General features: G+C 41.1%; 2 protein-coding genes across 5 annotated transcripts; one reads left to right on the top strand and one right to left on the bottom strand.

Moving 5' to 3' along the window:
- Positions 1 to 18037: 18037 nt before the first annotated feature.
- LOC134219719 (dmX-like protein 2) lies at positions 18038 to 106579 on the bottom strand. 3 transcript variants are annotated; one of them, XM_062698554.1, is made up of 19 exons: positions 106308 to 106578; positions 80514 to 80731; positions 79941 to 80086; positions 79674 to 79874; positions 61272 to 65440; positions 60428 to 60514; positions 39951 to 40076; positions 36594 to 39891; positions 33868 to 34137; positions 33690 to 33806; positions 32901 to 33459; positions 32742 to 32841; positions 25847 to 25930; positions 24728 to 24997; positions 24583 to 24652; positions 24446 to 24520; positions 24253 to 24386; positions 20724 to 20807; positions 18038 to 20596 (listed from the first exon to the last, which is right to left on the bottom strand). In XM_062698554.1, exons 1-19 carry the CDS (start codon positions 106392 to 106394, stop codon positions 20396 to 20398), a joined length of 10296 nt encoding a protein of 3431 aa, XP_062554538.1. In that variant the 5' UTR covers positions 106395 to 106578; the 3' UTR covers positions 18038 to 20395. The 3 variants fall into 3 exon arrangements, with proteins under 3 accessions (XP_062554538.1, XP_062554540.1, XP_062554539.1); XM_062698556.1 differs by lacking the exon at positions 60428 to 60514 and having other exon boundaries at positions 106308 to 106579; XM_062698555.1 differs by lacking the exon at positions 25847 to 25930.
- On the top strand, positions 99220 to 104542 carry LOC134225400 (uncharacterized). 2 transcript variants are annotated; one of them, XM_062705444.1, is made up of 3 exons: positions 99220 to 99579; positions 99808 to 101071; positions 104027 to 104542. In XM_062705444.1, exons 2-3 carry the CDS (start codon positions 100060 to 100062, stop codon positions 104080 to 104082), a joined length of 1068 nt encoding a protein of 355 aa, XP_062561428.1. In that variant the 5' UTR covers positions 99220 to 99579; positions 99808 to 100059; the 3' UTR covers positions 104083 to 104542. The 2 variants fall into 2 exon arrangements, 1 of the variants encoding a protein (XP_062561428.1); XR_009983232.1 differs by having other exon boundaries at positions 99230 to 99579; positions 99808 to 99962.
- Positions 106580 to 114421: the final 7842 nt, after the last annotated feature.

Below are 114421 nucleotides of genomic sequence, written 5' to 3'. Positions count from 1 at the left end.
TCACTTTCACGGTAAATCGCCGTGGGAAGCTGAGTAGTTTTATCTCGTTTTAAATACTGGAGTCTGGAAAAATTTCCTTATGACTAAGGAAGGGTCAAAATCTCACTGTAGGTGGATTAATCTGGGTTTTTTTGTTCAAAACTGTTTATCACAGCCATCTCAAAGTCAATAGCGAATAAGTATAAGGCTACTAAACGGTGGGTTGACATCAAGGAAGGACATAGCTCTGGTTCCCACAAGCTCACGCTTCCACGGCACGGGTCGACCGATGGAAAAAGACCGCCAGCTACTTAGCGTACTTAGGTGGTAGTGTAGCCTAGACATGGTTGTCCTTCTGACATCAGCTAGATTGAGAAGATACGCCTCGAGCGACTTTTCACCAGAAGGTGCGGCTCAAACATGGTCTACCTGGTACCCAGCGGTTGATTAACGAAACTCTGTAGCGCGTCAGCTATACATAAGGTGGCAACTTCACTAGCACGATGTAGGTAACGCGACTCCGGTAAGGTAGCTTACTGAAGCCTCTCAAATACTACGAAAAATGGAGATAGAAGAAAAAGAGAACGTTATTTTTGACAACCGACCCGGCAACGAAATAAGGACTATGATTGGAAACTCGATACCTGGAATGTCAGGACCCTAAATGAACCTGGACGAGTGAGCCTTCTGGCTTGGGAACTGCAGAAAGTTGAAGTGAACGTGGACGCTATTCAAGAAATCAGATGGCCTAGTGAAGTGAGTGATGAGCTGGAAACCCATTAGCAAACGAATCTGTGTGTTGAAGATACGGGGCAAATTCTTTAATTACAGCCTAATCCAAGTTTACGTACCGACAAACGATAAATCCGACGACGTGAAGGACACGTTTTATGAATGTCTTGATAAAGCCTATGGAGAGTGCCCAAAGCATTACGTGAAAGTTGTTATCGGAGACGCTAACGCTCAGGTCGGTAGAGAGGACTTTTTCCGTTCCAGATTCGGTAGGAAGAGCCTTCACTCCGCTACCAATGATAACGGCCTACGGCTAGTAAATTTCGCTGCTGTCAGAGGGATGGCCATCAGTAGCACCTACTTTGCACGCAAGATCATCCGAAAGAACACCTGGAGCCACCCAAATGGTGAAACTTGCAACCAGATAGACCATGTTCTAGTGGATGGGCGTCATTTCTCGGATGTTATCGATGTGCGGACATTCAGAGGTCCAAACATTGACTCTGATCACTACTTCGTTGTCAGTAAAATTTGATCACGGTTGTCAACTGTGTACTGTGTCGAACGAAAGATCACAGCGAACGATGCGTTACAATATCCAGCGATTGTCGGCGGAAGGAGTATCGGCTGAGTACCACCAGAAGCTCGACGAAAGGATAAGTGCAATCAGCGTTAGCGACAACATCAACGATCTTATGGGAGTCAATCCATGGAGCGGTGTACACAACAGCATGAGACGTGGTAGGCACTGCACAGAGGCGACCCAGGACGGGTTGGTTCGATGTGGAGTGTCAGACGAGAAGAACGTTGCTAGAAGCCGGATGTTAGTGTCGGGTACCCCAGACCGCATCGTGCTTTCGTGCTGTGCGGTTCTTTCTCTCTTTGCGGAAGGAAGTTTTTAATACTACCCGAAGCTATTTTAATTTCAACGGTGCTTCTTAGCGCTATTTGTACCCACTGATCCCGTTACGATCTTTGCAAGGACCCGTGCCTTCGTTTTACGTTTTACGTTTACGTTTACCCGTGCCTTCGTTTTTGATGTTGATATTCCTCTCGATACCAAAAGTGATATTGATAATGCTCTCGTATCTTTGACAAATTTAATTGTCGAAGCCAGAGGCATTGCAATTCCGAAATGTGAAGTTAAATTCAACTCCATTATTATTGACGACGATCTCCAGCTACTGATCCGTCTTAAAAATGTGAGAAGAAGGCAATACACCCGATTCTTTTTTTACACGGGGGATGCGTGCCGTGTGAAAAAAATCCGTGTAAAAATAATCCGTGTTATTTCGAGAAACCGTGTAAAAATAATCCGTGTTATTTGAAGAATCCGTGCAAAAAAAATCCGTGTTATTTCGAGAAACCGTGTAAAAAAAGCCGTGCAAAAAATATCCGTGTAAAAAAGTCATTGGCTCTTTGTTAATATGGGGGATGCGTTCCGTGTAAAAATAAATCCGTGTAAAAATAATCCGTGTTATTTCGAGAAACCGTGTAAAAAAATCCGTGCTATTTCGAGAAACCTTGCAAAAAATCCGTGTTATTCCGAGAATCCGTGTAAAAAAGCCGTGTAAAAAATCCGTGTGAAAATAATCCGTGTAAAAAAGAATCAGGTGTACTAAAGAACTCGCGATCCCGCGTTGAAAGTTATTTGGCGAGATTTGCAAAATGAAATTAAAAACGTTTCGCTATTCTGAGAAATACCAACTTTGAGAATAATGTCTCGAAGTTGGATCCCAGTTCGAAACCCTTTTGGAAATTAACAAAATTCTTAAAAGCCTCAAAAGCCAATTCCAGCGCTTAAAGAGGGAAATAAAATTTTATTAACAAATGGCGAAAAGGCTCAAAAACTTGCTCAGCAGTTCGAGAGTGCCCATAATTTTAGTCTAGGTCTCACTAGTCCAATTGAGGATCAGGTTACACGGAGCTTCGAAGACATTCTCAATCAAGAGAATGTTTTTGACCCTTCGTTGGGAACCAATTTGGATGAAGTGAGATCTATTACTAGAAAATTTAAAAATATGAAAGCCCCGGGTGATGATGGTATTTTCTACATACTTACCAAAAACTTCCTGAGAGCTCTTTATCCTTTTTGGTTAATTTATTTAACAAATGTTTTCAATTGGCATACTTTCCAGATAAATGGAAAAACGCCAAAGTTGTTCCAATTTTGAAGCCGGACAAAAATCCAGCTGAGGCTTCTAGTTATCGCTTAATCAGTTTGCTTTCTTCAATAAGCAAACTGTTTGAAAAGATTATTTTAAATAGAATGATGGTTCATATTAATGACAATTCTATTTTTGCTGATGAGCAATTTGGTTTTCGCCATGGGCATTCTACCACTCATCAGTTATTAAGAGTTACGAACTTAATTCGGCTCAACAAATCTGAAGGATATTCGACTGGAGTTGCTCTTCTTGATATAGAGAAAGCATTTGACAGTGTTTGGCATGAAGGTTTGATTGTAAAATTGATGAATTTTAATTTTCCTCTGTACATCATTAAACTGATCCAAAATTATTTATCAGATCGCTCACTGCAGGTAAACTATCAGAATACTAAATCTGATAGATTACCTGTAAGGGATGGTGTCCCTCAAGGCAGCATACTGGGGCCCATATTGTATAACATTTTTACTTCTGACTTACCTGATTTACCACCAGGGTGTCAAAAATCTTTGTTTGCAGTTGACACGGGCCTTTCAGCCAAAGGGCGAAGCCTTCGTGTCATTTGTAGTAGATTGCAAAAAAGTTTGGACATTTTCTCCACTTACTTGCAAAAATGGAAAATTTCCCCGAATGCTTCCAAAACTCAGCTTATAATTTTCCCACATAAGCCGAGAGCTTCTTATTTGAAACCTTCTAGCAGACATATTGTCACTATGAATGGGGTTCCAATTAATTGGTCTAGCGAAGCTAAATATTTAGGACTTCTGCTAGATCAAAAATTAACATTTAAAAATCACATTGAAGGCCTTCAAGCCAAATGTAACAAATATATTAAGTGCCTATATCCACTTATAAACAAAAAATCAAAACTTTGTCTTAAGAACAAACTTATGATTTACAAACAAATTTTTAGACCTGCCATGTTGTATGCTGTGCCAATATGGACTAGTTGCTGCAATACCAGAAAGAAGGCACTCCAGAGGATTCAAAATAAAATTTTGAAAATGATTCTGAAGTTGCCTCCGTGGTATAGTACCAATGAACTTCATAGAATTTCTAATATTGAGACATTGCAACAAATGTCCAACAAAATAATTTCCAATTTTAGACAAAAATAGTTGCAAAAAAAAAAAAAAAAAAGCAGGTTTTCATGAGGGCCGATCAACGACGGATCAAATGTTTACCCTAAGACAAATGCTAGAACATGGTTTTCCGGCGAAACTGATACGACCGATTCGTGTAACGTTGGATGGATAGAAATCAAGTGTAAGGATTGCGGATGAAATATAGACATAATTTGTTACCTTAGATTGATTGAAGGAGGGTGATGCGACTCTCGAAGGGAGCGATTAGAAGAGCTGGTGTGCAAAAAAGCGGTACTCACTATCACTCACACTACTCATTATCATCACTCACAGTACTCTCACAAGATCGCATATGCTCCTATAGGCTTTGCGGACGATATCGATATTATCAGGATGGATCGCCGTGCCGTGGAAGAAGCTTTGGTACCTTTCAAGAGGGATACAGCGAGGATTGGACGATCAATACCAGCAAAAGGAAGTACATGGTCGCTGGCAATCAACGTAGGTTCATTAGTGATGGTGGTAGTGAAATGGTGCTGGACGGTGAAAAATTTGAAGTGGTAGAAGAACTTGTGTACAACATTAGTGATGTGCGATAAATAATGATGTTACCCGCGAGATGAAAAGGCGCATATAGGCGCAGCTGCAAATAGGACTTATTACGGACTTCGTAACCAGCTTAAGTTCCGTAGTCTGCAAACGAAGGCAAAATTCGCGCTGTATACTACTCTGATTCTTTCGGTGACTTTATACGGCCATGAAACATGGACGTTAAAGGAGGCTGATCGGAGAGCTTTTGGAGTGTTTGAGCGTAAGGTGCTGCGGACAATACTCGGCAGTAAACAGGAGAATGGTATCTGGCGGCGTCGCATGAATGACGAGTTTTACCAGGTGTATAAAGGGCTGGATATTGTTAATCTCATCCAACACGGCAGACTACGGTGGGCTGGATACGTTGTTCGTATGCCGGAAGAACGTCAGGCGAGAATAATATGTAGTAGAGAACCTGGAAGAGGCCGCAGGCTTCGTGGAAGGCCGCGTACACGATGGCTTTTTGCTGTTGAAGATGACCTGATGGCGCACAACGTTCACGGCGACTGGAAGCGATTGGCTCAGGATCGAGTCCAGTGGAGAAGGATACTCCATTCGGCGTAGGTTCATCGAAGAGCTGTAGCCCATCAAATACCAATTGTAAGTATACAAGGTGGAGGCGATATAGGCGCATGCCTCCATTTGACTTTGACTACATGCAAAGTGTACGTACATGGCCTCCACTTTGTACACTTATTCGCTATGATATACAATCTTGGTTTTGCTGGGTGGTGCTGAGGTAGTGCTAGATGGGGATGTGTCTGAAGTTGTTGAAGAATTTCTTTAGCTTCGGATGCTTGTAACATGTGACAATGACGTTTCCCGTGAAAGGAAAAGACGTATTGCTGCTGCGAAAAGTGCCTTCTACGGATTACGTTACCAGTTTAGAGCCCGCAACATGCAGACGGAAACGAAATTTGCTCTGTATAAAACTTTGATTTTACCAGTAGCTTTTTTTACGGTCATGAAACGTCCACGTAAAAAGAAGCGGACCGGAAACTTTTCGGAATTTTTGAGCGAAAATATCACATATCTTATAACAGGAGTCAGTTATCATTGATAAGAGGCGCGCCTTGAATGAGATAACTCTCAGCGAAGCGTCTAAATAGCGGGGACCTTGTCATAATACTTTATTCCTTCTGAAGCTTATGAGCAAAACAAAACAAAATGTGAATCAAATCCGATACTACATTACTTCTCAATATCACTGGATTGATTCGACATGCACTTATACACTAAGGACGTAATCGACGAGATTCTGGTAGATGCGATTGACCGTGAACCAAACCGCGGTCTGGTATGACAGCCAGTGGCGTAGCCACGCGGGGGGGGGGGAGTGGGGGTTTGGACTTATGTTTTATAACCCCCACCAGAGACAAAATTTTTAGAAGGAATTTTGTTTTATCGAAGAAAAAATGTTCGGAAAAAACGCCCCCCCCAGACCAATTTTCTGGCTACGCCACTGATGACAGCCTATAACATGGAACACCTAAACGATTTTGAATTGGCTGGCTTCGCCGCCATGACCTCTGGGTCTACCTCTGCTGCGATGTGCAGCTGTGTTCCAGTCTAATGCTTGTTCACAGATTGCGTTTTCCACCTATACGTAAGGTCCGACCCAGCCCGATTCCGTTCCCGTACATTAATTGCTATCGGCCTCTGGTGACAACGACGATGTACCTCATTGTTCATGATCCAGTTGTGCGGCAACCAGGCACGAATTATGAACCGCAGGCATCTATTGATGAACATTTGCAGCCGTTGAGTGTTCTTCACTGATACACGCTATGTTTCGCTAGTTTCGTATAGCAGGACAGATTAGAATGTCAGAATTTAAAATTCGGATGAGGTGCGTTCACTATTCTGCCTTTTTTTCAGATATTTTTTCAAGTCATAAGCCACAGCCCTTGCTTTCTTGACCCAGACGCCTATGTCGATCTTGGTAGCGCTATCTAACGCAATTTGGTTAGTCTTCAACATTCTTCACTGGTTTGTTTACGTTGATAACCAAATCTGCCGAAGAGGAGCGCTCGGCAAGGCCATTGAGCTTACACTTAATTTTTTTTACCGGGATCTCAGCAAAATGTTGAACTTTTACCGAGATTCGCACAGCCGTGCCGTGTCATTTTTGCCGGAATATCAGTTTTTTATTTTGCTGGCGCACGGCTGTGCGGATTTCTGCCGAGCTGCAGAAATAAAAACTAAGTTTGTGCTATGTGTGCAAAGCTTGTTTCTCAACCGTTTCCGTCTCCCGCCGAAAACCGCTGGAATCTCTACGATATGTACTAGGGTTATCGGCACCCCGTCATAACTTTTGACAGAAAACAGATGTGGTCATTTTGACATTTGCTATACGTGTGCTATGAAAGCACGATCTTGTTGTGCCCGTTGTGCCCATTTTCGAAGCATATAGAAGCTTTTGTATCGTTTCACAGAGAAAACACTTTTTGTCAAGTGAAAACCCACTCCAAAGTTTTTTTTGGTCATTTGGTTAGTTTTATAAACCGTAGAGAAACGATCGAAATAATGAGCGCATGACGTATTTACAAAGCAATTTTACTCTATTTTGTGATTCAATATTGAATGCCACCGTAACAGTCACAATTTAACTATTTTCATGTTTCAAAAGGGTTACTTATTTCGGTTGTCGGCACCCAGGTGATTATCAAGGGGAATCATCAGTTTATTGCCTAATTTCAGGCCATAAGCCAAGTTGTTAGCAAAACTAACAATTTTTTAAATCTTTAGAAAATGTGTATAATGTACTTAAATGTAATATATTTCATTGCTATTGACATAATAAATCTTGATCTTTCCTGCCATAAAGCCCCCACTTCAGAGTTTTTCATTTTGAGTGGGTTTTTTAGGATGCCGACAACCGGCCACCTTTTTCGAAACGGCATAGAATCAACGCTTAACAAAATTGGTAATAACATTTTTCCAATATGCCTATATACTTCCATTGGTATGCAAATATCATGACATTGTGCACTTGGACGAAAGTTATGATGATGATACTACCATCTATTGTAGCAAGGCACCTGCCGATAGCACTGGCCATATCTGACAAACGATTTGATCATGATTATACAACTGTTTGTATTTCATCAGACTCCTGTATGAAGGGCCAAAAATGGGTGGGGTGGTTCCACAAGCAGAGTGCACTTGGACGAAAGTTATGGACCAAAAACAAAAGGGTGCCGACAACCGACCACCTTCCCCTACTTACCTGCACTGCTCGAACACCGTTGATGCCTAGGCTTGATGGATAGACGATCGTGCCTCTTGAAATTGGGCTTCCAAGCCTCTTGAAAAGAGGCTTCCGAACCACTTGAAAGGAGGTTGTCTAAAAGAAGAATTCCGAGCCCCCGAGAGGTTGCCGAGCCTGATGAAAGCGATCTTTCGAGCCTCTTGAAAGGAGGTGCTGACCATCTTAAAATTAGTTTGCTGAGCCTTAAAAGTAGGCTTCCAAGCTTCTTGAAAGAAGAATTCTGAGCCTTGAAAAGGGGGCTTAAGTCACAATTGTGACTGTCTTAAAAAAGAGGCATCTGAGCATCTTGAATGAGGGTTTCCTATCTTTTTAAAAGGAAGCTTCCGAATCTCTTGATAGGGGGCTATCAACCCTCTTGAAAAGAGGGCTTCCGACTTTTTTGAAAAGAGGCTTCCGGTCTACTTCGAAGGGGGCTAACTAAAAGAAGCAATCCAAGCCCCTCGAAAGAAGGTTGAAAGGATTATTTCGAGCCTCTTGAAAGGAGGCATTGATCATCTTGAAAAGACGCTACTGAGCCGTTTAAAAGTAGGATTCCAAGGGGTCGTACACTAATTACGTAAGCACTCATGGGGGAGCGGGGGGTCTGTCATTTTTTTACGGTCCATAAAAATAAAAATAAATATGTGGAAAAAATCATACGTGAGGGTAGGGGGGTTGTAAATCTCAGAAAAATTGCTTACGTAATTAGTGTATGGCCCTCAAGCTTTGTGAAAAAATTCCAAGTCACCCGAAAAAAAGTTTCTTAGCCATTTGAAAGAGGACTTTCGAGCTTCTAGAAAGTGGACTTCCGAGTCTCTTGAAAGGGGGTTTTCAATCCTCTTGTAAAGGGAGCTTACAAGCTTCTCGAAGGAAGAATTCTGAATCCCTCGAAAGGAAGTTTCCGAACCACTTGAAAGGGGGGTCCCGAGTCTTTTGAAAAGGTGTTTCCAAATCTCCAAGTCTCCAAGCCTCTAAAGGAGGCTGGCTGAAAGAAGGAGCTTCTCGAAAGGAGGTTTCCAAGCTTTTTAAAAGGGGCTTCTGACTTTTCCAATAGATTTTTTATTAGAATTTTAATACGTCAGCCATTACACATTTCCGTCCGAGGTATCCCCTGTGGTCAGCGAAGGTACCCCCGGGGGTACATGTACCACAGGTTGAGAACCGCTGCGCTAATTCAAAGTCGTTCAGGTAACTCATGGTTATAAACTACCAGAATCTCGTCGATTAGGATGAGGAACATTAGCGGTGATAGAATATATCCGTGCCTCACAACCAGTTGTGGAACACTACACGAGAAGGCCTCGTACTATACCTCGATAAAGCTGATGATTTTCTCAGAATGAAACTATCTTATATCTACAAGGGTCAGATGGACCCTGGGCTACTCCCCTGGACACTGGTCTAGCCACGGTGTCCACTTGGGGTGGGCTCTACAACAGCCTCTTTTGTGCGATAGTTATAAGTTATAGGGTCGTTTATATGATTTCGGGTTCCTGGTAGAGATTGGTGGACAAGCTTCCCACGTGGTTATTGGGCAATCGATTAACAATGATAACAGCATAGAAAACAAGCGAAATAACGAAGAAAATGGATGTAATATTATAGATACTTAAAACTAATCAATTTAGCTCGGATAATTAACATTTTATCATTTATTCAAAACTTTTTTTGGTAACATAATCTTGGGACATTTGAATGAACAACGTTTAGCGTGTCATAGGATATTCTTGATTATACTTGCGATTAATTCAATACATAGGTACATCTTCGTTGCGGCCGATTGATGATCTCGTTGGTCGACATACAGCATACCGGCATAGGGTTGAGCACTGAACACAATTCCAGCGAGGGGCACTTTACTACAGGCGGGCAAAGGGGCTTGACTTGGCTTCTCTATGCCAGGGAGGTGGCATCACTCGATTTCTTCATTCCCACTCTTGACGAGGGAAAAATTTGGTGACACTATGGCCTTTGAGTAACGATTGGCCTACGGTACTAAGGTCCAGGAAGTGGTACAAAATTTCGCGCGCGCACTGTTAACGGTGGTCCAATCCGAGCGAGTCACCAGAGCCGATGGGCACAGACTTTGTTTCACATCACTGACTGGCCAGCACGTGCGTCATGCCAAGCACTAAATTAACCATCGGCTCGGACCACTATTCACCATCCGGACTCGTTTATTGTTCGCACCACGCTCACTCGGACCATTTCTTTGTACGTTTGTGACCAAGCAGACCCTAACTCAATCGAATTTTGCTTTTCGAAACTGTTCACAATTTTGGTGTTCACTATTTCGATTGTCCGTGGTGCGGTCTTGCATTGGTCCGTACACAACAATTAGACTTAAGTGATTTTAACTCGTCGTGATGTACTAGCTGTTAATGTTTTAAATCACTGTAACTTTAGAAGTTAACGTACCGTTCTTCACGAAACTTGCTAAGAGACGAGGCAAATTCGCGGGTGTCACACACTTTCTTCACTTCTCTGGTAGTAGTAAAATTCTTCTTTATTGTTTCATTTTCTGTTCTACAATTATTTTTTTTTTTTTACATGTACAGTGCTCGGCCGGTTTGGCCCTCCAACTTCAATTTTAAATTTTTATGTTTACATTGTTATTTAAGTTTTAAGATATGATATATCATGACGGCCTTTAGGAGGCGCTGGTGTGTTTTTTTTTAAATTTGATAACCTAACTACTATGTACACTAATATCACTTCTCTGGACCGATGGCAAAACTAAGAAAGAGCTCTATTGCCAAATTGCCCTTTTATATTCTTTTTGCCGCCCCAAGTATAACGCCCATAACCGGCCATTTCGTTATTCCGGTGTGCGTTTCGGCGAATCGCTGCGTTTCTCGTTGATGGTTATTAGTATTATATCTAGGGGTTTTGGTTGATGTTTGCGTTTTTAAATTTTAGATTTGAATTCAAATAATTTTAACTAGATTGCATGCAAAACCTGTACATATTCAGCCCTAAGTGCTTGTTTTCTTTTTTTTTTATCTCCTTTTTTTTTAATTATACACGGCAATATTTAAATGTAAATAGTGTAAATAATTTTAATAAATAGGGTAAATTTCATTTATTTAGTTAACATCTAAACAGATAACACTGAATCAACAATTGGACGCCACAATGCACGGTTCGAGGCCGCATCTCTCCATCCTCGGATACGCCCCACGCTCGCCAAGTCGTTCTGTACCTGGTCAGCCCATAAAGATCGCTGCGCGTCACGCCTTCTTGACCCTTTCGGGTCGGAAGCGAACAGCATATTTGCAGGGTTGTTGTCCGGCATTCTTGCAACATGCCCTGTCCATCGTACCCTTCCGGCTTTAGCTACCTTCTGGATACTGGGTTCGCCGTAGAGTTGGGCGAGCTCATGGTTCATTCTTCGCCGCCACACACCGTCTTCTTGCACACCGCCAAAGATGGTCCTAAGCACCCGTCTCTCGAATACTCCGAGTGCTTGCAAGTCCTCCTCGAGCATTGTCCATGTTTCATGTCCGTAGAGGACAACCGGTCTTATGAGCGTCTTGTACATGACACATTTGGTGCGGTGGCGAATCTTTTTCGACCGCAGTTTCTTCTGGAGCCCGTAGTAGGCCCGACTTCCACAGATGATGCGCCTTCGTATTTTACGACTAACGTTGTTGTCAGCCGTTAGCAAGGATCCGAGGTAGACGAATTCCTCGACCACCTCGAAGGTATCCCCGTCTATCGTAACACTGCTTCCCAGGCGGGCCCTGTCGCGCTCGGTTCCGCCCACAAGCATGTACTTTGTCTTTGACGCATTCACCACCAGTCCAACTTTTGTTGCTTCACGTTTCAGGCGGCTGTACAGTTCTGCCACCTTTGCAAATGTTCGGCCGACAATGTCCATGTCATCCGCGAAGCAAATAAATTGACTGGATCTGTTGAAAATCGTACCCCGGCTGTTACACCCGGCTCTCCGCATGACACCTTCTAGCGCAATGTTGAACAACAGGCACGAAAGTCCATCACCTTGTCTTAGTCCCCGGCGCGATTCGAACGAACTGGAGTGTTCGCCCGAAATCTTCACACAGTTTTGCACACCATCCACCGTTGCTTTGATCAGTCTGGTAAGCTTCCCGGGGAAGCTGTTCTCGTCCATAATTTTCCATAGCTCTACGCGGTCTATACTGTCGTATGCCGCCTTGAAATCAACGAACAGATGGTGCGTTGGGACCTGGTATTCACGGCATTTTTGAAGGATTTGCCGTACAGTAAAGATCTGGTCCGTTGTCGAGCGGCCGTCAACGAAGCCGGCTTGATAACTTCCCACGAACTCGTTCACTAATGGTGACAGACGACGGAAGATGATCTGGGATATCACTTTGTAGGCGGCATTAAGGATGGTGATCGCTCGAAAGTTCTCACACTCCAGTTTGTCGCCTTTCTTATAGATGGGGCATATAACCCCTTCCTTCCACTCCTCCGGTAGCTGTTCGGTTTCCCAGATTCTGACTATCAGTTTGTGCAGGCAAGTGGCCAGCTTTTCCGGGCCCATCTTGATGAGCTCAGCTCCGATACCATCCTTACCAGCTGCTTTATTGGTCTTTAGCTGTTGAATGGCATCCTTAACTTCCCTCAAGGTGGGGGCTGGTTGGCTTCCATCGTCCGCTGAACTGTAGTCATCTCCTCCGCTGCCTTGACTTTCACTGCCTGTACTCTCAGCGCCATTCAGATGTTCCTCGTAGTGCTGCTTCCACCTTTCGATCACCACGTTCGTCCGTCCAGATGCTCCCATCCTTATCCCGGCACATTTCGGCTCGCGGCACGAAGCCTTTGCGGGATGCGTTGAGCTTCTGATAGAACTTGCGTGTATCTTGAGAACGGCACAGCTGTTCCATCTCCTCGCACTCCGCTTCTTCCAGGCGGCGTTTCTTCTCCTGAAAAAGGCGGGTCTGCTGTCTCCGCTTCCGTCTATAACGTTCCACCTTCTGCCGGGTACCTTGCTGCAGCGCGACCGCCCGCGCTGCGTCCTTCTCCTCCAGAATCTGTCTGCACTCTTCTTCAAACCAATCGTTCCGTCGACTTCGACCCATATACCCGACGTTGTTCTCCGCTGCGTCGTTAATGGCTGCTTTAACTGTACTCCAGCAGTCCTCAAGAGGGGCCCCATCGAGCTCACCCTCTTCCGGCAACGCTGCCTCGAGATGCTGCGCGTATGCAGTGGCGACATCAGGTTGCTTCAGTCGCTCTAGGTCGTACCGCGGCGGTCGTCGGTACTGAACATTGTTGATGACGGATAGTTTTGGGCGCAGTTTAACCATCACCAGATAGTGGTCAGAGTCGATGTTAGCGCCACGATATGTCCTGACGTCGATAATGTCGGAGAAGTGCCGTCCATCAATCAGAACGTGGTCGATTTGTGATTCTGTCTGCAGTGGTGATCTCCAGGTGTATCGATACGGGAGGCTGTGTTGGAAGTAGGTGCTACGAATGGCCATATTCTTGGAGGCGGCGAAATCAATTAGTCGTAGGCCGTTTTCGTTCGTCAGCCGGTGAGCGCTGAACTTTCCAATAGTCGGTCTAAACTCCTCCTCTTGGCCAACCTGAGCGTTCAAATCTCCTATGATGATTTTGACGTCGTGGCTTGGGCAGCTGTCGTACTCACGTTCCAGCTGCGCGTAGAATGCGTCCTTATCATCATCAGTGCTTCCGGAGTGTGGGCTATGGACGTTGATTATGCTGAAGTTGAAGAACCGGCCTTTGATCCTCAACCTGCACATTCTTTCATTGATCGGCCACCACCCGATCACGCGCCTTTGCATATCGCCCATCACTATGAAAGCTGTTCCCAGCTCGTGTGTGTTGCCGCAGCTCTGGTAGATGGTATGATTACCTCTAAACGTTCGCACCATTGATCCCTTCCAACAAACCTCCTGCAGCGCTACGATGCCGAATCCACGGTCCTTGAGCACATCGGCGAGTATGCGTGTGCTCCCGATGAAGTTGAGAGATTTGCAGTTCCACGAACCGAGTTTCCAATCGCTAGTCCCTTTTCGTCGCAGTGGTCTTCGCCGATGGTTCCGGTCCGTACTCTCTTGTTGATTGTTCGTTGCTTATGATTTTTAAAGGCTGGCTTGCAGGGCCTGACACCAAACCCCTAAATTTCCGGAGGACCATTCCTCCTTATTTCCGGTGGACCATTGTGCACAGTTTCACTTAGAGTCCCTCGCTGGCACTCGGACGATGATCAGCCGCCCCTAACATGGAGAACAGACGCTGTTGTGAGCCGATCCTGACATGGAGAACAGACGCTCAATAAGATTTGCACCTCCGGAGAGGAGCAAACCCCCCCTTCCCTGTCAGCATACGACCATAGTTCCCACCGGGGTTGGTTACCCGATCTTCCCTAAGGTTGCTCGTATCCCGGCCAGCACCGCGGGGAGGTAGGGATAAGAGTTGCTGGGTAAGAGGCTAAGGACCGCGAGATGGGGTCTATTTTATTCCTTCAGGTACGCGAAGTACCAATGGTACGCTTTACCCAGCATTTGCCGTGCCAGGGTAAATAAATATTGTAAATAAGGAATCCAATAATAATGTAAATAATGTAAATAAATATTGTAAATAATGTAAATAAATATATTTTTTTAACACCAACCAGGAGGTAAACAAACAACTAAATATAATGTACAAATTTGGACTCAAACGTCATCTTTTATTTAATAGAATTGTTTGTTTACACCCTAAAGCTACTATATACAAAATAAATATCAGTCAAACATACAAATATGGACCATAGACATTTATTTTATATACAGACATTTAATAATAAATTAGTAAACAAACACAGAAACATATATTTACAATTTGTTTTGGGGGCTGAGCTAAATTGGCCCAAGAACCAAGGAGTTCGAATTGTAACCCTAAAATGGCGGGTTACAAGAAACCCCCTCATGGCGCCCCATATATTCTCTTGATTAGGTGAAAGGATTTTCGTAGTCTATTATTGAACGCACGTGCATTTCTTATGGGAGTTCAACAATAGACGACAAAATTAGCCGTTCAACATTTGGCGGTTTCCCCTAATTGAGAACCAAATCCTACGCTGTGGCATCCTTTGCTCGCAGGAGACCCCGAAAAAAGCGCAGTATATCTGAAGTGGGGTACCGTGGAGGCACCATATTTGACGCAGTTAAGAAAATTTTAAAAAGAATCATTTTTTCAAAAATAATTGCAAAATGGATTCGCTCAATATTCTGCATAACGAGCTTTCTACTATTATAGAATGTGCACAAATAATGAAACTTGGAAATATGAGTGTATTTCTTAGTTTTTTAATCTGTTTTTATGTGGTACTTGAGGTGCCGAACTTGACGCAATAATTTTACCATGTTCCTTATTTGACGCAAAGTTGTTCCTAATTTGACGCACTTTGAAACTATGTTGAGACTCAATCAATTAAACGGCTTAGATGTTTATTATATAATGACAGTATAATAAAACTTTGTACGGTATAAAATAACAAGTTAAATCATTTTACAAAGCGCCATTTTATTTATTTTTTATTTATTTTTGTATTTTTGGCTTGTTAGAATTTTGTACAAAGAAAGTAAATTAAATTGTATGATACTAACTTATTACATAATATTATTTTCTCGCAAGAATTTCAAAACCAGCATAGAAAAACTGCATAATTACCAAATACTGTGTAAGAAACGCGTTAATAAATGCATCAAAATCGAAGACAGCATAAGGCATACTATCATGGGCTGGACACTTAGTGGAATAATCCAATGTTGACTAATATTCTAAGTAGTAGAAAGTTAGTTAAAACGAAATGAATTCATATTGATTTTCCTAAGAGTATACTAGAGTCTATTCGTCTGATAAGATTAATTAGGAACATCACAATGCATTGTGAGCCTAATTTGACGCAAAACATTTTGGGTTGAAAAATGCGTTCGAATGTTGCAATGTTTAGCTTGAAAGGGAAAACTTACTCGTAATGCTCAGTTGTTTGTAGGTAGGGGTCGAAGATTCTCAAAAAAGTAATTTTACGCGAAAAAATGATCATTCGATTCTTAGCATTGTGGCTAAGAAAGCAAAAATTTGACGCATTATGAGTATGACCTGCGTATATTCTTTTTGGGTACGTTGATTCTTCATCAAAAATATGCTTTTTATGCCATATATGCCATGAAGAAGAGCAAATAAAGCCATCTAGCTTGATTCGTTGATATATTTTTGGTAAAAATAAGTTTTATGAATCATTTGATATGAAAGTGCGCCAAGTTTGGATCTTTTTATATTTTTGTTGTTGCCTGTTTTCCCGCTTGCCGGGCAGTGGCAACTATATTGCCACCAATGTTGTCCCGCTTCGCGGGCGGTGGCAACTATATTGCCACCAATGTTTTACCGCTTGGCGGGCAGTAGCATCTATATTGCCACCAATTTTTCAATGTTTCTGAACTGTTTAATATATAACAAACATACATTTGAGTTTAATACCATGTCAACATTGTGTCACACAGGGCCGGATTTAGCAGGAACGGGGCCCCGGGGCCGACAGCTTGTGGGGGCCCCAAAATGTACAAAAAAGGTTGGTTTTGGTACATAAGATTTGTGGGGGCCCGGGGCCACGGCCCCCCCGGCCCCCCCATAAATCCGGCCCTGTGTGTCCTATTGTTGTTTTTGTTAATTTATTGTTTAGATTCGTCTGCCTTATAAAGGGTTAACTAACTCTCAACTACTTAAAATATTAGTCAACATTGGATCATTCCACTAAGTGTCCAGCCAATGATAGTATGCCTTATGCTGCCTTCGATTTTGATGCGTTTATTTGACGCGTTTCTCACCGGTATTTGGTAATTATGCAGTTTTTATATGCTAGTTTTAGAATTCTTGCGAGAAAACAATATTTTATACTTGTTATAAGACGAGTTTGTACAGTCCCATTTAATTCCACCACTTTGGAGTGGTGGAATTAAATGGGACTGTACAAACCTCGTCTTATGACAAGTGAAGACATTCCACTAAAAAGCTCAAAATAATTTTCTTAACAATATTTTATAATAAATTAGTATCATATAATTCAATTTACTTTCTTTGTACGAAATTCTAACAAGCCAAAAAAATAAACACATTTTCAATTTGTTACTCTGTCGCTTCCCTGTCGCTACTAGTTGTGCAACCTTGAATATGAAATCAAACAAAAATATGGCTGCCTTTCTCGTATAAGCTTCAGTTTATGTTAATAGTTTATTGAAAAAATGTATATAGACGGGCAGCTCATATTTTTTTAGATATATCTGCCGGTCACGTAACACTTGCAGATTGGTAGCTTCAATGTGGTTCTAAAAGCGTTCATATACAAGTTGCGTTTTCTGTATCCTTCTCAGTTTAGACAGAAGCTATACGAACTTCTCAGTTTATATATTCAAAATTGCAGATTACCAAAGAAAGTTATGTTTTTATTACAAATACAACAGACCATGGTAGGCTGGTTATGTAATGAAATGTAAAAGTTGATTCTCCCGTAAATATATATTTTGACATGATTCTTACACCTAAATGAGAAGCATTTTGAATGATGTGCAGGGTTCATGAAACTAACAAAACACTTACATACCACAGAGCATATAACTTGCAGAACAACTGAACAAAAAAAATAAAATGCCTCTTTGTATAATTAATTAACTTGTTACTTTATATTGTACCAAGTTCTATTACACTGTCTTTATTTAATTAAAAAAATTAGGCATTGAATTGATTAAGTTTTAACATAGTTTTAAAGTGCGTCAAATTAGGAACAACTTTGCGTCAAATAAGGAACATAGTAAAATTAGTGCGTCAAGTTGGGCACCTCAAGTACTACATAAAAACAGATTAAAAAACTAAGAAATACACTTATATTTCGAAGTTTCATTATTTCTACACATTCTATAATAGTAGTAAGCTCGTTATGCAGAATATTAAGCGAATCCATATTGGAATTTTTTTTTTAAATAATGATTCTTTTTAAAATTTTCTTAACTGCGTCAAATATGGTGCCTCCACGGTACTAGTCTTCTTTAAAAAATCGATTTTGATTTGCAGCATTTCGGTACAACTTTGTTGTACGATAAAAGCAAAAAGAAAGCCAATGAAGGCTGAAAAAAACTTTTACATAAGATATGATCCATTCTACTCTAATGGCTGTGCACCGGCTTCAAAAGGAGCTCAACTACTATAAAGGAATTCTTTCGATGATATAAAACAAACGCTTCAACGATAAACATTTATTAATAAATAAATAAAAATTCCCTAAGTTTTACCTCTCGCATTATTCGTTCGCTGCTTTTTATTTTAACTAATTTGCACATATGCTTTGCATGACTTTCTCATTTTTCTTTTATGTGGTTACTATCGTTCCCTAAATAATGCATTCGTTAGTATAATTTGTTTGTTATCGCTAGCAATTATGCATACTTTTTATTGTAAATAGGTGGATTTTGTATATAACTGTGTTTATTTCTTTCAATACAAGTGTGTGAATGATGTGAGTAGGTGTTAATATACGATGCTAAATTGTGTTTAAGGTGCAGCGTGTGATTGTGTCGTATCAGGTTTCAATACTTTCGGGGTTGTTTAGCTCACCTTCCACGTCAACAACGGCTTAACAATGAAATGATTGTGATTAGGTATAGTATTCAAGTCAAGCCAAATAGATTATTATTTAAATTTTTCATGTAAATTGAAACACACAAGCCTTGAAGATGAAAAAACGGTTAACAGACACGTCAATCAACAAAGTAAGAACTCAGAATATGTATCATTAAATGATCCATAATACGAAATGCGAATGTTAACCCTGTAAAGGATATCTGGTATGTAAATGTAACTCACATAAAGCTTCAAAAATAGAGTCCGAAAGTCGAGTGTGCTCAGTGGTAGAAAGGTTGGTGAATACTAGCCACCCTATAACCAGAGACCGGCGGAGTGAAAAACTGTCGAAATGGCAACGTATGAAAATGCATGAAATCGTGAAAATAATATCGGCATCACTTGAACTTTTTGCTTGCTTCTTATGGATGCAAAAAGTAATCAAGTCGAATTGGAACCGCTTTTGACGGTTCGATTGGAAACAAGATGGCATCTTTTATTGTAGTATTTCTAGTGAATACTACTGCCGGAGCAGATTTTGTTTTGTTAAGTTAATTATTTTCGGTCTGGTTTGGAAACCACGTGCTTTTTCCATTATTTTTCCAAGAGGTGAAACAATGATAGATCATTTTGATTACTTATGCTGAAAAATCGACTTGGGAGTGGAAAACCATGTGATGAATTTGACTCAATTGTATAATCACCTTAAATGAAACATCAACACGAATGTGCCCAGAATAAGGCAATAAGATAGATGACTTGCAAAGCACGCGTATGTCTAGTGTTTTTATAATGCTTTACCAAATGACCCTAAAACCATTGTGATTATTTTTGCCAAATGGACCCTGGCTATTCAACTCTTTATACCAAAAGGCATTATGCTAAACGGCTGTATGCCAAACGGTATTATGCCATTTATGGTTGCCCCATTACGATCAGTTAGTCAGTAAACACTTAAAGACTACTTTCAATGAAAATAAACTTCTTTAGGAAGTAATGAAATATGTCTTTAGAAAAACTTGAATGGTTCTTAAAAAAAAATCACTAGATTCGAAAAATCTACGCTAAAATACTCTGGTACTCGGTTTGCATCCCACACTCTCTATATCCTGTTATAACTAGTTTGCATATCATGTATACAAACCACTTTCAAGCTGACAGTTTTCAAATCACGCCTTACATTATAAGACCGATATAAATCATGATAGAAAATCCAATTAGCCATATGAAGGATGCATCTAGATATCAGGTATCCTAAATGCAACTACAGGGTTAAAAAGAAGCAAAAAAAACATTGCCGATGTTATTCAAACCAAGCATTACTTATAATAGCTATTAGCTTTTAGTTTATAGAGTATCATTGATTAGATAGCTACTTCTGTTCACCTCCTATTAGGTAACCGCTTGCAGTCCGCTATTTTATTGTTTCAATATATGATTCTAGTATTCCTTTTTTCTACTCACTTTTTTGGTATTTTCCTTTATTCAATAATATTTAATACATCTTATTCTGGGTATTGTCAGCGGTAAGAATGATTTTTTTCCTCTGATGTTAATGTTAGGTATTTGATGCTTCATCGGTAGTTTCAACAGCGATAGTTTCAAAGAGCACGAACAGTAATAAAGTTTAACTTGAAAGTTTTGTGGTAGATTCGTTCGATAACAATTCAGATGAAAACAACTGCTGGTAGGTGTGTAGTCCCTTAATGTGTTAAAATATGTTTAAATGTTTCAAGGATAAAATTTATCAATACTCGATGCTTTTCTATATTGTATAAATATGCATATATGATGTTGATTCTCATTATTCGTTACAAATACAACAACACTTACAAGAGGAGTTCTCGCTTCTTAAACTTTAAACACAGTATAGTTATTTTGTTTGTTCTATAAACCTTATCGCAACGTCCTGTATAGTATTGGTTTCCACCATCTTGGTTATCAGCGATTCCGTTCCTAATATTCTCTAAACTAGTCAACTAATACAGCGAATGGACAATCGATTCCCGATCCGGTAGGAGCCGAACCTTCATAGAACCGTCAGCACCACAGGAGAAGAGGCGGCCAGCCTGGTCTATCTGTAGCTGCGTCACGCCTTGGCCAATGTGCTTGAAGAAACTTGAGCGAGCATGCTCGCCCATGAAGCTGTACAACAGCGTGTGGACTGTTAGGCCCCAGACCTTAAGTTTTAAAAGTATCAAAATAAATGTCAGTTCTTATCAAGCTAACTAATGTTACTAATGGTCGACATAAGGTTGACGATATGACACAAACAATGAACAAGCTGTACCCTTCTAATGATCATACCTTTATATCACCGTCGGCTGACCCTGTGACAAAATGTTCCTCATGCGGATCAATAGCCAGACATTTGATTGGATTTTCGTGGGCCTGAAAGTATAAACATATTAACAACAATCAGCGCCATAGAGATAGAAACATGAGCTCTGGGAGCAGGGGTAAAATGTTAATTTACGTCATTGGACTAATTTGTCGAGATTTAGTCGTGATTAACCGAATGCCGTTTCTGTCACGTCTGGACATCTGTGAAAGGCGAGAGAGGCCGCTGATCCGAACCTATGCAGATACCACATGAGGCACTCGTGAGCAGTTAAGAACTAGGCCAAAGTTAAGCTATCCATAAGGTCACACCCTCTGCCATTTGGCTAACATTTGTAACAGGCTTGTTATTCTTTCGGGCATTATCTTCCATGAGGGTCTCGTTTTCCTTAACCACCAGTTGGATGAGCATGAGCATCTTGCCCGCGAGTACCCATGAATCGCTAAATACGGTGCGATATGTGCTGATGATTGTTAGACACATCAACCTATGAGTACGCTTCAGCTTTCGCACGTTGCAGTTTGCTCTCAACTCCGAAATCCAGACCGGGCTTCCGTACCGTGGTATTAAAAACGCACTGCTTGCTAGCAGCTTGCTCTTGCTGGAGCACACCCTGAAACTGTTTGACATGCTCCTCGATAGTGCCACTATCGTTATTGACGCGCACTTCCAAACGGGGATAAACGATAGACGATAGACGGGGATACCTTCGAGGTGGTCGAGGAATTCGTCTACCTCGGATTCTTGCTGATAACAATGTTAGTCGTGCGCCTTCGTATGCATCATCTGTGGAAGTCGGGCCTACTACGGGCTCCAGAAGAAACTGCGGTCAAAAATGCGGTGGACAATGCTCGAGAAGGACTTGCAAGCACTCGGAGTATTCGAGAGACGGGTGCTTAGGACCATCTTTGGCGGTATGCATGAAGACGGTGTATGGCGGCGAAGAATGAACAACGAGCTCGCCCAACTCTACGGAGAACCCAGTATCCAGAAGGTAGCTAAAGCCGGAAGGGTACGATGGGCAGGACATGTTGCAAGAATGCCGGACAGCAACCCTGCAAAGATGGTGTTCGCTTCCGGCAGATACGAGACGGCGTGGCGAGCAAGATGGGCAGACCAGGTGCAAAACTACGTGGCGAGCGTGGAGCGTATTCGAGGATGGAGAGATGCGGCCTCGAACCGTGTATTGTGGCGTCAAATTGTTGATTCAGTGTTATCTGTTTAGATGTAGACTAAATAAATGAAATGAAATGATTTTCCCGGGTATACCGAATGGCATTCCAGTTCTACGAATGAATTTGTTACCGAAACCTCGATGGTAACATATTCAAATCAGCCCAAAACGTGCCGTCAATGTGGTCAGTCGGCTCATCGCGGTAAGAAGTGCCTGGAAGCACCAACATCTATCGACAATCAAAGTCAAACTGCGACTACGATACCATCGACTCCATGTGATGAATTATTTACCCAAGCCGATTTTCCTCCGATTGACAACGAGCTAAAACAATCAAACCTACCGCTGAAGAAAACAAACGAAGCGATGGCGAATGGACCGACCTTGATGATGATTTATCGAACTCGTCTACGGATTACATTGTAGCGACAAACAAACGGCAGCGGTCAAAGCGGCTTGTGGAACAAAAAATGTTTGCAGTGAAAAACAAACACGAACCACGCGAGAATTACTGACGAACATCCGTCGCAAGAAAATGTTTCAATGGGCAAATATAAAAACCGGAAGGGTTTCAATTTAAGAAATTGTAAAATATTATAGTGGCTCTGTAAAGCTGGATACGGCGAGCGGGTCTTCAAATAAACGATCTGAATAATAAAAAAATATACCTCTTCGATGACGGTCATCGTTACATCATCGGTAAATCCCACTACCTACATCACAGAAATGATCCCTGCAGGACACCTGCCGTAACGGGGACGTTAGCTAAGCTAAGTTAGCTGTCTCGTAAATCAGTACTCGATTCTGAAAGTAGCTTTCCAGAATCTTGTATAGCTCTATCATTGCTCCCAATAGAATCAACGAGTTCACGAATCTCGCTGTGTCTTTCATATATCCGGGATTGTCCTCTCGTCCAGCCACCTCTGGACGGCTGACCTGAATATGTCCGGATTTGTCAAGATGGCTGCCTTTGGCGCAATATTCGGGATCTCGTCCGGACCAGGTGCTTTACTCGGGTCGAGTGACTGACTTGCTTGTAGTGCATTGGGAAGAAAAACTTCCTTTCCTCGGAATCTCGAACGCATTCAGTAGCCGCTAGTTTGCGAAGGAGGAGGTTCTTCGTAGCTTAGTTGGTTAAAGCACCAGTCTAGCGTACTGAGGGTCGTGGGTTCGAGTCCCATCGAAGGGAAAGTGATTACCTCCAATACATTTTTCAAATCAATATCTTCCACATAATGTTCATATTCACATATGAGTTTTCAGAACATTGTAAATTAATGTCCAAGTCGGGTGGCAATTAACTTTAATTAAACCTTCCTTTCTTTGTTTTGTTATCTTGCTTCCCCCTCGGACCACAAGTTAAACTGCCTACTTCATGGGTTCAATCATTTGAACTTTCCATCTAATTCTTCTTCTTGTCTTTACCTGAACTTTTTCGGTCCTACTAATCTGTTTTACCTCGGAGAAGTCGGCATGTTGTGCTGTTAAGCAGCAGTACTTAGTCTTAGTGGGTACCCAACATTCACTCTCTGAAGTAGCTGGTATCTCGACGACGATGACGACTACTGGGTCTAGTCCCCGACGGTGGTCGGGCTATGCCGACAGAGAATTCCCGCAGGTCAGTCTAGCGATTCCGTTGAAGCAGGGCGTCCGGCTCACTCATTCCTTTAAGCAGGAAACCCATAGGCAGTATCGATAACGAGATGCTAGCTAGTAGACGCCTCGTGTTACTTCTTAGACCGCCAATGTTTGGCATGATCCTCGCTATTGCGTTCATTGTCTTCGCCGACTTTTCACAGGCGTAGTCAACGTGGCTTTTGAAGTTGAACCGATTATCAATCGTCAATCTTAGGTGCTTTAGTGACCACTTCGATGCAATCACATACCCTCCGACATCTATATCAATCTGCGGGATGATCTTGCAGTTGCTGATTAGTAGCACCTCGGTTTTGTGGTTAAGTTATCTGCAGCTCAACTTCATTCATCCAGCTCTCAATCGAGTCTCCGTTACCGATGCGTCCACTTCTTCGAGTGCCTCGCCAATCACACGTCGTCGGCAAATCCCATGATTTTGCTGGACAGCCGCAATGTCAGGACTCTGTCATAAATCCCGTTTTAGGGGGTTGGGTTGAGTATGGAACCCTGAGGAACACCCGCTGTAAAACGAATAAAATTTTGCCCTTCGTTCGTGTCTTCCCTGCCCGCATATATCATATCTACATCCTAAACATCCTAGATCATCCGGATTGAGATTTGAGCCCAGCTATAAGCATCTTCGAGCATAATTATTAGAAGAAATTTTTCCCTCTACACCCACTTACCTGGAAACGATGTCTAAGTACGCGTTGTCGCACATCGAATATGCATATATCGCCCTTTTTGCCAGCAGAAATCAACAATTGGTGTTGTGGAGCGTACGCAAGACTAGAAGCACCCTGGTCGTGACAAGTAAAAGCTAAAAAATAAGAAAAATTTAATCCTAGTATCCCAGAGCTGATAGTAGAACAAACTCACCCGACACAAGAGCTTTTTTCTGGGGTAGGAGTGTATCCCATATGGCAACATTTTTACTTTCCGAACTGTGGCCGGCTGAAAAGCGAACGTTTTCAAATTTAATTCTATGATCTACTGCTAAGTTGATTTTAAATTACCTGTCGCCACTAAACTACACGAACCGAGAAACACAAAATCAGTGATTCCCTTATTATGGCATAAATATGTCTGAAAAATGTACAATAAATTAGAAAATAGACATGACCAAACAATTCTGAAACGAAACCGCAAAAAGAAACTTACAAAGAACGGTCTATTGCTCTGACTAGCTAATCCCACTTGCCACAAACTCAGTTTGCCGTCTCCGTCGGCTATGCCGAACTTGTTTCCATGCTGGGAGAACCGACACCGAGTGACCTTGGCAAACGTGCCGGGTGGCCGCGGCGTGCAAACCACTTGCTGATGACCCCATTCCCACATCTGAACGGACCCGTCTTGGCCACCGGTAAGATAGAGCGGCATGAGCGGGTGGGCGCTCATGCGCTTTATGTTGTCCACTTTATGTTTGAGCACCTTAATTTGGGAGGAGAACGAAATGGTTTGAGCAATATTCGTCTATTGTGACTCGCTCTAATAGCACGCAGTGTCCATTACATTGGATACGTTGAGTAGAATGCTTTTGCATTAAATAGTGCAGTTGTGAATTACAGACCCTTGTATAAAATGCGTACTATTAGAGCCTGTCACTGCTAATGGCGCAACGGTAACGGCCATAGCGATATGTGAAACATAATAATTCAATCAAAAACCCATATATCAAGTGGCATTATTTCCGCTTTTTGAACTAAAACGCATTAAATTGAATCTGAAGCCGGCGTAGTCTCCATAAAGAAATCAATCAATGAAAATGGAAGAGAATATACCCCTTTCAAACAGGATTGCGCATTTTTATTCTACACTCTGAAGACTTAGTATTTGCAAGTTGTAGACAAGTTGGAGAACATAAAAAGTATCTTTAGGCTCTCTGAACAAAAAATTAAGTTTGCTAAATATAAAGAGTCGATTCGAGTGATTTGTTAGAATAAACAGGATACACATCTTAAGAATCATGTTATGTAATGAAAACTGTTAGATATCTACCAAAGTTCTAAAATAGGCTCTTGGCCTTTGAATCCTCTATTTGAAAGAATGTATACGTGCCACTTATGATATATGGGTCTATTCTACAAAGCAACGAAATTGATATCGATGATTAAGAAAGTTATGAATGAGACCAGAACAAATATTTACACAGTATGTCTAAGATATGGTTATCAACATGTATTCACAGGAATGATGATGTATGTAATGAGAAAAAAAAGTCCAAGTAAAACAGTAAAAAACAACTTTCAGTTGAATGGAGAGAACACGATCAAAATGTACCGGTTTTAGTAAGTGCTTAGAACGCTCAATGACCAGTTTGCAGAAGCGTGGACACTGACTTCCGGGGAATGTTGCTCCTTTTATCTGATGTAGGCGTGACGGTGAGTTGCGCAAAGTTGAGAGATGAATAACGTTTAGACGGGTAACAAGAAGGTACAACAGTGATTGTGAATTTTGGTGTTTTAATCTATTTGGGATGCATTTTTGATGCGAACATGAGTCTGTGTGTCGATGCATTTATTAGTCAAATTCTACTATTTATATCTGATGAACTATAAGTAGGTTATATTACACTGCCGTGAATCGCATAATTGTCCCATATGAATAGGAAACTCAGCAAAGATGGGACAGATATGCGATTCACGGCAGTATATACACCTTAATAAGACGATCACTGAAAATATAACAACATCTCAAACTAAATAATTTAATTTCAATTGATTAACATTCCTGTCTTATTTTTATAAATAGTTTCAAAATGTTCATAATTTATGGAATTGGATAAATAAAAAAGAATGTTAACTTTCATTTTTGAGCAATTGTGCGAAATGTTTTTTTTTTTCATTAATTTCTTAAGAAAATTATTTTGAGCTTTTTAGTGGAATGTCTTCACTTGTCATAAGACGAGTTTGTACAATCCCATTTAATTCCACCACTTAATTGTATCTTGACAGATACGTATTTCGACCTCAACAGTAAGGCCGTCTTCAGTGTCTCGTACTTGACTCGACCCCATTTTGCATGATTTGTCGAGAAATCATAAAATTTTCTACACAGATTTTCAAATTTTGAACTGAAAACTTTTTTTTTACACGGAACGCTTTTATTATTATTTATTCAGACTAAGGCCGAAGTGGCATGTGCGTATAAGAGTATTCTCCATTCGGCTCGGTCCATGGCCACACGTCGCCAACCACGCAGTCTACGGAGGGTCCGCAAGTCATCTTCCACCTGATCGATCCACCTTGCCTTCTTGTGCCCGTCGGATCGTTGTCGAGAACCATTTTCACCGGGTTACTGTCCGACATTCTGGCTACGTGCCCGGCCCACCGCAGTCGTTCGATTTTCGCGGTGTGAATGATGGATGGTTCTCCCAGCAGCTCATGCAACTCGTGGTTCATTCGCCTCCTCCACGTACCGTCCGCCATCTGCACCCCACCATAGATGGTACGCAACACTCTTACGAAAACTCCAAGTGCCCGTTGGTCCTCCGATTTACACGGAACGTATCTCCCGTGTAAAAAAGAATCGGGTATTGTATATAAAACAAGAATTTTAAAATTCGCTCATAATTGATAAATAATTTCATAAAAAATACGAAAACTCAAATTCGGAAAATGCCGGCACCAGTACTCGGAAATGTTGGGTATACTTTATCAGAGTCGCTAAACACGTTTCCATCGATGCAATGTATGACATGGTTTTGAATGCTTTAAGACCAACAGACCAACTGGAAGTCGTTAAAATAGTTCCGCGATGGAGTAATCTGGACGATCTGCGTTACATTTCACTCAAAGTTGGTGTAAATTGGAAAGATAAGGAAAAAGTTTTGACGATGAACACTAAGCTGTGAGGCGGCTCTGTCCCAGTGTGGGGATTTAATGCCAATAAGAAGAAGAAGGGTTGTTATTCAGAGAATTTGTGAATCGTGAACATAATTATTGGGAGCCGTGAAACAACATATTATTTGCAACTTTTGTTAAATGTAGTTTGTAAATGTATTTTTGTAAATGTGTAAGATGTTTATTGTTCTGCCTTCATGGAAACAAATGCGAAAATGTCTTGTTTGCTGTTAGTTTTTATTAGAATTAGTAAACAATTATTGGGGCTGTCATAGCCTGTTGATTAAGATTAAATCAAAATAAACAAATATGTCCCATGTACAAGAAAGGCGACAAGCTAGAGTGCGAGAACTTTCGAGCGATCACCATCCTTAATGCCGACTACAAAGTGATATCGCAGATCATCTTCCGACGTCTGTCACCATTAGTGAATGAGTTAGTGGGAAGTTATCAAGCCGGCTTCGTTGACGACCGCTCGACAACGAACCAGATCTTTACTGTAGGGATAATCCTTCAAAAATGCCGTGAATACCAGGTCCCAGCGCATCATCTGTTCAATAATTTCAAGGCGGCATACGACAGTATATACCGCGTAAAGCTACGGAAAATTATGGACGATAACAGCTTACTAGACTGATCAAAGCAACGGTGGATGGTGTGCAAAACTGTGTGAAGATTTCGGCCGAACACTCCAGTTCGTTTGAATCGCGCGGGGGAATAAGGTAAGGTGATGGACTTTCGTGCCTGTTGTTCAACATTGCGCTAGAAGGTGTCATGCGGAAAGCCGGGTGTAACAATAGCCCGGTTGTTAACAGTTATCAACAGATCCAGTCAATTTATTTGTTTCGCGGATGACATGGACATTGTCGGGCGAACATTTGCAAGGGTGGCAGAGCTGTACACCCGCCTGAAACGAGAAGCAACAAAAGTTGGACTGGTGGTGAATGCGTCAAAGACAAAGTACATGCTTGTGGGCGGAACCGAGCGCGACAGGGCCCGCCTGGGAAGCAGTGTTACGATAGACGGGGATACCTTCGAGGTGGTCGAGAAATTCGTCTACCTTTACGGGCTCCAGAAGAAACTGCGGCCAAAAAAGATTTGCCACCGCACCAAATGTGTCATGTACAAGGACCATCGTTGGCGGTGTGCAAGAAAACGGTGTGTGGCGGCGAAGAATGAACCACGAACTCGTCCAGCTCTACGGCGAACCCAGTATCCAGAAGGTAGCTATAGCCGGAAGGGTACGATGGGCAGGACATGTTGCAAGAATGCCGGACAGCAACCTTGCAAAGATGGTGTTCGCCTTCGATCCAGCAGGTACGAGAGGGCGTGGAGCGCAGCGAGCGAGGTGGGCAGACGAGGTGCAAAACGACTTGGCGAGCGTGGGGCGTATTCGAGGATGGAGAGATGCTGCCTCGAACCGTGTATTGTGACATCAAATTGTTGATTCAGTGTTATCTGTTTAGATGTAGACTAAATAAATTAATGAATAGCCGTCCGAATCAGTTCATTATCGTGGCCACTTGCGGAAAATGTCTTTCACGGTATGCTACACATCGGCTCCATACCTACATAGATTGCTATCGACCTGGGACCAGGTTTATTCTGTAGAGATGTGCGTTTAGTAAAAAGGGATTGGACATAAGTCTTGACATCACACGAATAAAACCCCGACATAAGCCCTGACCTCTGAACCACGGTCGTTTAGAAATTTTAGGAACCATGGAATATAGCCATCGTCCAAGTTTATTGTGTGACAAATTCATTTGCCAGCTTTGAAGAGTACTCTTTGTCTATCATAAACTTCACCTCCCTTTGCGCATGCAGCCATACGCAAACATCGATTATTACTCACGCTCACTCTTCGACTATGCGTCCGATTTTGGAATCTCGGGCTTATTCAGTAGCCGCTAAGTTGCGAAGGCCGACGGAGGTGCTTTGTGGTTTAGTTGGCTAAAAGCACCGGTATAGCGTATCCGGAGTTAAAGGAGTTATCGGTGTTTGAATAGCGTATTCAATGAAGGCACTGTCGTTGGTTAAGTGACGTCAAGGTGGATTATAACGTGGGAGACAAAGATCTTATGATATTAGTTGGCAAAACTCAGAAATTATGACCGACAAACCAGTTCAAGCATATTATCGAAGTTTTCTAAGACAAATATGTAGCTTGTTCCACATTTTATCAATATTCTAAATGAAAGCTCCCAGTAATGATGCTTTCAAGGAGTGACTCCAGCAGGCACCTCCAGGCTCATGTTATGCAGTTAAGAGCAATACGCAAATAACGACATTGAGTTCGTTCCAATTTGATTATGTGGCACTCATCTGCTGAGAGCAGAAAGAACCGTACTCTAAGACAGATAGTATTCTCTCTCGTTCTATAGAGTTTGATGAGATCTTCCGAGTGAGCACCCCACCATGCTCTGGAGGTAAAACATAGACAATTGATCCTTTTTCCGTCATTTCTCTTTATTTCATAGCACCTGTCTAGCGTACTGGTTTCGTGGGATCAACCCCTACCGAAGGGAGCGGTTACCCTCCAATACCTTTTCCACATGTTGTGCATATTCATAATCGAGTTTCAGACATAGTAATTAATTTATACTCTGGGTGGCTTAATACCCGGAACATAGGCAATTAACTTTGAATGTACTGAACTCGAGTGGCGATCTCTCTTCGCTTATGTGGTCGGGTTGGGATCTGACGACCAACTGGCACAACCTCACACAACCCTACTTCATCGAGCGCAGTTGCTGATGAAGCAAGTGTGTAGGAGCCAGACAATACTAAAATACTCATCCTGATCCTACTTGGTTGGCATTGTACTAAAATACATATGAGAGAGTTAGTTCTGAAAATGTATTGCGAGAATTATTTCGGCTACGTGCCCGGTGCTGGGACTTTAGTTTCATCAGTACTCACTAAGCTGCGGAGGACGACGGAGGTCCTTCGTAGCTTAGTAGGGAAAGTACCGGAGGTCCTTCTTTTCTTTCTTTTTCCTTCTTTCTTCTTTAACCCTTCCTTGTTCCTTTTTCTATCTTTCTTTTTCTTTCATTTTTCTTTGTCTTTCTTCTTCCTTTTGGGCTTCGTGGATTAGCGACGTCAATCGTCTGTCTAAACGCATGTGCTATGGAGTGTGGGTTCGATTCACTCCCCGGTAATAAGAAAACTATTCGCGATCGAAAAATTCCCCACTGGTCCACACTGGGTGTTATGTGTCAAGTCCGTTGTCTTATGCTACGGATTAATTGTTCAGTCTGTACGACCTTTGGTCGAAGACGGTGTTCCTGTCTTTTATTTCATTCTACCGTTCTCTGTTTTCTTTCTTCTGCCTTCTTTCTTATTAGTTCCTCGTCTTCTTCTTGCTTCTTTCTTCCATCATTCGTCCTTCTTCTTTCTTGTTTCTTCTTCATTGTCCCATGTTCTTTGATTCTTTTCTCTTCTTCCTTCTTCTTTCGTCCTGTTTATTTCTTCCTTCATTTTTCGTTCTTCTTTGTTCCTTCATAATTCATTTTTATCCTTCATACTTCTTCATTCTTCCATTTGTTTCCTTCTTCTTTCTTTCGTTTTTTTCCTCCTCCTTTTTCTATTTTCCTTCTTTCTTCTTTTTCCCTCCTTCCCTTTTTCTTCTTTCTTCCAATCTATGTATTCTGTTTTCTTTATTCTTCATGCTTTTTCTTTATCTCTTCTTATTTATTCTTCTTTCCTTTTTATTCTTTATTTTTTACTTTTGATTCATTATTTACTGTTAAACCTTTTTACTTGGTTGGTTACAACAACTCATATGGTTGGGATACTTTACAACCTTCTGATACTTTCAACCTTTTTATACTTTCAGCCTTTCAAGATTTAAGCCTTTTGAGTTCAGCCTTATGAGTATTCAGCCTAATGTGTTTCAGTATGTAAATTTGATTATACCTGTAGTTCACTGCTAATATTTCAGCTCAATCGGTATTCTGGGAACAAAGTTAGAGCATGTCAAATTTGACCATTTTGTTTGAAAATCGGCCTCTGCTGCTACTATTCCGAACACCATTATAATAGGTTCAGTCCAAATACGGACCTTTTTATATGAGACTCGGTACGCACGCTGTTATATGCCAGTCGTCACTGCTCGATGAACTTACAAATATCTGTCTGTCCTTGAAAATATGCAGGAAAGCAAGGAAAACATTAGCCAACATTTTATATATTAATATGAAATACAGTACACTGGATTCTGTTTTTACACGATTTACATTTTCTCAATTTTCCACTTATCCTAAATGTTTAACGCACATTAATTATCATGTGATTTTTTTTTCATTTATTCTAGATTTTTTGAAACATGTTTCGAAGAGTTTGGTGGTAAATTGAAGTCTTCTTCTTCTTCTTATTGGCATTACATCCTCACACTGGGACAGAGCCGCCTCGCAGCTTAGTGTTCATTAAGCACTTCCACAGTTATTAACTGCGAGGTTTCTAAGCCAGGTTACCATTTTGCATTCGTATATCATGGGGCTAGCACGATGATACTTTTATGCCCAGGGAAGTCGAAACAATTTCCAATCTGAAAATTGCCTAGACCGGCACCGGGAATCGAACCCAGCCACCCTCAGCATGGTCTTGCTTTGTAGTCACGCGTCTTACCGCACGGCTAAGGAGGGCCCGTAAATTGAAGTCACACGATCCAAAATACGAGCGAAAAAAAATCGTTTGAAAACAAAATCCTGTGTATTACAAGCAGACAAACTTTTTGGGTTTTTTTTAAGAGATACTTCACAATCAATAGGTATCCCTGTTGGCAGGGTTTCCCCGTGCAGTATGATGCTTTAAAAAATTAATTCATGCATAAAGTAAACTGCCTGTAACCGCATAGTTGTCCCATCTTTGCTGAGTTTTCTATTCGTATGGGACACTTATGCGATTACATGCAGTCAATTTCGTTGAAAATGAAAGATTGTTTTCAGTAAGCGCTCACAAGCATACGTATTTAGTATCGACATGAATACACTGGCCAAACGATGAACAAATCATATATTTTTCTCCACGACGTCATTTTGTCAGTCGTGTTCCTAATCTCTGTTTATTGGGATTCTCTGAATCACACACCAGGTACCTGACGGATAACACATAACCCACAATCATTGTGAAAGCAGAAATCAGATAATGATTATTTTATACAGATGAATCAGCAATACAGTTACATCCATTCAATCACGCAGCACTCAAATAGATTTGTTATGTTTTTTGTGTGTCCAGTGTTATTTCACAAAGAGAGGTATGCAATTAGTTTACACAAAAGATCGTTTACTTATGAGAAGCATGACACTTATTTCCAGGGGTTGACTTACCACGGACGCGCCTCGTCCAGATTGTCCTGCAATGCCAGGTTGGGGACTAGATGGAACACCGAAATTTTGTGCAGCGTTGATACTGGCGTTGACTAAATGTCTGTAAAATATATTTGACCACTGTGACAAAACATCTTTGAATATATAAAAATCACTTACTTATCTGTGGAGGTTTGTATCACCAAAAAGTTGCTCGACGCGATCGTTTCGATATCCTTCGTAAGGTTCATGATGTCCATTTCGCACTCATCTTCCATCCAGTTAGGCGACTCGAGTAGCAAAGAAATGTCCATTTCTTGGACCTCTCGTGGAGTGGCCAACGCCAGCAAACCTGGGTTCACCAGATTCAGACAAAATGCGGATATCTGCTCTTGATCCTTATGTATTATTCGAACGGGTTCTGGAATGTTGTGTAGTTGCGTGTGTCCACCGGTTTGCGGCATTGCGGACTCGTTTCCGATCGGCGTACCTGAATCGTTGGCCGAGTTGGTTATCGAGCCGATCGTGGTGTCGGTTACGTTGGGCGACGGTTTCTTCTTGCCAAATACTGATCGAATAAAGATGTCCTGCACGAGCTCGATACGTACCAGATAGTTCCACAGCCTACGAGCAGGTGCAGCGGATGAAAGACATGGGCTAAACGGGGTGTTAGACTTTTCCAACAATGACCGATACTTGTGTATTGCTGGCCCTTTTGCTTCAGATTCAACAAAACAGCCTGTGGAATGCGATAGATAATTAAATAACTAAACGTATTTTGGAAATCAGAAGCTAAGGACAATATACTGATCGAAAATTTATAACAGTCCTACGTTTGCTTGATTTTCTTTCTACATGGGACTGTTATGAATTTATGAGCAGAATACTTGAAGAAGAAATTTATGAAGGTACTTTGGCCTGAATAGTGAGCACTATTTTAAAATTGACAGATCTAAAGCATAGCGTTACCTGGAATGTAATCAACCGATGCGGGACCACGATTTTCTAAATCTTCTTTTAGCAAATCTTGCCACGATGATAATGATCGAAGGATTCCATGTATCAATGGACTGCAAACCGGCAGTTCTGTGAAAACATGTTTAATGATAAGTAGATATATGATCTGTTATGAATAAGTAAACACAACCTTGCATCTCGATCCCAGCCACGTTGATAAACGTCTGTAGATGATTTTGTGCAACCCTTATCAATGCCAAACGCATCACACACCAGGAATAGGAATTTGGATTGGAGTGCTCCGTGTTTTCACGTCGATGCTTCCTGACAGCAGCAGAAACCTGGTGCGCTTTGGGATCGTTGTTCAGCGGGTCGTTGAACACATCCTCGTCGTCTTCATCATCGTCCAAATCGGACACGGCAGAATCGGCTGAATCGTAGTCGTCTTCGTCGGGATCACCTTAATAAATATTTCGAAGGGACACACGTCTCATATATAACTTGGTAACTAATCAAAATTTTGAGATTATTTTTTTAGAACACAAGGTCAGGGGAGCGTTTTAGATAGTTGTGTGATTTGATTTGATTGTAACCAGAAAAAAGTGAGCTATTAGTACCTAACAACTGCTGAATAAGTTTCTTTGGCTTCGTAGGAATATTTCTATAGGTAGTTCATGAAATATTTCCAGAAATTCAAAAAATGTTAAAAAAAACTACGATAAAGAATTCCAATATTGATTTTCACAAGAAATTTCACCTTTCTGAAAAGGGGTTTAGGATCATTACACCGCATGCCGTTTGGTCGAAAGGGTTATTAAGGCGAACGCCACTTGGCCGTATGTCGTTTGGCCGAAAAGGTGAAATTTGTTTCCTAAATGAGTGTCTTGATCTGAAGTAAGAAGTGAGCTATTCAAAAATAAAATGAATAGTGAAAAGTGAGAAATGATATGTTTGAAGTTAATAGTAAGTAATGAGAAATAAAGACTGAGTGCTGAGTAGTGAAATGTAAGAAGTGATTAATAGCAAGTACGTGGTGAGATGTTAGAAGTAAGTAGAGTAGAGTGGGGCAAGAGTACGCACTTAGTTTTCAATCGATCATGTGGCCCTTATGAAGCAAGCTTCTGCATATCAAATCAGTGTCGATGATTCATATACTCTTCCTTTATGTTGCCCAGTGGAAAACATATTGAAATTATTGAGATTCGTTTTAGTAGAACCCTTATTACAAGACAAGTGAAAAACGCACTCTTACCCCACCGGTGGGGTAAAAGTGCGCATCGGGTGGGGTAAGAGTACGCATTTATCCAATCATGTGCTTTAAGTATATATTAACACAAATAAGAGTTAATAACATTTAATTGATGTTTAATGAGCATATATTAGCGAATGTTTAAAGATTACGTAACTCTTAAAGGGGGAGGGGATCCTAAAAATGTGCACTTTCATACGAAAAACCATTGTTTCTTTATATATAGAAAAAACTACAGAGGTAAAAATATATATCAGGTTTCGTGTGGCGTATACAAAGGCATTTTCCTTAAAGAAAGTCCACCAATCACGTAACGTAAAATTTGGCTATTTCATAACCCCTCCCCCTATCTTACACTGTTTGTATGAATCCTCTAAAAATTATATGGACCTCCACACATCTCGCAACCCCTCCCAGCCAAACGTTGCGTAGTTTATGAATGTTTCTTTTGATTAAATGAAATTATCATTTAGATGAAATTGTGTTTTTGTACTATGTTCAGGTGTACACCAAGTCCTAATACAATTTCATTATTTCGCTTCAGTGCTTTGTTCGCTAAGTCCTCTCTAACACCGAATTACTTCAACTTATCCTAAAAACTTGTGATAATTTCGAATTCTGTCCCTTTTTTCTTAGTTGTGGATCTTTACGCTTTGGAAGAAGTCTTATTTCGGCCGGGGATACGGGTTTGACATCATAACTTGAAGATTCATATGCGTACTCTTGCCCCACCCGTTCCTGCGTACTTTTACCCCACAGTCCCAAAAATTATTCAAGTAATGGTTTTGACTTCTTGGAAAATCAACCGGATTGGTGTTCTGTACCATAAAGTACTCTATACAATAGGTTTTCGATATGGTATAATGTTCACCTGATTGAACGTATATATGGTAATGAAATACTAGTTGCGAAAACCCAATTATTTTTAGCAAAATGACCAAAAAGTTATCTAACTCTTTATCTCCCTTGTTGTTTATTCAAATCGTTTACAATTACACATGATACTAGTTGGTCAGAATACCTGTCAAACTGATGCAGTGCTGCTAGTTTATCTTTTTTAATTACTTCAAAAAATCGAAAACGTACTCTTACCCCACGCGCACTCTTGCCCCACTCTACTCTAATGAAAAGTGAGAAAAGTAAGTGGTGAGAAGTAAGAAATGAGTAGTTAGTAAAACCTAGGAAGAGATGACTTGTTGAGAGATGATATGTGGTGAGTGGTGAGATATGACACAGAATGAAAAAGGCAGAAGATAGAAGGAAGAAGACATAATATGGAAGGAAAAAGAAAAAGGAAGTAGTGAGAAGAAAGAAAGAAAGAAGAAGGCATAAGTAAGATGGAAGAAAGAAAAAATGGAAGGAGGAAGAGAGAATAAAGCAAGTTGAAAGCAGAAGGACGAAGGATGAAGGAAATATGAATAAGAAGTTGGAAGGAAGAAGAAAGAAAGAAAGAGAAGCAAAGAAGAAAAAAAAAAAGAAAAGATAAGAACGATAGGGGAGAAGAAAGAAAGAAGACAGAAAAAGGAGAATAAAAAAAAAAACAAAGTAAACGAAGAGGAAAGAAAGAAGAGGGATAACGACTTTCGACCAGATGGCCCGGAATTTCACATTATTGGCGAACCTTGATGACCACGACCCCTCGCTTGCTAGATACTCTAAATACTAACCTTTCGGAATCGGCTTCGTGAGGAAGTACGCCACCATCGACATCTCCGGAGGAACGAACTGCTCGCGATAAGTAGGCTTATCCTCCTTCATATTAGCCGGACCTTGCGGTCCAGCGAAATGCCCAAGCAATTTCATGTTCAGTTTCACTCGCTGTTTCGTTAGTGAAGTAACCGCCCCCCAGACGCTTCCATCGGCCACCGGGCTTTCCAGACTTTCTTGTTGGACCTGCGCGTGTACGACCTGTTGTGCAGCCTGCACATGTGACGTAGCCTTACGGAGAAGTTTCTTAACGCCTCCGCCGTACAGCGTTGACCATGTGTAGTCTGTGAAATTTTGTCCAGCCAATCGATACAATATGTGACAGTCGCAGGTGGTCAGAGCGTACACGAAAAGAGCCATGTAGGTGGCAACGAATGATTCACACAGCAGAACATTCAACCGAGGTGTGTCTTCGTCCTTTTCGCGCGCAAGAAGCGCCCGGAGATTGGTTACACCTGGCCATTTGGAAGGAGGCGTACTTACAGCGAGTGGTTCGTCAGTCGAATACTTGCGTCGTCTTTGGTGTGCGGCAGCATTTGCCATTAGATGCGTGCTTTGGCAGCTGGCGTTTAATTTGGCAATGGTTTCCATTCCTGGACTGTGGCATCCTTCGCTGACCGTTAGTTGCTTTACGCTGAAGGTGTCAGAGTCGCAGAGAGATTGGTAGATACAAGCAGAAAGGGCAACCCCTAGATCTCGTAATACAAATATACCATTCGGGAATATGGTGCGTTGAGCATGTGGCGGACTTCTCATGTCTACCATGGTTTGTAACATATCGTGGGTGTGAGATTGCAGATATCGCAAGGGGTCAGCAATAACTGTCTTGTTGCCAGCCACGCAAGCACTTAATAGAGGCAGGGTAGTGGGGAAAGGCAGAGGACTTAGCAATTGTTGCTGAGTCTTTTCCTGTTGAAGTTCCTGCAGCAGTAGCACCAGTTCCATTCGAACCGACGCTAAACCACCACCACTGGCACCATGTAGGGAACAGTAACTTAACAAGGTTCTCAGTAGTGTTTCGTTGGCTTTCAACCAACGTTTCCTTCTAGCTGCACGCTGTACTTTAGCTTCAAAGTCTTGTTTCTCCTGAATTAGAATTTCATGCAAAGTAGGTTTATCATGCGGGAATTTGTTTGCCAACACCGGAGTGTCTCGATCTATTGCATCAGTTGTATTATTGTCCTCAATTGCTGTGTTGTCCGAATCGCCACTACTGTAATTGCAAAGTTGCTTCAGTGCTTCGACTTCTCGTTCCAACCAGACATACAGTTGATAACGCAGCTGACCTCCGTCAACTTCAAATCCAGTAGCAAGTGTTGATAGTTCTTCCATGAGAATTTTCAAGCATGCAATAAACTTGAGCTGTTGGGCCATGATGTCCAAGCTGCCTTTTGAGTCCGGTTCCTCTTCTTCTATAATGTCACTCTTTTCTTCAACGTCGGTCTTTTTCAGCTGAATGCCTTCGTCACTATCTTCATCGTCTTCATTCTTCTCATCGTCATCCCACTCAATTTTAAAGTCATCTGCACTGTTGGATGCTTGAGATGTTACTGGAGCACCCCAATCGAATCCACCAGCAGGCGCACTCCAATCAACGGCCGTAGAGGAAGCTGGTGCACCCCAATCTATTGAATTTGAAGTCTCCTTTCCAGAATCGACTTGACTAGTTTTGCTCCAGTCAAGTATACCTGTTGCGATTGAATTATACTGTGTTTTGGTATCATTGGGACTTTGTAGCTGGCTGGTAGAGTCCTGGTCAATGACCTTAGACGGAAGCTTACTAAGCACTTCCAAAGCAAGAGCCGGACACCCAGCCTTGAAATGTGCATGAGCCGTTGTGAAATAGAGTTGCCTTTCCAAGGGAGTAATGGAATCTTCCAATTGGATTTGCTTATCGGTAGCTACACTGGGCTTCGTCGAAGATGCTGCTTCACTGCCGTAACTGAATCCGGCGAGAACCACTTGAGCACGTTTCTTGTCTTGTGCTGAAGAAGCAATGTGCTGACGGATGAGTAAGGGGTGTGTGCGTAGATAGACGTAGAAATTAAACACATTTGGATTAGTGGCATGAGATCCATCCGCAGTAGTCGCAGCGTTATCGTCATCAAATAGCGGATGCATACTGCCAGTATTGCTATTCAACAGAGTGCTCAAACTTCCAGTATAGTCTTTTAGGATCCAAAGAGCCATGGATCTCAGGAACGGATCTGGATGTGCACGACAAAGATCTTGATTCTCACCATTCTTATCGCAGCCAAGAACTTCTTCATACAGAAGCCTTTTAAAGCTTGGCGGCGTAGCGTCATGTTCACCTTCGTACAAACGAGTAATAACTAGCGCCAGCTGTAGATCCTGCAACTTGGTCAAACATACCTCGAGAGCATCATTTAGGGAATTCGCAAGCAGGAAGAATGCCACTGCGTGCTCGAATCGTTGCTTACCCAACAGAGCAAATGCATTTTTCAAAGCAGCTTTTCGCCAACGGTCCTCATTAAAGTTGTTTGCAAAGAAAGACGTCATCTTCTCGTCCCTCTGCGATCTGAAAAGTCCCCAAACGACTGATTTTTTCTTCATAGCCATGTAATACAGTGCAGCATCCAATGGGTCCTGGTTGGCTTGGAAAGATGCTTTCGCCAAGCGTTCAATGCACTGTCTCAGTATAGTATTGCTTCTCAACCACCAGCCAACACCCAACTCCTTCAACACGTGCCACTTTGGTTGGCCTTTTGTATACGAGGGAATAAAGTTGAGCAGTTCCTCCTCGCTTTCGGAGTGGAATGCCCAAACGATGTTTGCAGTCCCCACCCCTTGTCTTTGGAAAGATTGTCTTTGGGCGATCGGTAAACACCGGAGCAGATAATTGTAGTGCTTCATGGCAAGCAGGAAACGCAAACCGCGATCATCCAACGAGTCGGTAGAAACGTTTTCGGTATTTGGTACCCCTGTGAGATTTTCCTTAGCAATGGCAATTTTAGCAGCGTCAATCGCGAACCGCTCGGCAAAGTCCGTATTGCACGTGGACACCGTATCAGCAAGTGCCAGCAGATGCATTTGGTCAAGAGATGAAAGTCCCGGAAGATGGGTATGTGTCAGTAAGCGAGACAAAAGTTGACCTTGTCGTGGTCCGAAATGCGACAAATAATGTCGTTCCGGTAGGGAAGAACGACGATCCGCGTGACGATTAACATCGGGTTCATCTTCAAGCAAATCGTCCAGTGACTCGTCAACAACATTACTTTCAAAGAGATCATTGTAATCCTGAAAACAAAATTGGTTAGTCTACATTCGTTGTAGATTGGATTATTAGAATAATGTACCTTTACATCTTCGCTTTGCTGCGCTGTTGTGCCAATCGTTTCTTTGTCAGCCGCCAGAAGAGTCCACAGCGGTAATGGCGGAATCGATGTTATTTCCGCGTAATCCAGTGTCAATTCTTCGGGAATCTGTTAATTTTAATCAAATGTTTGAAACGGAACACTTATCACTATCAATTACTGATTACCCACGATCATATACTACAGTGCAACATTTTCGAAATATATACAAACTCTAAACTACCCTACGGGCTATTCAAACCGCAAGGTTTATCACATGATATAGAGTTACATGATGTTAAACTTCACACATCTGATTCCCACTATATGAGTAGTCTATCGACGGTTCGTATGAAAATACTCTTTGTCAAGTGATAAAGCTTGTACTCTGAATCTGTCTGAATACTCTTACTTAGTATACAATTTCCGTAATGTAAAATAATGAGGTACTGAAGCCACATTTAATACTTAAAAATAGTTTACACTAAAAAAACTGAGCACGATTCCCCTCGCGGGATGAGTGGACATCTAAATATTTGGAAAGAAGTATGTCGAATAGCATTGCTTGTTACACTGACGGCACCCTCCTCGAAGGTAGAGCAGGTGCAGGCGTCTATTCACGTGAGCTGAGAATGGAACAGTTCCACTCACCGGGTAGACATTGCACTTTTCCGCCATGTGTGTGATGAAAAAGGCTGTTAAGGCGCACACATATCCCAAATTGAGGTGAACGTGCTCCTGTAGCCGACGTTCTGATACCTGATTGGTTTGTATAAATTTTCCATAATATAAAATAATGAGGTACTGAAGCCATACTTAATATTTAACAGTACCGCTATCGGGGGTGACAATGGGTCTGGGGGTGAGAATGGGTCATCGCTCTCACCGGCAGCCTGGAGGTCGGATAGCAAAATCGTTCAAAAAGGTCGTTTATATTTTAACCTTCTTGCCCTCAGATACATTCAATCTATTCTACAAGCATTCTAAGTACTTGAAACAGTGACCCATTCTCACCCCCATTTGACCCATATTGTCACCCCCGACGACGGTAGTTTCCGTCTAGATTCCGGAAATATTTTAGATTCCGTTGGGATACCTACGATTTGCCGTTTGAGGTATTTCGATGAAAACTTTTTTTCACATTGTTTTTTCTCAAACATTACCTGATAACAGAGCCACATCTACTGGTTCTATTAGTGATTTTCGGAATTTTTGAAGTGCTTCTGAGCGTCTCTAGGATGTCCCCAGATGTCCTCGGGGAAGTCTTAGGAGAGGATATTTTAGTTTCTAGCCCAAAACGTGTCATGTGACAGTTTTTGCCTTTCTCGTACAACTAAGTTGTACCGAAAGGCTATCATTTCACTCCGAAAACGAACTTTTTATATAAGCCTCTGAGACCCATTGTATTATATATCAATCGACTCAGCTCGACGAGCTGAGTACATGTCTGTCTGTCCGTGTGTATGTGTGTGTGTATGTGTGTGCGTATGTGTGTGCACAAAAGCTATAAAAAACATTAGACAACTTTTCGTATAGAAATACTTAACCGATTTTCTCGCAACAAGTTTCATTCGACAGGGAACAAAGCCTTGTTGATCACTATTGAATTTTATAACGATCGGTCATTGCGTTTAAAAGTTATGAAGAAAATGGTACATCGGACCATATAAACCCCATATAAGGTTGGTGTCTCCACTAAATGCGAGAAAGGCACCACCAACGCTAGGTGGATTAATCTGGGTTTTTCTTCATAATGTCTCACAAATAAACTTCTATTGAGACTGTAAAATGCGGAAGACCTCATTGACTACTCCCGAAACCTCATAAGAGAACCTTTAGGGCCGATGCCCACGTAGCGTTTTTTTTTCGAACTGCGTAAACGCCGTATCCACGCAAGGTACCCAGCTTCAAATGTAGTCGTGCACACGTAGGGGAAGGTGGGTAGACTTGATCCCCGGGGAGACTTGATCACCCCCTGTTTTATCGAGAACTAAAGTAGTTTTGTTCTAGCGTATTTTTTAGTATAGATCCTCTAAACAAATGACCTTTATGTGGTGAGTTATTTTTTGGATTGACAACCTTATTTATTCTGCAGGGCGGTTTGTATGTTTTGACCTTCCCAAAGATTTTTTTATTGGCCACGCAAAACTTTTCATAACAATGGCCAAATGCTTTCGTTTTTTCACAGCACAAAGCCATAAATGCTTAATGATCTGTACTTTGGATTCTTGGATTTGAAATTATTGCCTTAATATGGGGACACTTAATCCCCCATTAGTCTCCCATACAAAAATTTGGCGAAAAAATTCAAAAAAATATAAATCTGTTTTCAGACTTCTAATCTTTTGTAGATTTGACAGATTTGATGAAGTTTTGGCAGGAAAAAATATTGATTGCGTAGATATCATAAAAAGGGGATCAAGTCTCTCCAAATTTTAAAATTGCATGTGCTGTCGAATTCAATAACAAAAATCGTTCATGTATACGCACAGAAATTCGAAAATTCCGCGTATTTTGAGAAAAAAATATTTTAAAAATCTGAGGGCATCTTTTTCTAATTTTATCAAAGCAAGTTCTTGGAGAGGGATCAATTTCCCCCGAAAATTTAGAAAGTCAATTTTTGACAGCACTCCAAAAAATCGATTGTGTATCAATAACAACAATAATTTAAGGACTGTCATACATCAGTAAAGTTAAATGCTATATTTCTTAGAGAGTCTGTTCCGAGCATCAGCATGGGTTTGTCAAATGCCGGTCCACGACAACTAATCTGATGTCTTTCGTGAGTAGTTTGAAAAATACGATGGACAAAAACCAACAGGTTGACGCGATTTACTTTGATTTTGCAAAGGCGTTTGATAAAGTACCTCACAATCATGCACCATCCGTTATACCACAAGGGAGTCACCTAGGTCCACTGATCTACCTGATCTATTGCAACGATGTACACCTCGTTATGCCCTCGGTTGTCTTACGCAAATGACCTTAAAATATTTCTTGTCAGCTCTTGCAACTTCGACTAGATCGCTTCGGGTAAACCCGGCCAAATGTTCTATCATTACTAGTATTCAAGCAACACATCTCATTCATCATCGACAAAGCATCCAGAACTATTGGATTCATCTTCAGAGTTGCAAAGAATTTCACTAACATATACTGTTTAAAAGCAGAAGAGTAGAGTACTGTTCTGTTGTCTGGAGTCCGTCTTACAACAACGGTGCAGAGAGAATTGAATCTGTTTAACGCCGTTTCCATTGTTTCACGCTTCGTAGGCTACCTTGACTGGATCCGTTTCGCCTACCGAGTAACGAAAGCCGATGTCAGCTGATCAACTTGGAGCTACTTCGCTCAAGGAGAGATGTCGACAAAGCCATTATGATCGCCGATATCCTTCAAGAACGAATCGACTGTGGAGCTACGTTGGAACAAATAGACCTGAACGTCCAGCCACGCACGCTCCATAACAGCCATATGTTGAGGCTGCCCTTTCGTCGTACAAATTATGGCATGCATGGAGCTATTTGTGGCCTACAATGTGTCTTCAACAGAGTCGCATCCCAGCATCGCAGCGTCTTAACAGATTATGTAGAAACAACAACGCTGGTGGTGTCTTGAACAAAACCAGCAGCTGCAGTACAGACAACGGTGATGCAGTGAACACCATGCTCACCCCGACAAGAAAAACGTCGCGGGTGGGCTGCGGGTTTTTGATACAGACCACAGTTAAGTTAACTTCCTCAGGTGTCTGTTGGCAGATTTCCGTTTACCCTTGCTCAAGAAAAAAAAGATGATGTATTAGATGTATGTATTAGGGGAGACTGGGGAGACTTGATCCCCTTTTCTGAATTCCGATGTATCACAGACAAGGAATGTAATTGTCGCTGAAAAATGCAAAAAACAAGCGACAAAAGAGAATAGCGATAACTCTTTGTCCCCATCTGCAAAGGATAAAGACATTGTTGCGTTCCATTTTATTTGCAACAAACATGGAGAGGTAATTGTTGTGAACTTTTCAAACTGCGATAACTTGTTTATTTTAGATGTAAAACGCAAATCATGTCAACAGATGGTTAAGTTTATGTCTAATCTATGATAACTGATAATAATTTAACCAAAAACAGCATCGGAAACCGACTACTTCTCAAAATGCGTGGCAGGCGATAATTCTCGGGTACTTTTTCAAAACGGCGTATGTCGCAAATTGTAAACAAACCCGTTTTCAACAGCATATGGCATCAAATTCATCTAAAAATGTGTATATCTTCAAAGCTACTTGAAAATGTGTTATTAAAAATGTAAATCAATTTTTTACAAAACGGTGTAACATCATTGTTGAAAATATTGCACATACACCGCTTAGCAGAAAATGTACTTTAAAACGTTTTTTCGAATAACTAAATAGTTTAAAACGTGCGTCTGCTTGTACTTTTTCATCACTGATTTCAAAACTAAGCATGATGCTTGAATTTTCTGATTTTCGTTAAGAAAAACATTTTACGTTGTTTTTCTGCAGCAAATGTTGTTACGTCGTGTTGTAAGTGTTGCAATTTTTTGTCGCATGTGCGGTGAAACGTTTCAACTTGACGCAACATTTCGACGTATCAACAATGCAGCGTACGGAGCAGCGTAACATTTCGACGAAAGTAGCATACCCTCAGTCATGCTAACTTATCAAAACTACGTATGTGATTCATCTGTTGCAGAACGTTGTAACATATATTTTTATCAAAATAACTGAAATGTTCACACGCAGTGCAGATTTCAGAGTCAGTGACGATGAACCTTTCCATAATGTATCATTGAGGTGAATTCAATTGTGATAAATGTGTTTAATTTCTAAATAGGAATAAAAATAAAATCTGAAAACTTCCAAGTCCATTTTCTCAGTTTGATCAAAATGTTACATACGCCGATTTGAAAAAGTTCCCGAGAATTGTCCTATTCTGTTGCAGTTTGGGACAAACCCTTATTGCGAGTTGAGTTTGTCCCAACATTTACAAGAGAGGATAATGTCGTTGTCATTGGCAATGTTGTTATTTTACATTCCTTGATCACAGACAAAAATAAATAAACATACGCGATAGTCCTTAAATTATTGTTGTTATTGATACACATTCCGTTTTTTGGAGTGCTGTCAAAAATCGACTTTTAAAATATTCGGGGAAACTGATCCCTCTCCAAGAACTTGCTTTGATAAAATTGGAAAGGTGCCCTCAATTTTTTAAAAATATTTTTCCTTCAAAACACGCGGAATTTTCGAATTGCTGTGCGTATACATGAACGATTTTTGTTATTGAATTTGACAGCACATGCAAATTTTAAAATTTGGGGAGACTTGATCCCTTTTTAATGATATCTACACAATAAATAATTTTCCCTGCCAACCCTTCATCAAATCTGTCAAAGCTACAAAAAAAAATAGAAGCCTGAAAACAGATTTATATTTTTTTGATTTTTTCGCCATATTTTTGTATGGGTGACTAATGGGGGATGTCCATATTGAGGCATTAACTTCAAATCCAAATATCCTAAAACTTTGATGGAATGTTGACATTTACATCAGTACAGATCATTGAGCATATTTATGGCTTTGTGCTGTGAAAAAACGAAAGCATTTGGTCATTGTTATGAAAAGTTCTTCAAATTATGCGTGGCCAATAAAAAAATCTTTGGGAAGGTCAAAACATACAAACCACCTTGTAGAATAAATAAGGTTGTCAATCCAAAAAAATCATCACATAAAGGTCATTTGTCTAGAGGATCTTTACAAAAAAATTCGCTAGAACAAAACTACTTTAATTCTCGATAAAACAGGGAGTGATCAAGTCTCCCCGGGGATCAAGTCTCCCCACCTTCCCCTATTGTCCTCAATGTCAATCCAGTCCTCTTCGTTTTGATGATGCCGTTCTTTAGTTGTAGGATCGCTGTTTAGGTACGGTCTTCGTTCGGTGGCTATTGGCGAATAAAGATTGCATGAAAAAGAAGTCGAAGGATAATATTTGAAAAAAAAAAATTGAACAGGGAACCATACGAGAAGTTTTTCAAAACTCTTCTTAAACATTCTAGGACCAATTTAATTAAAAACGTTTAGCAGTACGGGGTTCGACTTTCTACTTCAACTGCATAATAAACGCAATTTTTCGATTTCAAATTTTATTTTGTGATATCACACTTGATATCCAAAAAAAGTCCAACCCCTTACTGCTTTACGGGGGAAAATCGGTTCGGTTAAACTCGTCGGTTGATTGCAGTACTGTCGTTGTCATCGTTGAGATCAGAGTGTAAAATAATCGAAAATTTTTGGTGAAGTTCATTTTTCTTCATTTCGGCACCAACATTTCAAAAGGGCGTAACTGCTTTTGTAAACAAAAACTTCTCACGTCGCTGGTGGGTTAATTTGCGCCTACCCATGCAATCCGACACCACTGATGGAAGCATCGAATCCTCTTCTTTCATTTAATGGTGCTGGATTGCGTGGGTGAGCACAAATAAGCCCACCAGAAACGTGAGAAGCTTTTGTTTACAAAAGCAGTTTCGCCCTTTTGAAATGTTGGTGCCGATTTGTCAGTTCACTTCCGACACATTCATAGTCGGCTCTGGATTGTCAATATTCAGTTGAATATTAGTCATTGAATATTTATGCACATTTTACAAATTGATAAATTATCTGAAATCTGAACACGTTTTAAATGAGTAAAGTGATTTATCACACAGGACTGAATCCGATTTTCATCCGCGAGGCACTTTCAACGGTAAACATCAACATAAACAATGCTAATTATGTTTTTTTCTGCACATAGTAAACACACTCAGTGACAGTCGAATGAATGAGTTCGTGGAGTAGTCGTCTGACTATGTCATTCTATGTTTTGAATATTCATGCGATGTTTGTCAATATTCGGTCCGAAGTTGCTTAATGAAGATGAATATTTTAAGCTCTGGTTGAGATTTGATTGTGGTTTCGTACATTTTCTGCTCGGATGAGCTAATTCCTTGAATTCACGACAAAATTTAGGTCGGTTTAAGTACGAGACCATGGACTTCTCGTTTTCTATGGTGATGAAAGTCGGTATGGGGCGGAGCAAATTCATCCATAGCACGCGCACACCTTTCGAGATGCCTGGAAAATAATGTTTCCAAGTCTCACTTCTAATTGAAATTATTTCACCAAACTTTAACATGTAATCATTCATTGACGGAGGCAGGCCACGTATCCGCAGAGTCACTGCTTCGCAATCGACATATACTGGAATGCGAAACTCTTTATCCGCGCAAAGCATTGTTCTCTTCCAGTTGTGATCCAACTGGAAGCGCGATGCAATATCTTTACTGACCATTTTGATAAGCACACAGTTACGGAAGTTATGCAACTGTATGCTTTTGGCATCGGGATGTTGCAATTCAATTTGATTGTCCAAAACCGGTGTACACTCCTAACTTCCGGACGAGAAGGAAGGACACCAAAATCAATTATTAAAGTGTTCTTTCGTGCACCGTGCCTTTTTTTCCACAGACTGAACGATAGCGAGTAAGTTGATATGAACACGTCCGACGTATGCAAGTGAAGGCAAACAACTGACCACCAATATTTAAAAAAGTTTTGAGACTATTTTTTTAAATTTTGACGTTGGACAACGTCTTACCCGAAGGTACTGGATGTCAAATCAGCATCTAAAATTGGGGACCGTCTTGAAATCATGTAAGATTTTGACCGTAATGGAACATTTATTTTTAAATGGCTTTTCGAGATTCATATATCAATTTCATTAAAACTTTTGATTATTTACGATAAACTATTGAAAATTTCATTTCTTGACCTGCCCAGTAAAAATATCAGAACCAATTAATCACATTCATGCATTCCCAACACGGACATCAGAATGATGTAAGTTACGGGCTTTATGACATACCGTTTAATTTTCTCCGGGTATAAAAAGGCCCATGATTCGCGCTCGCGTGTCATTTCTGTACGATGATCCACGGTGAGTGGTCACGGCCAGGAAACGGAGAGCGCATAGAACGATGGCGTTGGTCCTAGCATCGAAGGGGGTGGTTTCTGTATCTGTAGCGGTTAAGGTGATTATAGAATGAAGCCCGTGGTGAATTTAAAATTCACCACACGTTTATCTACATACATTTCCAAAAGCCCAAATCTGGCGTAATGGTTTTCGTACAGTGCCGAAACTCAAATTATGATTGTTCAGCATAACTAAGCAAACGATCTTTCATTATTTCAGCCCCATACGCGTTATGGTTCTTTCATCTCGTGCTCTTGAAAAAAATATTGGAAAAGCACGTGGTTTACAAAATGGTCGATTTCTGGCTTCATTCTATAATCACCTTAAGCGGCAAACTATTGAGTGGCTATCGTCGGTGTCAGCGGCACTGCAGTAAAATTTCTTGCATGGCTCTGGATCTGGTTTTGTTGCAGGACCAATAAATTGTTTTTTTTTCAGGACCACCATTTTATACAAGGACAGCTTGGTCAAAGTGCAAATTAACCGCGTTTAGCCGAAGGTTTAGCCGAGACGAAGTTTGTGTAAAGTGCAAATTATTATCGCTTGGCGACAGCAGATTGTAAAATCAGTAAAATCAGAAAGGGGAAGCGTGTCAGAAGGAGAAGCTGCAAAAACGTATTCGCATGGATGGAAATAAAACCTGAAACAAGTAGCAGACTACCTACACTAAAAATAGAATTTTGGAGATTTCGCTTGACTACTACTGCTGCTATCCATGCGAATAATTTTCTGCTGCGTCTTTCCCTCACGCGCGCCGGTGATTCTGCTAGCGACGGAAACTATCAGCTATTACCAAGCGATTAATATGTACACTCGATTCTTTTTTTTTTTTTTACAAAATTCGTGTATAAAAAGTATCATGATTTCTCGACGAATCATGCAAAATGGAGCAACAAAAATGTTGAATAAGATTTTTATTACACGGGCCCTCCTTAGCCGTGCGGTAAGACGCGCGGCTACAAAACAAGACCATGCTGAGGGTGGCTAGGTTCGATTCCCGGTGCCGGTCTAGGCAATTTTCGGATTGGAAATAATCTCGATTTCCCTGGGCATAAAGTATCATCGTGTTAGTCATCATATACGAATGCAAAAATGGTAACTTGGCTTAGAAACCTCGCAGTTAATAACTGTGGATAGACCTGTGCGCCGGTCATGTAATCGGCGGCGGCGGCGTGGTGGTCATGTTTGCCCCGGCGGCGGCGGCGTCACGGCGGCGCGCCGTTGGGTTTTATCGGCGGCGGCGGCGGCGGCGTGAACCGGCGTGGATGAAAAAATCAATGGCTGAAAAAATAACTTAACGCGGATTTTTGGATTCACGCAGTACGAATAACCCGTATAAAAATCGTCTTCAGTTAAAACGACACTGTTGTTTCATAAGGGCGAATGTCGCAAACGTAAACAATGCCTTTTCCTGCAAATTCCTCAACAACTAGAACCGCTTCCAGCTTACAACCACTTGGAACTGGTGGCGCTCCGCGCCTTCTATCGAACGGAAGTTGAAAATACCGCCAGAAGTCTCTAATCTTCCTGACATCAGCAAAAGAAGTCAATGTTTACGTTTGCGACTTTTGCCCTTATGAAACAAAAATGTCGAAAATTGAAATATTATACGGTTGCCAATAATCAAACAGCACATTCAATAGTCAATTGCTGACGTACCTGATTACAAAATGTTGTTGAAATTAACATAACTGAAAATGCGCACTGGCTGAGTAATACTACTGGTACACGATGGCCAACCAAAATGAAAATTATCCCTTAAATTTAGTTAAATGTGCCAAAACTAAGAGATGTTTTGGGAGATCACGATGTGGTTTATATGCAGGCCATCTATGCCTTTCTTTGCTTGTCTGACATCAAAGTGTAATATTTTAATTTGTTTTCTTTCCCAGTTTTTTTTTTCTTGTCTCTGTCTTATTGTTCCGTGCACCATGCACCGCTGGCCATCCGGAAGATGCTCCCCGACGAACAATAACTCGAGCACGACGCTACGCCAAATCATACATGACGTCAAAAACCCGGATAAGCAGCTGAAATACCTCAAACCTAAATCCCAACCCCGTCCATCACCAAATTACGCAATATAACCGTCGCCACGAGTATCTTGGTCTTTGTCCCTTTCCCTTACTAACTGTTGATAATAAGATGATATCGATTGTAAATATCATTAAGAGTCTCGGCTCCGTTAAGTGTTATACACGCCTGAGCCTGTCAAATAAATACAATAGATAAAAAAAAAAAAATGTGCCAAAAAAGTTCTTAGTGGAGTTCCTGAAAGAATTTCTGGAGGAAACCTGGATTTTTTTTAAATTCATATTTACTTAGAAAATGTTATTCCTTGAGAATCTAGCATTAGCATTCAGCAATTCATAGGTGGTACAAACATCTCTTAGATGGAAGCAAGGCACTCTACAACAGGTGACATCTGCCCTGGCCACGTCCTTGGGAATGCTGAGGAAGAGGAAAGATTTTTAGTTGGACACCTATTTATAAAAGATTTAGAAAACTCTACTCATAGGTGTCACGGGGCCGAGCTCGTCTTGGTAAAACCCTATTAGAAATTCTGCGAAAAATCATGTAGGTGTTCTAGGTAAAATCCATTCAAGTTCTCTTTGAGAATCATATAATATTCCTGCTGGATTTCATTCGGTAATTTATTAAGGAATGAAATAGTTTTTGAAATTTTCGAAGTATTTTCCTGAAGAACTGAAGACGGAAGCGGTAAGCATTCCCGAAGAAAAATCAGAAGGAACCTTTCAAAGAAATTTTGGGAAAATCCCTACAGACATTTAAAAAAAATCCTAAAAGAATTTCTGAATGCATCCCAAAGGCAATTTTTGAAGGTATTTTCGAAGAAATTTTCAAAAAAAAATTTAAAGGGGTTTTGAATGAATTCCCGAGGTCCCCGAAAAAAATCACAAGAAATGGAGAATGTTGTAAAGAAATCCTGAGTGAAATGGCCAAAAAATTCTTCCTGGAGTTATCAAACATACTGGAATTTTCTAAGGAAGTTCTACGGTAGTTCTGAAGGAATTCCTATGGAGATTGCAGGAAAAATTGTCAAGTAGCTTGCTAAGTAATTTCTGAAAAAATCCGAAGGAACTCCTAAGAGAATCTTCCGAAGCAATTCCCAAATTAATTTCCGAAAAGAAAATTAGCAAATTTTCAATGCCTAAAGAAATTTCTAAAGGAATCCGTTAATGAATTTCAGAAGGATTTTTTAGAGAATTTTTGGAGGAATTCTAAAATAATTTTCGAAGGAACTTCAAAAATAATTTCTGTAGATATTTCAAAAGAAATTTGTGAAGGATCTTTGGAAGGTATATCCGAAGGGAATTACTGAAAAAATTGTAGAGGATTCTACAAAGCAATTCCTGAAGGAATTCCAAAGAAATTTAATAAAAAAAATCCTGGAGGAAGTTTTTACTTAAAGGATTCCTGAGGGAAGTTCTGGAATATTTCTTAGAAACCCTTCGAATTTTTGGAGAAATATCTTGAAAATTTCAACATTTATTTAATTTCTAGATTTATACCCTTAAAAAATTCGGCAGATTTTCCAAAGAAATCCCTGGAGGAATTTCTGAACGACGTCTTGACGGAATGTCCAACGGAATTCTCGAGAAAATCTAAGATTGTCGGAGTTGCTTAAAGTTGCTTAAAGTTGCTTGGAATTCTTAAGGAATTTTTTGAAGAATACCTAAACGAATTTTCCAAGGTTTTCCTTTCCTTCCTGAAGGAATATGTGGAGGAAATTCCGAAAGAATTTCCGGAAGACTTTCTGGAATTCGATTACGGAGGAGTTTTGTAGAACTCCTTGAGGCAATTTCCCAGGAAATTACCGGATGAAAATCCAAAGGAATTTCTGGAGGAAATTGCGAATAGATTAATGAAAAAACCCGAAGGAATTCCTGAAGAACTCTAGGAATTACTTCAGAAATACCAGTAGGCATTTCCTCTGATAAAGTATTAGGATTTTTTTCGTAAATGCCTTTGAGATTTTTTCTTGCTCAATGACTTGTGAGGTAAGTCAGATTTTTCGTTTATCAGAAAAGATGTTCAATTTTTATACACACAGTTAAGTTTGCCATTTAAGGTATTTTTTTATGATAAATTGCGAAAAAAGATTCGGCTGTCGGAAGGACTTGAACCCATGAACCCATGGATGTATTACCAATTATACAACAGCGGCCCTTGCAAGAAGCTGTTCCATAAACAGCTAATAACAATGGGATATCAGTCAATTCCCCGTATCCATCGAATCGACTTTAGTAACAGAACATTTCGCACCTTTTCTCTCTACCCATCAACAAGCCTTTGAGATTTTCTGTAAAAATTCCTTCAGATTTTTTTATGGATTCCTCTGGAATTTCCTCTAGGTCTTTTAGAAATACCTACAAAAACTCATTTAGCAGTTCTTTCTGGAATTATTTTCGAAAATTCTTTCAGATTCTTTTTAGAAAATGTATTCAAAAATTCATTTGGAAATTCCTGCACCGTTCAAAAAACTTCATGAATTTCTTCAAAAACTCCTCAAAAAATTTGCTTGAGTATTCCTCCAGATTTTTTTTTCCTTAAATAATTTAAAAATTACGTCCACTACTAATCAAATTTTTGAAAGATTCAATAATATAAACACTAAACAAAAAAAAACTCCTACGACACGAGCCAGCCTTGGGCTGAAACAAAGACATAAAAAAACTTAACAAAGAAAAATCAGATTGTATTACTGGGGCCCTCCTTAGCCGTGCGGTAAGACGCGCGGCTACAAAGCAAGACCACGCTGAGGGTGGCTGGGTTCGATTCTCAGTGCTGGTCTAGACAATTTTCGGATTGGAAATTATCTCGACTTCCCTGGGCATAAAAGTATCATCGTGTTAGCCTCATGATATACGAATGCAAAAATGGTAACTTGGTTTAGAAACCTCGCAGTTAATAACTGTGGAAGTGCTTAATGAACACTAAGCTGCGATGCGGCTCTGTCCCAGTGTGGGGATGTAATGCCAATAAGAAGAAGATTACTGAAAGATTTTCAGAAAGAATTCATGAAGGCATTTTTTGCAAAGTTCTCTTTGAAATTTCCAAAAGTATTGCTTTAAAAAATGAAGGATTTCCTAAGCAATTTTTGGAGAAACTCCTAACTCATTAAGGAGTCTCCGAAGGAATTCCCAGCGGAATTTTCGTAGGAATTCCTGCAACCATTTTCGTATATATTCCTTAAAAAAATCCTAAGGAAATTCGTAAAGGATTTTCTGAAGAAATCGTTAATGGAAATTCTGAAGAAATCGTTAGGAATTTCGTACGGAATTTTCGATGAAATACATAAAGAAATTTCCGAAGAATGTCTGAAGTAATTCTCTAAAGAATTTAGAGGAAACTTTTCGGAGGAATATCTGAAGGAATTTCCAACGAAATTTCTTTATTTATTTCCGAAGTAATTTCTGGAATATTTTCCGAAGGAATCCCTGGAGGAAATTCCGAAGGAAGAATATTTTAGAATATTTTTGAAGTTTTTGAAGAAACATTTCCTGAAGCTTTTACTATGAAGCATTAAACAATTTCAAAAAAATAAAATCAAATTAAAATTTCGTAATGTTTAAAACTGCCTGACGATTCAACTAAATAATTTTATCAAATACTTTGCGGCGAGGCGACAACTTCCCAGTTCTGGTTTACAGTGGCAGTTAATAAAAAAGAAGAGCTTTCAACTGATGCTCGCAATATACAACGCGGTTTTCATATTCAAAAATTAATTTAAAATTTAAAATTTGTTATTCGGGACACAAAGAAAATATTATCAAGATAATGAATGTTCTACTAAACTTTACATTGCTGAGCTGCAATGATTTGCCTACAACAATGCCAGATCGTATATTAATTGGGGTGGAGCTTTGGCCATGTATTCAGGCCCTCACGAAGGCATATGTGCCACAACAAACATATTTTGCGAGTCACGTCACATACAAGTTTAGGTGCCCGACAGAAATGAGGCTTTGACTTAGACGAATTCCAAAAATCAGTTAAAAAATTTATATATTATTTTACTAGATAAAGCCTCAATCTAATCAACCAACTCCACCCAGGTTTTTTTTTACACGGTTTGGTTTTAGTCGATTAAGACCTTCAGCGTCAATGAAACAATGAGTTAACCCCACGAAAAAATTCACAAAAATCAAAGAAAATTCAGATGGTATTTATAAAGCCGTAAAAATTTGGGTTAACCGAGAAATTAATGAACTCCAACCGCGTAAAAAAATCCTGGGTCTAATTGATTAACCAAGATATTATATGTCACTACATCGACTTAAGGACACCATCACTTTTGGTAGATTTGAAATTGAATTCTGACGAGTTCCACCTTAACATCTTATTTGAATTGTAATAAGACGAGTTTAGTACTATGTGTTGCTTTATTGCTATTATTGCTTTAGAGATACGTATTTTGACCTCAACTGTTAGGCCAGTGTTCAGTGTCTCGTTATCGACTCGACCGAAGTTAATTGATTTTTTTATTGCTATTGGTCATCGGCGTGGCAAAATTATGACCGGCGGCGCGCCGACTCAAAATCGCCGGCGGCGGCGGCGTGAGTAAAACCCCCGGGGCGGCGGCGTGTCGCGGCGGCGCACAGGTCTATGTGGAAGTGCCTAATGGACACTAAGCTGCGAGGCGGCTCTGTCCCAGTGTGGGGATGGAATGCCAATAAGAAGAAGTAAAAAAAAACGTGTAAAAACAGAATCGGGTGTACTTTGATCAAAATTCGCCTCGCCTCAAGTTGTGGCTTAAGAGCTGCTTTCACTGATGGTAGCTAATCTTCAGTATTCTAGCTAATCTTCAGTACTTCAGTACTTCAAACAAGAAAATTTAATCTGATCGCTGCTGACGATGACCGCACGACCCACACCATCTGTAGCCACACCCACACCCCTTTGGTGAGTGTTAAGGTTACACAATATTTGCACTCATACCAATCAACAAAGAGGCGCGTGGCATTTCATTTGAAATGTCACGGAGTGGTCAGTGGCACCCATGTGAAAGTTTCTCTCAAGATACCACAATTTACAACATATTAGATCAAAATGTGTCTAAGATACTCAACCATACTCATATTTTAACCAACAAAACAATGATACTCTAGTTAACTCTAAAATCCTAACCAAAATAAACTACAATACGTATTGTGTTGCAATAATATCTTTACGTTGTCCAACGCAGTGGCGGGCCCTCATGCAAATCCGGGACAAAACCTGTGATAGTGTTCAAAACTTCACCACAGAGTAATTTAGAAACGTTGAATTCATTTTTAGGTTAAAATGGTTATCCGACATACTTTATGTTATCCAAGGGCTTCCGCAAGCTCAGGCCCTAGGATCAAGAACAAAGACAGCGTCCTCATTCTAACATTGCACAAGTTTTCCGCTTTGGCGCAATTCACCACACTAACCACCGGAAAGTAAACAAAAAATATATTGAGAAAATTATTTTGAGCTTTTTAGTGGAATGTTTTCACTTGTCATAAGACGAGTTTGTACAATCCCATTGAATTCCACCACTTAATTGTATCTTGACAGATACGTATTTCGACCTCAACAGTAAGGCCGTCTTCAGTGTCTCGTACTTCAAGTACTTCAGTCGAGTCAAGTACGAGACACTGAAGACGGCCTTACTGTTGAGGTCGAAATACGTATCTGTCAAGATACAATTAAGTGGTGGAATTCAATGGGATTGTACAAAAGATATTTTAGTTACTAGATAAAGATTGTCGCTTCTGTTCCCTTTGTTCTGCTGTCCGAAACATGTGTGGTACATACCTGTCAAATCGTATGGATTTTCCTTCTTTGACATTTAGCTCCCCTATCCTCGCCAGCAAAAGATGTTCCGGACAGCGACGACAGCGACAATCTTTATCTAGTAACTAAAATATATTTTGATTGTACAAACTCGTCTTATGACAAGCAAGCAATATATTTTAATACATAATACCAGATCTTTTCGAATCTTTCCCAAATAAGTTTAGGGGCCATCCAGAAACCACGTGGTCATATATTGGGGGAGGGGGGGGGGGTTGCAAAATGACCACGATAAGCCACATGGGGGGGGGGGGGGGGTTGCTCTCGAACCACGTGGTCTTTTTTTATACGAAAAGTTTTTGGTGATTAACAATAGCGGTGTAAAAAATACAAATCATTAAACGCAAAGCGCATCTTAGAACCGATGCCCACGTAGCGTCTTTTCAACTCAGCGTGTGCATCGAAAGGTGTGCATCGAAAATAACCGGTAACGCAGCGTCGGTCGCAACGTCGATGCGTATCTGCGTTATTTGACCATCTTAGCCTTAGCCCATTTCCATAAAAAAAATAAACGAAAAAACAGGTTGCGATTCAGTCACAAAAATGGAAAGGAAAAATGGAAAAACATAAAGAAAAATCCGCCGCGCCACCGCCGCAGATGGTTTTGGCATCACGCCACTGACACTTTTGCATTAGCGGACTGCAGCTACAATTTTGAAAAATGTTCATGTTTTTACAATAATCCAAGAAAAACACTTCAAAAGAATTTATTGAAGATATTCAGGAAAAATCCAGTAAAGAAATTGCCTGTAAAAACTTTGACTTTACTTCATACAATCCTGATGAAGTGCTGGCATTCCGAATGATTTTTGAACAATTCTCTGTGAAAAGTTTTGCTTGGAAATTTTGCTACAAATTGTTAATGAAAAAAAAATCAAAGCAACTCCAGCGTAAATTCCGAAAAAAATTTCAACGATAATAAATTAGCACTTTTGAGATCAAAAACTGCAATTGTAAAATAAGAATTTTCCATAAAGAAATCAAAATGCCCCATGAAAAAAAAATTTTTTTCATGAATAAATCAATATTAGCAATAAACAATTACAAAAATTTTCACAAAATAAATATTTTTTTCTACACATAATCTCTATATAATAAAAATGAGTTGAGATTTCCTTCTTGACGATTTAACTCGCGAACCGGTTGACCGATTTGCAAGATTTTCCCCTAATCGATTCGTTTTGGGATCCGCAATGTTTGTGTATATACAAAGTTAGTGAATTTAACGGGGAAATGTAAAAAGTCATTAAAATACAATTTTTGGTCAGCTGTTGAGGAAAAGAAAACAAACGCACGGAAATTGATCTAGAGTGCGGTGCTGCAAATAGTTCATTGTGACATTTGCAACACCTGGGCAATGCTGGGTTTCTTTCACATCAATAAAGAGCAATAAAAAATACGAAAATTAGAAAGAAAAGTAACCAAATTGATAAAAAAAATTCCATGAACTTCAAACGCTTTTAAAGAAGGGTTAATCTATGGAAAAATGCTTAATTTTATTGCTTTTTTATATTGACTTTTTCATGGAAAGGTTTTAATTTTTGGTTAAATAAATATTTATTTTGTTGAAAATTTTGTAATATTTTTTTTCTAATATTGATTTATTTATGGAATGTTTGTATTTTTTCCATGGAACATTTTGATTTCTTTGTGGAAAATTCTTCTTTTATGTTTGTATTTTTTGGTGTTAAAAGGGTTAATTTATGTTTGTTTTGTGGTGAATTCTTAGTTGTTTATGGAAATTTTGCATTATTAGTAGAAAATTTTATATTTTTTATTGCTAATTCCATGATTTCTTTATTGGAAATTTCCTAATTGTTATGGAAATTTTTTTAAATTTTTTAGGCTGAGTTTTCATTTCAGTCGATATCGTATCTTAGAACATCGACTCATGGAAGGTCTTGAAAGTAATAAATGAAATCGTATTGGCTCAATGGACCTGCTTGGATGCTTAGCGATGCACGGATATATCATGCAATTTGTCGGCAAGCAAACACGTTGTTGAATTTACTTTTTCTTATTTTGCGTTCTCAAGACAACTTCGATTTTGACATTTCACACTTTTCCGAATCTCGGCAAATATATTATTTCGCCGATTCTGATCGCAAAATAGATTACCGACTTTCGGTGATCAATGTTCTTAGCCGAATTTCGGCAACGAGAGTTTAGAAAAATAATATAAAATGTCAAACTTTGACGATATATCAGTAATATAGTAATTTACCGATCAAGTTCGTCATTTTCTATTACCGAAATCAAATTTAGCGTTTAAGTGTGTACATCGTTCAGGACTTGGTTGATCGGGTCGTTTCAAAACTCCGTAATATCATGTCTTAGAACATTTTGTTTCTTGACATGATTTTGATACTTTCGAGGATATGTACTTCAGAGCAGTTTGGCCTATGACACCCGAAAAAAGTACGACTTTTTAGTTCTTTCTATACTAGTTTTGGCAAGATCGAGTGGAAACCCCTAATATGTACGTTAAATCCATGTAAAAAAATCGTCATGAGAGGGTTAAATACCAAAATATGACAATAAATTCTAGAATACCAAAAGGAACCCAAAGATATTAAAGACTGTATATTTAAAATGAAAACTTCCATTTAAGGCCAGAACTGTATAATTCAGGCAAAGGAATATTAAGGACATTGTGTTACGGTTCTGATTAGAATCATAGAATCTTGGCATAATGAAGAGAGTTTTGATATTCTGAATAAAACTTGTATGCCCTTAGAAAAACCTTCAGTTCAGTTCAGATGCTTCGCTGAGGTTAATATATCTTAAGAATTTCCAGTACCTCCAGAGCTACGGAATATCCTAAATACTCTTCGGAATCTATAGGGATATTCAGTGGTGAACTTCATAATTATTTTAAAAAAATCACCAATAAAGAAATAAAAAAAAATAAAAAATATAGGGATATTTTGGAATATTTCTAAACCATTACAAATTTTTATAACATATTCGCGAGTCCACATTTTTTTGTTTTCTAGATATACTAATACCTGATACACATTACAACTTGATAACATAATCAAAATGTTCGAATTCATGAAAATTTATAATTTCCATGCTGGGTTTAGTTTGATTTTGAATCAGTTAAAATTGTCCATCTTCAAAATTGATCGGATTAACCATATGTTTTAGTTATATAAGGTTTTAAAAAAAAATTACTTGAAAAAAACCACGTGGTCAAAGGGGGGGGGAGGGGGGGGTCTGCCAAATGACCACGATAAGCCACATGGGGGGAGGGGGGGTTAAAAATCTTCAAAAATATGACCACGTGGTTTCTGGATGGCCCCAGCCAAATTTCATTTTCCATACATATTTGTTCGGGAGACACTTTACGGGATGAACTTCAACAAGAACCAAAACATTTAATTTACAAGCTACAATAAAAAAATTGGAACTAGCTTATTCAATATATATGTTAAATAAAAAAGGGCTTCACGAAAATCACGAAAAAAATGAGGTTTTGTCCGGCTTTCCGCCACAGTGCAACGGCCACCTTCGAGTCATGTCTTGTACACAACCTTTCTGATTTTTTTCTGACAAAAAATGTAATAATGTTGATATTGCCGATTATTTATCCACATAAGATTAGTGGAAGACTGGTACCGAAAATACTAAAACGATTGGTAATTTTATTGGTCTAACTTTATTTTTTATTTTAAGGGATTTTTTGTGGCCTTTCTCAAAGGTTAGGTTAGAGTCAAAATGGCGAACCAATGATTCAAATAGTTATTTTTGATCATAAAAATAGATGTTTGCAAAATTTCAGGCAAATAAAAAAAATAACAAATCAATAATGAAAAAAAAAACTCTTTTGTTGTATCCCCTTATTTTAAATATGTGTATAACTAATCAATGTTGCACTGTAATAAATTCACGCGTAATGTCAAGCACATCTGCTTGATTAAAATATAGTAGTTTACTTATAATAATAAATGTAGTTCATGCTCAACTCATTTTCAATAGAACAAGCTTTAAATGTAACGCCTAAAGCAAATTATTTCCTAGCGCTATTCACTGTCATAATTTAGATACAATTTCCATTAAAAATGTTTATTGATTACTATCACAACCATAAACTGTTCACAGCACAAGGATACGCCATACTCATTCTAGAGGTTTATGCATTCATAATGTTTAATGATAGGGAAATAGCTGTAACAGTAACGAACAGATATAGTTTTTACAACTTTTGAATAAAGCAAAAGTGGGTCACACTTTGTTGGAATTGTCATCATAATTTGTTTTGTTTTTTTTTTTGTAATGAGTAAAATATTGAAATATGACGTAATCTAAGAAGTGTTAAATTATAGTTAGAATGTTCACCTTTGATTTCATGTATCATGACTAGGTTCACGCATGCTCTAATTATGTCAAGAAATGTTCAATAAATGTTTCGTATATTAATGTGAATGATACACTACTCCAAAATATTTGATTAGAAATTAATAAGCTGTGAAGCCGATAGTATCGAGACGATTCGAAACATGAAGTTAGTGAACAATGGTTGTTTAGTAATGTAAGAAGGGTTCGAGAAAATAAGTAGAGCTGAGTAATAGTAGAGTAGGATAAAAAAAAGGCAGAACTAAAACTAATTCGCACCTGTGTCGTCGACCCTCTCGGTTCAAGAGGACTAACAGTGCCTGCTGGACAGCTAACAGAAAGTGTGCGAGATCTAGACCAACCACGCTGTAAACACGTAACGGAAAAATAGAAGAAAACATGAATGGTGAAGTGAGTGACAACAATTTTGTATCTCGGAAATTTTGAGCGCTGCTTTGCTAATTTTGTCCATGATATACGTGTGCTTGCTGTAGTCTGAAAGAGATAGTAATGTTGTCTGATATTCTCGTCAAAACCCAACTATTCTGAAACGTTTACTGTCAACGATTGAAGGAATATTATTGTAACTGTAGATTTAATTAAACACTGACAGAGATGCACGACAATCAATATTATATGCATATATTACAATACAAGGAACATTAGCGACTATGTTTACAAATTGCTATTGATTTATATCGATACTCACAGCATTCGCTATACAGTAAAAGTTTCGAAGCGGAAAATCAGATCAACGATGATAAAAGCTATTGGGAGCGAAAGTTGTACCCATGCATTGTTTTCAAATTAATCTTCTTTTCATTTCACTACAATGATGATGTGTACTACTGTAGCTCTCAATGTTTCATTTTAGCATCATATGGAAAGCAATAGGTAATAGGTCTAGGTATATGCGGGATGAATATTTTTGGGAAAGTGGAAAACTAGGAGCGATATGAGATGCATGATATTGAAATTTGGTTAATCTCAACAAGTGCACAACAGGAACTAAAGTATTTGTGGTAGGAGGGTGGTATATGATTCATATCATAATAATCACACGTTCTGGCTATCATTATCTTCGAGACAAAATCAATATTGATAGCAAGCAAACCTTACTCACCTGTCTGTTGAGGCTCTCTTCATCACCCCCGCTGCCACGAATAGTGTAGGAACCACTGATGCACCGGACCAGATGTGCCAGAATAGCTTTAACCCACCGAATCTTACCGGAGTTGAGTAGCTCCATGAGCTGTTTCGGGTGGTATTGCGGTAATACTGGACACGCAATTCTAGACGCCTCGAATAAGCCATAATCGGTCATGTAGTCGTGCACTGGCTGTTGATGTTCATTACTACTGTTAATTTGACCGGTGCTGGCTGTTCCCGGTTTCTTCTTTTTACCATCATTGGAGAGCATTTGAAGGTTAATGGAACTGACACGAGACAGGACAGGCATCGACGATACATTCGCCAGCCGTCTCTGAGTATTCTCCTGTGCGAGCGAGCGAAGATCTTCATCCTTCAAGTAACGATTGTCGTACAAATCTTCAATACCCATATGATTTATTGCGTTGTTCTCCGGTTTCCACTGAGAGTAGACATGCATTTCGGAGTCCATTCCGGCCACAAAAATACCATCGCGAACCCACGATATCTGCATTGGCAGTGGTGGCAGACTGTCTGCCGTGTGCAATTCTATTTGACGCAGCTTCATCCATCGTATTTCGTCATTGAAATGGGGCTGGGCAAGTGAACTTGCTTTCCGAAGGAGCGGCCGGTTCGAAGACTGAGACTCCTTCATAGCCTTCATGTTCGATTGCGCTAGATCGCTAGAAACTGGAGTAAATAACATAATCTTGCTACCAACTGCCACGGTCAAAATGTGAGATCCATCTTCTTTGGACACCCAATCGAGCTGAACGAGATGCTTCTGTGTTAGCGGACAGGTGTTTCCATGTTCGGTGATGCTTTTCCGTAGCGATTGCAACGTACTGAAACTTGGCACAGCTAGCAAACCTGAGCCTGGCTTGGTAAGTAATTCCGGTGTGACATCCCCATTGCGGTTAGTTCGTGTGTCTTCGTGGGACAGCGTCTGTAACATTTGGTTCAGCCTTTGTTTTTTCTGTAATGTTCGATTGTCGTATAGATAACTCAAATCTAGATGAGGATCAATTTGGATTCTGGGCAGGTGGATGTTCTTCAAATGAATGGTGTCCTCTAGGACCCACTCACTACCTCCCGTACTCTCACATTCGTAGATGGCCACGCATAAGTTTACGTAGCGCGATTCCGGATCACTGCTCTTAGTTGGTCTGGTGAACGATTTGCCATATTTGTATGCACAAGCGATTCTTCCAGAATAGGCGGCACTTATGTGCAACAGTTGTCCGTTGACGTCGATGGTCGATTCCTGGTCCTTTCGGATCATTTCCCATTCAAACCATTCGTATTTGAAGTTCAATTTACTTTCAATACTGGCGTCACTCTTGGGAGCCTTGCACTTCCAAAAACGAACTGTCGAATCGGAACATGCCGTAACAATTATATATGGTGCAAAACACGCTGGATAAATCGAGGACGAACTCAGATGACCTGCAGCGGGAGCAGCGTGAATGACATCCACTCCATCTGGCAAAGGGAGCTCTTGAGTGCAAACTTTTGTCGTCGAAATGTTTACGTGTGGGCTCTGATCAACGGGAATCTTAGGTTCCTCTGGTATTTGAATGCCCGCCATAGAAGCTCGATGAATGAACTCTGGGTCATCCAAGTCCTGCACTAAGTTGCTATCAGGAACGTACATCATGCTGCTGCTCATTTCATCCGGTGCAGCCGGCTGTGACGCAATCACAATCCGCCACATGTGCACGGTCGTTCCTATTTTAGTGCGCTCTAGAACAACTAGATAGAAAGGTTCTTCAAATTGGGCGTTTCGCTGTAAATCTACCATAGCTCCCATTTGACCATCCATCAGTCCGAAATGCTTGCTATCGCCACCAGTAAATAAAGGCTCCTCGGATCTTTCGCCAGTAATGAGTTGCTCCTGAAACACATGAAGAAGCTGGGTATTTTGCCAGTCATGCGTAGCATCGTCTATTGCATCCAGTTGTATTATACATCCCGGCCTAGCCGTTGACTGCTGCGAAACAATTTTGATCTTATCGTGCAAGGCTGACTGGGTTCCGGGTACATTATCAGATGAAGATTCGGTAGATAGTGATACCAACGAGTCCATTCGACGGAATCGTCTTTCTGAGCTGGATATCTCTGCCAGAAGCGTTCTGGCGTCAATGACCGCTTGATACACCCGTAGACTTTCGCCATCACTTGCCACAAAGCACGCAGACGAAGAATTGCTCAAATTTCCTAACGTGGTGCTGGGAAGTAGTGTTGGTATCCAAGCCACGTTACTGAATGCAGATATCTCTGGTGAATTGATTCGAGCCAATTCACTGACTCCACCGGATTGGGAGAGGGGTCCTACGGCATCCACACGCCACAAAATCAATTCTGAACAAAATCCTGATGGCGTACAAATGTCCTTCGGTCGATGCGTTTTCTGATTAGGATCTCCTCCTGATTGTTTTCCGGGATAGCTTGCGTTAGTGTTGGGAATGTCTGGAATATTGTGATGCGAAGTTGTCAGCAAGAGCGGCAACACAGGATGACAGGTAATGTCATTCACCCGGAAACGATGACCGGATGCTCTGGAAGCATGCCCTATGCTCAATACCTGAGAGAATTTGCTCTTGTCCGCAAACGTAAGTTGCCACAGATTCAATGTGCCATTCGAGTGCTTTGTCACCATTGAAATTACCGGCGAAGGAGGGGCAGTCAAAATATCCGAGTGTTCTGTGGCGTTTTCGTTACATGCTGCGTCGCCAACTTTTGCAGAATTTGCGTCCTCCTCACCGCTAACTTTGTCACCGTCATTGTCTTCATCATTTACTTCATTCTCTTCAAGAACACTGGGAAGAGATGTAACAATATCGCTGTTCATGTCGGGATGATTACTTCCGTTGCTACCGTTAGTAGCTTTAGGCCCTTTGACTATCATATCGCGGAAGCCCAGATTACCGCCGGTGTTATAAAGAGCGACTGTCGTGGACATGGACATTGCATCGCCTAGCGGGAATGCCGATGGTATTCTGGTAGAGAACGACACTTGCGCCTGGCGGAACGAGCCAGGATGGTACTCGTCAAGCCATTCGACTACCCATATCAGGTAGCTTCCATCGATGGGATGAATTGAGAACAACAAATCCGGGCTGTGATGCCAGTCTCGCAGAAGACATTCTATCTTCATGTCCAGCGAATCTGTAACGTGTATGTTGCTTCCATCATTGGCCAGCGAGTTGATAGAAGTTGTATTTGAAAGTGTGTGATGGCTTGGTATTCCAGCATGCGATCCACCGCCAACCGAATGTGATCGATGAGCTACCGGTGGCTGCTCTTCGCTGTTACTTTCCTCCTGGGAAAATGTCGACTTCATTTTTGGTCTCCTCTTGCCGTCTTCGTTAGGTAAATCGTCATCGTGCAATCCTTCCGAGTGTCCTTCGCTGTTTGCACTTGATAGTAAATCTTCTTTTTCAATAACCTTCCTCGTCATATCTTGTAAAATAGCCTCTGCTTGCAGAGAGAAATGCATCTCTTTGTTATTTAACCAATGTAGAATGAAATTGGGTTGCGCCGAAGGGTCATTTGTATGCATCGACGGTACCAATGGGATATCCGTTTCGGCATTGATCGAAGCAGCTAGATGAAAATGCAGACCTGGCGTAACTCCAGTGCCGTGATAACCATAGGAGTGGAAGTCATGCACACTATAAGTGGATGGGAGCGTCGGTATTGGTGGATTCCCAAACCCAGCGCTTGCTCCAGGTCCGCCGAAGCCTGCCCCTAAGCCATTCAGTCCAGTCGGACCGTTGTGTTTCGCGTGGCGTCTAATGTGAAAACATGTCTTCATGTGTTTCAGCCGTTGCATGAACCGATGCTTATGTCTGTGTGTTCGAAACTTTGGATTTTGTGATGCAAGAGGGTCAAACTGGTTCATGTTGACTAAACCGTCGTCAGGTAAAACAGTTTCCACCCATATACGGCAGATGTTATCCAAGCACGAAGTCACAAGCATGTTGGACACAGATCCTCGGGGCATGTACTTGCTTGTTTTTCGCCATGATAGATGAGTCACCGCTCTCGGGTGAGCAACATACACGAAACCGTAGACCACCTCCGGTGCACCACAGAAACTTTGCGTCTGCGATTGATCGAAGCTTTTGTTCGGGAATAACACTGTAAGGTAAGAAAAAAAACTGGTTGTTCAAACATCGAAATTATAGTTTACAAGTTGCTTGCTATTTGTTGGAATTCAATAGTTTAACTCATAATAAATTCAAAGAAACCGTTCTTGCCAGATTTAAATTGCTTTGAACAATTTCAATGTCCAATAGACACTACAAAGTTGATAATAAACGGTGATTAAACTTTCAACCAGCCGTTCAAACAAACATTTACAAATATACTGCCGCTAACCGCAAGTCGAGCACATCTGTATATGGCGTCCATATACAGATGTGCTCGACTTGAGGTTAGCGGCAGTATAGGTCCCGTTTGGCATAATGGCCATTTGCCATTAATTTGTATGCGGTGTCAAATTGAAGGCCGTTCGACATAATGGCCATTTGGTATAAGGTACAGTGGGGCAAGTGGGTAAAGGAAATCGTATAGTTCAAGTCATCAAGTCAAGTCAAGCCATAAAAGCTGAACATAATATTGAGATTGATCATATTTATGACATAACGAATCATCTATAATGTGTAGCCTGTGTAGCCTTGCAAGAGCCGAATTATCGAGACGTTTCCGATAATAACGTTCCACGTGTGGAATGAAACGACCGGACTGTTCAAGCGAACGACGAATAATGAAGCTTCTAAGCGGAACTGTAGACTGTTTTAGCTGTATATCTACACTAGGGTGGTTCAAAAAATCGATTTTGCTCCACAGTGCTCATCTGATTCTTTACCATGTTCTGAGTGTCCTCTGAAAATTTGAGATCATTTTGATTAAAACTGATTTAGCACAAGCTGTTTCAAGTTTGCATGCAAATTAGTATGGGGAAATTTATTTTTTCACTATACTGTTAATGACGTTTCCCCATTAAGCGCAGGTTAAAAGAAAACCTACATAGCTAAAAGGGATACTCAACAGCTTTCACCCAACGAAAACCGCATGTTGATTAATCGCCCCAATAATTAGTAATCGATTTTAAGACAGGTTGCGAATCTTTAGTCATGATCGTTAAACTTCTTTGAGGGCATCACTGAAATATGCAGTGCAACATAGTAGCCTGAGTTTGTGTGTGCTATCTTTCGCGCCACGAGCAGCAATGTTGCCTGTTGATGAGTTATGCAATTAGCTCCAGAAAACCACGGTATAGATTAAATTCGATTACTAATTATTGGAACGATTAATTGAGATGCGATTTTCACTGAGTGAAAGCTGTTGAGTATTCCTTTTAGCTATGTAGGTTTTCTTTTAACCTGCGCTTGATGGGGAAGTGTCATTAACAGTATAATGAAAAAATAAATTTCCCCATACTAATTTCCATGCAAACTTGAAACGGCTTGTGCTAAATCAGTTTTAATCCAAATGAGCTCAAATTTTCAGAGGACACTCAGAACATGGTAAAGAATCAGATGAGCACTGTGGAGCAAAATCGATTTTTTGAACCACCCTATATCTACACTCTATACTGTACACATTATTTATCAGGGGTGTTATCAGGGTGGCCACTGAAATTCGATTTTCAAATTCCCGGGTTTTTCCCGCTTTTCCCGATAAATTTTGTCAAATTTTCCCGGTTTTTATTTTACTTGGAAAAAATAGTTTTTGAACTTTATTTCGGTGTTTTATTTTCTGACCTGTCAGTTTTTATATCGAAAATCAGTTTTCATATCGAAGCAACTGATAATTTGAAACGAACCTGTGAAACAAATTCCTTTATTACCAATGGATTTTTTTCTTAGTTGCAAAACTTTTGTACTTTTTTTCTAGATTGAAATGCTTTCGTAAGTTTCTGATAGAGCCAATGCAATGTTCATTGCATGCTAGTCTAGTGTGGTTCTGTCTTCTTAGAGCATAATGTTCACAGAAGCAATGAAGTTTGAAATTATAATAGTTGGATGGTAACTTGTTGTTCAATCAAAGTTAATTGCCTATTTCCGGACTTGGACGTTAATTTACAATGTTATGAAAACTCATATGTGAATATGTACGTTATGTACGTTATGTGGAAGATATTGATTTGGAAAATGTATAACCACTTTCCCTTCTATGTATGTAGATAACCACTTTCCCTTCTATGGGACTCGAACCCATGACCCTACAGTACGATAGACTGGTGCTTTAACCAACTAAGCTACGAAGGACCTCCGTCGGCCTTCGCAACCTAGCGGCTACTGAACGAGCTCGAGATTCCCAAATTGGACGCATAGTCAAATCACTCGCAATCCATTTCTCAAGCCACATTAGAGGAGCGTGAGTATTTAGTTTTATTCATTACAATAATATATTGAATTTATTATTGAAAAATTTGAAAGTTCCTCAGTTGGAATTTTCAAAGTTTTGGAACATATGTAACAAGTTAAAAAAATATCTTAGAGTATATCATTCACTATCATAAACTTTTATTGCATTAGGTTAGTTGTGGAAACATACTAAAATAAAGACATTTTACTCTAAATATTACAAGCGAAAGCACGAAGTATAAAAAATACCATTTTTCAATGATTTGTAGAATTTTTAAATAAAATATGTCACTCGAAATTGATATCAAAATGATCTAGTGACAACACAAACTGGATTTGGAAAAACAGATCTACCTAATTGTTGTACCTCTCACACACACCATGTACTAAAATCATATAGTTGGAATGCGACTAAGTAATAAATATTAAAAAGGTAAAACTTTTTGTTAAATCAACTTCATTAAAAACTTTGAAGAGTTTTGAATGTAACTTGACGAAAATTTATTTTTCCCGGTAAATGTCCTGAATTCCCGGTTTTCCCGCTTTTTTTCCCGGTGACTTCAATTTCCCGTCTTTTTCCCGCTTTTCCCGTTTTTCCCGGTTCGGTGGCCACCCTGTGTTATCTATTTTACTTGCAGAATAATAGGTGTTAATGGCTGATGGATGAAATGTTGTAAGGACTTTGAGTAATTGCTTACAGTTCGGCCTTCCTGGTTTTCTATTGCCCACAATAGAATAGTAATGATTTCTTGGTATGCCTGCTACTAGCTAAATCTCATCCTAGAATTTAGACATTGTATTATTCGCTAGATACACTATCTGAACTTGAGTTGGTTCTGGTACAGTCGGATCAAAAATACCGGTGAAAGGACGGTTCGACACCTGGTAATTATCAATATCGGTTATGACATACCGATTCTGGTCCAAAACCTTTTTCACAACATAGGGACCTTTATATTTAGGTTTGAGTTTTTGGTTCTCTCCAACTGATGCAACATTACGAATCAAGATTAAATCCCCAACATTAAAAACTGAATTTACCGTTACCCGTTTATCATAGTGTTGTTTCTTGTATACTGTAGGGGGAGATCCCCCAGCGCCGGACACCTCCCAATACCGGACACTTCTAAAAACGGCACTTGCAGAGATCCCTCCATCATCTTATGTAGTGCAAAAGAAAGCTATTGAAAAGTCCTTTACCTGTATGGAATATCAGAATCTCACGTTGTAAACTTTGCACAAAATTTGAAATTGAACAAAAATGTCAAAAAAATTCATGTTTCGTCTTATTTTATAAGGTTTGAATCAACAATATTAAAACCCATCGAATGCATTGTGATTATGTAGAGGTGGACAATATTAGTCATATTTCAAATAGCGCCCATGATTTGCTAGATATATAATGTATCTATGGTGCAGAATCAATTTCTGTATCCGGTAGCTGTTCCCCGGGTCCGGGCAGGTAAAACAGTTTCCACCCATAAAAACGTGTTCAAATGATCAAATATAGTTTGTATGAGTCATCAATGATAATATTTTGTATATATGGTATACAAGTAATCATAATTCGGATAATTAGAGAGTTTTTCGTTAAATGGCTTATGTGTCCGGCACTGGGGCATCTCCCCCTATACTTGTATACTTGTATACTGTTGTAAACGCTTCACATTTTCCGAAGCCTTCTTCCTGATATTGGTCAAATTACGCATCTCACCGCTGTTCAGTTCTTGAACGTATTCTAATAGGCGCTGTTCAATACATAACTTTTGAGTTACACCGAACAATACACGTGATGGTATGTCTCCTATTGAACGATTCATAGTATTGTTTAAGAGATATTCAGCTTTGTACAAAATATTTTCCCACTGTAACTTAGATTCGTCTTGTAATTTTGCTAGAAGAGGTATCAGTGTTCGATTGTATCGTTCTATTTGTCCATTAGCTTTCGGACAATCTGAACATGATAGAACCCGTAATCGCGCGCGAATGATTCAAACTCATTAGACGTGAAAGCAGACCCTCGATCCGATACTACAACCCTGGGAACCGAATATGTGAAAAAATACGATTTAAGACACTTCATCACCTCTTTAGTATTGGTCGATTTAACCGCGTATAGCGTATTTCTTCAGGAATCACATAGAAAATTCCTCCAGGTATTCCTTTGAAAATTTCTCCATAGATTCCTTCGGAAAATCGTCCGGGTTTAAAGAATTACTTCGGAACTTCCTCCAGGAGTTTATTAGAAAAAGTCTTTGCTAAAACTTTAGAAAACACCTCAAGGGATTGTTCTGGAAATTCCTTTGGCGATTCTTCCACGATTTGGTTTTCGAAATTCCTTTAGGTGTTTGTTCGAAAATGTCTTGTGAAAATCCCTACGAAATAGTTTTATAAAATACTTTGCAGATTTCTTCAGATATTCGTCTAAAATGTTTTTTAGGAATTTCTCTGGAAATTTGACTAAGAATGCTTTCGAAAACTTCTTTGAATTTTATTTCAGCTATTTTTTTTAAAGAAACTTAAGAAAACTTCTTAAGGAAATGTTCCGGAAATATGTTTGAGAATTTCTTCAGGAAATCCTTCAAAACTCCTTCAGGAAACGTGTTGATGCAAAAATATGAGATTGCTGGGTCCATGACGTTAGGCATAATACCTTCTTTATGTCGTGAGCTGTCTTTGGGGCATTTTAGGCTTAACATCCTTTATGCCTGACGTACTCATGCCTAACGTCCTTATACCTGTTCGCGGGACTAACATCTAGTTTGCTTGGACCTAGCAGCCAAGGTACCGGTACTATAAGTGTCAAACGGCCAAGTTATAGCCTATTCAGATTACGCCATTTATGATCAGAAATATCATGATAAACAACAACCTGATGCCATCCCCATACATTCAATTTTCTTTCTTAGCTTTAATACGATATTTATCACGATAAATAATCAAATCGTAATTTGAATAGACTAGTAAGCATATTGAATCATATTTTGGCAGAATAATTTCAATTTTTACAGCCCAACTAGCGTTCTATTACTGCTTTACTGTAAAAACCTTCGGAAAATGCTTCGGATATTCTTTTGAAATTCCTTGGGATTTTTTAGGAACTTATTCAGAAGAATCTTGAAAAAAACACCTGGAGGAATTTTTGCGGATATTTTGCTTTAAAAAATTCTTTGGAAATTCTTCGGGAATACCTTTAGTAACTCCTTTGAAAAATCCATTCGGGATTCCTTCGGCTATTCCTTCAAGAATTCGTTTAGCAAATACCCTTCACAAATCACTTTACACTTTTTTTAAATCCCTTCAGGTTCCCTTTCGGGAATTTCATAAATAATCTATACGAAAAATCGTCCGGAAATTCGTTTTGAAATTCCTCCGGGAATTCTTTTCGGTTTTTATCTTGAAAATTCCTCCAGAATTAAATTAGAAAATTGCTAATCATTCTTATAGACACTCTCTTAGTGATTTCTATGAAAAATTTCTCGGAAAATTGATACCGAAATTTGTACGAAAGTTCCTCCAGGAATTGCTTTGGAAAATCCTAACTAATTTAGTATTTTTTAATATATTCATAAAGAATTTCCGAAGGAATACTCAAAAGAATTTACAAAGTAATCCCAAATTGATTTCTCGAATAAATTCCTTGGAACAAGAATTGGTGAAATAAGCATAGCATCGGAAATTCTCCAGGAATTCCTTTATTTATTTATTTATTTATTTAGTGCTGATCCATCTGACTACAATGTCTTAATGAATAAAATACTCTACATAACATAATTACACCTACAGCAGTGACGAACGATAAATCTTCTTTTTGAAGCGTGTGCTTGTTTGGTTAAAATCGAAAAGATCCTCAACTACCGTGAACGTCCGGATCATCGACGATAGTGGCTCATTGTAGCCGAACGCCGTTCGATGGAACCTGTCCTGTAGCAGTGATCGTTGCCGGAGAGGACGTTGAATTGCGCGGAAGTCCAGAAGCGCAAGCAGCTGGGGAGAATCAATTTCGTTGTTCAGTACCTTGGCAACGAATGTTGCCTACTGAATTTTTCTTCTTCTTTCAAGGGTGTCCATACCAAGCAGTTTACAGCGATCAGGGTAAGCTGGAAGATTCAATGGGTCACGCCAGGGCAAACTACGTAATGCCAACCGAATGAACCTCCGCTGAACACGTTCAATCCTTAGGGACCATGATACATCATTTGGCGTCCAGATAACAGAAGCGGTCTCAAGGATAGGTCGTACAAGCGCACAATACAGAGACTTCAAGCAATATGGATCGGTAAAGTCTTTGGAAATTTTAGCAATAAAGCCCAGCTGACGATTTGCTTTGGAGATTATCGCTGTATAATGAGAATTAAATGTCAGCTTTGGATCCAACATGACTCCTAGATCGGAAACCATCTCAACTCTTTCAAGTATCGTGTCGTCTATCCGATAATCGAACAATATTGGCTCCTTCAATCGATGGAACGTCATCACGGAACATTTCGGAACACTGATAATAAGTCGGTTCCGATGGCACCAGGCAACGAACAGATCCAGCAAACTCTGTAATCGGTGACAATCATCAGCCGATTGTATCACCAAAAAAATTTTCAGATCGTCTGCATAGATGATTTTGCAATCAAGTCCTAGTTTTGCAGCGACATCGTTGAAGTACAACGTGAACAACAAAGGGCCCCAAGTTGCTTCCCTGGGGCACACCAGAACCACTGCAGAAGGACGATGAAACGCAGGAATCAATTTTCACTCGTAGTTTTCTTCCAGTTAGGTAAGAGCTCAACCATGATGCAAATTTAGTGGAGATACCGAGACGAAAAAGTTTGATCAGCAGCATACTATGGTCGATCTTATCAAAGGCTGCTTTCAAGTCAGTGTAGATAACATCTACTTGAGCCTTGCTTTCCATGGCATTCACGCACGTGTTAGTAAAAACTAACAAGTTCGTAGTGACCGATCTTCCTGGCATAAAACCGTGCTGATCGGTTGAGATGTAGTTCTTCGATTTACTAAGAATCACCACTGACGATTATTTCGAATAGCTTGGACGCAGCTGATAAGCTAGTTATCCCCCTGTAGTTTCTGACTTCCTTTCTGTCACCATTTTTGAAGACAGGAAACATATAGGATTGCTTCCAAATCTCCGGAAAGATGCCATCATCGAGTGAGCGGGAGAAAATAGAAAATGGCAAAACGTTTTTTGCGGAACAACGATCCATTAACGTTCACTTCTGATTGGCTGTGAAAAATCACAGGAGAGCTAGGTCCACAGTTTCTTCAGCAAAAACGTCCACGAGGATGTTTGGATGTCAAGTTTGACTATACCCTGCAGACCTAGATATCCATAACCTTGGGAAGACCTTGCTTTTGACAGTATGCAGATAAATTTGGAATATTTGGATCCTATACCACATTGTTTTATAAGTCTAAACACTCAATCAAGTTTAGTCATCTTTATCGTTGAGACAGTGATCAATTTTCTGGAATATGAGATGCTCAAGGTTCTCCAAAACGTTCTTGATTTAAGCCCATGGTCTCTACCATATCAACCAAGGCTTATGCAATGTCTTCATCATCGGCATATACCCAATCCAGTCCAATAGGCACATGCGCATCATGTAAATCCAATTTTCTCGAATACGTGATGTTCAAGGTACTCCAAAGCGTTCCCAAGTTCAACCCAAAGTACCTACCGGACGACCAAGGCTTTTTGCAATATCCTCAACATCGATATTTACCCAACCTGGTTCAATTAGCATATGCGCACCATGCAAACCCAATTTTCTTGAATTCAAGATGTTCAAGGTACTTCAAAATGTTCTAGAGTTCAGCTCAAGGTATCTACTATGTCAATCAAACAAGGTTTTTGCAATGTTTTCATCTTTGGCATTCTACTTAATATCTTCTTCTTCTTATTGGCATTACATCCCCACACTGGGACAGAGCCGCCTCGCAGTTTAGTGTTCATTAAGCTCTTCCACAGTTATTAACTGCGAGGTTTCTAAGCCATGTTACCATTTTTGCATTCGTTTATCATGAGGCTAACACGATGATACTTTTATGCTCAGGGAAGTCGAGACAATTTCCAACCCGAAAATTGCCTAGACGTGCACCGGGAATCGAACCCAGCCACCCTCAGCATGGTCTTGCTTTGTAGCCGCGCGTCTTACCGCACGACTAAGGAGGGCCCCTATTCTACTTAATATATCCAATAGGAATAATGTAAACCCAATTTTTTGGAATACTAGGTGTTCATGGTACTCCAAAACGTTTTCGAGTTCAGTTCAAAGCATCTGCTAGATCAATCATGACTTTTACTTTTTTTTGCTGACTCTTCTCATCGTCAGTATGTACCAAATCCAGTTCAAAAAGCATAGGATCCTTATTTCCATGAGCATACTCCAAGGAGTCTCCAGTTAGCTTTGCGAGCATAGGCATAGGATTGCCGAACCAGTCAGTATCTACACGTAAAGAAAAAACCTAAAGAATAGGTTATGGCAAAAACCTATTCGAAAATACACTCCATTATGCCACCTAAAGAATACCAAAAAGCTAATAATATTCATAAATTAAAGAAAAGTGTAAGTTTTGGAATTGGAGTACGAGACACTGAAGACGTCCTTACTGTTGAGGTCGAAATACGTATCTGTCAAGATACAATTAAGTGGTGGAATTCAATGGGATTGCACAAACTCGTCTTATGACAAGTGAAGACATTCCACTAAAAAGCTCAAAATAATTTTCTTAACAATATTTGTTGACAAACTTCAAATGTTTAAATCATTGCTTTTTGAGTTGGGCAAAGCGAAACTTAAGTAGACATGAGATACTGAGCGACTCATCTCCCAATCCGCATTGGATTTTGTAAGCAATTTTGCCAACTACTGAGATTGCCTTCTCTGGTTCAACCGAAGTAATACGAATGGTTCCAAGACTGTCGAAAAGCAGTGTCAAATACTTGCCCTTAATCCCTTCCGATTCATAGTAGGAGAATTCCTTACGGATTTTATGCAAGGATCCTGGGGTCAACGTATTTGCCACCAGCAACGCAAGTGTTTTGCTCTGCTACAGTCTCTTCACAAGTTGTTCTTGTTTACTGATAAACCAGAAAAAAAAATCCATAGAGGCATCCTCTTCGTACCGATCGTCAGGTATGATTGTTGTCTCTGTTTCAACGATCGCATCAAATCGTTTCTGATTAATTGCTTCACGGCATAATTATTTAAAAAGGAAAAAGATCGGCGTATTTGGACCGATCGGACGTCTCTTTCGGATTTATTTCTTAAAATTTAAAAGCATCGAAATAGTGGCGGAAATTTCTGTGACTTGATTTGATAATTGTTCCAACGTAAATTGAAACGCCACGTCGGCTTCATATAGAGTGCAGAACTCACAAAGTAGTAGTTACACAACAGCTTGAGCAATTCCAGCGTGCCTTGGTATCAGCCACTAATTCAAATTCTTTTCCGAATTCAGAACGAACATATTTTTGCAGCAAATCGTTTTTCACAGGTGGTCTCTACTACGGCTTGTACCTTTTTCACAATTTCATACATTGCGGGAAAGTTCTCGATGATATCGACAATGTTTAGAGGTGAGCCAGCCCTAGGAAAACCTCTCAAATAAAGACAAAAAAACAATTACGATTACAGACAGTTGAGCTGATAAAAGTAAGTAAAAATTATTCAAGATTTTTTATACTAACAGCAAAATTTGGAATACCGAAAATACCGGTATTTTCCGTATCTAATACCGGTATTTTCGGTACCTAAAATTGGCCGGTAATACCGGCTTTACCGGTTAGACCACCCTATTCAAAACTCTATCAATTCCTTTCTAATGATCACATAGATATTTTTGGACATATATCTCAGATTAGGAAATTTTGTTTGCAAACATTTTACCTGATATATTCGAGGATATGTTCTCCAGAACAGTTTGGACGGCCTAGAACATCCGAAAAAGTATTCCAGCGAGTTTTCATTTATATCAGCACGCCACATAACAATGTGATCCTTCGTCCTGAGGTAATGAAGTGCAAACAAGCCCGCATATTGTCACTTTTATTTCAAAATCGTCATCGGCGACATGAACGCACAGGTAGGAAGGGAGGAAATGTATAGACCGGTCATCGGACCGGATAGTCTGCACACCGTATCGAATGACAACGGCCAACGATGCATAAACTTCCCAGCCTCCCGCGGAATGGTAGTCCGAAGCACCTTCTTTCCCCGCAAAAATATCCACAAGGCCACATGGATATCACCTAACCAAGAAACGGAAAACCAAATCGACCACGTTTTAATCGACGGTAAATTCTTCTCCGACATCACGAACGTTCGCACTTACCGCAGTGCGAATATTGAATCCGACCACTACCTCCTTGCAGTATGCCTGCGCTCAAAACTCTCGACGATGTACAACGCGCGTCGAAGTCGGACTGCGGCTGCGGCTACAAGACGATAGGCTAGCCCAAGGATACGCGCAGCAGCTGGAAGTGGTACTCCCAACGGAAGAGCAGCTGGGAGCACCGCAACCGCTGCACTTGGCACGGTGCTCCCGGATCAGAGAAAAGACTGGCATGATGGCGAATGTGAGCAGTTAATGGAAGAGAAGAATGCAGCATGAGCGAGATTGCTGCAACATCGCACGAGGGCGAACAAGGCACGATATAAACGGGCGCGGAACAGAGAAAACTAGATTTTTCGGAGGAAAAAGCGCCAGCAGAGAGATCGAGACCGTGAAGAGACGGAGCAACTGTACCACGCTAATAACGCACGAAAGTTTTATGAGAAGTTGAACCGTTCACGTAAGGGCCACGTACCACAGCCTGATATGTGTAAGGACATAAACGGAAACCTTCATACGAACGAGCGTGAGGTGATCCAAAGGTGGGGGCAGCACTACGAAGAACACCTGAATGGCGATGTGGCAGACGAAGATGGCGGTATGGTGATGGACCTGGAAGAACGCGCGCAGGACATAATTTTACCGGCTCCGGATCTCCAGGAAATCCAGGAGGAGATTGGCCGGCTGAAGAACAACAAAGCCCCTGGGGTTGACAAACTACCAGGAGAGCTATTTAAACACGGTGGTGAGGCACTGGCTAGAGCGCTGCACTGGATCATTACCAAGATTTGGTAGGAGGTTTTGCCGCAGGAGTAGATGGAAGGTGTCGTGTGTCCCATTAGAGTGATTCAAATTTTGACATTTTCGCTCCTCTATGCTTAAACGATGACATTTTCGGTTTTATTAACCCTCCTAAATTTTTAGCTAGCTTGGATGCAACTACACTGAGCACGCGCAGTTTGAAGTTTGTATGGAAATTACTATAGAAATCGCCACTTAAGTGAAAAACTGTTCCGCGTTGCGACCCATTATCTATTCAAACGTAATCGACACGATGACTTCATAGAATACTTCCTAAACTAGAGGACAGTTGTTGTTGCGAAGCGATCTGACTTTTTTTAGCAAAGTTATAAAGAAAACGAAAATGCTCATTATTGATATTGATGTTATTCTTTTACGTGTTAAATTGAATTTCCCACGATTCAAATTGATGTTTCGTGAACATTATGTTGTTGACCCAAGGACTCCAATTCCCTGGGATGGGGCTGCCATCTGAGATTAAACTTCCGAGGAAAAGCATTTTTCATTCCGCCGCTGAATTCCAGAACAGACGCTGTGGAAGCCGCTCATCCTTGCTAAACAAACGCTCGATCGGTCGGGTCAAATTTGTATAAAGTCTCACCCTATGCCAAGATTGATCTTTGATTGATTTTTTACTGATAGTAATAATATTCCTAACTTCCCATGTTTCGCTTAAACTTTGAAAGCAAAAACTCAGCAAAATATAACATGTGGTTAAGGTTTAAAAAATGCTCAATTTGTACAAAATATCGTTTATAAGTCACTACCAAACATAAATTTCTAGCAGATACAAATTTATAATATTCGAATTCATTCTGACTTGATGTATCGGTTTTCACTTTCACAGGGAATCTCATGGGCGTAACTGTATTGCTCTTCGTCGATTTAATTTTTTGTTAGAGTCGGTTCGCGTTAAATTTTGGACACTATAATGATTTGTCGCTATCTAAATCATTTGGAAAAGAATTAAAACATGCTGAAAGCAGCACTTAAAGTGGAAAGATTCAGCTGTCATGTAAATTGATCGTCTCAGTTTTTTGTTTTTTTTTTAATCGCGGCGGCAATGTCCCAGTGGGGGATGTAATACCAAATAAGAAGAAACATATGTATAAAAAGGGCCAAAGTATGCTTGCGTGATACTTCTACATCTAATCCGAGCAAACTATTTCAAGGATTGGTAATCTGTTGAATAGTTCAAAGTGTCGGTTTTACCCACTTTTCTCCTACCGTCAAACGGGGTGACTTGCAACACTTTTCAAGTTTCGCTCAATAATTCTGAATTAAAAGGATTTATTCATTCTACTAGTACATGATACTTTTAATGGGTCCTAATATTAGTGATTAGACATATAATCAGATATACAACAATAATAAAAATATGAAAATAATATCAAAATGATGGGTGTTGCAAGCCACCCCTACTGCGGGGTGACTTGCAACACATCATCGAATTCAATCATAACATGTTTTAGAACAACTTAATCGTAGTGATTTTTCATCTTCATCACTGTCAATGCAGGGACCTTACTTGAGGGATCTCCCCTCCCCTCATTCCGCCTTCTTGACGATTTCAACGTATCGATTGATATTTTTAAGTCATCGGTTTGAAAGTGCTCTATGTCGGCTTAAGAATGGTGTGCACCGCGACCACCAGTCATTCCCTAGATAGTTGTTTTAAAACGGTTTTCCTTTCATTCCCCATCATCCAATTTACCACAATTATGTTAACATCATTATTTTGAAAAGGCATTTCCGCAGCAAGCAGCAAACCATCCACAAGTGTTGGATCTTCTTGGGGATTCAACACTGTTTGACCACCGTAAGTCTTAGTTTTACTGTTTTCTTTATTAAGATAATGTAAAATTGTTGTTGGGGACAAATCGTACCGCCAAGCGGCTTCCCAGATAAACAATTTGTTTTTTAACTTCTACCGCCGCCTTCATCAAAGTTTTCTTTGAAAAATTAGAAATCATGCAACTTCCTTCAGGTTTTTTGTAGTTTCGCGGCTAGTAAAGGAATTCTGTAACATAAAATCAATGCTAGTTTGAAAAAAAAAAAAATGTTTAAAAACTGAATCAGCAGTTTTTGTGAATAAAACTATCGTGTATCAGCTGTTGCAAGTCACGCAGGTGGACAAATTTCGAAAAAGTTGATATTTCAAAAACAAACAATTTTATTATTTTATAGTTTTTGCGGAATTACATAGGGGTAATGACGGCTTTGGCAGGTTTTGTTCTATTATTGGCAGGGGGTTTTTTATGACTGATTATGCTCAAATTTGGCCCAAACATTCTTTGCATATCAAAGAATATTGTGGCCAAATTTCATAAAATTCGGTCGACAAAAACCCCCCTGCCAATAATAGAACAAAACCTGCCAAAGCCGTCTGTTCCCCTACCTTATTAGGTACTGTAACTGGAGAGGGGATCGATTTTGGTGAAATTATTTTCAATTTGCTACACGAACTTACGATTTACGACGTTCGACTTTCAATTAACGAAAATGTTTCACAAAATAATACAAAAAAAACAACAGTGAGTAATATTTTCACCTAAATACCAACTAGGCACAACAAATACAATGTAACCTAGGGATGCGTGACGACAAGTTCGATGTTTGGTCATATTTTTATAGTAAAAAAAAACAAAAACTTGTGGCAAACCCAAGTGTTGCAAGTCACCCCGCTGTTGCAAGTCACCCCATTTGACGGTACTTATGTCAACACTAAGATGTTATCGTTAGGCAAGAACGTTTCATTTTGGAATTCCAGACGAGATGTATACCGACTCATCTAATAGAAATCGAACATGCGATTATCATCCAAAAATTATTATTATTCATCTACTTACAGTGCTTGTTCTCGTACCACACCTTGACCAAGCGATCGCTTTTACCGGAGGTAGCAAACAGCGTACCATCCGGACTGAAGGCCATGTGATGCACCGGCGTGGCGGTATGGCACTTCCATACGCAATCCCAATGCGAGTCGGATTCTTCTTCATTTGTCGGTGTTCTCGGGTCGCGATCTCCACCGATTTCAAACTTAACCGCTAAAACGTGTATAATAATGTAGTAAACATTCGATCCATCATCGTTGTTGGACAAACAAAACTTACAAGTGGGTTCGTCGTCATCTGGCTTTGACAGCCGCTCATGCCACAACTGCAGAACCGTTCCACCGGTTAGCAGACGAGTTCCTTCTAAATTCCAAGACAGTGAACTGATGTGCGATGTTGCCTGTAGACTACCCGTTTGAACCCATCTGAAAAGAAAATAAAGCTTTATCATTTGACTATCATTATTGTTAATTATGAAATCATACACAAACGGACATGGCAATAATCGTTACAGTCCACCATAGGTAGTGGTTTCCCAACTATCCTTAAACTCATCAGATTTCGTAAAATTTGACAATTCACTCAAAGTTTTATATACCTATTCCGAAACATTTATGAAATGCTGGTTAATTTATTTTTATTTATTGAATTTGTTTAAATTTATTTTAAGTTCATAATTGTAATGGTGATTAATTATTAATACGACAATCAGTCAAGGTGTTTTTTACTTCGCACTACATATAGAGTAACGGATTTACGAACACGTTATACAAATTTTTGCACAGCACTACCTATGATGCTCGCCTAATTCACATCTAGTCTACTTGTCTGTGCTTAGATTCGTCTACTTACTTGTACTCCAGTCCATGCGAGGAAGGTCGTTCGCCATGAATCAGCGGCGTCGGTTCGAAGATGCAAACTTTGTCTTCGTAGGCGGCAGCGATTTTACCCGTATCAGTGCTGCAATCGAGTGCCGAGATCCGTATGTAGTTGTGCACCGCCCCGGGGATAATCTGCACCCGTTCGAAATTACTCGCTAGGATAACGATATTACATCCCGCAGCGTACGCCTGTTGTTCAGTTTTATGAGCAAAACACAAAAACAAGCATATCAATAACGTTGTCCCATGATAGTAATAAACCAATTAGGTCTACGTGCCTATGGTGAATCAACATCCAACCATTTTCCTCCGTTTCACGATGACGATAAGGGAAAGATAATGTAGATTTGCTTTCTTTTGCCAATAGTTTTGAATGAATATTCGAGTTAGAGCACCATTTCATTCATGACCGGGGCGAACTTCTAAGCACTATGTTTTTAACAACCTTATCGAACTATTAGATTGTGTTCTGATAATTGATAACTGTGAAGCACGATAAACATAGACATGTGGTTATTTACTAGGAAATGCGATTTTTCGCCTTTTTCGTAGTACACAATTTCCAGATTCCCGGTTTTTACTGGTTGGGAGAGGTTTGAAGAACTGACACTAAAATTATCATATTGGCAGATTTAATTAGAAAATAATTTCCTATTTATAAGACATATATGTTTCCTGCCTGGGGGAGAGGACCAAATGGAATGTCCATATTTGTCACATCTGAAACCAAAGAAATTAGATTTAGCAATAAACTCTTTAAATTGTTCCAGATTGTGCACAAGATTTGTTTTATAAAAGGGAATAAACAAATATATGCAGATGTCACAACGAAAAATTCCCCTCACGTCTTGAAGTTACTTACACGCAATTTCCACTCTGAATTCTTCAAGACAAGATTATCTTAAATGTCCTTTCAGGGGTAAACGGAAATCTGCAACCAGACACCTGAGGAGGTACTCAGGTAGTGTGGGGATATGTATGTCATATAACTCTTACCCGACCCACTAAAACCAAAATCCTGTCACCAGTTCGTATCCCTTGGCCCGCACTCAAGCAATACATCAGGAGGGACTATTGAGAACGCTCACGCCTATGTTAACGCACTCAATGTTATTACACATAACATCGACTTCAAGGGTGGCTACCTCACCACCCGTCGATCGCAAGCTATGATAGTAACCTAACGGTCCGTATCATAATCTCACGTTGGAGACGAGCACCCCGACAACAACCACCGCGCGTGAACCGCAATGACCTCTATATCTACATACTGAGGTCCCCGCAGCCCACCCGCGACATGTTGGTTGTCGGGGTGAGCAAAGTGTTCACTGCATCACAGGTGCCCTTACTGCACTCGTTGGTTTTGTTCAAGACGCCACCACCGCTGCAGTTTCGACATAATCTGTTGAGATGCTGTGTTCACGGCATTCCATATAGCTTCTTCCCGGCACATCATCTCGACGAGGTTGTCTGGGGTTGTATCCATACTACTAATAAGCAGCATGGTATTGCGTTCTACCTCGAATCGCGGGCATGCGAACATCACATACTCTGCCGATTCTACCTCACCTACACATTCAGGACACTCCGCAGAATCTGCGAAGCCAAACCTGTGTAGGAATTTCTTAAAGCAGCCATGTTCAGACAACACCTGTGTTAGGTGGAAGTTGACTTGACCATGCTTCCTATCAACCCAGTTGGACACATCTGGAATCAGTCTGTGGGTCCAACGACCTTTGACTGCGGTGTCCCATGCTCTTTGCCATTTGAGCAACGAAGCTGCTCTCTTGACACGTCGCACTTGCACCGAGTCCCTTTCGTTGTAGCACTCCACATCCTCCTCTAGGAGTGTGTCTATCGGCATCATTCCAGCTATAACGCACACCGCCTCATATGATATGGTGCGATATGCGCTCGCGACACGTAGGCACATCAGCCGGTGTACTCTGATCAATTTCTTTACATTGTACTCGGCTTTTAGTGCTACGGCCCATGCCGGCACGCCATAACGGATGATAGACAATGCTACGCCAGCTATCAGCCTACGCACTTGACTATGCACCGCCGATCTGTTGGACATCATTCGTGATAAAGATTTTATCGCCAATGAAGCCCGCTGACATGCATAATCGACGTGACTCGTAAAATTGAGCTTATCATCGATCATCACGCCCAGATGCTTGAGAGACCTCACGGAGTTAACTGTGCAGGTCCCTACTCTTATCCTAGTCTGTTGCAACCGCGGCGGTTATGCACTACCACGACTTCCGTCTTGTGGTGTGCAAGGGATAACCGTCTCGAGTTGAGCCATTCCTCCACTCTGCCAATCGCGTATGAAGCCTTCAATCTAACTTCGTCGAGAGTGTCACCTGCTACTTCTAGCATTACGTCATCCGCGAAGCCTTCTATCTTCACTCCGGCCGGGAGACTTAGGCGTAATACTCCATCGTACATAATATTCCACAGAACCGGTCCGAGGATCGATCCCTGTGGAACACCCGCTGACACTACGATCGACTTTCGACCGGCATCAGTGTCGTATAACAGCACCCTATTCTGAAAATAGCTTTTCAGTATCCTGCACAGGTAATCCGGAACTCTCAATCGGTGCAGGGAGTCAGCAATTGCTGCCCAGCTAGCATTGTTAAACGCGTTTTTTACATCAAGTGTAATCAACGCGCAGTACCTAATACCTCTTCTGTTTAAACCTCTCGCTATCTTGGCCGTATCCGTTACCGCTCGAATTGCTTCGATGGTAGAACGGCCCTTACGGAAGCCATACTGGTTGCTAGATAAGCCACCAGCACACTCTGTATAGGCCGACAATCTATTCAGAATGACCCTCTCTAGCAGCTTTCCAGCTGTGTCGAGTAGGCAAATTGGTCTGTATGCCGAAGGATCCTCCGGCTGTTTGCCAGGCTTCGGTAATAGCACCAATTTCTGCCGTTTCCATCGATCTGGGAAGTTTCCTTCGTCCATGCATCTCTGGAGGCAGCTCCTGAACATATCTGGATTGGCAAGAATGGCGTGTTTAAGGGCCAGGTTTGGAATACCATCCGGGCCTGGCGCCTTATTGAGCTTAAGTTTTCTTGCGGCTACGATAAGCTCTTCGTTAGTCACTAGCGGTACCACGTCGACTGACTCGTACGGTGTAGCGGGCCAGTCCGATGGTTCATGTGTCGGAAACAGTCCCTCTACTATACTGGCTAACAGCTCTGGGGATCTTTCAGGAGGTGTGCTATTGGTCCTAGACATCACTATCCTGTATGCATCGCCCCACGGGGTGTCATTCGCCATCCTGCACAGCTGTTCGAAGCAGGCTCGCTTGCTACATTTAATCTCGTAGTTCAGGGCTCTGCTCGCTGTCCGGAATACCCCTCGTCTATCGAGTCGCTCAGCGTCTGTTCTAGCACGTCGCAACCTTCTTTTAGCTTTAAGACAGGTTCTACGAAGATCTGCAATCGTGTCAGACCACCAGTACACTGGTTGTCGATTTCCTGGGGCTGGGTCTTCCTTGGCATCGCCACGTCGCAAGCACGTGTAAGTACTTCCGTCAGGTCGTTACCGCTTAGTCCTGTAGTCCTACTCTCCCAGCGCAGCGCCTCCACCAACAGCTCTTGATTGAACTGTGACGTGCGCCATCCGGGATCCGTTGCACCACCTCTTCTCGTCGTAGTTCTCCGGGTATACTCGACCATAAAACGTACTTCCTGATGGTCGCTAGAAGTATGGCCCTCGTGGACCATCCATCTCGGTTCTTCAGTCCATCCTGCGCTGCAGAAGGTGACATCGATACATGAATCACCGCTCGGTCCTCTGAACGTTGGCACTTGACCTTCGTTCAGCAGAACTACGTTCAATACCGCTAGTGACTCTAACAGGATATGACCTCTAGCGTTAGTAAACCGGGAACCCCAGTCCACTGCCCACGCATTGAAGTCACCTGCTACAACTACTGGTTTAAGGCCAGTTAGCTTCGCCGCAAGAGTATCAACTACCCTAGTGTACTGCTCTATACTCCATCTAGGAGGACAGTAGCAGCTACAAAAGTAAACACCGTTTACCTTTGCTATGACGAAACCCTCATCGTTAGGCGAAGATATTATCTTCTGGATGGGGTAGCGCCCACAAGTCCAGATTCCCACCATACCGGACTTGTCCGCAATCCAGCTGCCGTTTCCAGCAGGGATGCGGTATGGGTCGGACAGCAAGGCAACATCAGCTTTACACTCGATAACCGACTGTTGTAGCAGCAGCTGGGCCGCCTCGCAGTGGTTCAAGTTTAGCTGTGTTACTTGCATGTCTGGACCCTTCTAGAGGCCGGACAGGCCTGCGCACCAGTGAGATGCCTGTTGTCTGCCCCGTAGGACAGATCAGGCATCTCGGTGCAACCTGGCAGGTGCGAGCCTGGTGGTTTTCGGCTCCGCACCTACGGCACAGCTTACTACGGTCAGGTCCCTTACAGTCATAGGACTTATGACCGTGGCCAAGGCACCTGTAGCAGGCCTGATTGGGTTGGCTTGTGCTCAGCGAGCACACCGACCAACCCACCTTCAGTTTTACCTTATCCAGCACCTTCTTGGCCTCAGCCATAGGTACTTGGAATGAGGCAACCTGCATTCCCGCAAAGCCTTTGCGTAACCGAATCGCGGATTCCTGGATCTCGACATTACACTGATCCTTCAGTGCGTCTACCAGGTCTCCGGCTTCGGTTATTTCATCCATGCCCTTGCACTGGATGTTCAGGACTGGGCACAGGGCTCTAACCTGGACCCTGTCACCCAGGACCTCTTCCGTCAACTTTTTATACTCGGAACTCTTCCGAGTAGCATCCCGCTTACAGACCCTTTGGCCTTCTGACATCAGCTAGAGTGAGGGGGTGCGACATGGGGGCCTGCCTAGGATGCGGTGGAGTTTGACAGTGGGCTCTGTTGAACTTCTATAAAAAAAGCTGCATGTATCCGCAAAAGCAGGCCCTATTAAAGCGAGCGTGTGCCGCTAAAACCGCACTATCTTATCCTAGTCATGCAGTGGGGAGACTTCAATCAATCCTACATGAGCGTCTGTTCCCCATGTTAGGGGCGGCGCAAAACAGCATCTGACCCGTAGCGGGCGGCTGAACAAGAAATACGGTGTCACGTTAGCTATTCTTAAGATGACAGCCCCATCTCGTAGCTAGGTATCGCTGCCCTGTTAAGGCGGCATACCGAAAAATCAACAATCAACCCCGAAAAATGTAATCGAAAATACAACAATTGGCAAAGGACACGGCAATGTTTAACGGAAACTGAATGGAAACTCGATACTTGGAATGTTAGTACCCTGTTAGAACTAGAACCTGTACGAAGGAAGTCCGATAACGAGGAACAGGAGAACGGGAATTCCGCGCGGTTGTCCCAATTGCTGGTACGCCATTCAAGTATCACATCGTCTGCAGTGGCGGCGAGAAAGCAGATCATGGATAAGAAAATTATTTTGAGCTTTTTAGTGGAATGTTTTCACCTGTCATAAGACGAGTTAAAACAATCCCATTGAATTCCACCACTTAATTGTATCCTGACAGATACGTATTTCGACCTCAACAGTAAGGCCGTCTTCAGTGTCTCGTACTTGACTCGACTCATGGGCAGATCATGGAGTTGGTTTCTTCTTTCATGGAGTTCTTCAGCCCAGTCATTTGCAAGGAGAGCCTCCACGCAACTACCAATGACAACGGCCTGAGGCTAGTCAATTTTGCCGCAACCAGAGAAATGGCACCTATTTTGCACGCAAGAATATTTGAAAGCGCACCTGGAGACACCCAAATGGCGATACAAATATCGACTCTGGCCACTATCTGGTGGTATGTGAGATTCGCGGGACGCTGTCCAGCATCACAGGTTCTAGGTGTGAGCAGTGTTGGTAAAAACTCAAATTCTCAAAGCTCATCTACGATTAAAAAAAAAATCACCCGACTCAGGGCCCAGAGAATCGTATCGTCCATGATTCGACTCGCGATTATTCATACGCAAACATAAAATACGCCTCGATTGGGTATTGACACTTTTTGGAGCAAAATCAATTTTCGGTGAATGAGCGAAACATGCGATTCTGCGTGAAAAAACTCATGCGCGATGCTCTCCATGCAGAATTACAACCGAGTCAGCCAGTCAGTCAGTTTCAGCCCTATGCTAAGAGCTCATGTTTAGCGTAGCCAACACCAACACCAACGCCGAGTAACGTACGTCAAATCTAAAACAGCTTAACATCATAAAAACATCCAAATTCAGCTTTCTTAAATATTCAACTTTAATCGGGAATATTAACTAAATATGACTAATGAGTTTAATTGATTCAAAACTTATCTACATGATCAATTTTGATTTTACTTACATGGAGAACAACAATTTGTCTTTTATTTCACCGTGAAAAGCTTGAGCAGAATTTAAAAATAAATCCTGCTCTTTTATTGTTGTGGATATTTTCAATTATCAAGCTACAATCATTGGTGTTGTTGACGATTGTTGACATCTCATGCAACTGACAGCGGTCTATCTGCACACTGTGCCCGGGACATGGTGGCAATTTTTAGGCTAATGAGTTAGATAGGGATGTCTATAGCCTGGTCAGTTTTATTGTTTTTTTTTCTGGATTTTGTATTTACCAATATTGATTTCCTTATAGAAAATTTGTGTTTTTGCCTTTCTCGTACAACTAAGTTATACCGAAAGGCTATCATTTCACTCCAAATTCGAACTTTTGATAGAAGTCCCGGAGACCCATAGTGTTATATACCATTCGACTCAGCTCGATGAGCTGAACAAATGTCTGTCTGTCCGTGTGTGCGTGTGTGTGTGTATGTGTGTGCGTGTGTGTGTGCACAAAATGCCATAAAAAACATTAGCCAAATTTTCACATAGAAACTCTTAATCGATTTTCTTGCAACAAGTTGCATCCCACAGAGACTAAAACGCTGTTGATCACTATTAAATTTCATAATAATTGCAAATTGCAAAAAATAGATAATATTAAAATAGTGATGAGACATAGTCGCATAGAACAATAATGTGTTATGAAAAATGCCTTGCATCTATGAATATTTTTAAAGTTTATTCGTGGCTTGCTTCCATTAAAAGTTCTATCGTACTATAAAGATGCTCGTGTTGCACGCATTTAGGCATAAGTATGCTCTTCGTTCAGTTTCATAGTACTATGAAATTGCCCGAAAGTCAAAATTCGAACATAGGAAATTCGAGAAACTTTTGGCAGCGCCATCTGTCGTCTACTAGTGAAAATTTTCTATCATAACATCATAATCATCGAGGTGTAAGCATAAAGGCTACATTTATTACCTTTTTACGCAAGAAAGGCGCCATCACCGCTAGGTGGATTAATCTGGGTTTTTTTTAAAGGAACATTCTGAGTTCTTTATCATTTTTTTCTTTTAATTGCTATTTCTGCTTTTCAAAGTGCTTAATTATTTTTGGACCCGTAACGCTGGGTAGACACCTTTACGTGGTGTGTTACGGGGTAAGATCTACCACGGTTACATTGTCAGCTACAGGCAAATCCTGACTCAACGAATACCTTCCTCATTATCCAACTCCGTGGTACTTATGAGGGTGTCGCTAAGTCGGTGGCCTCTCCCTAGTTACGGTGAAAATGGGCGTGGCCAGGAGTAGTAATCCTCATGCTTTTGTTATTTTTGTTTAAGACTGGAATCAAGGAGCACTCATCTTCTTGATTTCTGATAGCATTCTAGATGAGGATCTCAAAAGTAAAACATGAGTATCACTAGTGTCCAATCTACGAATTACACCGTAACAATGCTAATGCTATGCAAAGTGCTTATTTATTTTTGTCCATGAAAATTTTGAATTATTTTTGGATACTTTATATTATTATTTGTTGCTTATACCTTCTTCATTGGCATTACATTCCCACACTGGGACATTGCCGCCCCGCAGCTTAGTGTTCATCATTAAGCACTTCCACAGTTATTAACTGCGAGGTTTCTAAGCCAAGGTACCATTTGTGCATTTGTATATCATGAGGCTAACACGATGATACTTCCATGCCCAGGGAAGTCGAGGCAATTTCCAATCCGAAAATTGTCTAGACCGGCACCGGGAATCGAACCCAGCCACCCTCAGCATGGTCTTGCTTTGTAGCCGCGCATCTTACCGCACGGCTAAGGAGGGCCCCATGTTGCTTATACCCTGATTTCTTTATATGCCCGCTATTGCATGAGTATGTATCTTGTGTGGCAAGTACAATGGATACATTATGCCCAGGGAGTCGAGAATATTTCCCACCCGAAAACATTATAGACTGTACCGAGAATCGAACTCGCCATTTCGGATTAGAAATCGCCTTTGCTCGCAATGTTAACTCTTATCTTATCTTATGGATCCTGTACACCTCCGGTGGTGCAAAGGGCCGACTTGAAAGATCTCCATCCTGAGCGATGCCCGGCTATCGCTTTAACCTGTTGCCAGGTTAGATTTCGGTCGACTTCTTTTATTTCTTTATTGAGGCTTCGCCGCCATGAGCCTCTGGGTCTGCCTCTGCTGCGATGTCCCGCTGGGTTCCAGTCTAATGCTTGCTTACAGATTTCGTTTCCGCCCCTACGTAGATTGTGGCCGACCCAGCCCCACTTCCGATCCCGAATTTCTGTTGCTATCGGCCTCTGGTGACAACGACGATGGAGCTCGTTGTTTGAGATCCAGTTGTGAGGCCACCAGGCCCGAATTATATACCGCAGGCATCTGTTAATGAACACCTGCAGCCGTTGAGTATTCTCCACTGATACACACCATGTTTCGCTGGCGTATAACAGCACAGATTTCACGTTAGAGTTGAAAATTCGTATTTTGGTGCGTTCACTTATCTGCCTGTTTTTCCAGATATTTCTTAAACTCGCAAAGGCAGCCCTTGCTTTCTTGATCCGTGCGCCTATGTCGATCTTGGTACCGCCGTCTGACGCCATTTGGCTACCAAGATATTGGAGGCTTTCAACATTCTCCACTGGTTGCCCGGCTACTGTGAAACTGGAAGGAGTCACCGTGTTTACATCCAACGATTTGGTTTTGTTGACGTTGATGACTAAACCTGCCGAGGAGGAGCGATCGGCAAGGTCGTTGAGCTTACTCTGCATATCAGAGCGCCGTTGCGCGAGTAGCGCAACGTCATCCGCCAATTCGAAGTCGTTTAGGTGCTCCATGGTTATAGGCTGCCATAACAGCCCGCGGTTTGGTTCACGGTCAATCGCATCTACCAGAATCTCATCGATTACGATGAGGAACAGTAACGGTGATAGAATACATCCTGTTAACTAGAGACCCTAAAACGCTTAGATTTCAAAATCCGCGTAAAAAAAATGGATAAACCGCAAAACCGACGTAAAAAAATCTGTTCCTGATGTCCTTTCATGTAGCTATATAGTCTTGGGCACAAGCTTATAGAATCACTGAATCCATTCAATGGGCACTTTACAGTTTTGCTGCTGACAAATTTCCAGGAGCAATGGGCAGCAGGGATTTTGTCCAAGGCCTTGACGATCCCTTCCCAGGCCATCTGGGAGTTGTGGTGCCTGCCTAGGATGTGTTGGGGTTTGACAGTGGGCTCTGTTAAAATTCCATAAAAAGCTGCATGTATCCGCAAGTAGGCTCCGCCAAAGCGACCGTGTGCCGCTCAACGCGCACAAGCCCATGTCATGGTGTTAGGTGGGACGCTAAACAGACCTGACACGACGGCCCTCCAACAACCCGACTAGGAAGGTGAAACAAGATTATAACATGACTGTAACAACATCAGTTAGTTATAACAACCGTTGATATAATCGAGTTATGGGGCCGTACACATATTATGTAAGCAATTATGGGGGGAGGGGGGGTTCGTCATTTTCTTACGCACCATATAAATAAAAAAAACATTTGTATGAAAAAAATCTTACAAGGAGGGAGGGGGGGGGTCAAAAAACCCAGAAAAAATGCTTACGTAATATGTGTACGACCCCTATGATAAATCATTATCACATTTTTTTTAACAAAATTATAACAGAATTAGTTATGTTTCATTGTTTTGTTGGAAAATTTAGTTTTTTTAACAACATCCTGAACCAAGTTTATAACAGCCTATGTTAGAAAAACTGTTGAACTCAGTAACACAATATGATATAAATTTGTTATTCTCTCCTGATTGGGAAGACAGGAGGTTTGCACAGGCACAATAAGCCGCTTTTTAAAACAACCATTGCAAACGACATAGAAGATAATACGACTCGATACAATCGGCAACGACCTAGGCGACGAATAAAGGATCACGATTGGAATCTTGGAACATGGAACTCCAAGTCGCTAGGCTTCGCAGCTTGCGAAGATGAATTACATCACCGCAACTTCGACGTCGATAAGGCCCTCCGTAGTCTAGCGGTAAGATGCGCGGCTATAAAGCAAGACCATGCTAAGGGGCGCTGGGTTCGATTCTCGGTGCGGGTGCGACTACCCTGGGCATAAAAGTATCAACGTGTTATCCTCGTGATATACGAATGCAGAAATGGCTTAGAAACCTCGCGGTTAATAACTGTGGAAGTGATGAATGAACACTAAGCAGCGTGGCGGCAATGTCCCAGTGGGGGATGGAATGCCAATAAGAAGAAAAAGAAGAACTTCGACGTCGTAGCGCTGCAGGAAATCTGCTGCACAGGACAGAAAGTATGGAAAAGCGGGCATCGAGCGGCTACCTTTACCAAAGCTGTGGCACCACCAACGAGCTGGAAACCGAATTCATAGTGCTGTGCAAGATGCACCAACGGTGGCAGCCAATCAACGCAAGGATGTGCAAGCTGAGGATAAAAGGCCGTTTCTTCAGCTATAGCATCATCAACGTGCACTGCCCGACGCGACGACTAGAAAGAAGCATTCTATGCACAGCTGGAGCAGATATACGATGAATGCCCACTGCGGGACGTCAACATCGTCATCGGTGACATGAACGCTCAGGTAGGAAGGGAGGAAATGTATAGACCGGTCATCGGACCGGACAGTCTGCATACCGCATCGAACGACAACGGCCAACAATGCATAAGCTTTACAGCATCCCGCGGAATGATAGCCCGAAGCACTTTCTTCCCCCGCAAGAATATCCACAAGGCCACATGGAAATCACCTAATCAAGTAGCGGAAAACCAAATCGATCACGTTCTAATCGACGGTAAATTTTTCTCCGACATCACGAACGTACGCACATACCGCAGTGCGAATATTGAATCCGACCACTACCTCGTTGCAGTATGTCTGCGCTCAAAACTCTCGACGGTGTACAACACGCGTCGAAGTCTGACACCGCGGCTTAACATTGGGCGGCTACAAGACGGTAGACTAGCCCAAGAATACGCACAGCAGGTGGAAGTGGCACTCCAAACTTGCACACCGCCAAAGATGGTCCTAAGCACCCGTCTCTCGAATACTCCGAGTGCTTGCAAGTCCTCCTCGAGCATTGTCCATGTTTCATGTCCGTAGAGGACAACCGGTCTTATTAACGTCTTGTACATGACACGTTTGGTGCGGTGACGAATCTTTTTCGACCGCAGTTTCTTCTGGAGCCCGTAGTAGGCCCGACTTCCACAGATGATGCGCCTTCGTATTTCACAACTAACGTTGTTGTCAGCCGTTAGCAAGGATCCGAGGTAGACGAATTCCTCGACCACCTCGAAGGTATCCCCGTCTATCGTAACACTGCTTCCCAGGCGGGCCCTGTCGCGCTCGGTTCCGCCCACAAGCATGTACTTTGTCTTTGACGCATTCACCACCAGTCCAACTTTTGTTGCTTCACGTTTCAGGCGGGTGTACAGTTCTGCCACCTTTGCAAATGTTCGGCCGACAATGTCCATGTCATCCGCGAAGCAAATAAATTGACTGGATCTGTTGAAAATCGTATCCCGGCTGTTACACCCGGCTCTCCGCATGACACCTTCTAGCGCAATGTTGAACAACAGGCACGAAAGTCCATCACCTTGTCTTAGTCCCCGGCGCGATTCGAACGAACTGGAGTGCTTTGCTTTGATCAGTCTGGTAAGCTTCCCAGGGAAGCTGTTCTCGTCCATAATTTTCCATAGCTCTACGCGGTCCAGTGTTGTAAAATGTCATTTGCATTCGTTTGTATAATTTTCCCAGAACTTTTTTCAGAAGGTAGCTATCAATTGGGTTGTTTAGGGGTATATATGTTTTTACATATTCTCAATATGCATAAAAAACTGAGCCTAACCTCGATTTTTCAGAATTTTTGGAGTCCCGGAACTATTTTTAATTTGCATTTTAAATTTATATGGGACCAAAAATTTGTTCTTATGCTGCATGGGCCAACTGTCATTCTATAAATGTTAGTGTCATTCTATCAATTGAAATGGCTTATTGTTTGCTGTACAAAAATGTAAATGAAAGGATTACAAATAAAATAAAAATATGTGGGAGATCAGAAAAGCATGCTCCTTATGTTAAACTAGTGAAAACCTCATATTTTTCTCTGCTAAACAACCCAATTCATGTTGTATGACGAACTTATAGCGGTTAAATGGGCCTACAACTTTGTCTAACGAGACTTTGCTGTAAATATGTAATCTGGGGCGTGGGAGGCAAAATGTCATTCAAATGACATTATGTCAAATGACACGTGACATTTTGGAGAGTTTTCACTCTCCAGCCTTTGATGTTATACTTAGAGCAATGTACCCTTGGACAAAAATATAACCCTACTCAAGCGTTATGAGTACATTCAAAATTATGGAAGAAATTTTGCTTCTAAATAAAGTTATGAACAAATTAGTCAAATGACATGCAGATGACATTTTACAAGCCTGACGCGGTCTATACTGTCGTATGCCGCCTTGAAATCAACGAACAGATGGTGCGTTGGGACCTGATATTCACGGCATTTTTGAAGGATTTGCCGTACAGTAAAGATCTGGTCCGTTGTCGAGCGGCCGTCAACGAAGCCGGCTTGATAACTTCCCGCAAACTCGTTCACTAATGGTGACAGACGACGGAAGATGATCTGGGATATCACTTTGTAGGCGGCATTAAGGATGGTGATCGCTCGAAAGTTCTCACACTCCAGTTTGTCGCCTTTCTTGTAGATGGGGCATATCACCCCTTCCTTCCACTCCTCCGGTAGCTGTTCGGTTTCCCAGATTCTGACTATCAGTTTGTGCAGGCAAGTGGCCAGCTTTTCCGGGCCCATCTTGATGAGCTCAGCTCCGATACCATCCTTACCAGCGGCTTTGTTGGTCTTTAGCTGTTGAATGGCATCCTTAACTTCCCTCAAGGTGGGGACTGGTTGGCTTCCATCGTCCGCTGATCTGACGTAGTCATCTCCTCCGCTGCCTTGACTTTCACTGCCTGTACTCTCAGCGCCATTCAGATGTTCCTCGTAGTGCTGCTTCCACCTTTCGATCACCACACGTTCGTCCGTCAAGATGCTCCCATCCTTATCCCGGCACATTTCGGCTCGCGGCACGAAGCCTTTGCGGGATGCGTTGAGCTTCTGATAGAATTTGCGTGTATCTTGAGAACGGCACAGCTGTTCCATCTCCTCGCACTCCGCTTCTTCCAGGCGGCGTTTCTTCTCCTGAAAAAGGCGGGCCTGCTGTCTCCGCTTCCGTCTATAATGTTCCACGTTCTGCCGGGTACCTTGCTGCAGCGCGACCGCCCGCGCTGCGTCCTTCTCCTCCAGAATCTGTCTGCACTCTTCGTCGAACCAATCGTTCCGTCGACTTCGACCCATATACCCGACGTTGTTCTCCGCTGCGTCGTTAATGGCTGCTTTGACTGTATTCCAGCAGTCCTCAAGAGGGGCCCCATCGAGCTCACCCTCTTCCGGCAACGCTGCCTCGAGATGCTGCGCGTATGCAGTGGCGACATCAGGTTGCTTCAGTCGCTCTAGGTCGTACCGCGGCGGTCGTCGGTACCGAACATTGTTGATGACGGATAGTTTTGGGCGCAGTTTAACCATCACCAGATAGTGGTCAGAGTCGATGTTAGCGCCACGATATGTCCTGACGTCGATAATGTCGGAGAAGTGCCGTCCATCAATCAGAACGTGGTCGATTTGTGATTCTGTCTGCAGTGGTGATCTCCAGGTGTACCGATACGGGAGGCTGTGTTGGAAGTAGGTGCTGCGAATGGCCATATTCTTGGAGGCGGCGAAATTAATTAGTCATAGGCCGTTTTCGTTCATCAGCCGGTGAGCGCTGAACTTCCCAATAGTCGGTCTAAACTCCTCCTCTTGGCCAATCTGAGCGTTCAAATCTCCTATGATGATTTTGACGTCGTGGCTTGGGCAGCTGTCGTACTCACGTTCCAGCTGCGCGTAGAATGCGTCCTTATCATCATCAGTGCTTCCGGAGTGTGGGCTATGGACGTTGATTATGCTGAAGTTGAAGAACCGGCCTTTGATCCTCAACCTGCACATTCTTTCATTGATCGGTCACCACCCGATCACGCGCCTTTGCATATCGCCCATCACTATGAAAGCTGTTCCCAGCTCGTATGTGTTGCCGCAGCTCTGGTAGATGGTATGATTACCTCTAAACGTTCGCACCATTGATCCCTTCCAACAAACCTCCTGCAGCGCTACGATGCCGAATCCACGGTCCTTACGTACGATATGTGTAAGGAAATAATTGAGAACATTCTTACAAACGAGCGTGAGGTGATCCAAAGGTGGAGGCAGCACTACGAAGAGTACCTGAATGGCGATTTTGCAGAAAAACGGTGGCGGTATGGTAATGAACCTAGGAGCACGCACGCAGGATATACGACTTCCGGCTCCGAAACTCCAGGAAATCCAAGAGAATATCGATCGGCTAAAAAACAACAAAGCCCCTGGAGTTGACCAACTACCAGGAGAGCTGTTTAAACACGGTGGTGAGGCACTGGCTAGAGCGCTGCACTGGGTCATTACCAAGATTTGGGAGGAGGAAGTTTTGCCGCAGGAGTGGATGGAAGGTGTCGTGTGTCTCATCTACCAAAAGGGCGATAAGCTGGATTGTAGCAACTACCGCGCAATCACATTGCTGAACGCCTCTCCTACAAGGTACTCTCCCAAATTGTATGTCGCCGAATAACACCAATTGCAAGAGAGTTCGTGGGCAGAACCAAGCGGGATTTATGGGTGAACGCTCCACCACAGATCAGGTGTTCGCCGTACGTCAGGTATTGTAGAAATGCTGCGAATACAAATGCCTACACATCATATATTTATGGACTTCAAAGCCGCATATGATACAATCGATCGGGGCCAACTATGGCAGCAAATGCACGAAACCGGATTTCCGGATAAACTGATACCGATGATAAAGGCGACGATGGATCGGGCGATGCGCGTAGTTCGAGTTTCAGGGGCATTCTGGGGTCGTACACTAATTACGTAAGCATTTATGGGGGGAGGGCTCCAAACAAATAAAAAAATATTTGTATGGGAAAAATCTTACATGGGAGGAGGGGGATTGAAAAACCCGGAAAAAATAGCTTACGTAATTAGTGTACGGCCCCTCTCGAGTCCCTTCGAAACGCACAGAGGGTTACGGCAAGGTGATGATCTTTCGTGTCTGCTATTCAACATCCCTTTGGAAGGAGTAATACGAAGGGCAGGGATTGACACGAGTGGTACGATTTTGACGAAGTTCGTCCAGTTATTTGGTTTCGCCGACGGCATTGATATTATGGCACGTAATTTTGAGAGGATGGAGGAAGCTTACGTCAGACTGAAAAGCGAAGCTAAACTGATTGGCCTAGTCAGCAACACGGCGGTGACGAAATCGAGGTGGTTGAAGAATTCATGTACTTTGGCTCACTGGTGATCTCCGATAACGATACCAGCAGAGAAATTCGGAGACGCATCATGGCAGGAAATCGTACGTAGTTTCGACTCCGCAAAACGCTCCGATCGAATAGAGTTTTTCGCCGTACCAAACTGACTATCTACAAATACGGATACGAGACCTGGACGATCCTCGTGGAGGACTAACGCACACTGGAAGTTTTCGAAAGGAAAGTGCTGCGTACCATCTATGGTGGGGTACAGTTGGCGGACGGTACGTGGAGGAGGCGAATGAACCACGAGTTTCATCCGTTGTTGGGAGAAACATCCATCGTTCACACCGCGAAAATCAGAAGACTGCGGTGGGCCGGGCACGTAGTCAGAATGTCGGACAGTTACCCGGTGAAAATGGTTCTCGACAATGATCCGACGGGAACAAGAAGGCGAGGTGCACAGCGAGCAAGGTGGATCGATCAGACGAGGACGATTTGCGGACTCTCCGCAGACTGCGTGGTTGGCGACGTGCAGCCATGGACCGAGCTGAATGGAAAAGACTTTTATGTATAGCACAGGCCACTCCGGCCTTAGTCTGGTAATAAATAAATAAAGTATGCCTTCAAGGGGGGTACTATCTCCACTTTTGTGGAATTGTGTTGCAGATACGCTATTGATATTACTGAATAATGGCGGTTTTCCTACCATTGAATTTGCCGACGACTATCTCACACAAGGATGTTATCGATCATTTAGTAATTTGCGTTCGATCATTTAGTAGTTTGTCAATAAATCGGGACAAATTTGCGATTTGGGCGTAACTTATTTCTTAAACAAACATGGTTTTGTGGATTCCGTAGAATGCAAGCATTTTTCTCCAAAACTAATTCCCTTACCTGCTACCCTATTCTATCGGATACATACCGTGGTTTTCTCAGGAAATGCTTGCTGTAACTGGAATTCACCTTCCAATGTTTGTTTACAAAATAAGTTACGCCCAAATCGCAAATCAATCCCGAAATCATTCCAGAAGCTGAATTTCAAAATGTGTTGTATGGTGAACTTCTAGTGCGAAGGTTTTTCTACAACTCTGCCTAATGGTTCGTTGTTTGAATTCCACTAGTAACGGAGTTACAGCTATAGTTTCAGTAACTTAGACTAAATGATAACAAAATTCCAATCATTTAAAAAAGTTACTGCCACTAGTGCTATAACTCCGTTATTAGTTGAGTTCTAACAACGAACCATTCGGCAGAGTTGTAGAAAATCCTTCGCACTAGAAGTCCCCCATACAACACATTTTGAAATTCAGCATCTGGAATGAGTTATTGACAAACTCCTAAATGATCGAACGCAAATTACTAAATGATAACATCGATACTAACGATAACATCCTTGATCTCACATTGATAGTGGATTTGTGTATTACTACTTTATTCGACCTGAAGCAAAACACTCTCCAGGTAGATCAAAGTTGGTGTCGGTTATCCGAATAAAACATCTATTGTTCTTTTCACTGAAAATTGTACCAGAAACGGTATTGGCCCATTACATCTTTTTGGTTCTGAAATCAATGTAACTGATCAGGTAAAGTATGTGGGGCCAATTCTTGATTACAATCTTTCCTGGACACCTAACATTTAGTTCAGAATCAAAAAGGCGTGTATGGCTTTCGGCCAATGCCGACGAACCTTTGGTAAAACTTGGGATCTTGAACCTAAATATATCAACTGCATTTACGCAACAGTTGTACGACCAATTTTGGCTTATGAATGTCTTGTATGGGGGCAAAAGGATGAAATGAGGACAATTCAGTCAAATTTAGCCCATCTTAAAAGGATGTGCCTAATGGCAATGACTGGTGGTGCGTTATCTTCGACTGCTCTCGAAGTTCTCTTCGATGTAGTCCCACAACACATACATCTCAACCAAGAATCATTTTCTTGTATTCACCGATTAGGATTAGGGAAACTCTTTTTCATGGAAACCAACGGCTCGCTCTTCGAAGGTATACTAGGTGCAGACGTCTATTCGCGTGAGCTGAGATTAGAATAGTTCCACTCACTGGGTAGAAATTGCACTGTCTTTCAAGCGGAAATATTTACCATAATGTGTGGAGTGAAATCCGCACTACAGCAACACAATATTGGCAAAGTAATATATTTCTGTTCAGCCAAGCAGCTGTTAAAGCTCTCGTTTCGGTCAACTCAAGGTCAAAGTAAGTAATCGCATGACGAGCTCAAATTGAGGAGCTGAAGTCAGTTAATTCACAGCTTATATAGATATGATTAATAATAAACTGCTATTATTAATAATGAACTGCCGTTACAGTGTAATACTTGTAATAAAACAGTATTTGAAGTATTTGGAAGTGAAAAGAACAGGAAATGCAAATGTCAAGGAAAAAACAGATACACGGAAGTAGTTATAAGGAGTTTATGTGCATTTGAGATAAATTAACTCATTTTGTGCAGAGACACTACTTGAGGTCCAAAAATGGACCATTACGACCGCATTTGATCCAGTGTCATTTCCGATTCCATTAAACCATTATGATTTTTAGGAGTTCAAAGCTCGGACGTTGAGTATTTTAAGATAATTCAAATTTGATTTTTTTTCTATTATTATTAGATTCCCGATGCCGGTCTATGTAATTTTCGGTTTTGGTAATTGTCTCGGCTACCCTGGGCATTAAATTATCACCGTGTTAGCCTCATAATATACGAATGCAAAAATGGTAATTGCCTCAGAAATCTCGCAGTTAATAACTGTGGAAGTGCTTTAGAGAATGAAGTATATAGATTTAGTGTGTGGGCGAAAGCTCAGTCGATTATCGGGCGAAACCCGTTAAACGGTAGAAATATAATACCATACGTATGTGTAGAAGCTAGAACGACGAGAATAAAAATGAGATGAGTTAGTTCATTTGGAGACGTCAAAGCAATCAGTAGTTTATTTTATTTCCTCCTACCGAACAGTTCTTTAAATTATAATAGTGGCGACGAGTGATAAAAAGTGTCAAGGTCAAGTTACTGTGCTACCATAGACATATTTCGGCGGACTTTGCGTTTGGCTGATGCAGAGGAAGAATCTTGCTGAAGGAAGAATCTGGAACACTTATGCTAGGGACATAGCTGGACACGTTACTAATTCTGGAAGATTTCCCTATTCTGGACAGATTATCTAACGAGTGATCCATCAGTGAGAGAATCTTTAGAACCTTAGCTTCTAACAACTGGTGAAGTGTACGTATCAGTTCAACATCTGCTGATCATTTAGCCATTGCACAGTTTGAAATTCTAAAGTGATATTTTTCACATTAGGGAGGCCATTTTGGACGCCGAGTGATTTCTTTATCTATTATCAGTTTTATTATGATGATATAATAGACTGGAACAAAGAAAAGAAACTGAATAGCAAAAGGACAATAAGTAGGCCTTCTTACTAATTCATTTTTCTTCTATTTTGTGTAGATAAAACAGCAAGAAAGTGAGACATTGCCGGTAATTCCACATCCAGCCTGCCATTTATTTCGTCAATTGACGGCTCGCGAGGTTGCTGACTGGCATTGCCGCGAGTAGGAAATCCCTCTAATCCCTGGGTCGGTAAATGCTGACGACGAGTTCCGGTGAGTTTGATCTTTTTTAACTTTTGGGAAGCTGTATCTGAAGTTATTGCCTATTAGCTAATTCCTGCTGTTGCATATTGACTTATTTATAATACCAATGGCTCAGTCCAATATTACAACCACACTGGAACCTTTTCGGAAGGGTTGTTCATTCAGTGATTGGGTGGACAGACTCAGATTTTTTTTTAACATGAATAAGGTTCCCGATGACGCCAAAAGGGATCATTTCATTACTTTAAGTGGTCCGGTGATCTTCCGAGAACTCAAGCTGTTGTATCCTAACACGGATTTAGCACAAATTGACTACACTGAAATGGTTTCCAAATTGAAAGCTAGACTAGATAAGACGGAATCAGATTTGGTACAGCGCCTAAAATTCAATGTTAGAATGCAACAGCCAGATGAGTCATTGGAGGATTTTGTATTATCAGTCAAACTTCAGGCTGAATTTTGCAACTTCGAGAACTTTAAAGAAATGGCCGTTAGAGATCGTATAGTCGCTGGGATTCGTGACAAGGCACTCCAGCAGAGACTTCTCAATGAAGAGAAACTTAGCTTGGAGAGTGCTGAGAAATTAATAGCTACCTGGGAGATTGCAAGAAATAATGCCATAAATATGGATTTTAATAGTGGGCTCGATCAAATAGCTGCACTTAAAGCTAACGGGGGATCTGGAACAAGATTGCAAAGACTAGCAGCTACTATGGAATTAGCATCTAGATCGCTACAAAATGAAGGCCGGGTTGAACGTGGCTCAGTTAAAAGCAGATTAGGTTATTCACCGTATAAAAAGGATCAATGGCGCAACAGGCAATGGCGCACAAACAATGGACAAAGCAGGCAATCGGACAATAGGCGATGGAACGATGGAATGCAGATGAATGACGAAGGTCCTCGACGATGGAAAAGTCCTGATTATTCTCAAATGGTGTGTGATTTCTGCAAAGTAAAGGGTCATATTAAGCGCAAATGCTTTAAATTGAAAAACATGAAGAGGGATGCGGTAAACAAGATGAATTCAAATGAATCAGGCGACAATCCGGAACTATATTTGAGTGAATTGGTCAACAGAATGCGCACTGAGTCGGACAGCGAGAGTGAAGTAGAGGGTGAGAATTTTTTGATTGAATGTATGCATGTGGCTTCTATTGGAAGAATTAGCGATCCTTGTTTATTAAATGTAAAGATTAATAATGTGCCGTTCAATATGGAGGTAGATTGTGGATCGTCTGTGACCGTGATGGGCAAAACCAATATTATGACTATTTCCAGAATAAGCTATCAAAAGCAAAAAACAGTTGATTGTTGTGAATGGTTCACAACTTGTTACTGAAGGAGAAGTAGATGTTACGGTGTGTTTAAAGGGAATTTCCAAGAAAATGAAACTGTTAGTACTTAATTGTGACAACTATTTCATTCCACTTTTTGGAAGACCATGGTTGGATGCTTTTTTCCCGAAATGGCGACAATTTTTCATCAATAATATAACGAGCACTACGTTAACTACACAAGAAGAAATAATTGAACAACTTAGACATAAATATAAAAGCGTTTTTGTGAAAAATTTCTCTTCTCCAATCAAAGGTTTTGAAGCCGATTTAGTAATAAAATGTCAAGATCCGATCTTTAAAAAAGCGTATAACGTCCCGTACCGGTTGAAGGATAAAGTTCTGGCTTATTTAGACAAATTGGAGAGGGAAAAGGTCATAACCCTGATCAAGACGAGTGAATGGGCATCGCCAGTTATCGTAGTGATGGAAAAAAATAACGAAATTAGATTAGTCATCGATTGTAAAGTTTCGGTGAATAAATGCATTATCCCGAATAGTTACCCATTACCAACAGCACAAGATGTTTTTGCGGGTTTGGCTAATTGCAAAGTATTTTGCTCCTTGGACCTCGAAGGAGCATACACACAGTTGTTATTATCTGACAAGTCTAGGCAATTTATGGTGATTAATACCATTAAAGGACTCTATATCTATAATAGATTGCCGCAAGGCGCGTCTTCAAGTGCGGCAATTTTCCAACAAGTCATGGATCAGGTTCTAAATGGAATAGAAAATGTTTCGGTGTATTTGGACGATGTTTTAATCGCAGGAAAGGATCTTGATGATTGTAAAACAAAGCTAATGGTGGTACTTGACAGATTGGCAAAGGCTAATATTAAAGTCAATTGGGACAAATGTAAGTTTTTTGTAAATAATTTAATACATTTAGGACACGTTATAAGTGAACATGGATTAAAACCATGTCCAGACAAAATTACTACTATAGAGGAAGCCAAAGCACCTAAAAATACTACGGAACTCAAATCATTTCTGGGTTTAATTAATTATTACCATAAATTTATACCCCGACTGTCATCTAAACTATATTATTTGTATAATTTGCTCAAAACTGGCAGTAAATTTATTTGGGACGAAAGATACAATACGGCATTTGAAGAAAGTAAAAATCGTTGATAAATACTAATTTTCTGGAATTTTATGACCCGAATAAGCCTATTGTTATTGTCTCTGATGCTTCGGGCTATGGCCTTGGAGGAGTGATGGCTCATATTATAGAAGAAGAAGAAAAACCTATATATTTCGCATCATTTTCCTTAAACGCTGCCCAGAAGAATTACCCAATTCTTCATTTGGAAGCATTGGCTTTAGTATGCACGGTGAAAAAATTTCACAAATTTCTATTTGGCAAAAAATTTTTCATCTACACAGATCATAAGCCATTGGTAGGAATATTTGGAAAAGAGGGAAAGAACTCTATTTATGCTACTCGATTACAGAGATTTGTGCTTGAAATGTCAATATACGAATTTGAAATAAGTTATAGGCCATCGGAACGAATGGGGAATGCTGACTTTTGTTCCCGCTTCCCGTTAAATGTTTCAGTCCCAGATGAGTTTGATAAGGAATTAATCGGTAGCATTAATTTTAGTGACGAATGTCCTATGGATTTTAACATGATTGCTGAAGAAACTTCAAGGGATGAATTTTTACAATCAGTCATTTTCTTCATGCAAAAGGATGGCCAACAAAAGTAGATAAAAGATATATCAATGTATTCGCTAATCAACAAGATTTGGAATTAGTAGATAAATGTCTTCTATATCAAAACAGACGATGAGAAAACAGATTTTAAAACTTTTGCACGCTAATCACTCGGGTATCGTTAAAATGAAACGGTTAGCCAGAACCAGCGTTTATTGGTTTGGTATCAATGCGGACATTGAAAGATTTGTTACTTGCTGTGATACGTGCAATAGTATGGCTATAGTTCCAAAGGTTAAAACTGAATCTAAATGGATACCAACAACACGTCCCTTCAGTAGAATTCATATTGATTTTTTTCATTTTGCTCATCACACCTTCTTATTGACAGTTGATAGCTATTCCAAATGGATAGAAGTGGATTGGATGAAAAATGGTACAGATTGTAAGAAGGTGTTAAAGAAACTTGTGGGCTTCTTCTCCAGATTTGGTTTACCAGACGTGCTAGTTTCCGATGGCGGCCCTCCCTTCAATTCTTTTGCATTTCAAATGTTTTTAAAACGGCAAGGAATAAATGTCCTCAAGAGCCCACCATATAACCCTACCAGCAATGGGCAAGCAGAGAGGTTGGTGCGAACGGTCAAAGACGTACTAAAAATTTTTTTATTAGATCCTGATTTTTCACACTTGGATTTGGAAGACCAACTACACTTATTCCTAATTAACTATAGGAACAATAGTTTGACGATGGAGGGTAATTGCCCTACACAAATGATCTTTAAATATAAACCAAAGATAATCTTAGATTTAATAAACCCTAAAATGCAGTACAAAAACTTTTTATGCTCCGATGTTATTCAGGGCAAACAAAATGATATGCAACAACAACCATTTCCCATGCATGATGAAATTCTGGTAAAAGGTGACAGGTACATTACTAGAAATGTATTAGATCCTTTTGAGAATCTGACAGAAGGAGATGAGTTATGGTATAAAAACCATAACCCACACCATACGGCTAAATGGCTTAAAGCAAGCTTTATTAAAAGGCGCTCTCTTAACTTATTTCAGATTCTAATTGGAAACGCGTTAACCATGGCCCATCGAAATCAACTACGTTTGAGTAAGGAACGAAACCCTTCCGACGGTCCAATAATACAATGGAGCAGGCAACAGCCGCAGCAAGCGAGAAGTCCCAGTTGTGACGAATTTCATGGATTTACGGAAGCAGAATTGAAAAGAGGAAAGAAGCGTAAATACGCTGTGGAGGGTAATGAAATGCCTGTAGGCTCACCGATCAGGCGATCGAAAAGGTTGAAAAGGACGAGAAAGATAGATGATAATTTTGTATACTCAAGTTAAAATAATGTGAAATTGATCACGTTCGAATTAATTATAATTTTAATAATGTACCCTTGAATTAAAAATAATTTTGAATTTTACTAAAATACAGTTATAAGAATCTTTCTAAATGGGAAGAGCTGAAGTATATAGATTTAGTGTGTGGGCGAAAGCTCAGTCGATTATCGGGCGAAACCCGTTAAACGGTAGAAATATAATACCATACGTATGTGTAGAAGCTAGAACGACGAGAATAAAAATGAGATGAGTTAGTTCATTTGGAGACGTCAAAGCAATCAGTAGTTTATTTTATTTCCTCCTACCGAACAGTTCTTTAAATTATAATAGAGAACACTGGCAATGTCCAAGTGGGGGATGTAATGTCAATAAAAAGAAGAATGTGTCTAATGACGATTACTAACCAGCACCAACCAGCACACAATTCATTGACCTAGTGCGTGAATGCACAACAAGAAAGGTAGGATTGCCAAGAATCTACGCACTACTGACTTTTTTTTTTAATTTTTACGGTAATTAAAATACGTTAAAATTTCTGTTGGCTTTTAGTAATCCTCACTTCCTACCTCTATATTGGAACATGTAGGTTATAAAGGTTTTAAGGAATTCATAAAACAAAAATTATTCACGCAAAAAAGTTGATTTTAAATCTCCCTATTTGTATCTCGCTCTTTCTTTTCAACATCCGCAAGAAAGTAGGGTAATAACTTCACTAGTTGATTTAGATTACGAATAAATGTTAACGTTTTCTTTTTTTGTAGAACAGTGTTACACAGTATTTATAATTATTTTGTCTGTGTTATTGTTACAATGCTCATTTAATTTTGATTGAAAGGTATTCTCTTCTAAATTGGCATTAAACTCTTTAGTTGCATCTGATAATATGATAATGTACTTACCAGTCGTAGCAGATTCTTATTGACAATCAAAACACTGTTATCTTTTAGTCAAACTAATGGAATGAAAACGAAACATGTAGGATATCATTCATAATCCATGCGTCATCCATGCTCAATTAACCCCATTAAAATCTGCGCGAAAAAGCAGCATCAAGAGGCGCTAATCAAATGAGATCACCGAAAAGCATTGTAATTTAGTTGGCTTCTAGGTATCTTTTATGGCAAGTAATCGTGCATATCGATATTCAAACATCACTTCAATGTTGTTTCCAGCATGTAGATTCAGCCATTCTACGCATAAATGTCCCATGTTTGTATTATTCACGATGAAACGCATAATCGGTTTTAATCATTAATAAATATAATAAATATGTATACATTGTTTCTACTGCCCTGATTTTTAAAAAATAAATGGAATGGGAAACGGAAAATCATTTTGAGTTCCCATGCAAATAAATTAATTTGGCCACAAAATTTGAAATGCAGGCAGAAGAATATTTCGTTCCTTAATTGATATGACATTAAAATTTCGATTGTAAATGGAAATATGAGACAATTATGCGTACAACGACAATCTATATTACAGAGCTCCTAGTTTCATTGATTACGCCTCCGTGTTGGTGGTTTGTGTGTATTCAATGAAGGGCGAAAATTTTTATCAGTCAAGTGACTACCGAAAGTGATTCTTTGCAGCAGGTTTTCTACGAAGACTGTCCCAACAATGATTTTTTGCTAACCTTCAAGAATGTCCCAATTTTGCTTTTTGTTTATTCATTTTCAAACAGTCACCACCTTCCATCAGATAGATATAAAATTTTCCACAACAAAGTTCTTGCCTGGCAAACGTAAAATTAGGTTGAAAGATAAGACAAATTACGTATTCTCTTCGCACTAATTCAGGCCATGATGAAATCCTTCTTCCGAGCTGCATCCCATTTTTCTCGCATCGACGGCAGACAAATTGGCACAATTATTTTAGCACTTTACGAATTGAGAGCATTTTCTTCTTCATTATCATCGTCATGGTCGCAAAACGGAGGAATGGAAGAACCCAACCAGGGGCCACAGAGACAACTCAACAATCCTCCCCTTACAGTGAATGGGACTCCTTCGACGGATCCGACGGCAAAACAACGATCGCCAGCATTGCAGGCTCCGCTTAGTATCTGGTGGCAATTCATGGTTCTTTGTGCACCGTGGATTCCTTTCTAGGCAATAGAGCCGAACTGGTGGCACATTTTACACGCACGAATTAGCACTATTTGCACCGATTTTTTACCAAAAACTCGCGAGAAGAACGAACCGAATAAACTTTTTCGCGATAGAAATCTTTTTCACCTTTCACGCACAGAAAAAATGACAACAGTGACATCGCGGAATGGCACCAGGGTCGAATTCGAGGGAACTATAATTTGAATGGGCGCGTTTAGTAGTGTGCCGTTTGAAATATTTCATTCTTCGTTACTTTGTCAGGGGACTGAAGAGAAGGCTAATACGCCTACCCACCATTCGTTCAATATGGCGTACAATGTTTTTGTTTTAATTTCGTTGATTTCATAATAAAATAAAGCTTCGGAAGTATTCACGGGCTTCTTTTCGACATAAAAAAGTCATGCAAACACAAAAGCCTCGATATACCTCAATCAATTGCAAGTTTTCACCAGAAGAAGTTATATGCCGACAATTAGCACTAACTGCGAACGAACCAATCACCCAAAACGAGCAGCTGAAATCGGGTATACCACCCAGAAACTGGGTACCAAAAACAGAAGTACCAAAAACGATGTTGGGTAGAGTGCCACTGTACCGCGGATGACAGGCGTTTCACCCTCCTGTACTTTGTCACTGCACAGAAAAATCGTAATTACTAACGAGCCTGGATTAAAAACAAAGAGACGCAATACTCCTACCTTTAACAACCTTGTGCTCGATTGGAACAACCAATTTGACAGCAAATGCGCTGTTCCAATTTTGACACTTCATCTCTTTGTTATGAGTGCAGCCTCTTTAGTAATTACTATTGCGATTTTTTTCACCATTTAGACTCTTATGATACAAATTTCGTCTTACTCAGATTTCGCTTTCGATTTCGCTGCTGGCTACCGTGCGCATTTCACTTGAAGATCGTGACAGCTGCCGCAAGTCCCCTCATGTTTACATATTTTTTCATTGTTCTCAGCTCTCCAGCTGATCATGTTTACACAACAAAACCAGCTGGTGCTTCGATGTTTACATTCAGTCCCATTGTTCTCAACCGACCAAGTGCTTGACGATCAAGGTAATCTATAAAAAGGTTGTCGAAAATGCCTTGAAATACAAAATTGACAACTCTTGAATTTCGTCGAGCGAATCTAATCATTCGTGAAAAATACAATATTTCTCGGGTACTTATTCAAAAGGACGTATGTGATTTTGTAAACAAAGATTCAAACGTCGATTAGTCCGATCTGATGGCACTCCTTTGCAAACCAACACCACCAACAGGTAGCCGAAGCCTCCCCCTATCTGTCTATGGCGATGGTTTGCGTGGGAGGGCTATCAGATCGGACTAATCGATGTTTGAATCTTTGTTTACAAAATCACATACGTCCTTTTGAATAAGTACCCGAGATTTGTAGATTAAAACCTATTAAAACTACAGTATCCCCCCGCTTATCCGGACCTCGCTAGTCCGACGACTCGTTAGTCCGGATCTCACTAATTCGGAATTTTCCGGATTAAAAAGTATCAACACCCATTTAAACACATTATGCTGTCAGTTTTCAAATTTGTGCTGTGATTTTGTTTTGGTTCGTTCGTATGGATTTGACAGCCGGATTAACGAGAGAAACCCCGATAGTCTGGCCATACATTTGTCGGATCAGCGGGGGTATACTGTATATAAATACGATATAAAAGTAAGAATGGTATTAGCAGAGTGTATGTAATTAAGAGTGGCGACACTGTCAGAATTGGAACAGAATTCATCTGTCATTCCCATACAAAACCGTGTTCCAAACGAGCAGGAGACCTGTCAAATGCGGCACATGTCGCCACTCTTAATTACATACACTCTGGGTATTAGTGCTAAAACAAAAAAATGCATCTTCAGATTCATCTTCAAGTGCTTCATCAGGTGTCGCATCCATGTCGTAGAAAGAAAAAGTGAAATTATAGACACTTCCGAAGGAAGGTCAAAAAAGACAAAGAAGACCAAAATACCAACTTTAGCACAAAATATTTATTTTGGACGACATCAAATATACTCTATTACCAATCTAGAATTTCACGCGCGGTTATGGCTGCCGTTTTTTGACATTTTTCTAGTCAGCCAAGTGTCAAAAACCGGCAGCCATTACCGTGTTCGAATTAAATTACCGTGGATAATTAAATCATAACACGTCTGTTTGGATCGATATGTGTGGGACTACAATGCACATACCTTCGCATCGGTGTACCCCCCGTGCTCTCTCCATAAACGCGCTAGCACTTATTCAACCTGTGTAGAGAAACTTATAACAAAACGAAACGTTCTAACGGTCGGACGCGATACAAAAAACTCTGTATTCTTTTTCTTTAATAAATTTCCTTTCTAATACTCGTTAACTCGTGTTTTTTCCGCGTGTGATTGTTTATTGACCGAATTCCCCCCCCCGATACGCTTGTGAAGCTGCGTCGTCCAACCAGTAAATCCGTCAGGTTATGTTCCCAGTTCCCGGATCGGAGAATTGTCGGTCGTTCCGCGTGTGAAACCATCTGGAAGAATCGATTTCGTGATCGATCGGTGGTGTTCCGCCCTGAGTGTGGGCGAAGAGCAAGAACGAGAAAATTGCTTGAAGAGTGCGAGTAGTGTTACCTCCATTAGTGAGAAGAGGAGAGGAAGAGTTCCGAACTTGCATGGTTCGAAGAAACGAGAAAGTTGCTAGTGTTTCGAAACGTAACGTGCATCGAAGCTCGAAGAAAAGACAGCAACAGTGTTGTGGCGAAGAAAAGTGCTCTGCCAATATGTCCGACGCAAAGTTCACGTTTCCGAAATTGTCTGGTTTGAACTGGCAGACATGGAAAATAAGGCTTGAGATGCTGCTGTCTCGTGAAAACTTGTGGAGTGTAGTGTCAGATCCTATGCCGGACGAAGATGATCTTGACGACGAGTGGTTGAATGATGATCGCAAAGCGAAGGCAACAATTGTTTTGCTGGTCGATGACAGCCAGCTACCACTGGTGAAGAAAAGTGTGCATGCTAGGGATGCGTATATTGCCCTACGCAATTATCATGAGAAAACGTCGCGGTCGGTTCGTGTGTCACTCCTCAAAAAGTTGTGCGCGATAAATTTGGCAGAAAGGGGAAATTTGGAACAACATCTACTCGAAGTGGATGATTTGTTCGATAGGCTGGAGGCCGCAGGAATGGAACTTGATAAAGATACAAAAGTATGTATGCTCCTGCGCAGCCTTCCTCCGTCGTTTGACAGCCTGGTGTCAGCTCTGGATAGCCGTCCAGATGATGATGTAACATTGGAAGTGGTGAAGGCCAAATTGACCGACGAATATGGTCGACGACTAGAACGCGACGCGAGTGGTTATAAGTCGGAAAAAGCTATGCATTCGGTAGTGAAAAATGAAACGCGTACATGCCATTTTTGCAAGAAGGTTGGCCACCTCCGCCGTAATTGCCGAAAATACAAAGAATCGCTGAAGAGTGAAGACAGTAGTTCGCGGAGCAAGAGGCATGAAAGTGGTAATGCGAAAACGGCACAAAATGATGTGAAAGTGAAGCCTGCCGCCGGTGTGAGGCACGTCGCGTTTACGATCGGCGGGAACACACATGCGTGGATTGTTGACAGTGGGGCGAGCGCCCATATGTCGAGTGATGAAACGTTTTTCACGGAATTGAACAAATTTGCGGGCGGTTGGATAACGATGGCCGATGGACAGCAGACCCAAATCCTCGGTGAAGGTCGCGGAGTATTATTCGGGTACGATGACTGTGACAATGTAGTGCGAATCGAAATGAATGATGTCAAGTTCGTGCCGGGTCTCGCGACTAGTTTGATATCGGTCGTGAAACTAGCGGAGAAGAACATGAGTGTTTCCTTCGGCAAGGATGGATGCAAGGTGATCGATTTGAAAGGTGATACTGTGGTTACCGGTTCACGTAGCGGGTTCTGTACATCCTCGTCTAGGTGGTGCTGCCATGAAGGCGACAGAAAATCAGCATTAAGAAAACTGTCAGCATCAATGGCATAGAAGGCGCAGCAATCGCGACTAAGCTGCAACGCAGCAGATTCTAACCGAAGGTTTGGCAACCGGGTTCAAGTTAAGCGACTGTGGTTTAAAGATTATTTGTGAGACATGCTTGAACGGGAAATTAGCTCGAGATCCGTTCACGGAAGTTATTGATCGGAAGTCATGGCAGATTTTGGACATAGTCCACACGGATCTTTGCGGTCCCATGAAAAATGAAACCCCTAGTGGCAACCGCTACGTGATGCACATAATTGACGACTTCAGTCGCTTTACCGTGACTTATTTACTGAAGCATAAGTCAGAGGCAGCCGGCAACATAAAAGATTACGTGCGCTGGGTAGAAACTGCATTCGGACGCAAGCCGCGCATAATTCGTTCAGACGGAGGGGGTGAGTTTGAGAACAAGGAGTTGCGTAAATTTTATCGAGACGAAGGGATTAAGCCGCAATTCACCACCCCATATTCACCCCAACAGAATGGGGTGGCCGAACGCAAGAATAGGTCGATAACCGAGATGGCCACATGCATGCTTATCGACGCCGGATTAGAGAAGCGCTATTGGGGCGAAGCTGTGCTCACAGCGACCTACCTGCAAAACCGCTTGCCTTCAAGGTCAATAGAGACGACGCCCTACGAGATGTGGTGGGGGCGGAAACCCGAGCTCCAACACTTGCGTGTGTTTGGCAGTGCGGCCTATGTGCACATCCCAGAAGTGAAGCGTTCTAAGATGGACAGCAAAGCGAGAAAAATGGTGTTCGTCGGCTATTCTATGGAAAACAAAGGATATCGGTTCCTGGATCGCGAAACTGATTCCATAATTGTTAGCAGAGATGCCCGTTTTCTGGAACTAGGTAACGGATCTTCTTGTGTACAGTTTCCAGTGGGCGTCGACCGCGAATCAAAGGTAGCAAGAGAACCAAATAAGGAGGAGCAAGAAATTGAAGCGCCGAAGCAGGAGGAGCAATTAGTGGACCATGATCCATTGGATGTTTCGGGAAGCGATGAGTTCTATGAAGCAGATGAACCGGAGGAGGTGACGGAACAAGAAGTTAGAAGACGATCTACTCGTTCAACTCGTGGTGTGCCACCACGTCACTTGGGAGATTATGTTCTAGATACGGCGGAAGAAAGAGCGTCTTGTGCATTTGAAGAACCCAGTAACTATCAAGAAGCTATACGCGACGTCCAATGGCGTTCTGCAATGGAGGAGGAGATGAGTGCTCATGAACGCAACGGAACGTGGGAGTTGGTTCGTTTACCGAAGGGAAGAAAACTCGTTGGGTCTAAATGGGTCTTCAAACTCAAAAGTGACGAAAAAGGTGAACCAGTAAAGTATAAAGCCAGAATAGTAGCTCAGGGCTACTCGCAGAAAGAAGGAGTGGATTTCAACGACGTCTACGCGCCAGTCACGAGTCAAGCAACACTTCGCACGTTCCTTGCCGTTGCCGCGAATAGGAACTACCATGTTCACCACTTCGATGTTAAAACCGCGTATTTGCACGGATCCCTCGATGAAGAAATCTTTATGAGGCAGCCGCCCGGATTCGAAGAGGAAGGTCGAAAGCAGTTAGTGTGTAGATTGAGACGGAGTATCTATGGTCTGCGGCAATCAGCGAGGTGCTGGAATCGGCGTCTGAACGATGTCCTTTTGAAACTAGGATTCAAGCCGTCAATGACGGATCAGTGTTTGTACGTGAGAAAGGGAGAATGTGAGGTGCTATTGCTCGTCTACGTAGATGATCTTCTGCTGGCGTCGTTATCAGAAAAAGCTGTAGTTGAGATTTTCAACAGTTTGAAGCTGGAGTTCGAACTAACTTCGTTAGGACCAGTTCGTCATTTTTTGGGTCTCGAAGTACAGCGTACTCAGGGCGTGTTCAGGATTCGCCTACATCATTACATTGCAAAGCTCATCGAGAAACACGGGATGCAAGAAGCGAAAGGAATGAGGTCGCCAATGGATCCAGGCTACCTGCGATCAGAAGAATGTAGTGAAGTTTACGTGGATGCCACTCACTACCGAAGCCTGGTAGGAGGCCTATTGTATATCGCTGTGATTGCTAGACCAGACATCGCAAACGCCGCTACGATACTTGGAAGGAAGTTCAGTGGGCCAACTCAGCGGGATTGGTCTGCTGCCAAACGCGTATTACGCTACCTGAAGCAGACTAGCGGATACTTTCTGGTCATTGGCGGTGATCCAGGACAGCGGTTGATCGGCTATTCAGATGCGGACTGGGCCGGTGATCCTGAAAATCGGCAATCAACGACTGGATTAGTGTTCTTTTTTGGCGGATCAGTAATTTCTTGGGCGAGCCGTAAACAATCAAGCATAACCCTATCGTCCATGGAGGCGGAGTACATGGCGTTGAGCGAAGCGTGCCAGGAGGTGATTTGGCTCCGAGCCCTGCTAAAGGATTTTGGTGAAACGCAAGACTTGCCGACTATAATTCGTGAAGACAACCAGGGATGTTTATCGTTTGTCAAGTGCGAAAGGATGAGCCGCAGATCGAAGCACATTGACACTAGGCAGAAGTTTGTTCAAGAGTTGTGTACCAAGAAGATCGTGGAGTTAGAGTACTGTCCAACGGAAAGTATGATAGCAGACGTCTTTACGAAGCCGCTGGGCCCGATCAAGCATGCACTGTTTGTTGACATGCTTGGTCTGCAATTGTGAACGAAGATACTGTCCATTGAGGAGGAGTGTGGGACTACAATGCACATACCTTCGCATCGGTGCACCCCCCGTGCTCTCTCCATAAACGCGCTAGCACTTATTCAACCTGTGTAGAGAAACTTATAACAAAACGAAACGTTCTAACGGTCGGACGCGATACAAAAACTCTGTATTCTTTTTCTTTAATAAATTTCCTTTCTAATACTCGTTAACTCGTGTTTTTCCGCGTGTGATTGTTTATTGACCGAATTCCCCCCCGATACGCTTGTGAAGCTGCGTCGTCCAACCAGTAAATCCGTCAATATGTACAAGGATGTTAACGATCATTAAGTAATTTGCGTTCGATCATTTAGTAGTTTGCCGAGTTTGCCAATAACACATTCCAGAAGCTGAATTTCAAAATATGTTGTATACATACATATATATGGTGGACTTCTAGTGCGAAGGTTTTTCTACAACTTTGCCTAATGGTTCGTTATTAGAATTCAACTAATAACGGAGTTAGAGCGCTAGTTGCAGTAACTTAAACTAAATGATTGGAATTTTGTTATCATTTAGTCTAAGATATTGAAACTATAGCTATAACTCCTTTACTAGTGGAATTCAAACGACGAACAATTAGGCAGAGTTATATACCATAGAAAAACCATCTCACTAGAAGTCCACCATACAACATAATATGAAATTCAGCTTCTGGAATGTGCTATTGACAAACTACTAAAGGCTGTGAACCATTCCACCGATTCGTTTAACTTTTAGTTAAAATTTAACAGTTCGATGGTTATTTCGCCGTGGTTAAAAATAACCCTGCTCTGGAGCATGGTTAGATTTGACAGTTCGATAGTTAAACTTTGTTCGCGAGAAAAGTGGCGCCAAATCCATTTCGTTCCGAATAACTATCAATCCTTCAAATCTCAAATGGGTCGGCTTCGGAGTAAAATTTTAACAACGATGGGAAAATAACCATCGAAGTGTCAAATTTTAACTAAAAGTTAAACGAATCGGTGGAATGGTTCACAGCCTAAATGATCGAACGCAAATAACTGAATGATCGTTAACATCCTTGGATATGTAGAGGCTAACTATGATATATTTAATGTCATATATGTTAGTGGCATACTATGATACAAAACAATTCGATGGTTACTGCGCCAACATCCTCCCTTACCCGAGAATCCGTCCAATGCCGATCTTTCAGTTTCGAATCTGGGAGCCGGAATCGCCTTCGTCAGTATGTCGGTAACTTGCTGTTGACTTCCAACGTGCTGCGAACCGATCACTTTTTCGTCGATCTTCTCGCATACGAAA

This window comes from Armigeres subalbatus, chromosome 3, assembly GCF_024139115.2.
Source record: "Armigeres subalbatus isolate Guangzhou_Male chromosome 3, GZ_Asu_2, whole genome shotgun sequence".
NCBI lineage: Eukaryota > Metazoa > Arthropoda > Insecta > Diptera > Culicidae > Armigeres > Armigeres subalbatus.
Note: the sequence above shows the minus strand (reverse complement) of the source record. Positions and strands in the feature narration are given on the sequence as shown.

Coding starts and splice junctions, on each gene's coding strand:
- LOC134225400 (XM_062705444.1), top strand. CDS start 100,060: ATGGCTCAGTCCAATATTACAACCACACTGGAACCTTTTCGGAAGGGT. Junction 101,072..104,026: donor CAGCGAGAGTGAAGTAGAGG/GTGAGAATTTTT, acceptor AACTTATTTCAG/ATTCTAATTGGAAACGCGTT.
- LOC134219719 (XM_062698554.1), bottom strand. CDS start 106,394: ATGAATTGCCACCAGATACTAAGCGGAGCCTGCAATGCTGGCGATCGT. Junction 40,077..60,427: donor CGAGAGGGTCGACGACACAG/GTGCGAATTAGT, acceptor TAAAATTAACAG/ATTCCCGAAGAATTGACACT. Junction 33,807..33,867: donor GGCTGGGATCGAGATGCAAG/GTTGTGTTTACT, acceptor ATGTTTTCACAG/AACTGCCGGTTTGCAGTCCA.